This window comes from Onychostruthus taczanowskii, unplaced genomic scaffold (genome assembly GCF_017590055.1).
Source record: "Onychostruthus taczanowskii isolate IOZ18803 unplaced genomic scaffold, ASM1759005v1 scaffold26, whole genome shotgun sequence".
NCBI classification, from domain to species: domain Eukaryota; kingdom Metazoa; phylum Chordata; class Aves; order Passeriformes; family Passeridae; genus Onychostruthus; species Onychostruthus taczanowskii.
This window is the reverse complement of record NW_024499906.1, coordinates 4,658,719-4,786,649: the sequence shown is the minus strand read 5'-3', so window position 1 is coordinate 4,786,649 and position 127,931 is coordinate 4,658,719. Positions and strand designations below refer to the sequence as shown.

Sequence of the window (127,931 nt, the reverse complement as noted above, 5' to 3'; positions counted from 1 at the left end):
TCAGAAAGATGTATAAATTTAACTTTCTACTGAACAGAAGTCATTGGAAGTTGCATGACGATCCGTTCGTCAAGAAATGCATTCATTTTTACTTCTTCATTGGACATATAACATACAATCATGTACGATTAATTCTTTAAACCTTCAGTGGAATTGGATTTCTGAGAAACTTAAAACTTATCTTAGAATCGATAGAAATGTCCCAACTAATTTTTTTTTAAATTCATTTAGTTGCATAGAACTGATGCAGAATAGTATGTCACTTACTACTTTCTTGATTAGCAGACCCAGCTTAAAAAACAATAAATAGAAAGTTTTGGAATTTACAGTCTCTTCCTTAGTTTTCCAAGCTTATCTCTGAGACCACTTAATGCGACAGATTTTGTTCTCATTAATCCAAAGTTATTTTGCCCAAATACTACTGTCTCCTGGTCACAGCAGCCAAATTCTCCCTCCTTTATAAGTATCAAATCCAGAAAAGCATCTGCCCCTGTCAGGTGCTTGATCACCTTTGGAAGGAAATTATGATCTATGAACTCAGGAAATATTTTATAAGGGTGGCAAAATTGGACTCTTAAAGACACTGGGTCACAATATGGTCCATACAAATACATGCAGGCACATTCTGAGATGGAGAGCAGTGCTCAAAACATCTCTTTTTCATATCACCAGCCACACCACTGCTGCTGCTTTCTGGACAGAGAGCCGCAGGAAGCGTATTGATTACACGGGGCAAACCAGATAATCAGCACGAGGGAAATGTATCTTCTGCCAGGAGTGAAAGAGTGCAGTTTGTTTTCCTTGGAAGCCAGGAGGGGAGGCATGAAAGCAGCTGGGTGTTTGGTTATGGTTCTCTCCTGAAGCTCCTCTCAGCGTGGCACAGCTGTGTGCTGTGTTTTGCACAGGATGGTGCTGGTAGAGACAATCTGTCCATTACTATTTAATTCAATCCTAAACACTGGTGTGTTCCAGCATATTGTCACTATTAATGTGTAGCAATGTTGTCCAGATTTGTTATGCCATTGAAGTTAATTGTCTGCATACTTTTCCTATAAATTATTTCCCCAACCAGTCTGTGCTACAGTATTCCGTGTTGCAGTCAGGATCCATGCTGAGTCTGTCAGGAATGAAGGAGAATCTAGAAATTGTTACCAGGTTAAATATTGTAAAATTGATAACAAGGATCCTGTGTGTGTTTGGGATTTTTACCACTGATAATTTCCAAAGAACCTGTAAGTGTAGCACCCCATCAGTGAAATTAGGATGGCAGGGCCCAAAGTTTCATCCTAAAGCTTAAAGTTTCTGAGGTCAGGCGGAGAAGAGAGTATAATTGAAAGTTATCAAGGAAATCATGAGGCATATCATATAAAACTGGAAAAGTCAGTACTTGAGCCTTGCTGAATTGTCATGTGCATACAAATGAATGAAGACTAAATCCTCCCAGCCAGGATTAGAAGTTGTAAGAGTTAATTCTCCTACAAGCATTTGTATATTTAATTACCACAATGTACTATAAAAGTTAAAAAAACATGAGCTGTGGACTTCTACTAATATCTTTAGGTAATGGATTTGGAAACATAACACAATAAAGAATGTAATGTTCTTTCTAGACACTATAATTGTCTGTATGACACCTTTGGTTGACTAGGTACCACAAGGTAGGATATTATATAAAATCCTAAGCTGGAACTAATCATGGCCTTTAGGAATTCAAAGAGTATAATTATTCCTTGTAGAAGATGGTATATATGCCAAAAAGCTCATTTATCTTTTGTGAATAAGTAAATCTATGCTTTAAAAGCTGTTAAGAAAAAAGATCTATTAAAGAATATAGCAAATACTGTTTTAATACTGCCAGACTTCTCAAGGACTTTTTTCCTTCTGGACATACAGCTGGAGCAATAGCTCTTAGAGATCTTTGTTTCTGATACTATTTGTGCAGTTTACCAGTTAATTTTGCCTTTTCCAATAGATTTTTTTCAGGCATTTTTAATGATATAAATCATTCATTTGTAGTCCTGATTGTTTTTGTAATGTCAGACCTTTAAAACAGCTCTGCTTTATTATTTACTGTTATTTATATAGCAATATAGATATGCATAGCACTCTCCAGGCTAAAGAGCTGCTCCTAAAATATAGCAATAATCTTCAGGCACTGGACCTCAATACAGCAAATTCTGGACACCAGGTTAATTATATTTTCAATGCTCACTTCCATTTGCTGAAGAAGTATTAGCTAAAGGAGAGGTGCACCTGCTGTAATGCTGTAATACGGTAGAGAAAGCAAGGGTCAATTTTCTTTTAGAGGGTGGAAGATGATAGTTTTTGACAGGTACCGTCAATTTCAGCTTTTTGCAATAAAATGGGAAGTGTGTGCAGCATTTTACATCTCCTAAACAGATTACCCAACACATCCATGCACAGGTACTTGTCAAAGCTAATGGCATTCTTTCTGCTCAATCTGACGAATTCCAGTCCTCAATCTAAACAAGAATAAATCTTAACCAAATGTTGACATTTTACCCTCCTCCTGGGGCTCCTCTCCAGGGAGCAGAGAAATTTCTCTTCTCCAGCATCCTCATCTGTAACCATTAGTTCTATCAGCCCTACAGAAAGTGGTCCACCTAATTGTACAGCAAGGTAGAGTACTCAGCCAGAAAAAACATTGGTAAAGTAAAATGCACCTCTAAAAATTAAATTCTTATTTTGCCATCATGGTATAACAACTCAATAAGCATTGCTAATTATAGATATTCCACTAGGGATATTTGCCATCATTTGCCATTGCTCTAAAATATAAAAATATGTTCCCAATGATCAATTACTCAATCTGCTCTGTAGTATATTCAGCTGTGTGTCTTACCTACTTAGCCAAAATATCCAGGGAAAAAAGCTTTCTATGTGAACCCTTGAGCATCACATTCAGCTGTAGGACTAAGTGTTTTAATGCTGATGACAAAGGAAAAAAAAACATTTCTCCAGCAATCAATTACCATTTCCTGGCTTCTGAGAAAAATAGAGAGTGGGCGGTATGAAAGCTTGCCTGTCCTGGCTGTCCTTTCTAAGGTCTCCTTCAGTGTGATGCTTTTCTTCAGGCTTTAGGCTTCTAGTGTCCTTGGATTAAATAAAAATCTTAGCTTTTAGTGAAATGTGTCTGTCGTTGTGGAAAAAAAACCCTTAAAGATTCAAAACCTTAAAATGCCATAAACCAACAGCAAAATAATGAAGAACGAACAGTTGTCTTCAGGGAAGGAAAGATAGGGAACATTACATTGGTTTAATTTTATGGGGTTTTAATACTATTTCTTTCATAGAAGAGAGTTTTATCCTATCTAACATTCCCAAAGAAATTATGACTTGGCTGATCCAGAGCCCTTTATAGTGAGAAAAGGTCTCTCATACCTCTCATTTTTGGTATAGTTCATGATGCTGCAGAGTTGGAAATAAAGGCTCAGTACACGATGTTCCTCCACAGAAGTTATTTTGGTTTATTATTGCAATTTCATGAGAAACCCAGGTGAGGGAGGGGATATGACGATTCTTAATATTTCACATGTCCACTGAGGAATTTTCTCAGAGCTAAAGAAAGATCATTTTCTGTCTCCCGCAAATAAAATAAAAAATTGTTTTTAATAGCTGGAGGCAACAGAGCTTTACAGACAAAAATGCTTTATTTTGACAAATGGATTTTCTCACTCCCTTTCCGGTTTTCTCCCCTATCCTACTGGTGGGGAGTGAGGAAGCCACCAACTGTGTGAGTGCTCACTTGATGGCAAGGGCCAGTGCATCGCAGCCTCAGATCCTCAGATAGGGATGTGCAGCAACTATAAATACAGCCCCTCAGATAGAATTGGCAGTCCACTTGATGGCAAGGGCCAGTGCATCGCAGCCTCAGATCCTCAGATCCTCAGATCGGGATGTGCAGCAACTATAAATATAGCCCCTCAGATAGAATTGGCAGTTAGTGTTTGGTGGGTCTAGAAAAATATAAGTACTGAATTAAAATCCATATGGAGGATTTGGGAAGGTTGAGATTTGGTGGTGTTTCAGGAGACTGAATACATTGGCATCCTGAAGTTTTAGCATCTGTTTAACATCTATGACACTAAAAAAACAGGGCTGGAGGCTGATCCTTTTTCCTAAACACAGCTAGTACAGACTCATATATGCTGCCTAAGACTAGTCTCCACTAGGCTAGAAGAAGCTAAGGGGTTGGGTGCATCCTAGTGGAGGCAATGTGCATGTCCATACCCAACTCCAAGCATCATGAGAGCCTTAGGTTCTGCTGCCGTGATGCTGGAACTTGATTATTATTTTGTGGATATTTCAGCTCAATGCATCTGAAGCAATGTAAGAGCTGGGCTGCAGCCTGTGAAATGTTGTGTTTTAGTAGCTTGAAGCTGAAGGGCTGATGAATGATACACTGGAGTATCACACATAGGCTGTGGGGTGAGTTTGAGATTGCTGGGATAGTGATGAGGAGATGTTTAGGGTGGATAAAGTAAATCTGGTACCCTAGTTAATACTGACTTTCTGGGGGTCACGTCTGGCATGAACCATCCTTAGAGCCAGACCTGAATGTTGTCCTGAATAGAGTTAGTTCGGATTGTCCAAAACAGAGCTGTGAAATAAATGAGCATGGAAGCAACAAAAGTGATCAAGCTTCTAGTGCTTGGGTCCATTTCACATCCCTCTTTGTCACTGTAGGACATGAAACAACATGATGCGAACACACTGCTATTCTCAAGGTAGGAAAAGGAAGTTTATTTTCTGACTCTAACATTTATAGATTTCCAAAGGTGACAATGGATTGGAGGGTGAAAGTGCCACCTCTCCAATGACACTGGACAAACCAAATTTGTCCTCCTCTATAAAAGAATGCAAAACAATAAGTTGTTTACAGAAAGTGTGTAAGTTTGCTACAAGAATGCAAACATCAGAAGGCTTAGAAAATCTTAAAAAATCAAGGCAACACCTCATTTTTGAGCAATATAGATATAAATATTTAGATTCTACAGTTACTGTTTTCAGCCAAAAGTTTGTAAATTTCAACAGGAAAACGATGCTAGATCTGAATTTTACATAACATTTTAGGATTGAAGACACAGCAGCAGTAGCCACATTAATTATAATCAATTTTTGTAATTAAATATGGGTTATTAAGACATCAATCTGCGTGGATAAGAACACTCCAGATGTCAAAGTTGGATTTTTACCAGATAGGGTGTCTGTAGGCACAGCTGTTATCCCACAAATCTTTGCAGTCCTTAGACATGATTTTGGCTATAATTTCTGTGCTACTTCTAGTGCTTCTGCATCTCCTGAATCAACCCTCCAGTTCTATGGAAGGGAATAAACTTTGTGCTTGCTTTCATTTGCCAGTACCTTATAGATTAAATATATATATTTATTTGTGAACAGAAGTGATGCAAGGAACTATGCACCAGTTCATCGCTTTACAACACACTGCCCTTGCACTCCAAAGTCTGCAGAATGATTTGTGTGCAAATGAAGATCATCTCTGCTGCAGAGCATTTTAGGAGGGATGGGGGGGAGGAGAGACCATTGGTGCTGCCTTCTTGGGGCAGCCCTAGGAGATGCATCCTTGTGGATATAGAAGCTCTGGGAGGTGAGCTGCTGGTGGCAGGGTCCCAAGGAGCATTACAACCACCCAGGCAGCCTGTGGCTTCCATATGGCATTTTACTTTACTCCTTCCCCTGCATGCGTGGAGAGTGCTGTAAGACCTAGGTGGTCCGGGCAGTCAGGAAACCTGGCCAGCGGTGTATTTTTAGCATAGCTGGATCAGCTGAGGACAAAGAGTGATGAGATCTGCATGAGTGGAGCTGGATCTCCTTACTTCTGCTGCATTAACCTGGAGCAGCATTGCTAGTTCCTTTTTGCTTGGGTTAGAAGTTCCTGAACTCCTTTTATTTACTAATGATATTAAAAATGTTGCTGGTTATCTCCAGCCCTGCAGATCCCACAGATACACTATCACTGGTTAGATGTGATCTCTCAAAGGATCTTCATTTACAGTTAGTGGATCATGTATTTGTCCTCTATTCAGGTAGAATTAGGAAAGTCAAAGAAGTTTTCTGATTGAGCAGAATTGAAAGGCCAAATTGGAATTTTTCAGGACCATTGCCTTAAGATTTATCTGAAGGTTAGTTTTTAGTTTTTCTTTCATATTTCCTTGTACACTCATGGTAAATAGAAACCAAAAAACCCCTTGTGAGAGACTGGACTATGATTCAAAGCAATTTCCCATTTGTGAAGGCACCAGGGTTCTTTGCTGAGACCAGGCTCACCAAGAATGAGATGAGTTTTTGGGTGTGTAATGATAAACCTCTGGTCTGCAAAAGACAGAAGGGATGAATTTATAACTACCAGAGTCTACAGAGTGCCCACAAAATTTATAGCCTCTTTGAGGCAATAGAGGCTATAAGAGGCAGATTTTGTGGAAACAGGGTGGTGCTTTTCACCATGCCAAATTGCCCACTCTTACACACACCCTCTGCTGATGGCTCAAGACCTTCAATCATCACTTTGACCAACAGCAACACTCAAGTCTCATTGTAAATCCAGGGGTGGTAGTTATATACCTTCCTATCCTTACCCTTTCTTTCTCCTGCTTCCTTTTTTTTTTTACCCCTTGCACATTTTAAGTGATATCTTTATGCTTTCATATTGGCATATTGCTATAAATAATAGTAACCAAAATGGCTATATAGCTGCTTTCCATTGCAACCAAATTGTTCATATATGTGAAAAGTGCATATTATCCGGCTCTATGCATATATTTACTATATATATTATGTTGTATTGATTAGCAGTGCTGTATTAATATTTTAATAGTATGGTAAATTTAGTTTTGTAGTTAAAATGTAACCTTTGTAGTTAAAATAGAAACTATGTATGTGGGATATTTTTTTAAGAGAGGAATGAGGTACTCGCACTGAGATAGCAGCCACAGTACACCTAAATCTGTCAGAGAAAAAGAATTTATTGCTCCCTTATCAGAAGAAACGAACTTCTTCCTTGCTCACTCATTAAGAGGATGAAGTTGACACTGACCAGACAGAATCCTTTGTTTGAATGGAATTTATGCATCATGTATGAGATGCATGAACATGCAACAGGCTGTTGCTTTTAAGAGTTAGTCCTCTGTTAATTTTTCAGGCTTATTTTGCCCAGAAAACCCTTCATTTGTATTGTCTGATATTGTCCTAATCCTAATTGTCCAAATTTGTATTACTATAATTTTATTACTATTTTTATAACCATTTTATTACTATTAAACTTTTAAAATTTTAAAAACAAGTGATCGGTGTTTTTCACTATATATATATATACATATATATTTGCTAACACTGATCATTCGGTGTTTTTTCACTCTAATCTGCCCCAAGAGATTTATTAACAAGAACCTGCATTACCTTCACCTTCAGGGGTGGGTAATAACACCCCCAAGAGTTATTCCCTCTGTCATAGGGAAGTGCTGGGTTAAAAAAATGTCAGAAATACATCAGAAATATATGTCAGAAATATATCAGAAATATATGTCAGACCTCCCCATACTTCTGCACAAACTGTTGTCACCTGGTTTATTAGTGCAGATCAGCTTTGCTGTCACCCTGTGACCCCTGTCTTCCTGGGCTCTGTGATTGAGAAGATGAAACTTGAGCTTCAGCTGGTGGATGCCTCAGAAACCAGTACATGTATAGGCATGCCTGCCAGCCCAGATTTCAGGAAGGGGAGGAGTTTATCAGGAATCGAAACTGATTTCTGGCAACTCCAAAGTTTTGAGTGTTCCCCTAGCTGTAGCAGCAATACTGGTTTCTGTCAAGGCAAGATACTTACAAAACCATGTCTGGGGTTGGAGGATGGAAGGAAGGCAGCAGGTACAGGGCAGCTACTGCCTCCAACACTCCATCTTCCTCTCAGAGTAACCCCTGGCATGGCAACCATGAAACGGAGAAGGGTGAAAACACCCAGAAGCTGACAGCATCTGGAGGGAAACAAGGAGGCCAAGCATCAGTGCACCAGCAGCAACAAAAGCAGTAGTAAGTAACAAGGAGCCTGACTGTGATTTACCTGCATTGGGTGCCTGTTCTCCAGCTTACTCGAGGAGTACACCTTTACAGGTGAAAATAGTTTACAGAGAGCCTGAAAGTGGCTGAGCACACAAGCAGCATGTTGTCATCTCCTTGGAGCTGACAACATGGTCCTGCATGGGACCCGAGTTGTTCTGGCAGGCTTCTTGACAGCATGGCTTGCACCCTGTGCCATAGCAGTGGCCAGGTCTGTACCTTGGATACTGGCGTGCCTGGTGTCTGGCATCTTTTTTCAAAGTTTCTTGGCATCTTTTTTCAAAGTGAAATTTCAAATCTGGTTCTAGCTCCCTGTTTTCTGTATCTCCTAATATTTCATCCTGGAAAGTCTAAAAATACTTACTTTGGCTTAAGAGATAGATGTAGGCTGCATTCCAACACTGCTCTGAATGCAGTCAAGGACACAGAACAGCTTCCAGGAACTTCATGCTCACAAAACTAAAACCAAAGCTTCAGCATTTGGTGCTTTATTGGAATCTATGCGTAGTCCCTCTCTTGCTTTCCAGTGACAATCCTGAGATAACCTGTACAAGCTGTGTCTTGCAGCTACAATATAGAACAGAAATGGAAAGCTCTGTATGTGTGTGTTTGTGTATGTGTGTTTTATGCATGTGTGTTTAATACAAATATACTTAGATGACCATAGCTAAGTGTATATTGCTTTTTACCATATGTGATTTTTCTGAGTTCTTAGTGCATATAATGCTAAGATTATTATTATTGTTATGTGCTGATTTTGCTTAGCTTGCTTCTTTTTCTTCTGTCTTTCAAAGGGCAGCTGGCAAAACCGCAAACTGTTTCAGTTTCCTTTCCCTTCTTTCTGGGTGAAGAAGGTGGAGCCACCTCTGGAGGAGGTGGCAGGCAGCTGATGGTGAGCAGAAATCAGCAGCTTTCCATTGAAACCCACGAATGCTTGCCTGTTGGGTAGTAATGACAGAGGGACTATTAAAAGCTGAGCCCCTTTAAAATCCATCAGTGCTTTATTGATTGACTTTCAGGAGAGCAAACAACAATTCCTTAGTTACAGTCTGTTTATTTTCTGCCACTTTCAGATATGAAAAATTCTCTCTCTTGCCTGCTCTCACAGTGCCAGGTATCTGCAGCAGAGCAAGGACAGCCCCAGTTTGTTTATGTATTTTGTTGAAGTTTGGGGTTTTTTTTCAGGGGGAGGAGTGGGCAGCAGCGCTAGTGGGAGTTTTCCCATTGGCACAACTGTGTTTACCCAGTTTGTCTGGCATACAAGTCCCTTGGTAAAGGTTAGGTGAATAATTTATCAATTGGTTTGCCAGAGCTCCCTGCAGAATTTAAGGCCAGAGCACATATAATCACATAAATCCCTGTTCCCTCTTTCATCTGACATGATTCTTGCAGACATAAAGCAGTTGTGCATCCACTGTAGTATTTTCAGCTATGTGAAAATATTCTCTGTATGTCTTCGTAAAGTTCTAACAAAGAATTAGTTCCTAAATCTTGGATGTACAAATTAAAGTCTGCATTAGTATTCAGTTAATGAGAAGAGAGATGAGGGAAAGGCAGGCTGAAATAGAAACCATGTAATATGAGAGGGAAACTAATACTGTAATAAAAAATGAAGGGAATGAGAGTGGGGTTTGCATCCTTCCCTTTAGAAGGGAGATGCTACCTGACAGTTTGAATGGGATGAAGCCACTTAAACTTCAATTTCCTTAACTAACAAGGAGAAGGTAGCATCTGAAATACTGAAACAGAACAGTGGAGATCTTTATTCTTTTTTAAAAATTGTTTCACTAATTATTTGTTCACTTTCTCAAGCTACATTTCAAGAAAGATTTCAGATTAAAATATTTTACCAGTGATAAAGCTGACTCAACCAACCCATTTTAATATGACCTTTAAAATACTGGGACACCCTCAGAATGGTCCAGGTTTTCGGGCTCTGGGATAACAAGAGCAATTGGAGAGATGCAGTTACAGGGTGACGGTATGAGAAAAAAAAGCACAGACTAGCATTACTAAAGGATTTCTGGAATATGCATTGCAGAGGGAACATGAGGGGCCCAAACAGGATACCTCTGTGCCAAGTAGTGTCTCTATTCCAGCTTCTGCTTGCTATTTTTTGGAAACAGACAGGGGTATGATTTTGCTGCCAGCAAAGCAGGAGTTGGAGTCTCTTCTGAAGGCTCTGTGTGAATTGTTTCAGTGCAAACTCTCTGTCTCAGGCTGTGAGAGGAATTGGGAGTGGGAAAACATCTCAGGAACATCTTATGGTCAGATTAGGGGACCTTCTGTTTAGATTGGACACATGAAATATGTGTGGGATGTAGCATGTTGCTGTCCTGTTCAGTACTTGATATTCAAACTGGACTATTAAAAATGCAAGGTGGGCAGTTGGTATTAGAGTTTAGATAGTTTTGCTTTGGGAAAGCCCTTATATGATGTGTCAAGGGTGAGAAGTGACAATAAAATGGTCCTAATTAAGAAAAATGTTCAAATGGAAATTGAAGTCACACCTTGCACATCCCCATCCAGTTATACATATAATGTGGTTTCAGGCCATGGAGAAAAAAGTCACCAGCACGACAAGAGCTTGAAACGGCTTATAATAATAATCTTGCATTTAAGTGGCTTCACTTTGTCTGCTAAGTGCCATGAAATTAACTTGTAGAAAGCGAATTCCCAAATTTCCCCCGTTCATACCTATTCAGAAACAAAAGTCTGTACAGAAGAAAGGTGGAGAAAAGTGGGGAAATTAGAGGGTGAACTATAGCTAGTGCCTGAAAAAGAAACTGCTGCCCCCATTCAGCAGTCTGCCTTTAGCGCCTTTAAAGCTGCCAAGAATAATATTGGTTCTGGTAAAATCCATTAAAAACTGAAATTCAAAATAATAAAGCCTGAAGATATATTGCTACACAGCTGGTAACAGTCCCTCATAATTTTGTTTGAAAGGAGAGCAAACTTCTAGATTTCTTGACTCAAGAAATTGTATTCTTTGACCACTGGAGCCAAATCTATCAGAGCCAAAATATCTATGGTGTTATAAGACCCCTCATCCTATTGCTGACAGACTATACTTAGCAGTTCTGATTTTTTTTTTCTTTCATGAACTAGTGTTTCTTTAAAATAAATTAAAAAAAAAAAGTTAGTCTACAAAACTGTAGGTGGATTTTTAGCAAAATACTTGTTCTGCCCACTGCCCAGCCACTGGTGGGAGTGCAAGACTGGTAATTTGAATTATGGAGAATCTGTTCAGAGTTTAGCTCTCCATTTGCTGCACAGGAGAAGTCTCCCAACCCTGTCTTTCAGCTTGATGTACTAATGTTTACAGCCCAGTGTAGTGCTTCAGAGATGCCCAGCTTCACCATGGTCAGTAGCCAGCATTTTCTCCAGGCACAGGATTGGTGGCACGGTATATGTAAGACAATAACTATACTGTCAGTCTGGATGGGGGGAATTGCTGTTCCATATAATGCTTGGGGGAGGGAAGGAAGTCCTTCCAAATTCTGTATTAGAAGATTTTTTGGAAGAGCTTGCTTTGCACAAGCCCTGACGTGTTCTCTTGATGCATAACTTGATGAGGAGCTGTGGCAAGGTAGTGAATAAGGAATGTATGGCAGGATGCTGCATTTGGGCAGGGGCAATGAAAAGACAAATTCTCTGATGCAAAGGAGGAAATACATTGTTGAAAAGAGAAGAAAAGGGAAGCAGAGATGAACATGCTGCTAGCTCAGATCTCAATGTTGGTGTGATACAGCATCTGACCTGCTGAGCTCTTCGGGCACGCTGGCACGCCTGACGTGCAACACATGCACGCCTCTGCAGGGGAGAGCTCTGCCCAGCACTTGGTGCTGCCAAGCCCAGTGCCTGGCCTGCCCACGTGTGATGCTCCATGCTCCTCAGGCTAGTGATTACCAGGTGCTCCCGCTGGCTCTGGCATGCTCCCTACATGCCTACATCCCTCTCCCTGCATCCCTGACTCTGAGCTGCACTGAGGGAACTGAGCTGCTCTAGCACGTGGGGACAGCACGAGCATGGCCATGCCTGACTTTTCTAGACTTTGCTGGGTCTGATGCTGATCTGCAGCCCTGCCACAGTGAGCTCTGCCCCTTTGGTGTAATCTGACCACAAGCACAGGCTGACTAATGGCACATTAGTGTTTTCAGAGGAGAGAAAGCTGTGCTGTGTACCAAGTTTGGCTGAGGCCTATGTACCCCTTGGCTCCCTGATTTGATCCCCCAGGGTGGCAATTTCCTTGGATCTCAAGAAGTTGGTTGAGATAGTCCAAAACAGAGTACTGGATGAAGCACCTGCCCTTCTTTCTGATGTGCTAAGATCACAACAAGCTGCTGAGTCTGAGCTTCATGTAAACTGTTGGAAATTCAGTTCCAAGTTTTAGTTTTAGTCTTTTGACAAAATTTCAACTTCAGGAATTTCTGTACAAGCGTGTGGGTAACAGCAGAACCTCAGGTCTGTTTCTTTCCTGCAGATTCCGGACTCTTACTTTCTCCTGGGCTGCTCTCTGCTGCCCTCTCCCTTCTCACTCTTCACCCGTGTAAGTTCACTTCTTCAGGATTTAACTCTTTGCTTTAATCCTCACAATGCCAAAAACGTGGTCCGTTCTTAATGAAAGGGACCAGATACAGAAGTGAGTAACCCTGGTTTAATAATCTTCCAGACATCTTTTGAACTGTGTTAATTAAGTGCATTCCTGGCCTGTGGCAAACACAGGACAAAATCCATGGAGGTAGACTTTTGGTGATAAACGTTTCCTGCTAATGTAATTCATTTTCTGCCTCTCGTGTTAAGAGCACATGTGCAGTGAGGATAAATCAGACAGTGTGTAATGCTAAGCCCCAGTAAATCACTTTTGTCTCTGAGCTGCAAACTGGTAAGATGATGCCACTGATAAAGATGGAAAGCCAGAGCCCCAGGCCTGCATGTAAGGTTTGTACACTTTCCCAGAGCTCTGCTTATGGCACTGCTGGGACACAGAGCATATTGCTCAGCTGAGGTCTAGAGTTGTGGCTGTCAATTTTCATTAGCATCTGGCTGTGTGTGCATTGCAAAATAGGGATACCTACAGGACAGTTATCTGCTTGCTGGGATTTGGCATCTTGTAGCCCTTTAATTTGGCAGCTTCTGTGCTGCTCAGCAGCATGTGGCTGCTCCATCAGGCATAGGAACTTCCCTGAAAACAATACTTTGTGGTGGTGTGGGCTTGACAGCTCTTAAAACAATTCCTGATAAATGAATGCAAAGTTCAGCTTAGTGTATCTTTGAAGGAAATTCAAGAGTTTGCTTTGGCAGTTTGATCTCTTTCCTCTTTTAAATTCAGTCTTAACATACTATCTAATGCAGTATCTCACCCACATCTTTCTCTAGGTCCCTCCTCTAACTGAATCTGCCCATACCTCCTTCCCAAGCTTTAGTCATTTTTGTTGCTCTCCAACTCATTCTCCTTATTTTCTGTCTGTTATGCAGAGTACTCTGCCCAACAGAGCAAGAGATTTATTTGGCTTTCAGCTCTGTGACATGCATGTGCCAATGCACCCACAGTACAAAACACAGTGGAACTGGAAATAGTTTATAACACCCATTCCTTTTGTAACTCTTTAAACTATTTCACACTTTATTTGAGTATCTCTCCTGTGGTAGATGGCTGGAGTGGACTTGAGGAAAAACAGAAGAGCACAGCTCTGCAAAAACAATTACCGGTGAACAGTAGTCCTCATGTGTTTTTTCAGTTTTAGAAATAAACTATTTTATACAAACTTGAAAGAAAGTAGAACAAAAGTTGCTTTTGCCTATGCCTTTGAAGCACTGAAGAGGTGTCCTTGAGAATTGTGTCCTAATTAGGAGAGTACACTTACACATATGATTCAAAATTTAAGTTTTCAGACATGTTCTTCCTAATGTTACTGATCACTCAAAGTGTAAACTATCATTACAGATTATCTGTGACTGTATTGCACGTTTCTCCTGACTGAAATGTTTTATCTTTCTCTCTGTATGTGCTGGTTTTGGCTGAAGTAGAGCTTATTTTCTTCACAGTAGCTGCTATGGAGCTATAGTTTGGATTTGTGGCCAAAAGTGTGTTGATAACACAGAGATGTTTTGTTATTGCTGAACAGGGCTGGCACTGAGTCAGGGGCTTTTCTGTCTCTCACGCCACCCCACCAGAGAGAGGGCAGGGGGTGCGCAGGAAGTTGTGAGAGCTGACCCCATCTGGCAGAGGTGTATCCCATAATATATGGCATCATGCTCAGCCTAATAGCTGGGGGAAGCAGAAGGAGGGGTGAGATGTAAAAAGTGGTGGAGTTTGTCTTCCCGAGTCACCATGATGTGTGGTGGAGCCCTGCCTTCCTGGGGATGGCTGAACACCTGCCGGACCATGGGAAGTGGTGAATCCATTTCTGCTTTGCTTGTGTGTGCAGCTTTTGCTTTACCTGTTAAACTGTCTTTATCTCAATCTATGAATTTTCTCACTTTAACCCTTCTAATTCTCCATCCCATCCCATGAGGGGCAGAGTGAGCGAGCAGCCATGTGGTGCCTGGTTACCGACTGGGGTTAAACCACAAAATATATTGTAACATAGGCATTTATAATCCCACAACCATGGTATATTATGTGTATCTGCTTGAAAAATCATAGGAGGTTCCTGTTTTTTTTAAATTTCAATATAGATACATTCTCGTATTGGGTTATAACTTTCTTACTCTCATTAATATCTGTTCAGTCTGTGTAATGAGTCAATACATTCCCATTTTCTACAGAGAAAATAAAACAAAAACACTCAGCAAGATTAATATGATCCATAAAGGCAGAAGATGATTTTTCCTTTTTGAAGAGCTATAACTGGGGTAAGATGTTCTTTCTCCCCCTTCCAGTGACTTCTCTATTTGTATTTATAAAACAACCCTACCTCAAAGGTAGGCTTAAGTCTTATAACAATTAGAGTCATTATTGGGGAAACTGTAAAGTTAAATTCTTTATCGTCTTTTCTGTCTGTGGATTTTGAAGCAGTTAATATATTGGTATAAGGCACAACATTCTGCACACCACTGATAGCTTCAAATCTTCACATTTCCTTAATTGCTCCCCAGGTAAGTAGGATAATTTGCTCCAGACTTGTGGCTACTGTGGCAACCCAGAAACTGACTGGAATATTAAATTGACAGGCTGTAGCAGGTTTTATAGGCTTAAATGGATCAGAGGTTTTGCCTGAACAAAGAAATGACATAAAATACCCTGCAAGCTGGATAAAAACACAAGGTGAAAGCTGGTAGTGGGTTTTTGTATTAACTTTTTTCCTTCAAAAAAGAGAAGGAAATAAGGAATATTAGGTGCAGATTTTAGAGCTGGTTTGGGCAAGTGGAGTTTCTCAAGCAACAGCTCATTTGGCTTCCTCCCCTGTAGGGTTAAAAGGCAAGGAACCAGCTTGGACGCTGACTTAGACCCCTCACACAAGAAATTTACCAAGGCACTTCCCCCTGATCAGAGAATCATGGAATGATTCTTTAAGAGACCTTAAAGGTCATCTAGTTCCAACACCCCTGCCATGAGCCAGTATCCACCCACTAGACCAGGCTATTCAGAGCCCCATCTAGCCTGGTCTTAAACACCTCCAAGGATGGGAAATTCACAACATCTCTGGGCAACTTGTGCCAGTGCCACATCACCCTGCTAGTAAAGAATTTCTTTCTAGTATCTGACCTAAACATGCCCTCCTTCAGCTTAAGGCCATTTCTGATCCCAGTACCCAAACCCACACTCTGGCATATCTTTCCAGAGATCAAGGTGAATACTATAAAGTTAGATGAACTCAACAATGCTCCCCCCTGCCTTTTTTTTTTTAATTATTATTTCGAATAATATATAAAACAAAGCATTAGATAAAAGACAAAGAAAAGATGGTGTCCTGTTCTCCCCTTCCCTCCCCTTCTGAAGACTTGGCATCCTCACTTTCTTTGCCTTTATTTCAATGAAACGGAAATTAATTTTGCTTTTAAATAAACACTGTTTTAAACACAACAACTCTTAATCTGCTCTCTGGGAAACAGATGGTAAATGCGCTGTCACCTCTACTCTTTGGTAAATGGATTGATCTTTGCTGTATTTCATGTGCAGTCCTTCTGAGGTGCTGATGATGAGGCCACGGTCAGGTACCAGAAGAGTGGCCCCCACCTGGCTTCCTGGGGTCTGAGCCTTCCAGCCAAAAAGCAGCAGCAGATAAAGCAAATGGCAAAAGGGCTAGATTTGATACCGTGATTTCTCATACATGTTCAGCAAGCCGAGATCTTTTTTTAAAAAATTGATTATAACTTAAAACAAATCAACCAGACAAATGCTGTTTGAAGTCATCAAAGTACATGGTATAAAAACTCTTCTGCCCTCTAGTGCTGTGAAGCAGTGTGATATCTTAGATACACTGATTGATTTTTGGGAGGGGAAGATATGTAGCATTGCAACCCACAATTTCAGCCACTTTTATCAATGCCAAAGGGAAGGGAGGGGAGTTTAAAAGGTACTTAATAATTTTTGTGTATGAACTTGAGAGAAATATGATCTTAATATCTGAAACAAAAACAAAAGCTATAAAACAGTCTTGAAACAGATACATTGCGTAGCAGCTTGTTAAAGGCACTTTGGGATAAATTGGAAATGCTACCACTCAATCAAATAGAGAAAAATCTGAAACAACATCACTGATGTTGTTATGCCATAAGCGAGATGTGTTGTCAAAGCTTCTTTTAAGTAATGTTTGCAGCTGTGTGGTGAATGCCACTGGGGCATTGCTGCACTCTTCACTCCAGCCTTTGAGGGTCTGGGGTCCGGTGGAGACGTGCAGAGCAGCCTCACCGTCTCGGGGGCACCAGAGTATGCCGGCAGAAAGGGAAAAGATCATATTAAATGGCACCATTAAAGCTCACGGCTCTATCTTTACTAGTTTAATCTCATAAATTAATCCACAGCCTCCTAGAATAAGTCTTCAAAGAGAAAGAGGTAATTGGATATAAATACTCTCTTACCAAACCCTGAATTACAGTGATATGGCAGCAGGCAGCTTTGGGCACTTTGATCTCTTTGCATGATTTTCATTCCCCTTTTAAGCCTTAGTCTTGGGTCTTATTGTTTCATTACTTTTCCACTGCCAACTTCTCTCTCTGCTTACTGGTTTGTCCTCTAGCCACTCCCTGTGGCCCTTCCTGAAGAGGCTCAGCCTTCACCCCTAATTACTCTTTGCTAGCTGTTCTTCTCCTTGTGCTTTCCCTGCAATAAGGCCAGATGAAATATTTGTGCCCACACATGCATATAAAACCCTGCCAAGGCTCTGATGTGTGGGGCCAACTGCTGCTTAGTGCATTTCTGGTAAACCTGCACCCCCGTAGCACAGCTTCTGATAAGTGGGAGCCGTGTAAACTCCTATTCACACAATACACCATGGAGATAAAACCCTTTGTCTTCTTCAAGAGGAACTGACATGCTTTCATCACTCTTTTGATCACCTTGAGTCTCTTAATACACTCTGAACCCTGGCTTGCCTCTTTGCTGTCACATTAGATTGATAGCTCCTTGAGACAGCAACTGCATTTTGAATTAAGTCTGGCAAAACAGGCCCCTTGTCCTGATTCAGTGAGTTGCACCTTAGGCGTGACAGCAAGATGAATATGTCCAAGGAATTTCTGGTGCCTGAAAATGAAAGGCTAACAAGGAAACTGAGGCTCAGGCTGAGAGTAAGTCATCTGGGTCCATCACAAACAGTGTGACTTTGCACACTCCTTGGACAACTTTTGGGCAGACTGCTTAAGTCCACAAGGCGCTTGGTGCCCACAAGATAAGGGGTGGGACTGCCAGCACTGGTGCTCTTCCCAGTAGACAGTGGTCTTCCACATGGAACATTTTGATTCAAGGAAGTGATTTGATTTGAAATGCATGAGATTTGAGGTCAGCAGTCTAGAGTAAGACTGGAATAAGAACAACAAAGACTATGCTAAAAGTTCCTGAGAATATTATCCTTAGTATCTGCTGCCAATTACAAACATAACAAGTATTCCTAGAGTACTTACCAAAAATTCCTAAAGAGCTGAATCAGAATAAATACTAGTTTTCTATGAAGTTGTTTGCTACAACAACACAAAACTGACTTTGGTGATGAAGGAACACTTTCTAGTTCTGATTTTTTTTTTTTTCTGAACAGGGAAAATAAGAGTGTATTCTTTCATTTTAGTGTTGGCCCATATGTCTTGGTAACTCCAAATGAAACCAGAAGAAAACAGTTGCAGCAAAGTAAGTTGAGTTGTCTAATGTCGTAATACATTATTTCTACTTGAATAACTTTGGGATTTTAGCATTTTATTGCTCTTGCAATTTTTATCCTCATTTTGACAATGCTTTTATGTGTACAGATATGACAGTAATGCCAATGCTATGAGCATTCTCCATGATCATGTAGCTTTTCTTAGGAGTGACTCATCATCTGGCTTCCCTTCATGCAGAATAAATCTTGTTTGGAAGGGTTTTGGTAATTTCAGTGCAGGAGTTGTTCAAGATGGCTTCTGCAAGACTATGCTGGAATTAGCTCTATATAACTTTTACAGGATTGAATTCATATTGGGGAACTTTGCACAGTCTCAGGATTAGGAGGAGAAAGAACAAAAATATAAATAAGAAATATTTTTGAAAATACTCCCATGTGGAAACAAAAGCAACTGCAGACACTGTTGGTTCTTGAACATGCATTTGAGTGTAGGTAGTGAGTGAGAGAGTGTGGTTCTTCTACTGAAGCTGGTAAAAGTAATTTTGGGTGGAAAGTATTTGTGGATATATGTTGACTTTTTCTTAGCTTTGAGTCTTCCTGGTGAAAGTAGCTAAGCAGGAACACCCTGAACCTCTACCAGAAAGATCAGGCACATGTTGAAATCTTTTATTGGTAAAGTTACAGCCAGAGTCAGGTGTGAAATAAATTCTGTATGCAGATGTGACTGATTGAACACAACAGTCCTACACATCTGGTCATTGATTCATGCAAGACATGAAAGCTGAAGGAATGTGAGTCGGCACTTCTCATGTCTTGAGTCCTTGAGAAAACAGTACAATGAAATCCTTTCTTCTCAAACATTGTGAGTTTGGCTGAAATGCTTTACCAGCAGGCTGGTATGGGTTCGGTTTCCTTTGGTTGCAAGAAAGAAAATTGGCTCATCATGAACCAAACTGTAATCTTTTTGAAGGAAGAATAGCAGCAGATCAGCTTAGACCTGACTGTGATGTTAACAGCAAAGGTGCTGCTGCCCTAATAAAGATCTGTTTTCACTTTATGGTGCCAATATGAAAAGTCTGAAGCATGTCAAGTATTTCTGTCTTGGACGCTGGCAGAAATAGGACCTCACTGGGTGCAGTCTTTACTTAAATGCTTGTTTTAAAGGTGAAATAAAAAGCTATTCTCTGTCTTTTGGGTCTCTTTAGATGCTTACCCAAATACTGGTTTTATCCTCTTAGAGGAAGGCTGGTGTTAGCCTCCAAGAGCCATAGCCAGCCATTCGGATACACAGTCAGTAAGAGTGAAATAAGCTCCTAGAGCAACTGAAGTGCTAGAGTAAAACACAGCTCCTATTTCCATAGGCTTTGTTGGCCTTGCTATTCAAAGGAATTGTTGTGTTTTCCTCTCTGTCAGTCGACAAAGAGAGAATTTAATCAGCCATCCCAGAGCATATTGCTGCACCCCAGCTGTATTGACTTGCACTGACTACACTGGGAGCTTGCTGCCCATCTCACATGTGGGTGCCTGTGTTGAAGTGTCTTAATTTGAAGCTGATTCATGCATTCCTCCTGTTTTTATTTAGGGGGCATGTGGTTGGGAGGGAAAATTGCTTTTCATTTCCCTGCTGGGGAGCATTACACCACAAGGATTTCCCTTTATGCAGCAGTAACATCTTCATCGTAACAATTTCTACTTTACCTGCAGGAGTAAATACTGTGGCACTTACCTGTAGGTTCCCAGGGGTTAAAAAGCAGTCTATTAGCAGTCTCCTAGCTGGTTTTGGCTTTACGTTTGGGGTTGAGTCCTAGGTTTGCTCACCATTACAGTCTCAAGTTAGGGAAAATGTTTGCCCTATTAGCTAATTATTGCAGTGACTGTGTAACCTCTTGTGAGGGTTTCTGCATCTCTTGAGAACCAAGTTGGTTCCTGGATGGTCTTCAGGATTACATGCAATTAGCAGTAATGACTGCTTTTTAGTATTCCTCTAACTTCCATATATTTATTTCTTTTTATACCTGCTCAGTTGCTAAGAAAGAACTCGATGACCTGGAGCAATGGAAGAAAGAACACAGGCCAGGGCCAATTACGTTGGTGCCACAGAGACTGGGTAAGACATGTAAATCAGCAATTGAGAATTGCAAAATTTAATTTTCCAAGACATGAGACATTTTAAACTTTTTCTCACTACTTATGAAAGAGATTCAGTGTCAATAAGGGCTGACATGAGTATATTGTGTGTGCTCTGTGCTTCTTGATGATCATGGTAAGGAAGATGTTTTTGAAACAAAACAGCACAGATTGTCACTGAAGAAATCTGTCAAGGGCAGAGTAGAAAATCTCTACTAACATTTGGGGAAAACAGCTGGATTAACCCTCCTGCTGTTTACACTGTCTGTAGTTGATGTCTCTGAGGGGGCACACACTTGTCATTAGTGTGCAGATGGACAGCATGTTGGAGACTCTCCAGTTACCCATAAGAAAACTCCTCTGTGTCTATGTGTGCTTTCCTGGCTTCTGGCTCTTGAAGAGGCAAAAGTGATACCTGCAGCTTCATCGTTTGCAGGCTAAAAGTGCATGAAGCCCTGTATTACCAATTTTTAAAAGATAACAGACAAGTAAATGAAAAACAGGGTAAAAAGCTGCAAGAACTTAAGACACCCTGAACATAATTGATGTGTTTGCTAAGATAAGCAAGATGTTTTCTAGATGGGTGAGGGAAAGTGTAGGAGATACCTTGAATTGCAACCACTATAAAGTACTGAATTTAGTGATATTTCAGACTTAGTTTAAAAAAGTTTTAGAAAAGAAGAGCTGTCCTTCCTTACCTTTGCTGTTGTAGGAGAATTTGGGGTGCACAGTGCAGGATGTGGTCTGCTTTGACCTGCAAATTAAGTTCTTTCTCTGCCAGGCTGCACAAGATAAGCTTGCAGTGGTGTACAGTGTATAAAAATAGACAGCAGGTGGGAGACAGAGGAATTTGAACTGACTCCAACCCAGAGCTGATTTTTGGCTCAAGGTGATCGTGGTCCCACATGCTCTGCCCTGCAGGTGAGTCAGTGTTGTTTGCAGTGGTGGCAATGCCCTGTATGCCCACCATCATGTGCATTTGTGGCCAGACACAGTCTTTGTGAGTTCATGTGCTTCTTGCTTGTGGATAGTTTCTAGAAGACACTCTTCTGTCACAAGAAGATCATAGAGCTTTTTGCTGAAGAAAGTGAAATCTGGAAAAAGAAATTTGGCATGTTTGCTGGCTGGCTGTGTGACTGAGGGTGTCCCTTAAAACTGCAGGGACTGAGTGTCAGGAGTCTTAACTTCTGGCCCCACTGCATTTAAAATCCTTCTGGGCAAAGAAGAAACTTAAGAGGAAAAAAAGAAAAAGTAAAGTAAGAAAATACTATGTCATTAGTCACTTTCTAGCTGCCACTTAGACTCCTGGAGTCTGAGACACAGGTACTGTGTTCAGTGCCTCTGAAAAGAACTGAGGTGCAAAGATTATTAGAACATATCATTCCCACAGGAACAAATTTGGAGCTGAAATGGCATCTCTAATTTCACCCCTGTAGGTACTCATTAGGAGAAAAAAGTATCATGCGTTATTTTCTCAGAGTGATTTTAAGGGACTACACATCTACTCCAAATCACTAAATAAAATCACTAAATAAAGCTGAAGTTTCTTAAAGTTTCATAACACCTGCAGCTTCCACAGGGAAATAAATATTCTGGATTTCAACTCTGTAATATCTGACTGGCAAACTTTCAGGTATCATGGAGAGATGAGAGCAATGAAGGATGCAAGTTCTACTCTCCTCCGTAAGCAAAAAGTGGAGCAACAAATCATGCCTGATAAATGCAACAGTCTCTTTTCTGGTATTATTATATATTATCACAGCACCCTCTGACTTCAGTGAAGTATTTGACATGTTACAGCCAAGGCAACTTGAATGAATTAAGCCTGGCTGAAAGGCTATGGGCAATTTCTAATAATGATCAGAAAAATGTTTGTTCCAAGACTATGTCCACCAGTACCAGCAAAAAAACTACAGTGCACAAAAGAAATTTTGCTACTAAAAGGCTAAAAAAAGAGAAAGATTAGGCATCTAAGAGGTTTCAAAACCTGTTTAGCAGCAGTTTTATTTTCTAGATCTGGGGAAGAGACACTCTACAATGCCAGCTGTATGCTTATTGCTACTCTCAGCTTATTACTTGTATACTGTATGGCCATTCTCTCTGGAGAACTTATCTTAGGGATTTATTTGTGTCCATAGAAATGTTGCCACGCTTAGGGTATTGATCTCCCATTCACTGAATGTCACAAAAGCTCCTAAAGATTAGTTACCTTCCATTAGTAAATGGAGAGAGCTACCTTTAGACAAAAGTGATCCCTCCTGAAAGACCTAGTATTTCTTACATTTCTGAAAGATGTTGCAATTCATAGAATGGTTTGGATCTGAAGGAAACTTAAATATCATTTAGTTTTAACCTTCCTGCTGTGGGCAGGGACACCTTCCACTAGACCACGTTGCTCAAGGTGCAATCCAGCCTGGCCTTGAACACTTCCAGCTTCTCTGGGCAATCTGTGCCAGTGCCTCAGCACCTCACAGTGAAACATTTATATTCAATCTAAAGCTCTCCTCTTTCAGTTTAAAGTCATTACTCCTTGTCCTACTACTATATGCTCTTGCAAAAATTCCCTCTCCAGATGTCTTATAGGCCCTTTCAGGTACTGGAAGGCTGCTAGGAGGTCTCCCTGGAGCCTTCTCCTCACCCAGGGGAGCAATCTTGGCTCTCTCAGTCTTTCTTCACTGGAGAGATTCTCCAGCCCTCTGATCATTTTTGGGGCCCTCCTATGGACTCAGTCCAGCAGGTCCATGTCCTTCTTGTATTGGGGACTCCAGATCTGGATGCAGCACTGCAGGGGGGCTCTCACCAGAGCAGAGCAGAGGGGCAGAATCACATTCCCTCTACTGGCTGCCCATGCTGCTTTTGATACAGCCCAGGATATCAGGCACTTAAGGTAGCACAGATTGGTCCAGCTGCTTCTACAGAATTAGGAGGCATATTGAGGGGAATTTCTCATGAAAACAATAAATTGGGGTAATACAGCCCCCATCCTCAGAATGGAGTGAGGCCTGTTGTTCTTTTTTGCAACAGCTGAAAGGAATAAATTATTTCCTTTCCTCCTACAGCAAGAAAATACTTTGGAAAATAGAGCAGAGTAATAGAATCAAAGTCAGTCCCTCAGTCCCTTGAGACCTAGTATCACTTTCTTTGTGTGTTTTTTTTTTTGTTTTGTTTTTTTTGTGGGGATTTTATTTCTTTTTACTGAAGGCTGAACGTTGTGGCCAGAGCTTTAGATGTTCACAAAAGAGAGTCCATGGCTTTGGAAAAGGATGCTTTCTACTACCTGGGTATGAATGTGAGGTCTGTGGGAAAGGCTTTTACTTCCATTTCAGAAAGGGGATTCTTCCTTGAGCCCCAAGGCATTACTTAGAAAATATTAAAATGATAGCATCCCATTGGAACTGGCAGAGTCCAAGATCCTAAATTTGATAAAATAGAGAAACTTTTTAGCAATAGAATTTCTGACTGTATATGTGTGACAAACTGAGCAAAGGTGGAGATAGCTGGATGTGAAAATGAAAACTCAACTGCAAAGCATGACTGGAAATGGAATAGTACCTCAGTAAAATGATCATATATTGTAGGAACATATTTGTTGGTAGAGTGGATGATACAGTGGGTGCTCTGTAAATAATAGGCAAGTGCTTTTGATGGATTAAAAAAATGATCAAAAAGGTCTCCTATCTGTTCTCTTTAATGTCAGAGAGTTACTGTAATTATGAAAAATTTCCTGTATATGCATACATCCAATCTGTTATATTGCTGTATTCTGAAATGACTGGCATTTGGAGTTAAAAAGCTCATACAAAGTGCCATTTGTTTTTTTGGGTTTTTTTAAGGTGGAAACGAATCAGAGGCTCAAGTACGACAAAACCAGCAAATGATTCTCATGCAATCTAAATATCAGAAAAAGGTCAGTAAGAATAAATGTACTTGTTTATTTTTAGAACTCAAAAGAAAGCTTTTCCTGTAGTGTTTTGTATGACTATAAAAAGAACTCACAGCTGCTTGACAGGAGAAAGTCATGAAACCTGAAGGAAGCAGCAGAAAATCAGAAACTAATGTTCTGCACCAAAGAAAATGAGAAATCTTTCCATAAATATGTAGCAATCTGTATCACAGATGATATCTCAAATAACAACCAGAGCAGTTGTAAAGCCACTTAAATGCCGTGCTGTATCTTCCGGCATGCTGCTTACGCTCGGACTAATTGATCAATGTACCACCCTGTCCCGTGCTTATGTGGAAATGTTGTTCTTGTTACAAGAGGTATAAATGCTTGCAAGTTATCAATCACCTGTGTGAGTCCTTGCATGGATGCCCATTTATCAGTCCTAGATTTTTCAGACTTCTTAAAGCCAATATTGCAGTAGCTGTTGCACAGCCTGCATTAATTCAGTGTCTTATTTTAAGGGAAAAAAAACCTACAGAAACTTTTCCCCTAATACATTTTAGGTTTGAAAGGTGTGCACTGTAGGAGTCAAGTTACCTTATGTGTTCCTTGTGTACATAAATATGTAAAATAATTTCCTATGTTTATGTCACACAGCACAAGAGAGAAGAGTATGTGAAATCAAAAAAGGCAGCTGAAGAAGCTGAAATCCTGAAAAAGAAAGCAATTCAGAGAGAAAAGGTTCATCTGGTTACTGCAGACTTGAAGCCATATATCAGTTCATGTCCTGATGCTTGATTTTGCTGAACTACCTGAAGCTGGCTAATTAAATTAAGTGGTAGCCCTGGATGGTATCAAGGAATTAGGAAATGTAGTCTTCCTCCTCTTTGTAGCTGACTGAAGGATGCCTGCCTGGGGTTTTGAAGGCTTGAGTGTTCCTTTGGCTCATCAGAAACTCCAGCCTTTCAGGTGCATCTATCTGGCAGAGTTAGCAGAAAGGGAGAACAAGGAGGTCAGGAGTAAATTGTGTGCAGGTTATATGGTTCACTTTGGCACGAGCTCCCTCTCTAAGATTGGATTGTAGCAGTTGGCACAAAGACCTTATAGAAATCCATTATGCCTGTGCACATGGGAAGAATACTAGAAAATCCAGCCTGTCAGGATGGAAAAGATATCCAGATCAAGGAAAGGTCAGTGTAGTCTACCTACATTGTGCTGAGAGCACCCTGAAATTCAACTGCCCCTCCAGCCCTTCTATGGCCAGCACACACAAGTGTCTTGCTAGTAGGAGAGATCACACTTCCTTCTAATATTCTCCATATATTGACACCAATGATAGCTCACTTGCAAATTTTCTTGTATTATTTTTAATTTTTTTTGCTTTCTCTAGTTATTCTTACAAAGCATCTCCTTCTTTGTGCTGCACAACCCTTTGTAAGAGTTCATTTGTGTCTGCTTGGTGGCAACCAAGTAGTACTTGCTTGAGAATGCAGTGTGGAATTTAAAGGAAAAATGAAAGAAGAGGGAGTGATACTGATGTGCTCATTAACAAGGAGAGGAAGGGAGATTTCAGGTTTGCAAGTTTTGTCTCTACAACAGTAAAAATGATTTTCAGTGCAGAAACTGAATGTTGAGAGTTAATTAAAAAGTTGTCGATACTGGTTGGCGTGCAAGGGCATGCATAAACAAAAATAACTGTAATTGCCTCTAGGTGAGGGTTAGTCTGTTCCTGGTCTCTCAGTGGTTAGTATTATGATATGGGCATAAGCCCATACACAATAGCTTACAGGGACAATAAATACTATCACCTGAAAATGTCGTTAGCTGTTACCATCTCATGTATAGCTCCAGACGCAGTGATGATAGCAGTGGAAGAGAGTAGATTAATTATTTAATATATGTTGTTTGCCCATGGGCATCGAACAAGAAAAATGTTACAAGACTGCTGTAATTTCTAGTTACACCTGGAAAATATATTGATGTATCAAGTTTGTTTTCATGCTCTTTAATTTCCTTACCTTCACTCCCACAGATTATAAAATCTTTATAGATGTTGTAGATAGTAAAACTGTAAGTATCCATTTTTGCTGAAGGAGGTGCAACATTGCAGCAAGCATTTTTGCCAAACAGACTAATTTGACTAAATAAACATATACCCACAAAGCAATCACACAAAACAGAGATGATGAAAGGGAACTCTTAGTTTGAATTTGTTTATTCAGATTGTTTTTCACAATAGTGATTGAGTCGATGGAGATTTCTTCTTGGAAGATGATTAGGTATTAAATATTCAACCTTGTGTTTAAGAAGAATGTGCTAAAAAGCCACTGGAAAGTGCCAATTTGGCTATCTCACCCTGTCTACAGATGAAAGGCTCCCAAGACCTGAGAATGACACGGATCCTACTGGTGCTGTACAACCAGCGTTGGGCCCTGTTTACCAAAGGAAAGGAGCTTTTTATTTGAAATGATAGATTTGTATTCAACTGCACCTGTAGGGCATTGGCTGAGAGCATGTCTTTCTGCAAGTTCACAGGCCAGCTTTTCTTGCTGGCCAGCCCTTCTTTTGCTCAAGGTTATTATTCATTCAATAAAAACCAAATTGTGTGACAGTCTGAGAGGAGATAATAGCTAGCCAGCTTTATCAGCAGGAGCCCTGGAACTTTCACAGCTGGAAAGCTTCTTTGCCAACAGACATGAATGGTGAAGCCCTACAGACTAATGTGCAATGACTAGAACGGGTGCTGATACTCAGCTCAATTCTTTCTTGATTGTAAGGATGATGTACTGTAAGCCAGTGCTATGTGTGAACTTAGGATCTGTTTATGTTAGTGTTTTAATGCCGATTTTGCAGAGAAAAGCAGCATCCCCTTTCCCATTATCTTTGTGAACAAGCGAAAACTGTGTCTGCCAAAGCAGTACCCAGATATGGAAGGTTTGCCTTACTATCTGTACGAGTCCACCTGCCTGTGTCTGTCATTTTTTAATTAACCATGGGGTTATTGGCTGCTGGAAGGCCAGCTTGGCATCTACCTTGTCTCTCTAGCTTCCAGAGAGAGGAAAGATTCTTCATTCTGTGCTCCACAGGGCCACCTTGTGTGAACAAATACTCAGGGCTGCCTTGCACTTCATGACAGGCAGCTTGTCCTGGGACTGGTGGGGTTTGTTCATGGGGTAACCAAGGGCTGCCTGAGTTTGGGTATGTGAAGATAATGGTGAGTGCTCAGTGAAATAATTCGGAAAAGACTTTGTAACATGAGCAGGGAATTCCCTTTTACTATATTTTTTCCTGATGCTCAGATGTGTGTCTAATCCACTGAAAGTATTTATGTACATGAGAGGTAGGTTTTTTTTATTATTTTCTCCTTAGTAGTAGATGTCTAGAATTAGTATTTTTTCTGGAGCCCTTCACATCACAGTGTTTGACCAGACTGGATCATAATTTCTTTTGTGTCTATTGGGTGAAAGGACTGTCAAAGTTCCCAAAAAAAATAAGCAAGTAGCTGATACTTGGCTTCTTGTTTTTTAAACTTTCCTCATTTGTGTTGCATGTAAAATTGGATGACTTCAGCACAATGGATATTTCTGTTTCCTGTCACTGAATATCTCTTGCTGTTACCTTGCCTTTAGCATTTCCTTTTATAGTTTAGGTCTTGACTGATTATTAGAAGATTCGAACAATTTGAAATGAAAAGACTCAGTGTAATTACACTGCAGGCAACATTTTTTTCTCTTACATTATACAGGAAACAGTCCTGCCATCTTCAGAAACTGTCTTATTTAGGATAAGCTGTAATTTCATTTTATTCTTTATCAAATCATGTGCTCTTTAATTTGACTGTGTTAATCAGCATGAGCAGCCTTTTTTCAGGAATTTGTTAAAACCGGGCACTTTACAGACCTTCTGCTAACATTTTTCAACGTGTTTACCTTCAATATAACAGCTGTTCCACTCTTGGCTTTTTGAACATGGTGCCAAATGTGGAGTGCTTTGGCAATGTCTATTGATAGATTGTCATTAGCTGGAGAATGTGCCCGTCCTGCCACCTGTCACTTGTATGCATCCTTAAGCAGTTGTCCTAGGGTAAACTTCCAGAGTAAAAAAACAGTCATGCCAGCCACAAGTGAGTAATTTCAAGATGCTGGAGTTTTCTTCAGGTACCATTCTGGTGGTAGAATAACTGGAGGATATTCCTTTATTTTTTCATCTAGTGGAGACAGGGTTGGTACTGAAGGTTTGTATTTATCAAAGTTAATATCACTGTTCTCTAGATGTCACTAGCTAGGAGCTAGACCACAAGTCCTGTGAGATTTGGATTTTTTTTGGAACATTTTGGATTTCTTATTTTGAACTTTTAGGAGCCTTGCAGTATGGTGATGGATCCCACATCCAATGCTTTTTCAGAGAGGAAGGCATCAGCTTGTGGTATTGGGCAGTGTTGGGGAAAAGCCTGGGAGCTGTAGCATCGCCTTTGACAATAACACAAGCCATAAGATTTCTTTTCTGTCTCTTTCTTGTCCTGTAAATTGTGAAGCTGCACAAATGAGCGGGAGTTTTTTTGCCTAACACATCACCTGTGTCTAGGTTAGGAGCAAACAATATATCCCCTGAACACTCTAAAATCATCCATACTGTGTAGTGATGTTCCTTACTACAATTTGGTTAAATTTCTCAATTGCATCAGTATGTCATACATTCTATTACTGTCTCTGCATGTCAAATGAGTGAACAGGACATCTTATTCAGAGATTCTCCTTCCTCTTTTTGTTTATTTCTCACTGCCTTTTTCCAAATAACAACTTCCAAGTCTTTTGCCTTCCAGCAGTTTTTATCATCACACAACATAGTGGCTCTTTTCCTATCTGCAGACATCTGAAAGGATTTTTTTTCTTAATCCTGTGCATGCAAAGGAGGAATTTGTACTTGTTTTGCAAATCTCTTTCAGACAGTCCTTCTTTATCCAATTAAAAAATATGTATTCTGAAATTGCCAAAGGCAAAGTAATTGAGTAACTGCCAGCAGAATTATAATTTTTCTGAAATGTTTTTCATTGCAGGACAGAAAGAAGATTATGGAACTGGGGATTTCAGCCCTGTTCTTAACACCCCTTACCCACTTGCATGTTCCCTCTTCCTTGTTCTCCCTGTCCTTGCAGAGTACCTCTGCTCAGGCAGTGTTCTCTCCCTGATTTGGGGCTCTGGCCATAGGGGCCATTTTCACCTACACCTCCCTTCCCATCTCTGCAAGCTATTGCCTGAAATTTCCAGGGCACTTTGTTCAGAGCAATGTCTGGTTGCTGGGTTACCGAGCAATTACCTTTTTTCATTTTGAAGGTGGTCAGTGAGCAGAGTGACAGTCCAAGACTGTATTTTGCTCCACATGAGAGTTGTTGTGATAATTTCTTGGGAGCTCTTCCTGGAGCATCCCCCACCAACTGCAGTGTGGGAGTTCAAAATACAGTGGGCTGAAATCTCAGGCTGGAACTTCTAATTTGTGCTTTTCATACACTGAACTGCCTTTTAACTGCTCTTCCCAATGGACCTAACTGAATCCTGTGAGCCAAAACAAAAATTTGGCTGGCCTCCTTTTCATTGGAATTTAGTTTGAACTGCATGTTGCTGCTGTTGCAGCAAGTTCTCTAGTTTTTGCTTTATTTTACTGCATTATTCTACTTGAATTAGGGATTTGGACAGCTTAGATGATACTTCCACTGGAAATTACGTGTAATTTTATATTAAAGGATTTAATCATCTGTGCGGTATCCAGATTTACAGAGGAGTTTTATTTGTCAAGGATTTGGTTGGCTCTTGCACCAGATACGGTATCTGAGGCAGAAGAATGCTGGTTAAGTACAAATGCCTCCTACTTTCATTCATCTTAGCATGTATTCAGCAGGCCAGTACCTAACGCTCCTGCAGGTCAGCTCTGTGAGCTACATATGTTCACATTGCTGCGCTGTCAGTGCTACAGGACCATCACCTGCTTTGGTGCTGTGGTTTAGGTCTTCTGCCTTCTTGCAAGGACCAAGGTTGCAACAGCTGCACCCTGAGATGTCCCCCAGCAGGGCTGTGCCATGATGGGTAGATGGGTACCAGGAGCACCATGTCATTTTCTAATTTAAACAGGTCTCTTGACTAGGAGATATTTGTTCATGAGTGAATACCTTTAAACTTGAGATTGGGTCACTTCTTTTAAAAACAAAAATATTGAAATATTGGAATTGAAATAATTGATGTTTGGTTTCGGTTTTTGGAAACCTCAAGTATTTTTCCTGGTTTTAATGCTCTAGGCAGAGAGACTTGAAGTTAAAAAAAGACGAGAAGAAATGCAAAGAAGAGAGATGCTTCTTGAAGATCAAAAGCAGTAAGTAAAATTTGAAACCTATTACCTAAAATTGCTTATCTACTTGCCCTTTTGTTTTGTTTGTTTGGGTCTTTAATTAATATTTAATATTATCTTATTTGTTTGCATTTTTCCCTGGTTTGGGGCTCAGGAAGGATTTGTCTTCTGTTGCTAGTTTTTTCAATTTTTGACTTTAAACTTTTGACTTCAAGAAAATGAGCACAAACTGGACCACAGGAGGGTCCTACTGAACACTTTTTTTACTCTGAGAGTGGCTGAACATGAGCACAAGTTACCCAGGCAGGTTGTGGATTCTCCGTCCTTGAGCATATTCAAAAGTTCTCTGCAGCTGTCTGAAGGTGGCCCCACTTGAGCAGAAGGTAGGACAGGATGACATCCAGCAACCTCAATGATTTTATGATTCTGTGAAATATTCAAGCCTCCTCCACACTTTATTCTGTGAGAAAATTTGTCCTGTAGACTTCTCTTAGCTTCCTAAAACATAAACTTTGAAATGAAAGTTGCAAATTATAAAATTATTTTGTGCTTGTGTTCTCTAACTGAATCAATATGTAATTATTCAATCCAAGACTAATTATCAAAACAGAATCCAAATTCCATCTCCACCCATTTATTTTGTTGATTAGTAAAGAAGTCTAACCCACATGTAAATAATGAGGACGTCCTCTATTTAGCATAGTCCTACTTAAATGTGGAGATATGTTGTAAAGACCTAGTTCCCAAGAATACCTCCTTAATGTCAGATTTAGATACAAAGTCCTGATATAATTAATTCCACTAGCAGTGAAGTTCCTGCCTTGCCCATTCACTCCACCCCATTTATTTGTTTTTAACTGATCCAAACTGATTCTATCACATAATTAACACACAATGCTGTTTAGTCACCTTTACCTTTTTTATCTTTGGCTTCTGAAATTACTCACATCTATTCTGAGCCTGATTGATTGCTTTTTCCTCCTCTGTGACCTTTAAAGAAGTCACTACTGTCCAATGCTGGTGGATCCAGTTCCTTCATCATTTGCCCAGACTCTGTTCTCTGAGGTACAGATATTTTAGTGCTTTGTCACTGACTCCAGCTTTTCTTGTATTTTTCCTTGTGTTTCTTCTCATTTACCTTTAGGCAGAGCTCTTTCCCCTAATGTGTTGCCAGTATTTGTCTCTAGATATTGGTGTTTGGCTTGCTGTTTATTCTGGAGTGGATGCCTACATACACACACTTTGATTCCTCAGGAATTCTGACGACTGCACAACTTTCGATCTCTGCCTGTTTCTGACAAACTAAACACTTTGATTCTCTTTGAGCCTAAATCAACAGCAGACACATCAGATCTTTGCAGTGCAAGGTCCTCAGTTATGGGTCTTGCTTTTCCTCAGGGGATTGTCAGGGTTCTTGTCTTCCCATTTAATCTGATTTCTTATCTTAAGGCATATTCAGTTGTGAATGACACATATCTCTTCCCTTCCTTCCCCTTCCCTGCCTGTACCTTTTTTTTGCTTAGGGTGAAATGAATTCTGCTGTTGAATGCTTTTTTCCATTACAAGTAAAATTGGTGTTGCAAAAGCAGGCCAAAACCCTCTGAAACATAGGAAAACAGGAAACTGCCACAACTGAAAAATTCCTTCACCAAAAGCGTGGCCAAGCATCGGAACATGCAGCCCAGGGAAGTGGTTGAGTCACAATTCATGGTGGTATTTAAAAACATGTACTTAGGGAATGGTTGCTTCAGGAAATGGTTGAGTTGTGGACTTGGCAGTGCTGTGTTAATGGCTGGACTTGATGATCGTAGAGGTCTTTTCCAACACAAATGATTCTGTGTGGGCAGCCAGGTAGTCCCCAGGTGGTGCAGGTGCTCTAGCTGCCTTCTTGGCAGCTTCCTGGCAGCCACTCTGCCCACTGATTAAGCATTCAGCCAGTGTCATCTCTGACGCACCTGAAAGTGAAGATGGACTCATCACTACAGTGTCTCAAGCTCCATTGCTTAAGTTTAACTATCAGAACATTATTTGTGTGTACTATGTATTGAACATACACCAGGTGGGCCCTGTGGATCTTCACCTGGAGGAAGTGAGCTGAAAACCACCTCCAGTGAATGCAATTTTGGTAAAGCAAAGCCCTCGCATGCTGCAGTGACTTAACACTAAGGAAACTTCCTTAACAATAAGGAAACTTCCCTGTCAGACCATCCAGGAGCCATTCCATCAGTCACTCCACCTGAGCTGGGACTGAGGCCCCTTTGCAGCCACACTCCCCACACTCACACCATCACACTATGTTCAAACTAGGGTTCCCTCTCAGTTCCCAGGTTTCCCACTGCAGACTCTCAGATGTCCAGATACTTGAAATAATTTAATCATGGTGCAATAACTAAATAATAAAATAGCATCTTGAGCTGGTTCTTCCCAGGAGGCTCCCGGAACAAAGGAACTCCTGGGCTTTTATCCCCATGCAGTCTAAGCACAGGGAAGTCTGGGGGTTGTCAGTTCCTGTCATTTTTCCCACTGTCTATTCCCCATGCCAAGTGACAGGTCCCCAGGCCCTTTGTTATGCAAAGGCTTGGCAGTTCATGGCCCTTTGCCTGGGACTCGGGCTCCAGCCCCCCAGGGGTCATCCTGCAGCTGGACACTGAGCTAGCTGTGCAGAATGTATTCCTCAGCAGACAGAGTGACACTAGTGCCTTCCCTGGCCTGAAGGAATTCTCTGGTGAGCACAGGAAGAGGAGGGTGCACCACTGGAAGGTGTTGAGGATGCATTGCTCAGAGACATTGGCATTAAGCAGCACAGCATCCAAGAGTAATGAGAAGCTGTGTGACATTTCAGATTTTGTGAAGTTACTCCATTGAAGTACTGCTGGTTATTAGTGACACATTCACTTAGAAGTGCTTGGTATTTAGAGATGTGCTTTTGCCTGCCATGCAAAAATGAGTGACTCATTACTTCCCTCCTCTAAGGCCCTACATCTAGAGGCAAAGAGAACAAATATGAGGTTGTGCCCCTTTCCTCACTGTCTCTGCTAGGATATTTTGATCTCCTCTTCTTGCTGGGAATGGAGGGAAGGAAGGTCATGTGTTGCATATAAAGCAGTGACCTCTGCAAAGTCGTGGCCTATAGAGCCATTTCAAAAGATAAGCTCCCTTGTTAGTCTGTCCTCTGTAAGATCTGTAGCTGCAACATCACAATTTTCCTGAGGAGATCAATGCCTACCAGCAGTCTCATTAACTGGGAAACCTTTTAAAATTGATCACCACCTCCAGCTGTATCAGCCTCCAAGGGGTACAACCCAATCAGTACCTCTCCTGCATGAAGTGCCGCTTCTATTTGATAAGGAAAGGCACTTAAGATTCTCATGTCATTAACATGCTCTGACAATAAAATATGATGCTGCCCAGAATTCCGTTTTTCTGATTAAATTCCTGTCACTATTAAAAACAAGAACTTCCCACTGAAATCCCCTTTCAAAGGCTCTAATATGAAGTGCGTGCTAAAAAGAAAGATTGCCTGTAACCTTGTGTGCTGTCTACAGAATATAGTTATTTCCCAGCTCTTGATAGCTTCTTTGTGTGCAACAGGTCCTTGAAAGTCAGCTGTATCTGTTACCACAGTTGCTTGAATATGTATTTGTGTCTTGTGAGAGTATAGTCTAGACAGGCATGCAGACTGCCATGAAAAAGTCTCTGCAAGCCCCACAATTTTGGGATCAACCCCTCCTCTGACCCCAGTGGACTCAGACTTTGTCCAGTCACTAAAACAGAAAAAAACTCACAAGGTGTCTCCTGAAATAGCTGTGCATTAAAAGTCTTAAGAGCACACAGGAGCAGACTTTGGGGTGGAGAAGTTGCTGCATAGCATGATTACTGTAGGTTGTGCTAACAGAAGAGAAGCACATGAGAGATTTGTTGGTGACACTGTTGCTGTGGTTCTGTCCCTGCAGATTCCAGATTTAGAAAATGGGGAGTATGTGTCGACTTTTTACCAGAAACTACTTACACATGAAATGGACTCCTTCCTTCTGAGTGAGGGTATCCTGGATGCATTTTGCATTATTGGCTTGATTGTGTTTCTGTCTGAGTGCATTAGAAGGTAATGGAGGCTCGTACTTTGCAATTGCTAATCCATGCAAGGGAAGAAGTGAGGTGCACATCTTTCCAAAAGGACACAAGGAACAGAACTTTTCAGGATATTCCCTCTTTAGTTAGTACATCACATTTTTCATTTAAACAGTAATGAGGATTGATATGTAATGACTGGCTGTTTCAGAGGCTTGCTGTGCAGGCTGTGTGGATCTGTGTCTGAACTGTAGGGTGTCTTACCATGCTGTTTTGGCCCAGATCTCTAGTTAGATGCTTTTATTATATTTTTATTCAAACTTTCCAGAAATTGTAGTGTTGGATGGGGTTCACTGTTTTTCTAATAGCCATATACCTATTTATGTAATGGAAAACGCAGTCTAAAAAATAGGGTTGCTTTCTAATAGTACATGATGACTGTTGTGTCACTTCATCTTTCCCTTTGCTACATATTCATGCCTCTGTTTTTGTGAAGGTTGTATTCCTGTAAAAATTCCTGGCACAGCTGCACTCGGGTACATGTGCGTACTCAATATATTCTGCTCAGAATTTGGAGCTGGAAACAGAATTTGCCAGAGTGTCTCTGAGTGCATATTCCAAACACAATGCAGGAGGTTCACCAAACCAAGCTGATATACACTTGGCTGCCAAAGCAGCTTTCTCAAAAGTCATAAAATGCAGGAGAATAAAACCTGAATCAAAACAGAATTTTTATTTATTTATCAATTTTTACAGGATAAATGCTAGTGTCCTTGCCAGTTTTCAGTCCCCTATGATGTGTGGTTCAAACAGCAGGCTGGCAACAAATTTTCCCCACAGAAGTGCGAGTGTAAACCTGACCAGACTTTTAATACAGGTTGCTAAAGAGAATGAAAGAGGGCTCGCACAAAAAGCATTTGCAGCCTTGAGAATCCTTTGTTTGCTTCTTTTTGCCACAATTGTCTTCGTTTTGTTCATTTGCTCCTGATTATTTTAAGCATTGTCAATTATTTAGCTAACAGGCAGAAAACTAGGCTTTTATAGACATCCAAAGGGGCTCTCTTGAGTGTAATAATGAAAGCAGTTTATTGAACGCCTGTGAGGTTGCTTTCTAATTGTGCGCATTAATCTGCCCATGCAAGCTGGCTGAAAATATAGAAGCAGATTGCACATGCAGATGGAGCACCCAGAATGGAATGCAATAGACTTATACGAAACTGCATTTTCCTTAAAACTGGATTTATGCTTATTACTTCAGATAATAAATGAAGCTTACATCTAAAATAACATCCAGGAATACTGGATGACTTTGTGGGAGGAACGAATAGCCAAGCTGTGTTATTTCATCCAGTCAGGGAAACAAAAAAAAGCAGGTGGGTTGAGAGGATAGATTAGTTTTGAGTGTGGGTAGAAAATGATGGAAATAATTCTGCTGAGAAAGTTGCTTTTTATTTTTCTTTAAACAACCTATTTTTATATTTTCTTGAAGCCTTATACCTAAGATGAACTAGTGCCACATTTTTTGTTCTTATCCTCAAACTCAGGAACAGATGCTCAAGAGCTTGCAGACAAGAAATCCTCCTAGCCAAAGATAGCAGTGTTTGATAACTATCATTAGGTTTGTCCAAGTCATCTGTACTATGATCTTGCATTACTGCCAGTGAAGTCTGTGAATACTGTATTAAGCATGGCTACTGAGAGGATTTATGTTGGAAAACAGGGGACTAAATATCTAGAGAACTGTCTTTCTTCATAGTAAAGGACATTGCAGAAGAGCCATAAACATCATACATGAATTTGATATGTTAACAATTTCATGTACTTTTTTACCATATAGCCTCTGACAAAAGGTGAGTCCCCCCACCTACACACACTCCAGAAATTAACATTAGTTCACACTGGCAATTTTGGACATGGCTGATGTTTGTTTATTATTCTTACCCAAAAAGTGGACTCTGTCCTCAGCTCAGGGTAAGAACTGAGGTACAGGAGAACCATGATCCCTGTGGAGTCGAAGGCATGTTTGTTGCTGACAATCAGAGATGTTTTTACTACCTTGTCCCTTGTCATGGTCCAGCTGTGGGAAACAGGGCAGTTGCTTGTATTTAGGCTGAGTAAACTGGCTGTGGTACATCTCTGCAAAGAGGAGAGGATGTGAGAGGAAGCATGTGTAACTGCATACTAGCAAAAATCTTTGGTGGGAGTATTTTCACTAACAGTATTATTAGCCCCCCAGCTTCATTCCTACTTTACCAAATTATTTTCAGTAGCGAAAGTCCCAACTATACCTCCCTTTGGAGTCTCTTTCTCCATCTTCCAACCAAGAAAGTGTTGGAGATCTTCTTCTGTTTTAACATTTGATTTTGTTAGACCAGCCAGCCTACCTTGTGGGTCACAGCAAATGCCTGACCAAGATGCACATGGCAATGCACAAGGCAGAGCCCTGACTGAGGAAGGAACAAGGGCATCAGTGAAATCACACCCACCATGAACCTTACTGAAATGAAGGACAGCATTTCTTCTGGGTAGGCCTTTGCAGGGTTATGCAACTGATCTTAATTTCTGCAAAATTTGAAGAAGTTGTTATGCTTAGCCAATTAAGTATGTTGGAGTGAGAAGAAGTTGTAGATACAATTGCTGGTGCTGCAAAAAATGTTTTGAATTAAATTTGGGGTTGAGTTTTTGTTGTTGCAATGTTTTGGTTTTTTTTTTTTTTTTTTTCCTGAGAGGGTGAGTCCTCCTGTTTTTAAGACTTATCATGAAACTTCTGGGTAGATGTGTGAAACTAACATTATATATGCAGAATGCATGCTTCTTAGTTTTCTAGATTAATTGGAAGAAAATGGTGAAAAGTCAGTTCAGCATTGCTTACAGGCAATTAATTTGGAAGCTGATGAGTCAAAGTCATTCAGCACTAAATGCTTCTTCTGTGGTCTTAGTGGCTACTCACTTTGTCTACTCTTTGCAATGACTATGATGATTTACCTGCTTTGGGGTTCTTTATTTTGATTTTTATATTACTATTTTTGAATTACTCTTAGCATACTTGTGGATGTTCATTAGAGCAGAATTTTAATGGTGGAGGTCCTGCAGCTTGAGAAAACAAGAAGTTCATGAGCTGTGTTGTTTTCAGTAGTAGTAAGAATTGGCCATTATATTTTACAAATTGTTAAGAGAAATAAATAGATTTATGATACATACAAAATTATTGTGCTGCATTTTTTTTTATTTTTTCCCAAATATACTGGCATAAAAGCCAGTATATTTTTTGGTATACTGGCATTTCAATATCCATCAATTAAAGCAAAAGAATTAACTGCCACTGGTTCCATTGGGGAGAACTAATGAAGATTACAAGAAGACTTTTAATTAATGCATTTTTAATGTTAGTCTGTAAAACAGACTAAAAAGCTGAGAACTTTATGTGTAGGCAGAAAAATTATTTTCTCTCTGTCTTTGTTCTGAGATGAATACAGTCTCAAATGAAAAGCTTAGCAAGTCGTGCTGTGTGACTCCTGCATGGAGGAAAATGCTGGGTCCTGAGTCCATATTCTCATTCATGTCCCTAAGGATGAATCCTTTTCAAGACATGTATTATCCTTGTAGATGTGACAGTAGTAAAAACCAATTGACACACAAAACTGAAGACCTCACTCTGCACAGGAATTTAGACCTTGGATCTTGCAACAACATCAGTGTGGGTCTTTAGGTCTTCTGCAGTTGCATTCTGGAGTCAGCTGTGGAGCTCTCTGCTTCTCAGCTGTCAGGGCTGGTGATCCTGTTGGATCATGTGAACTCCTACACAGGCCAGAGGAACTTTGGCCCACTCTGGCTTTTATAACCATCCCCACATCTCACCCCAGTGGGAATGTGGGCAGCATTTAGTCCCAAACAGCAAGAAATGCATGTGGGCTCACAAGTAGCTTGTGAGTGCAGGCTGCCTGAATTACACCATTCTCAGTGGAACACCTAGTAAATTCATGGTTCTGCACTTTACACGTACTTGTTGAACTTCAAATAAATGGTTTTGCGTAGCAGCTTTTTTTTTTTTTTTTTTAAACTCTTCTTCTGCCTGAAGAGTAGCTGTGGAATGTAAAGCCGTATATCCAAGGACTCACAGAGAGCATCTGCACCATGGACTGATTTCCACTGTCATGTACCAGCCCCTTCTAGCACATTACTCAATGATCTGGGCAGCAGAGTTAGTATTTTCCCCTGACAGCTCTTAAGAGTTATTCAGACCCCAAATCTAGTATTGTGCTTCACTCCCCCACATCTGCATCTGTACTGATAAATTTAACGCTGTCAGTCACTGTCATTCTGAGGCCAACAGGCCTGAGAGTGCACGCTTCCATCTCTAGAAAATTTTTTTACTTCCCAAAATGGTGTGGTAGCATCTAAAATGCCTGTTGGAAGCTGCAGTTGATATTCATTCCTGGACAGAAGCCCAGAGTTATTTGTAAAAGTGCTGTTTGGGACAGGTCAAAACTAGTCCAGGAATAGTTACCTCACTATAGATGCTGAGTTGCCATGCTAAGAGTAGTGCTTGGTGCTATTAAGCACACCAGTATGGGAGGAAGCTGTTTTAGTTAGCACAGCAAAGGATTTTCCCCAATGTTGTGATGGGAGATGGGGCTACCAAGACAAAAGTCCCTCATAAGATCACTCCAGCTTAACCAGAGTATCAGTGGTTCTCTTCTTTTCAGACTGATGCTTAGTGGTAGTCAGAACTCAGGCTAGCAGCCTATTAGGAGGGTGCTTTCTTGGTTAGTCCAAATCCTGTATCTCCTTTTGCCTAGCTGTGTTTGAAGGATATCAGGAATCTTCTGTATTCAAGTAAATTTCTTCATCTCATGCTCTTCTTTCCTTAATGTTACTAAGTTTAGAGGAACACATTTTAGCATTTTTGATTAGCCCTTGAAGTTTTAGCAAGTGAATGAGATGTTGCTCCAGCTGTCTGACTGTGTACTGATACACTGGTTTCCTTCTGGAGATACTACTTTCCTTTCCAGAACATTAATTAAACAGTCATCTCCCCAAATTCTCTCTTTTCATGCAGCCTGGTTTAAGCTATGCTCTGCTTTGTTATGACTGCAGGTTTAGTTTTATGAAAAACACCATTCAGATACTGTCTGGCAACCCTAGGTGCATTGCTAGGTTTCCACAGAGATTACACACAACACATTAACATATATAAGGCCTTACTCAGAAATCTGAGTCCCTTTCTTGTGATAGGAGCACTTCATTAATGTATTACTTAATTTGGTGAAGTCAGGTGTTTCTCTATTCAAAGGCAATGCACAGTCTTGTTGAGGAACTTTATTTGCTTCCATTCTTGTAATCATCTTTTCTGATACTAAAACTGAGTAAGCTTTTCACCTATCAGTGTGCTGATCTGTGAAATTCAATGGCCTCCACCACATTTTTAGGCAAATAATGAGAAGTTCCACATACTCCATTTAATTCTCTTGCCATTGATAAGGAATTAGAGCAACTAGGTATAGCACCAAGTTACCACATATTTTTTCACAGAGCTTCAACCTTCTCAAATATACTCCAGATTTTCTGTAGGAGTACTCAGTCTTCCCAGTGTAGAAATAAATTGTTATTTGACCAGTTTAAGCATAGGTAGAGAGACACAAAATCTGCAATTTAAATCTTTGCATTCCCAAAATTATTCTGTGCAAACTTATCACTTAATAACTCGTCTTTTGTGGAAAAAATTTGGGTGCTTAACACTTGTATAAGAAGACTATTAATTTGTTCAGCCTTTATGTATAAGTACTGTGTAGATCAGGGAAAACAGTGTTTCATCTGGTTCTTTCTTTATTGTGCACTGTCTGAGGTTTGTTAACCACCCAGGTAATGGAGGAAAGGAAGTGAACTGGGAATGGTGACTCTAAAAGCCTGACTTGCCAGAATTTGAGCAAGTGCTTTGTACCTGAAGTGGTAACATGGTTTTGTATTGTGTAGAGTAGCAGAGAAGAGCTTGTGGTTTCTTGTTCCTTTTCCCAACTTCTCAATATATCACTCCACACTGACCAGCAGGACATTTTACCAATAAAGTGCTTACTCACAGTTTTAGATCATGGAGTGAAATATAAAACACACTTGGTAGTCTGTTTCAGCTGTTAATCAAAATCAATCTTCAGCAGCCAATGCTTTTTCTTAAAGTTTAAGTCTTTGGTAGTGGCATCTTCCCCTACACAGAGCTAGCTGGCTGCCCTGTGAGAAGAGTAAATCTTTGCGTTCAATATATCTTGAAGCACTTTTTCTGCTCTCACTTCAGTGCTTTCATGTTTTCCAAAGCTGTACACAGAAATAAAATTGCCTCTTTACTCTAACTCTGTTCCTTTGAGTGAGGAAAGACTTCAATATACGTGCCTGGGAGTGCAGGTTAAGAAACTGGTTCCTCACCACAGCACATGAACTCCCATCCTTTGTTTTTATTTGTGACCTAGTTTAATTGTACTTGGTCGAAACTGTGAGCAAAGTGATGCTACTTTGAAATTCTGGGTTCGTTAGGCATGCAGCTGGAAAAAGAAAATTGCCCTTGCCAGAATAAGAAATGAAAATGTTGTGCATTAACTAAAGACAAGCATTTTTTTCTTGTCACAAAATGCTTGAAAGCCTTTCTGCTTGATAAAGTAATCTGTTGTAAGGCTGCATTGTATTAACTCTGAAGGAAAATTTCTGAAAATAATCTTTTAAAGTACTTAGCTGAGATTTATAGATCTCGTAGAAAGATTTGCAAAAATTCTGTGAAGCAGTTGGCATCCTCATGAAGTCCAGTGATATGTGAGTCTGTTATATAGGAGCTTTACAATGAGGAAAGCATAGCCACTGTACACACCAAATATGCAAATGACCATAATTGTTTGCTTAAAAAATCATCCCAGCAAATGTCTTATCCACAGTGTGGGTTCTGTATCCTCTGTCCCATTTGTCTGTTTCCATAACCTATTTTTTTCTACCTGTGATGTTTTTCAGCAGACACATGATAAAATGTCTAGGCTAGATTCCAAGGGTGGAATAAAAAGCTGTGTTTATTTTTATGGAAGCACTAACAATTCTATTTGGATTGAATTTCTTCATAGCAAAACCAATGAATTGCTGAACAGATTGGATGTGGGGTTGCCAAAGAGTGATTCCTGTCAGATTGCTAATCCTGGCCCAGAATCTACAGCATGGGTAAGCAAAACCATAGTGTGTGCTGTATTTTCTATCAGCTTTCCAGGTGCTGTCAATAGTGTAATGTTAGAATATCCTAATTGAGCTTAATTGCTGAGACGTAACCCAGTGAGTACCAAGGAGCCTTTCTGGGTGAATGAGACTGCCTACCTTGTCTCTTCCACACTGGTAGGGTATTCTACATAGTAGAGGACTTTCTCTATCAGGAAGAGAAAGATCTCTTTCTGAGATCCAGATTTATATTCTAAGGTTAGATGAAAATCTTAAGTATGCCCTGTCCCCATTCACTGGTGGTAAGCTTTTATGAAATCTCAATAAATTAAGGTCAGCAGATGCTTTTCTGCATTAAAAATCCAGTCAAAAGAGAAGCTTGTTTCTCATTGCATCCTAAAAGTGATTCTAAGACACTGCTTGGGGTCTTTGTCCCAGTTTAAAGTAGTCTGGTAAGTATCAGTGTAATTAGGAAATAGATAAAGTATTGCTTCAATTTCATTATTCTTATTGACTCTAAGAGGCTTTTTCACATACAATTAGTCTCGTCATGTCTAACCAAGCTTTCCTACTAATGTAGAAAGTTTCAGTGAGGAGTATTAACCCTGAAAGAGAAATATTTCTCCTGTAGGGAGGTTTGTACTTGGGGAAGGACAGAGAACAGGGAGCCAAGCAGACAGAAATTGACATTGGAAGCAACTGAGCACAAGTACGGAAGTATCTGGTCTGGGCTGCCCTCTGTTGTATATAGCCCCAAGCACCAGCTGCTGGGTAACAGGAAGGGAAGATTTGCCTCCAAATTTCCTCGGGTTACTTAGAAATGGGAAAAAAATCCTCCCTTCGTAGAAATTGCTGCCAACAGGATATATAACACATCTGTCTTGCCTCTAGTATCTCTTCCTGGTTTTCATTGCATGAAAAGAGAAGTTGATATTGAAAATAGGTCCCATTCCCCTTTAATTTTTCAGGATATCTTGTATCTCTGAAAACCCTAAAGACATTTTAGCAAATGTGGGCAGCTATATAGCTGGAAAGCGCCAATTTCTGCCCAGCACTGCTGGACAGAAGGTCATTTGTGGAAGAGCGGCTTTCAGACTGTATTTTGTAGTCCTGGGTGAACAACCAAGATGAAGGGATATGGAAAGGGAGAAAAGATGTCTTGAAACCACTTCTACCTCCTTCTTGAAGCACCAAACACGTCAAAAAATGGGGAGTTGGCTCTTTGGTAAGGAAGCCCTAGCTCTGCAGCTTTCATACTATGTGAGCATTGAACTGTGAAGACAAGTGAGCTCATGTCCCCATAACTGACTTGGATTTCAGCATTTTGGTGTGCTCTCTTCATATCCATACACATGTGGGTGAATTGCTGAAGGAGCACTGAACTATTTCAGTTGTGCAGGTCCTACTTTTAGCCTTGGCCTTCTGCTTCACCTACCTATGTGTGGCTTTCTCATTCCATGTTTTGACAGGTTTCTCAAAAACTTGTGCCAAATTGCATCCCATAGTTCATCTTTCACTCTGCTCATATCCAAGCAGATAAAATACATCATTTATCTGTACTGTTCTTTAGTACTAGCTGACATTATACTTGTCTTTTGTGTGGCTGCATTTCTGTAGCTTTGTGAATCAAATAATCACTTGTTTGTAATGCAGCAATGCAGGTAGAAAAGTCTTCCCAACTAGCATGGATGAGGGCCAGTCTATAGGCATAGACACAGCTTCTGAGCCAGGAATCCAGAGGATGTAACCAGTGAGTTCTTATCTAAATAAACTTGGCATGGAACCAAAATGCTAAACCAGTAGGAAAATGAGGACTCTAATTTGGATGTTACCTTGAATGTGTCCTTTGTCTGGAGTAATTAGATATTCAGAAACAATGTATTTGAAATAGTGAAGTGTGATAAGCTTAGGATGTGGCTAACATGCATGCTAAAAGGGGGAATATACATACATGTATGTGATTTTTTTAAATTTGAAAAGCTTGTTCTGAAAACAGTCTGGGACAATGTGATGCAGATCAAAGTTTTTACCCCTCACATCATTTCTTGGATAGTGGTATTAATTTAGCATACCTAGCTCAACTATCCTTGCCAAATGTTATTTCATGTCCATGAACAAATTTGACTTATTTTGAGTGACTCTGTCATTGATGACTTTTTGGGCCTGCTTATTTAATCAAGCTCATAATTAATTTTAATCCTGTCTTTCAAAGTGTGACCAATCCTGTGTAGATTTTTATTGTCTTCCAACTTGATTAACATATTTTCCACACAATTCTCCAAGCCATTACAGAGAGTAATGAATAATATCGGGCCCAGAATGAGTCTCCCTGGACACATGTAGCAACTTCTCCTAGCTCAAAATTGAGCTATTAATAATTTCTTTCTCTACTCAGTCTTTTTAGCAAATTATGTGCCTGTTGTTTTAATGGTGTCATTCTGCATGCATATATCAAATTTTGGAAATAGTCTGTAGACCTGTAACAAATTCCTCACTTAAGTCAAACCTGCACAATTCTTGTATTAAATGATACTGGCTCATTTTTAAGTGTGCCACCCTATGTCCCTGCTCAAAGACCTTACAGTAGAAGTTCCAGTGTATAATATCCTAAGGATCCTCTGAGACCCTAATTGTTGGTTGGCCTTTTGCAAACAATTAAAACTTGTGAAAGATCAGGGCTAGTTATTGTAATGAAAACCTACTGCACAGTTATTACATTATTCATGATGTGTAGTTCACATTTTCAATTTTCTTGATGCCTCACAAATAATAGCATGTTTGATTTCTCCTGTTGTCCTACCTCCTTAAAAAAATCCTGTGTTCCCCTCTGATACAAAGCCTCCATTCTGCTTTTTCATCTTGGTAATACTTTCATTACTTTTTTTTCTTCCCAGAATATCCCATCTTGTTATCATATATCCTGACGGTGTTTTCTGACTGTTCAGGATATCTGTATGGTTGTCACTGGGACGCAGAATAGCACGTGCTGTGACTACCTGGGTGTGATGCACAGGTGGACATTCAACCAAATGACTGAGAGACTCTAGGCCACTTCTTGTTTAAATTCTAGTCTTGAGACTAATCTGTTTCTTAAGTAACTGGAATCATTCAACCATTTGGGTTTGTTAATTACCCATATAACAATTTGAGAATAAGGTTTGGGATTTTGGCCCTGATCTCACCACACTAATATACTTTTACTTTCTGCTGAACAATAGAAAAGAAGCCATGCTTATAAGCAAGCTCTTCAAGAGGATGAAAACAGAAGATTAGAGGAAATGAGGCAAGAACAACGGAGGAAGGTAATTATACATTAACAGTTTACATATTGTATCATTTTTGCATGCTGTGAAACCAATTAAATACACTGATTACTTGTAGCCTACGCACAGAGCTTCTCTTTAGCAGAAGTGATTCAGTCACTGTTTTCAAATATTGTGAGAGAGATGAGTCAAGCTGTAAAATTTGAACAGGCACAGGACAATTATCTTCCGAGTTCAAGGCTGTTTCATCTGGAAAATGAGCTCCTTTTCACCTCTTCACTTGAATAATTGTGCAGAAGGTTTTTTGACCATGGCAACCGATTTCATAGGCTAAGGAAACCAGTTCACTCTCTTGCAGGCAGAAGTCATCTTACTGAGAAATTAAGGATGATCTCTCTGAATTGTCTCTTTCTAGAGAATTGAGGGCCATGGGCCCTGCTTTTTCAAAGAATGCTCAGATTTCCTGTTAGTTATAGCATACCTCTCTGTGCCTTTGCTGACTACCTAACTAAAAAGTTTTGAATTGTCTAAAAAGCAGGCATACCATAAGTGCAACTTTGAACTCCATATTCTGCATATGCATCATGCATTGCCTGAAATGTGTAGTCCCTCTGGTATAGATTTGGGTACAATATCCACATAAAGTTAATCTGCCAAAGGTGATGGCACTATGCAAAGTTACCTGTCTTGACTCCAGGTTTGACTCTGAAAGTACAGGGAGGGCAGCACTTGAAAATCTAGCAAATAATTTGAAAATACATGAGCAAATGCTGAGCCACTTGCTGTGCCTCTGCTGTTGCTAACATCAAAATTAATGTTAAGCTACGTCCCCAGTGGGAGAATTTTAGCACAACAAATTCCATACACTGAGTTTCTTCTAGAACTGGAGAAGTTACTCATTCCCTGTCACTGATATCTTTCTTTACATGCTGGGGATGTGTCCTCATTGAATAGTATTCTAATAACTATAATTCTGGGAAAAAAAAGGTGGGGCAAAAGAGAGTCTCTTCATTGCTATCCCATCAGGATTATTCTCAGAACCTATACAGAGAAAAAAATTTTGAAAGCCAGCCTGGATGGGTAGAAGGCTGGTTCCTGTTGTAGTCTGTACATGCATCCTTCCAAAGAGAAAATAACTACAGATGTAAATTAGCACGTCCCTAATTCATGGGTTTGGTTTAAGGTACTTGTGTAAAGCTGTAGACTCTTTAGCAATTTCCATGGGTTGCTAAGGAGGTGTTGGCTGCTTCTAAGGCTGCCCTTGTTTGCTATGTGGTTCCAAGGTCTCCTTGCCTTCACAGTTGCTGCTACCTATTGTGCAGAGTAATGCACTACTTACAAACCTACTGTAAATAATATGGATTTTAAGGGCTCCAATAATTGTCCCCCAGATATATGTTGGCTCGTTTCTACTTCAAACTAATATTTATTAAAGTAATTGTGAATTCTGTCTTGTGTGTACCTCCTAGCACAGTGTAGCTATAAAATGTGTAGGTATTGTCAGTTCCCTTTTTTTCTTCAGAACAGGTTTTAGTATGTATTGCTTGATTTAGAAATTTTCAGTACACTTTGAACACGGCATCATATACACACAATATATTTCAGAACATTACTCCAAGAGAGGAGTCGGCATATTGGCAAGTCAGATACTGAGTTTTAATTTTCAGGTTGAATAGTTATTTAAAATAGTGAAAATTGAGGTTGGCTTTTTTATTTCTTAATCTTGTTTCTTCTTTTAGAGCTAGACAAATATTGATACACAACACATTCTCAGTTATTGATTTTCTCCATACATTTATTGCATAGTTTTTACTTAATGTTCCACTTAAATTGATTTTAAAAAAACCCCAGTCATGTGGTTCCATTCAGTTACTGAAGCTTTTATCTAAGCACATAATTTTATTTTAGTTTCTATTCCTGCTGCTGTGCAGTTGCTATGGAAAATATGAAAGATGGGTCTGTTCCTATGTCTTCCCCCTTGCCCTGCAAGCCCAACTCTCCTTTGTAGAAAGATCTGCAACTTCTTGGGTGGTTGCAGGCAGAAGGAGCTGGACAAGCAAGCGCACATACAGACCAGAGTCATACCAACTGTGTTTCCTTCACAGTTTTGGCTAAAATTGCATGACCAAACTCTCCTCAGAAAAGAATTCCCTTTGGCACTGTTTATAGACCTTAATACTGCGTAAGGCTGGTAGTCTGCTGCAATGCTGGGGGGCTGGTATATGTTCCCACCACACCATTTTCAACAAGCACCATTTTCCCTCCTCACCCTGAAGGGAGCCCCAGGGAGCTGGAGGTGACACACCACACCACATAGCCCAGGTCTCATCTTCTGCTTGCACTCTGTAGAGGCGGGAGGCGAAGGGCATGTCTCCTTCTTGCTCTGTGGGCATGACAGCTGTGGCTGCTCCTCACTTTGGCTTTCGTCCCACTTTGACCCACTGGGAAATTCAAATCTGTGTTTTGGGACAAGGGGAAGCAGACTGCTGTCTGGCATACCCCCTTAAATGTAGGACTGTAAATGTCTGAATCCTGTAACTCCCACTTTTTAAGGCACAAACAAAAAATTATCCACATGCTGAACAGAAAAACCAGCTCAGTTTTTAACATAGTGCTGTCACATAAGGAAGATGCTGCTGAGAGAAGTAGCTTACTTCAACTGAGGTTAACATCACGTGGAATTAATAGGGTTTGCAGCATAAGTATGTTAATTAAAACTAAGTTAGTTTATTTGTTTATTTGTTTGTTTTTCACTTTTATCATTGCCAGGCTGAATTATTGGAATTTAAACAAAAGCAGGAAGAGGAAACCAGGACAAGAGCACTTAAAAATGAACAGAGGAGGTAGGATGCAAAAAATGCAGAATGCACTCTAATTGAATTTTCACCTGGAAAGGGTCTCAAAATTTCAGGCACTCATGCTTCAGAAGACTATTGCAATGAGGATCCCTGACCTCAGCTCTGGTTTAGCTTTGCTTTCAAATGAGATCCTAATATCCCTGATTACAACTGCTCACTGCATGCAGTATGACCCAGAGTGCCTTTCTCACTTTATTTATCCTATCAGCATAGGATACAGCATAGGGTAGAAACTATTAATAGTTTTATGGATGACTACTAGTACAGTAGCTTCAGCTGGGACACACTTGATATGTGTATCTGTATATGAACCTAGATATCTATATATTTTTATTTTTATATCTATATTTTTATTTATTTTAGAATGGTCTATTTTGTCCATGCCACATCTTGTGGGTGACTGTCTCTGAGGTTAGCAGGCAGAGCTAAACCTGGGACTTGGTGTTGATTCAGATGGAACCTGCAGTGCAGCAAGGCCCTCTGCAGCTGCATTTCCTTGTGCCCCAGGCTGTGCCCCACTGCTGTGACCTCTCTGTGCTCAACACTTCTCATCTTCCATTTCTGTCACTTAACTGACTTTTCATTATCCTGAAGCACAGCTTTATTCTCAGCTTTGTGTTCTGCTGGTAAAAAGAAACAATGCTCAGGCTCAAAAATAAAAACAACATTTGTTTATTTTTTTTCAATCATTATGTAAATAGTAAAAAAATTGCCTACTTCTGTAGACAACCACTCTTCAGACTGCTTTCATTTCTTTTTTTCTCTAGGAAAGACATTGAAATAATTACTCATTGAAGTTAATGAAGGATTTTTGATTCAGTCCATCTCATATGCCTAGACAGAAAAAACCCAGTATTTTGCTTTTTATCTCATTCTTACCAACACCATTGTAAAACATTAAAACAGCAGTCATGTCTAAGCATGTGTGTCAGTCCTAAGCAGTAATCAAAGGGAAAAAGAAACAGTTTTCCAGAGAATCATAGAATGATTTGGGTTGGAAGGGACCTTAAAGCTCCAAGCTCCTTGCCATGGACAGGGACACCTTCAACCAGACCAGGTTGCTCAAAGCCCCATCCAACCTGGCCTGGAACACTGCCAGGGATGGGGCATCCACAGCTTCTCTGGGCAACTTGTGCCAGTGCCTCAGCACCCTCATAGTGAAGAATTTTTTCCTGGTATCCAATCTAAATCTACCCCCTTTCAGCCTAAAGCCATTCTCCCTTGCCCTTTATCACATGCTCTTGTAAAAAGTCCCTCTCCATCTCTCTTGTAGCCCACTTAGATACCAAAAGGGCTGCTGTAATGTCATCCCCACAGGCTTCTCTTCTCCATGCTGAACAATCCCAATGTGAAAATATTTAAAACAGATTGAGGAAAACTGTGTATTTGTCCATACTTTCCAGATTGATAGAGTAGTGCAAAAAAATGCTAGAATTTCACAGCTGGATGGAAGAGAAAATTGTCTCTGTTAGTAATAAGCTTAAGTGGGTTCTTCCATTTTTTATTAGGAAACCAGTACTTCCAGAAAATTTCCTTGTGCACTGAAGGCTGAAATATACCTAAGGTGACTTGTCAAAATATGTAAGCTCCCTAAAAAGGTGGGTGGTGGTATACAGGTCATCTTTCTATGGAGAATTTTGGTGCATTATTGCACAGTAGCCAAGGTGTGCCTTTTAATCCTAACAGCCTGATCCCAGGATAAGGATGCATCTGGTGAATTGAAAATTAAATCCACCTGATCTCATGCCCATGCACGGTTATGCACCACAGACTTGAAAAATACAGGAAGATGGGCTCTGAACAGATTGGAAGGGAAAGCCACTCACAGAATGTTAAATTTCAATAGTTTGTGAACTTCTCAGCTGCCTTCCATCATTATTAATTTTTTATTGTACTTTAAGGGTAAATAATGCTTTCCTGGACCGACTCCAGAACAAAGGACAGCCTAATAACATCTACCACCCTGGGTATAATGGACTACCTCAATAATGGCACCTTGGTAAGTTTTTTTGGTACAGAATGGAGAAGCAATGAGATTGTTTAAACACTGAATTTTTCTCCAGACACTATTGTGTGTCTGTGTGTATTCAGCCTGCTGGACAGAACTTTCAGCCCTGGCTAGCTGTCCTTAATACCTTTCCGGAAGAAATTCTGTCTAAAATAGAAGCTGTTCAAATGGGAGGAGGGAGAAACAGCTGCTCTTGCAACAGAACTCAGTGGCCTTGTGTGTGAGGTACTCACTGCAAGGAGCCACATCCAAGGTACTTCCTTAAGTTCAGAACAAGGATAGTGAAATCATTAGGGAGTTTTTTTTTAAAGTCATTAAACAAAAGATGCTTGGATGTGCTGTAAATATTTTAATATGGTATTGAAGTTGGAGGGAAAAAATCCCATCTCCATCTGTCTATCTATCTATCTATCTATCTACCTATCTACCTATCTACCTATATCTTTCCAGGTACAGCTGCTCATTTTTTACCTATATAAAATTATGACAAAGAAGGCTCAACTACATTTCATTTAAAAACAGTATTTGTAGGGATTCTTTGAAGAAAAGATATCTTAACTGTAATCTATTAAACATCCATTAATTTTTTTCAACTGTTCTAATGAGACCTTTATGTGACTGTTGTTTAGAATTGCACTTTTCAGTGTAAAAAAAAAGTAATTATATGTATTCCCCATCATGGAATTTTTCATTAGGCTGAAATTCTATTGATGAGAGGACCCTAGTACAGGAATGGAAGAGTTAGGAAGACTAAGAAGCAAAATAATGAGAGTCTAAGAGAATTTAGTGTGTGTGACAGCGTAGAGAAAGGTGTTTAGTTGATAAAATACAAAAGCTTTTATTGGATCAGTTGGTGAGGATGTGTACGTTAGCCAGTGAATACCAGGAAGGGTTTGGTTCAAGCAACTCCAAAGACAAGGCATGGTTAAAATGCAGATATTCTTGCTACTGGAATTGTCCATGTACTGGAAGTGGGAAAAAGGGTGTCTTCATCACTACAAGCTTTGGGCAAGTCTTGGGCTCAGGAACTTTAGTGCTGGCTCTTGATCTTGGTGACGGGAGACAGGATGTGCCAGCTCAACCTCCCATCAGATCTGTGAGCAGACATTAGCAGCCTTACTGATCTGAAACACTAGCACGTCAGGCAGTCCAGAGGCTGATGGAAGGCAAGTTACAGATGTCCAGGCTAGTTAAAGAGTGTGAGTAAGAGAGCACAGTGTATGGCAGGCCTGAGCCACCTCCTGAAGGATAGCATGTCTGCAGATAGCAGAATTAGAGACTGCAGGTGGGACACAGACACCTGATACACAGTGAAAGTGCAGAAGGTAAAGTCTGCTGGAGAGTGCCTGGTTAACAAAGGCAATAAAGGCACTTTGTGTCTTTTACCCCCATTTGTGTACCATTTCCTGATAAACTCCAAGGAAAATGTGTGACACAGCCAATATGTCCAACATCTTACTCGAGCATCTCCATCAGAGCACCTGCCTTAACCCCTGGAAACCTTGCCATTGTCTGCAGAGGTGGCAGGCGTTTGCCTTTAGCCAGATGCACAGACCCTCTTCCACAGGGCAAGTGTTGGTATCACCAAATGAGTGTGCTCAGACCAGGCACTGTATTAACAACAGATGACTATGTGAAGGGTTTTTTGAATATATAAATTCAAAGAATGCATCAACATAAATGCAAGAAAACCCCATGTATGGAAGTGATAAATGTCCTACTCTGCTGTTTACTTAATGGCTCCCAAAGAGCCTGCCTTCTGTTGGATAATGCTAGATCTATTTTTTCCTTTATGTTATAACATGAGATTTGAAGACTAAACAGAGAAGGAAAAGATTCAAATATGAAAGAATATGTCATAATGGATAGGAATTAAAAAATTAGTATTGGTAACAAGTACAAGAAAGAAAAATAATCTCTCAAAAGATAGGCTGGAGGCAGCAATCTTAGTATCTTTGATTATACCAAGATTCTTCTCCTTTCCTTTGGGATTTAAAAAAAAAGAGCTGAACTCCAGGCAGGGCTTGCAAGTCATGTAGTCTGCAGCCTGGCATTTTACATTACAAGGGAGCTGACTGAAACAGGTCAGAATATATACTAAGACTAATAGAAGGTAAAAAATTTCCCAAAGTAAAGACCTGAAGGTAATTTTTGAGCCTATTCCATCCGTGCAGTGGCACCAAAGGGGAAATATTTGTTCTCTTTCCCTATTGTATTTTTTTTCCTGTTCGAACTCTTCACAGTCACAACAACCTCACACTTAACAGAAACTGAATGTTGTGCTCTATTGTTGATGTACCTACTCTGTTTTTCATTGTTAGTTCTATTATCCTGGTTTCCTAAAGAAATGAAGTTTGTACGATCATGCTGTCTGTCTGCATGTAATAAGATTTCCCAGCTGCTGGCCAATCTTAGCCAAATTTGAAAGGGATTATAAGTCTCAGAGATAATTAAATTTCTGTGTGTTTTGTGAAAAGCAGTGACTAGCATAGGAGACAGCCTAAAACAGTGCCCACTCTGAGGGGTGGTGCATTCTCTGCATTGTTTGACTGCAGCCCTCTGGCGGATCAGCGTGGGCACAGCTCCAGAGCAGCTGCAGCTCTGCCCTGATTTCCAGGGGGCTAGGGGATTCAGAAAGGGACATGGATATCACAACAAACATGGAGAAAAGGCAGGGAGGCTGAATATATTGTGTATGTCTGGGAAGAGGGCAGGAGAACAGTTACATTGTCCAATTGTCCCCTAAGCAATAGGGAATGAGTTTTCATTAATTCAAATCCCCTCCAGACATTTTGTGTTTTATTAGGAATATTTATAAGCTGTTCTATCAAGAAGGGTCTTCATGACTGTAATTTTTCCTGCCTTTTGGATTATAAATGCCAGGGCACTCTCTGGGTGGCTATGTAGTTTCCTTTTTTAATGGGAAAACAACAAAATGAAGTTCCACTTCTATCTGTGAGCTATTCCATCCTTGAGAAAGCCCCAAGTCTTGATAGCTGTATGCTATCAAGAAAGTTTTAATGCTCTTTGCACTGCCTTTGACATAAGGATAAACCTTTCAGGATAGGAGGATAAGAAAATTACCGTTGTCCTTTCAATATACAAGTTCAATAAATAAGATCTTATAATGGAATCACAGAATGGTTTGGGTTGGAAGGAAGCTTAAAGGTCATCTAGTTCCAACCTGCCTGCTACAGGCAGGGACACCTTCCATGAGACCAGGTTGCTCAAAGCTCCAGGCAACTTGGCCTTCAGCACTTCCAGGGATGGGGCATCCACAGCTTCTCTGGGCAACCTGCTCCAGTGCTTCACCACCCTCACAGTAAAGAATTTCTTCCTAATTTAATCATTACTCAGCCGGGACTTAGAACTGAGACAGTATTTGTTCACTGTTTTGGCACAAATTATCAGTAAAACACTTCTGTTGTTACAAAAGAATAACTTTAAAACAGTTGTGTGTTTTGTTATTCAAGGTCTAATGAGATTTGCCGATATCCAAGTACGTAGGGATTTGCAGAGACTAAAAGCTAATGCATGGCAAGCTTGTAACTGAGACCCTGTTAATTTTTGAATGAAAATGTGGCACTGTCAAGTACCCTTATGTTTATTCTGTAAATGGAGATAGGTCACATTGTGAACATATGACATTTATAGGTCTCCTCTTCTTTAATGTGATACTCGTTGTCTTGCTGAAACTCTCTGAGCCATAGCAAACCCAGAATGCAGCAGGCAAGGGGACATATTACATCTTCCTGTCTCATGTCTTCATTATATCCAGTGTGATGCATAAGAATGAGAAATGCTCCCTCGAGCGCTGACTCTGCTCTTTCAGTGGATGCATAATGCTAGATATTTGCTGTGCAAAGCAACTATGCCCTGAATACACAGGTGTAGTGGGACAGGAAACCCCATTCTCTTCCTTTCCCATGTGCAGAACAGGAACTCAGTAAGATGCTGGATAAATTTGTTTTGAGGAAATATGATTTACAGATGAAACTATTTTGAATAAATATGGTTTGTGGGTTTGCACTTTGTTTAGTTCTTACAGCATGACCCATGGGAAAGTTTCTTTGGAGTCTCAACCAGCGCTTGATTTATGCTGTTTGTGACCAGTTGAAGAGGGAACAAGTCATGAAGTTTACTGTTGCACAGCAAAAAGAGCCACAGCTCAAAGGTCCCTGAAGTCACAAGGCCAGCATGCATGTCACAGGTTTTTGTAAACAATCCCTCTTTAATATACTTTCAGAAGGATCAAGTTGCACTAAAAATGCTGCTTTCCCAGAACAAAGAAAAGGCTTTTACTTAACATGGGAATATTGAGAAAAGAATATTTGTATAAGAAGGTTCCAGAATGTAATCCACAATGGTTACATTTGTTTAAATGAATAATGTGATTTGCTAACTTAGCTTTAACTTGGTTAGTCTATGTGCAATCTGAGTTGAAAAGGTTATTAATTTGTTTCCTAAAACTGGTTGTTTTCTTGGTTGTTGGGTTTTTTCTTTTTACTGAAAGTAACATGCTTGTCTTTCCTGGAAAAAAAATAGAGAAACTACTTAGCAGAAATATCAGCATCAATAAAGGGACCTCAGATGAGGAGGTCCAGGCAGGCTATAGCTCAGTTTAATGATTTAGCTCTGGCAAGGCTGTCAGACATCATATGCAGATGTGTCTCCCCTGCCTTGATCTCGAGCTCAATCATCCTTTGCTTTGAGAATCTCATCCTGAATGAGAATAGTGGCAGTCTGGGCAGGAACAGAAGAAACTTCTCACTCTTTCAAACTGTATGAAGTTAAGGATTGAGGAATCTGAAGATATTTGAAATACTTCTAGATTTTTTTGTTTTCTCGGCAGAAGCAAGATATGTTTATCTGTTGAGTCAATACATCCTGTTATTTATTTAGAGTTCAAATCAAAGATGTTTCTTGCTAGGAATGGAATCTTGGAGAAGGGTTTGCTTTTTATTTTAAGTGGAGTTTCAAAACTACTTCAAATAATCAAGAAAGCGCCACACAACTAGATAACCATAATTCCTTGCATGAATGTGTGATTGTATTGTACATTGTACTGTACTAATGCATTTTTTATTTTTATCCAGGAGTCAGACTACTTGGAATAAAGGAGGAGCAAGGTAAGAATAATGAATTTGTTCTTTTTAGGACCAACGTCAGTATTAATTTAGTTTTGAATTTGACATTTCATGATGACAACTTACGTAGTTTAATTTTGAAACAATATGAGAAGGGATCTTAAAATAAATGCAATCCAACTCTGTGTTTGGGGGCCAAGCAATGGCACACACCTAATCTGAAACATGATTTTTGTAAAGAATCGCAGAACATGTATTGCAGGTAAGAAGAGCTGATGATGGCATTGAAGGCATCTTCTGGGAGTGCCATGATATTTAGGCTAAAACTTCACTACAGCCATGTTCTCTGCATCATAGACTGTGACTAGATAAAGCTGAACAGCTGAGAAATGTGGCTGGGAGTGCAGGAGGTGACTTAGTAAACTTTCAGTGTTCTTGAGTGAAAGGGATACTGTCGTGGACTGTATTCTTCCAACTACATTTCATGAACAAAAAGGAAGACTACGCATATCAGTGGAGGCTGTCAGTGAAACACCACTACTGAATCAGAGAAATCAGGCCCTCTGCTTTCAAATGTCCTTCTCTTAAGGCTCACTGCATCAGTGTTCCTTTCTGAAAAGGGTCCCCATCTCTAAATCTCATTTCTGATACAATTATGTCTGCAGAGCCTTTACCTCTAGGGTTGGAAACTTTTAAAGCAAGTTCAGGAGCTGGCAAAGATTATTTGTTCCTCAGGAGATGGGTTTGACAGAACTTTTTTTTTTTTGAGACCTGGCATTTTATAAAAAGGAATTTAAAATAATCAAACCTTTAAAAGCCCCTTGCTTCCAGCTCTTCTCCCACAAATCCAGATATGAGACTTTCTTCATCATTTGCTACTCCAACAGTTATGTTAATATTTTTACAGCAGGCTTTATTCTGAAGACAATATCTAAATAATATTGTTGTGTTCCCATGAGTTGTCTTTTCAGTTTTATGAGAAGTAAAATTGTCATTAAAAATTTACTCAAATTCACTAAAGAAATGACAATGTGTAGATAAAGGCAATTCCCTGGAGGAACAGAAATGGCTATTTTTGCAGTCCACAGTTCTACCAGGTTTTATAACCTGTTGACAGCTGAAGGAGTTCAATGCATTGGATCCTTTGTTTTTTTCACCATATTTACAGTACCAATAATGTATTTACATATGAGCTGTACAAGAAATATGGATGGGTGCATTTTGTTTTACTGTTGTTCTGAAAACACATTTCAGCCTGCTACATTAATATATTGTTCAAAGGGTTATTAATATGTCTGCAGATAACTAGGACATTTTGTGAATTAAATTTACAAAAAGATAGACATCCCTTCATGAAGGCTTTACATAATTAAAAGCTAAAACCTGTTAGAAGAAAGGGAAGACTTTATTTTCTAGTGGACTTAATCCCTGAGAATTTGACTTTGAATTTTTTTTTTGTTGTAAAAGATAAATTTTAAATCTGCTTTCTCCCTCCCTCTTGTTGCAGGGTATTGCAGAAATATTCATTTTTATCTCGCCTAGGCTAAATGCCCTCATAAAAGCTCCAAGAAACTGCTCTTTATTGTGCTTCTTTTCTTACCCTGACTTCAGCTGCACACCATCTTCATGAGCAATCTGCAGAGACTGGTTTCTAGCTGTCATTATTCATGCATACATATTTGAAACATCTGATTATGAAAGTCCTATTTAATTTTTAATAAGAATATGTGTAATTTTTTTTTTTCATAAATTGTTTTGCCTCATGGAGAATGTAATTATCCCAGTCTTCATGATCTCTGGAAAAGAAGACATAAGTGACTGCAGAACCTGCAGTAATATCTGTGTTTACTTGATGCTCTTTACCCAGAAAAAAAACCATTTCAGAGATAATCTAAAAAAGCAGGTAGGGAGGGATTTTTTGGGGAAGAGAAGGAAAAATGTTGCTGGGGTTTTGTTTGTTTGTTTTCTGTTTGTTTTTGTGGAAGTCTTGTAAAATTATTTTACTCTTGTACTAAGTAGTCACTCAAGACGAAAAATGTGCATTGTAGACAATCTTTTAAATAAGTTCTTAGAAAAATACGTAACATGAAAGAAAGAAATAAAGCTTGAAATAACACTGAAATGTATTTGATCTCTTCACATCTTTTGTGATACGATGTAGTGTCTTTTCTCTTTGTCTGTTTTACCATGGCAACTTCAGTTACGGGAGTGGGGAGCACTACCCCAACATTAGCTTTAGTTTCCTGCTTTTCTTTGTCCCTCTAGTCCAGTGAAATTTAATTTGTGTCTCCCTGTCTCTGAGGCAGATGACAACCTTTCAATGCTTTCTAAAAATCATCATATATGACCAAGGTACTTCTAATGCAAAAGAAGTGTTCACAGTGCACATTACATAAAACACGCAGAGAAGAAAAAGTGTCTGTGGCATTTGCAAGTATGTCTTAGGCCAAGTTAAAAGTCTCCAGAGCAATTTTTTTTCAGCATGCAGGCATACCATGATATTTTTCCATCACCCTTGCAATATGGAAACTTCATAATGAGTCACCTGAAGGTTTTTTTGAGCCACGGATGTTGCAATGTTTGCTGTCTCTTGTGGGACACTCTGTAGCTGTCTTTGGCTCAAAGAATTACTCAAATCTCTCATTCTGCTAGCTAGCTGATGTTCATAGGGAATGCTGGAGATTTGGCAATATTTTCTGGTTTAGCCTTTTGTTAGGTAAAAATTCCTGGAAAACTTTTCCATACCTACGCAGTGGTACTGTATAGCAAGCGGGATTTGGCTGTGTCATTGGACTTCTTCTTTGGAAATTAAATTTACCTCTCCCTCCAAGAAATCCCTCACCTGGCCTCCTTTGGTAGATGTTAGGACTGGGGCTAAAGGTCTGCAGAGTGGGCAATATATACATGCATATACATATATTTTAAAGGAAATATCTTTGCTGTAGTCAGACCCTGGTATTCTACTCTAATGGGACTCACACTTGCAGGTGGTCTTTTTGAAGCAGTGAACCCAAAGGTTGAGTGGGAGGGGAAGTCACCATTGTCCCCAACAAGTTGAAATTCAGTCTAACTGTGTTGCTCTGTTTTTGTATCCAATGAAAAAAACCTTTTTATTAACCTGCTACTTTCACATTCAGGAACAGTGATGGCAGGTCACCTTGAATAACCTCTTCCATTAAGCTTTCTTGCTTTCTTTTGGCTGTCTTCAAAGTGCTTCCCCTTATCCAGCATTTCAATCTCTTTTTTGAAATGCTGTCTACAACCTCTTTCAAACATTAACTATTCTAGCCCTTTTAATGGAGAAATATCAGAATTTTTCCTCCCTATCTTTCTGAACAGAACAAACAAATCTATATTAACAGTGGCCCAGGAGGTGTCTTTGACAGCCATGCCCTGCAATGGAGATGATAAGAAGTTACATCCATCCACAAATTGATGTTAGCAGGATGTCTGGAAAAAGCAGTTCTTATCCTGTTGGAAAGCTTCCAATATCTCAAAACTACCACCTCCATACACACATACCCTACCCACACTTTAAGTTTGAGAGCAAAGGGATGTTATGACATCTCTTTAAGGGCATTATAATGAAATAAACTGGTGAAAACAGCTTCAGGTTTTGTCAAGAGTTAGGAACTGATAGCTGGGCATCTTTTCTATCTACTTGTTAGAGTAAACATTTGATAAAGCTTTTCAAATTCAAGTAGTTTCTCTAGTTACAACTTACACAAACCAAACTAATTATCTTTGTGCTGTTGCATAAAACCAGATTTTATTAGTGCATAACGGTAAATGGAGGTTTTGGGGTTTTTGTTTTGTTTTGTTTTTAAATTGTTGTTACAATATAATTTGCACTGATGAGCTCCTTGTTTATATTAAAAAAAAAACCTGCCAGCAGGGACTTGCGTGCATCTGGAAGTTGAAAGAGGAAACCCCCTTGCTTTTTCTTTGCAGAGTCAAATTCATTTTAACAAACTGACTGAACCATTATGATCAGCTATTCTGAATTCCAATATAACTTGACAGCAAGAGTCCTCTGTTTAGATTTTATGGTCTGCCTAAATCAGAAACTACCTTCCTATGAAGAAATGTAGCATTTATTTAAGGACTTACAAGCCTGATTATCTGTTATGTACCCAAAAGTTGTTCAAATGGTTTATCTATTCCTACTTTTAAAAATGTCTTCCTGACTCCTAGTATAAACTTACTAAGTTTCATAAAACTGTTAATGAATTTTCTTAAGCATTTACTTGGTAAATTAGAGTTTTCTGCTCCTGAGACTCTTCTTTTTTTTAATGTGCAGAATTTGGACTGCTTCATTCAATTTACAGGTTTTGTTCAGCTTTTATTTTAAAAATATTCCATATCTGAAGAAAGCCTTTGATGCCATGGGATTTGGTGTAACTGTATCTTCTTTTTGGTATGTGCCCCCCTACTCAGACACTAAGGCAGAATATTATAAGCTACTAGAAAGGGAGTTAATCCATAGCTTACATTTTATGGTATTCATCTGTGTTCAGTTTATGCCTCTGCATCAAGAAATTCAAATCCCTGTCTCCTGTCTTGGAGAACATTTTAACCACCAGGTTCTTTAGAGCAGTTCTCAGCACCCAAGCTATGTCGACTCTTCTGCTTTATGCAAAATAATAGAAATTCATGTGAAATGAGAAGGTAACATGACATGACTTTATCTGTTCCAAGAGCTGGATGTTACTGCTGTGGCCCATGTCATGACTCTGCTCCCCGTCACAGTCTTTGGAGCTCTGAGCAACCCGGTCTAATGGCAGGTGTCCCTGCCCATGGCAAGTGTTTGGAACTGATGATCTTTTGGGTCTCTTCCAACTCAAATCCTTCCATGGTTCTATAATTCTAGTGGCTCACTCACATTGACTCCTTCACACTCCCAGATATTTGTTTTCTCTATTTTTGCTCCCGGAATACAAACTGTCTGGCAGAAATCCGTTCCACTTCCTCTCTAAATATTACTCCTCATTGCCTTCAGTCTTTCCCCTTTTCTTGTAATCCATGGGTTCTTCCTTTAGTACTCTTGACTGCTTCAATAGCCTGTTTTTCTACTACATCCTCTGGAATTAAAAATTGAAACAATACTATTGCTATTTGCTGCTTCAATGTAACATTTATTCTTTTGCAATCATTTCTCTTTCCTTTCTGACAGACCAATATGTTTTCTTGACTCTTGTCTATGTCCCCTATTTATCCCATCCTTTTCCATCTTGGCGTGGGGCTGCATTAGGAAGAGCATTGCCAATGGGTCAAAGGATGTGATAATTCCTTTCTGGTCAGCACAGTGAGATACATCAGGAGTGTTAGGACCAGTGCTTGGCTCCCCAGTACGAGAAAGACGTGGACACACTGGAGTGAGTCCAGCAAAAGGCCGTGAAGGTGGTGAGGGGACAGGAGCATCTTTGATATGAGTGCAGACTGAGAGAGCTGTGACTGTTCAGCCTGCAGATGATAAGGCTCACAGAGATCTCACAGAGGTGAGTAAATATTGGGTGGGGTGGGGGGGGGTGGAGGACATTAATTCAGGTGCCAAACAACAGGACAATGGGCATAACTTAAAATACAGAAAATTCTATTTAAGGACATAAGCCTTTTTTTTTGTTTTTTGGTTTTTTTTTTTTTTTTTTTTTTTAATAGCTTATAAGGCAGTGTCACAGGTTGCCCAGAGAGGCTGCTGAGTTCACGTCCCTGGATTGTCCTGAGCAACCTGCCATCAATGACCCTGCTCTGAGCAGTAGCAGCCATGGGCAGGCACTCAGCTGGTGCTGACACTTTTAGTAGAGGTGAGAACTTTCACTGTCACTGGGTAGAAATGGAAGCTTGAAATGAGAAAATTCACCTGAGATTCTTCAGTCTCTCATTAAAGACTTTCCAAATTTCAAACCATTCTAGGGATTTCATCTGAACTCTCTCTGATCTGCTCTCATTAAGAAGAGTGGGTTTATTTCTTGCCAACATTAATTCTTTTTTTTTCCACTTTGAGCCCCCATTCCCTGTTCCTAGCTGTTTGATCTTTGCACTTAGCTCCTTAATTAAAAGAAGGCAAGCCAGCTTTTCCTGCTGCCTGGACCTCTCTCTAGGAGCTATCTTTATCTCTCATTCAGTTAGTGCCAACCACAGTCTTTACCACCAATTTCTCTTTCCTTCCCTCCCAATCCATGAACTCCCTTGAACTATATTTGGGTAAGAAACCCTATCAGAAATGTTATTTTTGAAAGATGATTCTCATTTAGTATTTTCTTTTAAAGTCTCTCTAGCAAATTCTCAATTTTCTTATCTAGACTTTGAAGTTTGAGTAGTTCTTTATTTTTGTGTGAGAAAGTCATATGGCCTTTTATAACTCTGCTCTTTTAACAAATGCACATTTTGTCAGACTGGAAATCCCACCATAAATGCAACTCCTACCTATTCAAAGTTTAATCTTTCATTAAGCCGTGTTGTCGGGTATTAATTATGCTGTTCACCTTTAATTCTTTATTGAGCACATCCTCTTCTGCTTTCATAAGATTTTGCCCTGGGTAAGCATTAAATTGACAGACCTAAAGTTAGTTTTTCAGCACATTATCCTTCGGAAACACTGAAAAATTTATTTCCTGTCTTCTCTGTTCAATCTTTTAGACAGTCACCATATCTCAGAGGATTTATCCAGTATCCTGCTTTGAAAACAGTGTTTTTACAATCTCATCAGTTGATTCACCTACAGACAGTGGTCCAAGCTCTCTTCTTTGTTGATATTTAGTAACTCACTGCTTTACTAAAAAAATAAAAAATATATATTTCCCTATTCCCATGTGAAATAGTCATCTGTCTGTTCCCCAGAAATAAATATGTGTGTGTATTGCTATCAGAAGTGAGGATTTTGAATTTTAGTCTCTTTCCCTGGCACAGTGATGGCTGTGGAGCTATTCTGTGGGGGTGGCAGGGTTTATGTGTTGGTGTTCCTTTGATCTCTGCCTGGAGTGGGGTGTTTTCATAAGTCATGGTGCATGACTGGTGGCCACTGGAGGAGCAGGGTATTTCATTATTGTAAAATTTCATCCTCACAGGAGATAAGCTTTCAGTAGCCACCTTCCATGTTTACTCCCCCAAGGAAATAGTTAAGTCTTGGGTTACAAAGGCAAAAATAAAGTTATGAAAAGAAGAAAGTAACAAATGCAGTCTTGGCATGGCTCTGATAATAAAGGTGTTATCCAACTAACTTCAAAGGTGTGACTAACACCACAGCTCAGCAGCCAAGAGCAGAACAGCCAGGTTGAATCTTTGCACCAATTTCTTAGCTGGTTGGTTCAATTGAATATGATCAATGAAAAACCTAGGGAAAAAAAAAAAACCATTTATCACCTTAAGAAGCTACAATTTGCTCCCTAGTGTAAACTATCCTATACTATTTCTTACTCTGCTTTTGTGGAGAGACTCCACTACTATTGACACTCTCTCCCTTCCTTTTTTTTTTTTTTTTTTTTTTTTTTCCTAAGGTGCAAAAAAACTTGATGGCATGCTTGATTTGCATTTGGTTTGTTGATCTGCATGACTGAAATGCTTCGTCCATCTTCATGGAGCCTGGTAAACGGATGTTGTGCTGTTTTAGCACATCTTGAAGGTCAGCGATTGCTAGCACAGCAGAGACCAGAGCCTTCAATCCTAGAAATTGGCCTGCTTGTCATTATTCATGTACCTGATCCAACCATATGTGAATAAAACAAAGACACAATGAACTAATCTGGACCTTTTACCGGAGGTTAATTTAAGTGCAAACTTTGCAAAGGTAAAACCTGTACTACACAAGGAAGTTTCTCAGGTAAATTTCATCCAGTGTGCCCAACTCCTTTTTAACCTGAATAAAATGGAAAACAAATGAATAGGGAAAAAAAAATCAGGGAAAAAACCCCCAAAACCCCAGACTACAAAACCAAATCAATAAAAAAAACCCAACCAAAGTCCATTTTTTTTTTTTTTTTCATTTCTTCCAGAGGCAGAAAATGGTTTAGTTTGGCAGGCTAATTTTTGTTTATTAACCTTTATTTTACATGGCTTTTCAGAAGTTCTGCTGTACCTTTTCACTCTGAATCAGTTCTGATTAATTTTCTGTTCTCTTGAACTTTTTTTCCTGTGTGTGAGATCAAAACTCAAAGCACCAATTACTTAACTCTTTAAATCAATTTCTCTCATGGCTCTCCTTCAAAAAAAAAAAAAAAGAAAGAAAAGAAAAGACTGTTTGAAGCAGTGATTCATTCTGCTTTCTCTGTTTAATCTGAAAAAATGCATTGCTTGCTCTTTGCACACTGGCAATTGTCTACAGATTCAATGTGATTACTCTCTTACAAGTTTCAGCTCCTTTTGACTTCAAGTAGCATGGCCAGCACTTGGGTATGCTGCAGGTTACCACAAAATGGACCTGAAGAAATGACATCTTTTAGAGACTTAAGAGTGGGTCTGTGAGCTAATGAAAAAGAACTGAAAACAAATGCTACTCTGTTAGCATTTTTCAAAATCTATGATTCATAGAGGATGTCTCTCTTACTGGTTTTATTTCAATTCTAACACAAGTAGCAGTAATCTTTACAGCAGTCTTCTATTTGTGTGAAACAGAATAAAGTGCAAAGGAATGTGGAACACAGATGCAGAGGAGATACAAGTAGACCTTGTATAGGTTTGTAGGAGAAAAGAGCCCAAGTTGCTCCTGAAAGAGTAGTTTATTTTCTCTTCCAAGGAGTGTTTTTACTGAGGAAAGTGTTCAGTTTTCTGAACTGTCTGGAGAGCAGATCTGTTAGGGGATCTTTGACACCTAAGATGAATCAGCCTCTGAGAATGTCTGTCTGCCTTTGCTCTCTATGGAAAGAATACAAGTGATCACCACAGACTGTGTTCCTAATTGTTTTGATTATGTGAATCCTAACTAGAACAGCTAAGAAAAGTTATTTACTTGCAGCATATTCCCATAGTTGCAACTATATGTGTAGTCCTGGAGCCTTTCTAAAAAATTGCTTTCACAAATAATAACAAGGGTTTTCCAGGAGGTTACAGCACTCCACTGTTCAATCTGTTATCACAAATTGGTCTTGCAGGCAAGTAAGGGATTCAGAGTTAAAAATTGAGGCCTTGGCTCTAATTGATATCTATTAGCTGAAATCGTATGTTGATATTTGTGGCAGTTTAAGCTTAAGGGCCATCTGAGATTAGAAATCTATTGTGTGAGCACACAGCATGGTACATGGCTGTTTGCTGGACCCAGCAAGGCTCTGTTTAAACAGGCAAGGCTGTGGGCAGGGGAATGGAAAACAGAATACAGTGACACCTGCTCATGTGTGTGTATATATCTATATATATGTATATGTATATATACACATTAAATGAATTCTGTGATCCTACATTTGGCACCACTGAGTAGCCCTGGAGTGTAAGAAAGAAGTTCTGCCTATGTGGCTAACTGGCATCTTCCCCTTTCTTGTCTTTCTACAGCCTGCAGAGGCATCTCTGCCATGGATAGGCTTTCATTCACATCCCAACTTGAAGACACCTAGGCAGGATGAAGCCTTGAGAAGATGATGTGTTACAATTTTATGGTTGCTAAAAAACTTTTTCATCCCTGAGCCACCTTGCTTCACTTGCCAGGCATCCATTTGAGGGAGACAGCACCTCACATAAATACTGTGTACCAGTACTGAGGCTTGTGTCACTTGATACACTATTTCATCCTAAAGGCAGTATAGGCCACACAGGCATATAAGATACCTTGAATCTGACAGCATTTAAAATAAATATGTATGGTCAGATCATAAAGAGGGATAAATCGGTATAACCTTGCTGAAATTGGGTCCCTTAAGCTGCACCCATTACATATCTCAGTGCCAGTAACTCTGAGCAGCTGAGTTTCATGCATGCAAGGAGTCACAATTGTCTCCAGGCATGCTGGGGGGATTTGCAGACACCCCCTGTGCCAGACTGGGCTGGCACAGGCTTAATAGTGGGAATCCTTTCAGCAACCTACAGCCTATTGCTACCACACCTGCTCACACCTCCTAAACACATCAACTGTGCACACACAGTGGGTGCCAGAGCAGTGGGATCATGCAGAACAGTAAAGGAGATACTGGTGATGCCCACAAGGTCAGTGATATGCCAAGCCATGGCCTGATCTCAGTTACAGCTAAAGCCCACAAACAACGGCAGAATCAGCCCATGTGTTTAATTGCAAAACACATCAACTGCAGAGCTGTGAGGCCAAGGATTTGGCTGTTATGTTCAACCCTTCCACATGTCAGAGGAAAAGGCCAGTAGTGTTATGTGCTAATAGCTCCCAGAAGTGAGGAGTTAGTCTGTTCCATGAACACTTCCTTGCTAATGGATCTATGAAGTGTTTTCCTACTTTAATAAGGTACAGTTAGCCTGCCAGAGATGGTCCTCTGTGCCAAAGCCTACTCATGCAGGTTCGACAAATAATTTGTTCCATTTCCCCAAGCTCCCAGCAAATGGTTAATCATTCATTGAATAAAGGTTGCATTTCTCAAGCGTTAAGAGGCCATTAAAAGTCTGCCATAAACTTTTGCAATGAGCTTTTTCACTCAGCATCCAGCAGTGCCACTTTCTCCATTATCTGACCTTGTGTATGCATTGATCAGATACGGCTGGTTCTGGAGAGACCATGTCTGTTGCTAGGAATAGATCGTACTGGAATTTATTAACCCACTTTGCTGAGCTCTGCCACCCCAGACAGCGCTGCAGCAGAAGTTGTGTTCACTCAGGACTTCCACTCCTTATTGAATGAGGATTACATCTGAGCACCAGGGACTGGTGAGTCATCAAAGGGTATAAATTCTAGGCTCTGTTTAAATGTTAAAAAGGTGGTAAATGGATGATATATGAACAGTTAAAATCTGCTACAGTTGGGAAAGCAGTGTGCTATAAACACGATTTATTTTTAATATATTAAAAATTTCTTGAGAATTCTGCTGATAAATATCACAAGGGGCTTCATTCTTATTATACTGTAATTAAAATGAAAATGCCTGCCCCAAGGCTGACAGCAATGACAGTGGAAGCAGGTGAAGAAAATAAAAGTTAATGAAACTGGACCAGAGTTAAGAGATGTCACAAAACTGACTTTGTTCCATATGTGCATGTTCCATTTAGAAATATTTAATAGTAAGCATATAACTATTATTATGCTTATAAATTAATCTTTGGTGACAGAAAATAGTTCATTATTGGTTACTCAGAGTCAGAGTTTAACACATAGCACATAGCTTGCCAAAACCTTTCAGCTTAGGGACAATAATCTAAAAAGATGGCAGTGACAAATATGCCACACATTTAATCATTTGGACACTTCTCTGCGATCATCTGGGGGGCACCTCGACTGCTTTTTGTTGGAAGTTCTGACCTAGGTACCCCACAGGGCTCCCCCCATAGCAGAGGGGACTCTGTGCATTCAAGTGTGCCTATGGCACTAAGTCTGTTCCCAGCCCACTCTGCCACTGGGGTGGCTGGAAGGCATCCATATGTCTGGGGACCAAGCAAGTCAGGGAGCACCATATGTTCCCCTCTGCTCTTTAGAAAAAAAACAACCAAAATCACCCTCAACAATAAGAAAAAAATGTTGGCTCACTCTTTGGGCAAGGATTAGCCTTTGGTATTAATTCCTAGTTTGATCATCAGCAAAAGAAAAGGGATGAGTTGTCTTTGTTGTAGGGCTCTGCAAAAAATGCAAGAATGCAGCAGAATGCAGAATACAGAATGCTTCACCTAAGCTGGCACAAGGAGCAATTCTGTCTTAAAATTGTGAATGGGAGTCACTGGATGCATGGTCAAAGAAACCTGTCTCAAAATCATAGTTTTCTTGAAATAAAATGCCAGCTTGGAACAATACCAGATGGGATATGAAAAACTATTTTTAAAAACTTGTAACCAAACATAAAAACTCAATTGCTTAATTACAGTAATCAGAATGTAAAAGCACCTGAAACAATGAAATAAGATTTTTATGTTCTCTGGTCAAAATAAAATGCTTATAAGAAAGAAATGTACTTTTAACCTGATAACATCATGAGAAGTAGATCAGGAAGAAATATATTGAATTTAGGAAGGAAGTCCTGAAAGGAAACAAAGGACTGAAAGTCATAAGAAATAAAGGAAAGAGAAAGGAGCCAAGGGGAACAGCTAGATAGAGATGGAAATTAAGTGTCAGTCAAGCCTTTAATAGCAAGATGTATGAGCAGGATTTAGGTGTGATGCATGGCTCAGTGCTATTACAAGCCTTTCTTCCACATGCCCGGGAGATAAAACTTCATTCTGAGGCCCATCTTTGAAAGAAGTCTTGTAAAAACAATTGCATTAAAAAGAGGTTGGTCAAAAAGCCTATATACTTTCTTTCACAAGGCCTTTATCCATCTTGTTTTAGTGATCCATAGCACCAACTAGCAAAAGCACAGTTGTTTGCTAAGTGCAGTGGTATGGTTTTAAAGTGCCATAGGCAGCTGTGCAAATTCTGCTGATTTCTGTATGATGTACAGGAGGACAAAAGTCAAAGAATCAAGGAAGAAGGAAATATGTGGAAGAGAGAGACCTAGAATTTATACTGGTTGCAAAGGACTGATACCTAAGTACAGTATGGAAAGCATATCACTAAGCTGGGACAATAAAGCAGAGGCGTGTTCCTCTATGGAGAAAACTTAAATGTTCTCATCTAATTTCAGTAGTGTGTCAATTCACAGACCAACTGTATTGCAGAATAATGGGGAGCAAGTGACAGGACATAGCAATTTTAATGAATTGTGATGACATCCACAAATCCCAGTCCACGGACATGAATTATCCTCATTTCTTTACTTCATAATAGGAATAAATGAATAAAAGGAAGGGGATAGAGGTAGTTTCCTATTGCCAAGTAAGGCAGCAGTGCAGGCAAAAGTAAGAGCTATAAGATGTGAAACAGATGATATACCACCATGAAAACTGATGACTAATGCCTTATCCTCACCACAAAAGGGAAAAAGGTAAAAGAATTTACGGATATTGCATGACTCCAGCAAGGTGAAACTTAGCTTAAGACAATGCTGAGCAGCAGAGCTAGATAATTTTTTTTCTACAAAAAGCCTGGAGAGTGGAGCTCTTAACTGGTAATTGCTTATTGTATGCATATTATTCTGACTGTGGACAATACTTTTATTTCAGTTAAATTCTTCCATGAAACAGCAAATTTTGTCCCTGTTCTGTCCCTTGAGGAAATTTTCATAATTGTGGGCATTTTTATTTTGTTGTGCTGAGACTTTTAATGGCTTCAGTAGAAAATGTAAATATCAATTTTCTACTTCTTAAAAATCTTCATTTTCCACCTCTTTCTAAGCAGCTCACATTTAGGATTCATCTGCATCTAAAACCAAAATTAATAAATCAAACATAGTTACCTTTGAGTCTTTTTTGTGTAGTAAAAAAGGTATCTCTGTTGAGGGACAAATCCTATCCTAAGATGAGTTTTTAATGTCTCATTCAAAATGATTTTTGGAGGCCCATCTCTCTCCATTGGCTACAGAAGGAGCCTCCTGGGAATAGTTCAGCTTTAGATGTCCGCTGCTAGATAAGGAAAGCAGGCTGATTGGTTGATTTGGATCCCTTGAAAATAATGAGACCTTCATACTCCTCTGTGGGTTGTGAATCAATGAACCATGATTAAACTGCATCAGAAATCAATGAGCAACATCTAGGGGTCCAGATTCTTCAAGTTCTATCAGGTCCTCTGCTTTGTTCTTAGAGAGCCCAAGCAGATGACTCTAAATTGATATCTGTAAAGATCAGATCAAAGCGCAGGGAACCTGCCTTTGTGAAAACTAAGAATCCTGCCTGGGGCTGGTAACAAAATTGATGGAAAAAAGTTTCTATAGTAAGTAATTATCATGAAGGCTAGCAAGGATGTTGCTTGAGAAATGCTGTACATTTAAACATGTGCTTATGTTAGGCTGGCTGGAGTGCACCAGCTATGTAATATTGTAAAGCCGTTTGCCCAATCAGATCAGATTTGTAGAGCAAAGCTGTTGTTGCTGATGTACCCAGACCCATACTATCCTTATTTTCAGTGGTTTGACTACAGACTAACTGCATATTTAAGGCCCATTAGTGACTGGAGCACCACAGGAGTCCTTCCAATACTTCAGCTTTGTTGATGAAGAACATGATCCAAGGCTATTTTGAAATAAGAATCCAAGTGGGGTGACTGGCACACCAAGGAAATTTGCTTCAAATGTATGCAGTTGATCTGAATTGAAATACTGATGTAGTCACACAAAAAAATTCAATTCCACTGAATATCTCAAGACTTTGAGGGAAACATTCATGCAGTGTCCAAATGAACCAAATGAGCCAAAGCAGTTCCTTCCTTTTTGCCTTTCTAAAGTATTTTCTTTCAGAAACACTGGGAACAATTTTTTCTTCTTATATGATGTATGAGTTCCCTGTGTCTATGAGATTATAAAAGCAAGGCTTGTCTTCCTACAATGCACAGAGCGCTCCTTATGAGAGTATGAGAACTCTTAAGGCAGCTTGCCTGGGAATACAGTCAAGATGTCAGACAAGTCTCAGGTGTAAGTTTCATCGTGTGCAATATGTGTGTCCCCATCATGTCCCTCTGAGTTTATTGAATCAGCATTTGTGTGTGTGTGTGTGTGTGTGTGTGTGTGTGTGTGTGTGTTCTGAAAATTCTCAAATTATTTATTGAGGCCAAACGTAAATAAAAAGAACATGGACCAAATGGACTAGATGATTGTCCTGCAAAACAATGACTTGGAGAAGACCTTGGATATCTTATTAGATAAACAACTATTTTTTATCTCTCAGCAGTTACTCCCAACTCCTGTGGGGCTGTCTGCTTGTGGGGACACTGATACATTTCTTACATATATGTGTAGGAAGCTTCCCCTTTCTCTAGCATTGGGAAAAAATGTCATGGCTATCTGGTCCAAGCTTGCTGTCACTGTTTTTGAAAAAAGAGATGTAAAAAAAGTCAGAGTTTAGATAAAAACATGATTGATATGAAGCCTGGAAAATGCATTTCAGCATGACAGGCTGAAGGTGTTCCATCTTTGGTGTTTGTTGAGAAGCTTGTAGACTTACTCAAACTCAGTGAGCTATATTGCAAGGAGAAAGTATAGAAGAGGTGTAGAAAGGAACCAAGGACTGAATGTTAAGTATATGGCATAAAAGCACACTGGAGGCTAACCTCAGGGCCAAGAAAGGGATATCCATCTGGAAAAATGAGAAAAAGGCACCAAATTTTGCAAGTGAAGAAGTTTTACCCTATTTCTAAGATAAGACCTCCAAGGGGACACGTGTTCTCAGGGAAGTGGTTTCTCTGTGTACTCTTCCTCTGAGGTTTTAGGCATTGCACCTCTAAATCACTGTCTCAGAGTGACACCTTTTGCAGTAATGCTGAAGAAGCAAATGACCAGACAAAACAGTTCTCCATCATTCCAAATCATCAAGCAAATCTAGATGACTTTCTAAAAATATGCATTTCTATTCCTACAAATAAGACAAGTTTGACTTAACAGTCAAAAAAATTTTACAGGACTAATGTTAACAATTTCCTGTTCTCATTGTGACCATCTACTTGTAATTATAACACCACACGTTTGAAAATGTAGCCCCTAGTTCAACAACAAATGTGCAATACTGATGCAAGAGCATGCTATTCAGTGTAATTCTGTGGTCTTTCCTGGCATATAGGAACTCACATAATCAGTCCTGGGTCCCTTAAAATTAGCTATTATTCCAGTAAACTGTATGGAGAACTGAGCCATGTTTGCCATGTTTCTGAATGAGTGCTAATGTGGAAAAGAGTCACTTATGAATTGGAAAAGGGTGAGTGAACTAAACTATAGCTATTGTTTGATCTGTGCTGCTCAGCTTCCAAATCTGCCTTCCTTTAACATAACCATGGAATGGAGATGCTGAAGTGATCCCAAATTCAGGTTATTTTCATGTATTCCTGAGTATTGGGTTGAGGACTGGTGATACCTCTCCTTTTCTGCTGAAGTTAGTACAGGCATATGCACCATGAACAGTGCAGTAGGAATAATAAACAAAATTAATAAGCTCTGAAGACAGTCAGATATTCTACTGTTCTCAGTCTTGTTAAAAGATATGGCATTCCTGCACTGGTACAGTACAACTAAGTAACATTAATGTATGCAATCTGTATCTAAAAATTAATTTGGTCTCAGGTTTGAACTCCCACATTTTCAAATCCCAATACAAGACTAAAAGACTTGGCAATGTAATTTTCTTTCTAAGCTTTTTTTCTTTTAAATTGAATTCATTTCTCTTCCTTGCTTTGTGTGTGTATAGATCAATCCCACCTGCTCTCCTCATGTCAGTAAATCTATTGACACAATGAGACCACTTTTGAGAGAGAGCACTGCCTGCCCTGGGATAACTGGTTCACAGCAAAGCAAATTTGACACAGTTTCTAGAATTTTATGGCATTACAGCTGCTTTCCTCCATGCTGCTTTTGTGTGCCCACAAGCTCATGTCTCCCTTTCTCAATTATCCTTGCTGGAGAGATGACTGCCATCTAGTGATCCCTGAACCTCCTTGTTCCCTATTGTCACTTTACAATATGCTTGTCTTCCAGCTCCAATCTCTTAGTTTATAGCCTGCCCTCCTTCTCTTTTCCCCTAGTGTTATGAGCAATATCAATTATAAAGCTTTGAAACACAGCCTACCAATCCGAGCAAAGGACAGACTAAATGTGATATGAAGTCATAATTTTAGTCCACATAATTTTTTTTCTCCATCTGTATTTTATAGAAGGGATATTGGATTTCTGTGTTTCGCTATAACCTTGCTGTCAAATAAAATCCTTCAGCAAGGAGGTGGGTTGTTTAACCCACCAGCAGTGAACCATTGATTATGGCTGAATGTATTTACCATGCTAATATGCCCATCTACCCTGGTACACACTGTCTGTGCTTTTTGGCTGTTCCTATGAGTGACTTGGTGCAGCTGCCTGTGTGTTGAGGGAGAGACAGAGATCAACTGTTTCCAGCACCATGGCAAGAAAACCCGCTCGGAACAAACCCTAATGACTCCAGGGTGCAAAAGGGAGCATCCTCGCTGCGCAAGTCCTTAAACCTCAGCCATCCCCCAGCAGGTACTTCCCCCAGCAGTGACAAAATGAGACACTATATATAGAAACACTTTTTTTGAGTTGTTTAGTCACCTAATCCAAATTAGATACAAACTGTCCTTAATTCATTAACATCTGAGCAAGGCTCAGAGGACGTAAAGCTGTCTCTAACTGCTGATAATTAATTTCCACGTCTAATCCAATTAAAATGAACTTCAAAGGGATTTTAAGCAGGAAATCCAAAATGTAAGGTATTTGAAATATGAAATATTGCATTCTTTTCCCATACAGACCTATATATTTCTACTTTAGCAAGTGAAGGTCTTCCTGCCTATTTGTCTGTGTGTCCATTTGGAAATGGAGAAAGGAGAAGGAAGATAGCAAATTAAATATTTCACAGTGGCAGGCAAACAGCATGCTCTCCAGGTTGACATGTAGCCAGTCTGATTTAAAAGGAAAGAAACAACAACCATGAGGATAATGCTGAACTGGAAGATTTTTCCATGCATCAGAATAGCAATCACATTAAAATGACAGGTGCTCAAAACACTGGAGAAATCAGTGTGATTTATTCAGTGCGTTCAGGGAATCCCAGACACATGTTGATCCTGGGAGAAGGACTAAAGGCTTCGTTTTTCAGTAAGCAGAGAAGGAAGGGGCAATTTATTCCAAGACCATGAGAACCCTAGAAAATGCGATATATCAAAGCATTACAAATACAGTTGCTACAGGCAGGAGAACCACTTACATCCTAGGACAAATCAGCCAAAAGTTGAAGTGCAATATACCTTGGGTAGCCACACTGATCACTGAGTTTCATAGGTCTAGAGGTAGTGTCAAAAACATAACTAGCTTTGAAAATTACTCAGCTGACATCTGTCATTTCTTTTATCTTAAATCAAATTACTTTCCAGAAGAAATTAAGAAGAAAGCATGCACAGATACTAGAGCAAAGTGCATGCAGGAGGGATTTTACAAATTATCTGGGTCTGTTTTCAGCCTCTACTACTGCCTTCTTTATGAACAAAAGTAGCTGCTACTGTGTCAATGCCTCAATCTTCCCACCTGGAAAAGGTGATAATTGTGGCAGTCTTTGTCAAGCATCTCACAACCTATAGAGGTAAACACTATTCAGAAACAGTTTTGTGCAACAGAGCATACTGCAGGTATCTATATATAACAAGGTCAGTGCTGGCACTGCAGGTCAAAGTCATGTCTCCAGCCCAGTTTCAAACAGCCTTCAAAACTCCTTCCTAAAAGCCAGGCAAATGGGGTGACCTGTACAACTCCTACCCTGCTAGCAGCACCTGGGCTGATAGTTTGAGGCCAGTTTATCTACAAAAGCTCAAGTCATGGGATATGCTATGGAGAAGGCACCCTTTTGTGCTGGGCATTTGCACTGCTGGCAGAAAGCCTTCACACCTAGCAATCGGCTGCTAAAGTTAGCGGTGAACAGTGGGGATGTTCCAATCTGGCTGTGGTGGCAGGTGGCTTAGCAATAATTAGTCACATTCTTCTCTCCTCACAGGCATCAATTCATTTCCACATTATGTCTCTGTGTCTGTCTTATTGATTAGTGGTACATGGTGCAACCCAGGGATGCCGTTCCTGGTCAAACAAAACTCTCAACTAACATGCCAGAAAATATGCTGTGAAAATCATCTACCCAAGCAAAGTGCTCAATAAAAACAGAAAACAAAATCCCCAGGAGATAACCTGTGTTGTCTGTGACCCTGTCCACTCATAGCATGCTAGAGCCAAACTGCAAACCTAAGTGCTGCAGGCATCTTCCCAAGAAAAGCATTCATAGGGAGGTACAAGCTCCGGAAACCCAAAGGATTATGTCCCCATAAACTGGGATCTTTGGCTTGTGAGGCTCAGGCTTCACTGAAAGACAGATCCTGTCCCAAGGCAGCCTGAAAGGTTGGTGTGTTTCTGCAAAAAACAAGCTGTCCTTGAGAGATGCACCCTGGCTCAGCTGATGTCATTAGCAGCATTGACTTCAGCACAAGCAATGCTTCCCCCGGCAGCAAACAGTGCCGCAGAGCAGCATCCGCCTCGCAGGCTGGACTAATTAAAGGGCAGCTACTCTGCCAGCTGGACAATCAGCGTCTTTTGTACTCTGATTACGGAAAGTATTCATTTGCTGGATACCTTTATGAGGTAAAATAGCTCTCAAGGCCCCTTGATTAAAAAGAGGACAGACACCACCACCTTTGATGGATGCAGAGTGTATTTTCTGTTTTCCTGGGTTCGTACAGCATCAGAATTTGAGGAGTCTTGAAAATGCTGGTTTCCATACTCTCAAAGGAAGGAATTCCTTCCTTCCAAACAATACCCAATATTCCACTAGACTGCTGAGAAAGCACCAGGAATTGAATCGTAACATTGGTTATTTCATGTTGTTTCCAGTGATAGCGGAGGACTTTTTCCTATTATAAAAGAGCATTTTGTAACTCATTCTGTTATTTGGGCTGTAAGAGGCTTGCTTTGAGATGTTTATTATTTACTCAATACTTGATTGCCATGCTAGAATGCATTCACAGAACAGCACATACTGATTTTTATTATCAGTTGGGTGGTTCTGTTTTTCCTTAAGAAGCAAACAAATATTTCCTGTTGTGTTTCAGTTATCCATTGATCCTTAGGCAAAAAGAGCAAAAATTCAGAATAATATGGCTGTGATATAATGCACATACAGTTTTATTGTGGAATTAGTTTTATCCATTTATGTTTCTGATTGGCTGCTTGGAAAGAAGGAAATTAGGCCATAAAGAATAAGTTGTTGTACATGATATTTCAATTTTGGAGGAATGGCAGTAGAAATAAGAATGCTGGGGGCCCACATACATTCATCTCTCTTGGTATCCAGAAGTAAAATGAGACGTCACATAGAGCTGCCCTAGCTCTTCACAGCTTTTTTCACTGTAACATTTCAGTAAAAAACAGCATTAAAAGGAAAACCAAATCCTCAACCAATGTAGCTGTAAACAGCTTGAACGTGACCCTTTTTTTACTACACAGCGCTTTTCTTTACCTCTCCAGCCATTCCTTTTAAGTCTGTCTGACTATCATAACATTTCATCCAGCACCAAATGGGCAGCAGTGTGGATGCATTCATTTTGCTTATAAACAGGTCTGAAAGGTTCTCCTCGGCCAGTGTATTTTTGAATGGTTTTTGCATGCCTTTGGGCAGGTGGATAACTAACCACAGTGTGACCGTGCTGTGAGAAATCAAATCTATTCTCCGATCAGCACTTTCTTTTACTTAATTTTCCTTTTTTTTCTTTTGGTACTTGAACAACCAATTAGCAAGAGAGAGTAAAAGGAAAATAAGTCACTTAAAATACCACATCACATTAAAAGTACAGATTTAAAATGCAGTTTGATAAGTAGATAATTTATTCTTTTGCAGACACCTTTGCTTTTTTTCTGCAGTGAAAGAGAACATTTTCTTTCCATGACCACTGGCATGCCAGCAGGGGGTTGACTTCAATGAAAGGTATACCTAGCCATAAATTTGGATATGGTGTCAAGCTGACATGATTAAGGAATTACGTTATGTTAGGTTGTGAAAATTGAACAGAAATATTATAAAGAAAAAATGGCATCACACTACATAGCAAGGCAAAACATCCTCATATGTATTGTAGGCAGATACTTCAATCAGTTTTTCTTAAGTATAAATTTTTCTCATGTAATGGCTTCATTTTATAGCTGGTCCATTGCTGGTCTCCTGCACAGGGCCAGCCCAAAGGCTCCTGTAGTATCCAGGACTCCATTGCTTCTCATCAACAGGTTCTGGACAGGAGCTCTCCCATGGTTCCCAAGCCAAGAAATCATCAGAAATGGTGACTGCTGAAGAGCAAAACCTGCTGATAGAAACCATGAAATACATTTTCCCCTCCTCATGTTCATAAAAACAATTTTAAAGAACATTTTTTCCCCCCAGGAGAACACATGTATGTATATAGAAAAACAAAGTTAATAAAAAAAATTATTTTTTGAAAAAGGGACAAACAATAATCCTCCTTCAAATTTCAGGAGTCTCTTAACTTTTTGTTAATATAGACTTAAAGTTCAAAATAATCTGAATTTTAATGCAGAAAGTCATTGTCTTTCAGAGATATAGACTGGATGGCTGAGCAGCAGTGTATTAACCCATAAAGTATATGGCTTAATCTTTTGATTGTTTATGATTTGTTATATTGTATCTAGTATATATGTACAGTACATATGGATTTTATATATATATATATATATATAGTGCATATAGATTATTTTTATGTTCACTATTTCAAATTTGTATATAGAATTTATGTATAAAAATGCTAATATATAATAAACCATGCTAATGTATAATAGAAATTACTATATATATAAATACTTCCAAAGACACCCATGTGTTCAAGTATACATACATAAATGTATCTATATATATATATATATATATATATATATATATATATATAAGGTTTGTTGAAATTTATGGAAAGTGGGTAGGGCTTATCCTACCATGTGTCCTTCACTCTGTCTTGATTATTCTAAATCCAGAATCTGTTTCAGCGTTGTCATTATCCTTACTATTATAATCTCTATTTTACTTTGAGTACCACTGACAACCCACCTGCAGTAAGGGCATTTACCATGGGCAGAAAAGCCTTACTTTAGGGAATCATACTCTAGTAATTTCTTGCCAATCAACAAAAAAAAAAATCCACTAACTTCTCTGGGTATTAATTAAAAGAAGATAAAAACTAGTCTTTTAAACCGTGTAGAAACATCTCTCCCCTCTTCCCCACCACATTGTCACCTACAGCCACAATCCCTCTAGATGTTCTTGTCCTGGCATGGGTTGCTCACGGCTGCAGTCCCTTAGGCATGTTCCTGCCTCAGCACTGATCATCCACAGCCACATTCCTCATGGATGTCACTACCCATTTTGGCATCAGTTGTCTTCTCACAGAATCATTAAGATTGGAAATTACCTCCATGATCATCAGGTCCAATCTTTAACCCCAAAAGATGGCCACTGCTGGTTTCTTTCTTAAATTTTTCTGAGCAAGGGCACTGTGTTTTTCACTGTGACTGGATAATGGTGGAGATTTGTCATGCTGTAGTTTCTCCATCATTGCTTTCACATGTCCTAGGGGCAGTGTCCTGTTGATTTCAGCAGGCACACAGTGGCCTGTGACCCTCTCCAGCATATACCCTTCGATAGGAGACCCTGCAGCATGTGGTGCAGTCTGTCAGGTATGACCATGAAAAACTCCACCCATTGTCCCTTAAAAACAGATATTTGGAGATAATTTTCTGAGTGTTACAACTTAACCTGGACAGTCAAACTGAACAACAGGCACTGCTCCAGTGCCTCCAGTCCAGGCCGTGTGCTGCTCATGGAGGCTGAGGAACCCTTAACTGCACTTGGCTGTGAAGACACCTCTGCACAGACTGGTTTGTGTGGAGCGCATTGAGGCAGTGGCTGAAGTTTTCCTATGGAATCAAAGTATTTACCTTAAATCTTCAATTACTCAGTAAACTATCCAGCAATGTCCTTTACAAGTCTGGCAGTGAACTTACTGAATTGGAAGGAGAGCAGGAGTCTGTGTAACCAGTTCTGGCCCAGTACCCATGAGAAGTGGGAAGGGTGTTGGCTATGTCCATGTACAATAAATGTAGGAAATGCTGCCCCTGGGTCATGGCATACTAGTAACCGTGAAGACTTTAGGACAGAAGGCCTTAGCAGGGCCTATTGCAAGCCAGTTAAACTCCTCACCTAACTACAAAACTGAAGGAAATCTGACAGAGCAGAGCGCTGGGGACAGGATGGAGATGACCTTTTCATCCACACTGCACACCACATGGAGATATCTTGAGTGAAAGATGACTCAGTGCTTTAAATAGAATATATTGTGCTCCTTCAGATTTTTGTTTCCATGGGCACTAAGCCAGAAATGCATGTAGGCTAAGCTCCTATATTGCTTGCCTTGCTGTGATTGCCACAGATTCTTATTAAAGGTTCCAGTAACTTTGCTCCCCTGCCATAACAACATTCTGCTTGTGAAACAAATCAAGTGTCTTTCCTGCAAATGCCAGACTCCTGAACTACCCATTCAGCGTGAAGCAGATATCATAGAATCATAGAATGGTTCAGGTTGGAAGATACTTTAAAGGTCATCTAGATCCAAACTCCTGTCATGTGCAGGGACATCTTTCAATAGACCAGGCTGCTCAATGCCCCATCCAACCTGGCCTTTAACACTTGGTGTGTTGGGGCATCCACAACTAGGGATAGGAAATTCACAACTATGCGCAGCTCCTTAAGGAAGGAAAATGGAAAAAATAATGTGCTGAGCTGGTATTTTCTGAGGTTTCTAGGTTTTCTGATGACACAGGGTAGGAACCTATGCTGTGTTCAAGCCAGGGTCTCGCTGCAAGTGCCCACCAGAATAGAAGGCAATGAACTGGACTCTTCAGGGCTTTAGAGATCCGGCTGTTTTTAAAGTTTTCCAACTGAAAATGCTCCTTTCTTTTCATAGGTCCTGCCTAAATATGATCCCAATAGTCTGTGAAAATCAAGAAGGTTTTCTCATGTGGTGTATGAGTGGAGACTGTATGTAGAGACTGCACTGTGCTTCCGACACTCCTTTCTGTTGTCTGTATACTCCCTGCACTATTTCCTGCCCACTGACAACCAGTAATTTGTGCCATATACTTCTGTCTTCTTTCAGTACCAGTCTATTTCATGACAGCAGGAATAGCTGCACTAAACAACATTCTTTCTTGCACATACCCAGCCTATCCTTTACCTGGCAATGTCTCCTGTCATTACACTTTTGAAAATTGTCCAGTCCTGGACAGGAATGGTTTCTCTGCCTTCATTCTGCTTTATGCTTCCTTTGGTTGCATGGAGCCATTTGCAAGCAACATACACTTTGAGGAACTTTTCCCCATTTACGGCAAAAGTCCTGGGAAGCCTTCAGCCCGTGGCTCACTAATGACACAGCTCTTAAAAGCACTTGGCAATGGCTTCTTCGTCATCTTTTTCTGGTGGCTGGTGATCAGACTGTGTATCCATTCCCTGCCTGGAACTGTCATACTGCCATCATTCTTTCCCAAGGAGCAAAGCCATCAATCTCTTTTTTATTTTTTTTTTTCCTGAGGAAATAATTTGCATGTGCCTCCTGGGAGTCTTTTGGCAAATGTGCTTCTCAGTGTTTTTGCATCACTGATGCTTTGCAGTGGAGTTCCAGGCTTCAGCTGTAGCTGATCCACAGAACTGTAACACTGAAGAAATGGTGTTGACTTGGAAGTGCCTTTAATCTTACCCAAGCTGCTCCTTTGGTCTTCCCCACTCATTATGTGGTGACTGTATTAATAGCTCTTGGCCTTCTGACACAATGTGCTCATCCATGGATGGCAAATCTTTTAGATATTGGCAGCAAATTTAGCTTAAAAAGCACCCCAACTCTCTTATTACTGATGGTGCCAAGACTAATCTCTGTCAATGTCAAAACTGGTAACAGGGCCAAGGACTTAGCATTGCTTCCCTAATTTGAATTTCAGATCTATTCTCTTCCTTTCAATCCAATCTTGTCTGTTTAGTCCTTTTCCCTTGGTGTTTAACCATATGCTGAGGAATCCAATTCTTTTTATGGCTCTGAATCAAGACGGGGAGACCTATTGTCTCTCTAAATCCTGATGCTAGGTTGGTTAAATTTCTTCTTTTCAAACTGAACCTGATGATGTGAACTTCTCTGCTCTCTATTCCCTGTGGAGAGTGTGCATTTGCTTATGTGCTGCCAAGGATGTGTGGTTTCTGCTGCTGTACAGTGGTCGTCATGCATGTGCAGGGAACTATATAGAATTCCAGGAAAATGAGTCTTTGGGTAATACACACTTCTGAACTCCTTTTATTGTAGATAAGTGATTTTCTTCTTTTTGCTCTGTGCTACAGATTTTTTACTGTTATTTCCTGCCTATCTTGCAATAATTATATGAAAATGAATCAGTAAATGTTTACAAAATACTCTAGACATAAAACTGCTAGATAAGTACTAAGTATTATTTTAATTAGAATTAATAGCAATAATAGAACTAGATTGAGAGCCTTTCCAATACTGTAATACCGGTTTTCAGAGAGAGACCTTAAACTGACCTGATTATTTAGCAAGTTACAGCTACATAGTGTAGATAATTAAAAATAAATTACTATCAGGGTTCTAAAAGTAATTGAAAATCATGTTAATAAATTTATATGGGAGAGAAAAAAGAGCCCAAGGCAAAAAACAAGCCAGATCATCTAGCCATCCCAGGGGTTTCTGAACAAGTGCAAAGGATTGGAGCCTAGAGGATATAGAACAAACCTATAAATCTCTGGACACCACTGGCAATTATTAGTGCTTGCCTAAAGACCTGACCTCTTAAGAAGTGGAGCAGAATCAACATAGCTGAGTGTGTCTTGCAGGGAGCTAGATGTAACCATCACGAGGGAAAACAGAGTGCAGAATATGATGACAACAGTGTGCAATCAACATAGCTGAGTGTGTCTTGCAGGGAGCTAGATGTAACCATCACTTGAGGGAAAACAGAGTGCAGAATATGATAACAACAGTGTGGAGGTAGATCAGGTCATGCTCTGTTTGGATTAAGTGCTGTTGGAAGCTGAAAAGGGCCTTGTCTGTCTTATTTATCACAGAATCAAAAACAATCCAGTGGTTGACTGCATCAGCTTCCCCATGCAATATGCACAGCCAGTGATTCTCCAGCTCCAGATAGGACCTTCCCTCTAGAACTGCATTTTAAATCTGCTTGGGTTTAAAATAGACACAGCTGACAAAGTATAGGCAGACAAATGGATAGTGCAGACAGACCCAGAGGGCTGTGACCAGGAACATGCACTCCTGCTGGAGGCCAGACAATAGCGGTGTGTCCAAGGGACTGGTGCAGAGCCAAGTGCTGCTCAATATCTTCATTAAGGACCAGATGATGGGAGAGAGTGCACCCTCAGCAAGTTCACAGATGCTACAAACTTGGAGAAGTGGCTGACACAGCAGAGGTTCATGCTTCCGTCCAGAGGGGCCTTGACAGGCCGGAGAAATGGGCTGACAGGAACCTCATGGAGTTCAGCAAGGGAAAATGTCAAGGCAATTGAACAATAAGAAATCCCAGGCACCAGTACTCACTGGTGACCAGCTGACTGGCAGGCAGCTCTGCAGAGAAGGACTTTGGGGTCTCGGTGGATGGTATGACAACTATGAGCTGTAATGTGCCCTCACAGCGATGAAAGCCAACAGCCTCCTTGCATGAGCAAAAGCATTGCCAGGAAATCAAGGAAGGTGACCTCTGCCCCACTGCACAGCCCTGGTGAGGCCACTTCTGTATCCAGTGCTGGGCTCCTCAGTAGAAGAGAGACATGGACATGCCGGGCTACTCCATGAAGAGGCTATGAAGATGGTTAAGCAGCTGGAGCATTTTGAGACAAGGAGAGCCTGAGAGAGCTTGGACTGTTAATCCTCTGGAGAAGAGAAGGCTGAGGAGAATCTTATCCAAGTGGGTAAATGCTTGATGGGGAGAGTAAAAAATATGGAGCCAGGCTTTTTGGGTTTTTTTTTGAGCAAGGGGACAGAGGTTGTCACAGTGCAACACCTTTCCCAAGACCTGTTCTACACTCATCGTTAGGTAAAGGAGCAGAAGTGCAGTCCCTGAAGAGCTCAGATTCAGTCCACAATTTGCAAGTAAGAGACCAGGAAATTTTCAGGATGAGCGTCATGTAGCATTTTGCAATTCAAAAGCCTAGTGGTGCTATTGAGGGAAATCTCTCATAGTCAGCAGGAAGCTTATCATTCAGAAAGAAGAAACACAGAACAATAAGAATTCAATCCTATGCACTGTCTTTGGATATTCAGTGGCTTTGTTGGGTCCAATTTCTGCGTTCACATGGTAGAATAGGAAGTAGAAAAGATGATAACTCTATTACCATCTTAGGCACTTTACCTTATAGAGCCAAGCAGTCATTACACGGTCCCTGGGTTAAGATCCCAAGAAAAGCATCTAGATTTTGTTAAAAGAGAAGCTGGGAAAAAGAAAGAATCTTGCAATGAAAAAAAAAAAAAAAAAAAAAGAAGCTAACATGATAGGAAAGAAAGTCTGTTACTTTGGACTAGATGCTGAGGGAGAAAAATAAAATTAAAAAAAAAATCACTTTCTGATAAGGCAGAGCTGCCTGTACCTCTGGAGATGTGCATCAGCCACTACAGGGATGAGAAAGAGAATTGCAGTAAGAAGGAGTAAAAGGAGATGTTGCAGATAGCAGTACTCAAGACATCAGTTACTCACTTACAAAGAGTTTTTGACACTTGTGTACATGTGCTGCCACCAGTGCTGCCATAGATTGTTTTTATTCTCTGATTTTAGTATTTGTGAAAATGGCCTCAGCAGTGCATGAGTTAATATTAACAACAACAGTATGGTTGGACTTTGTCTGCATATACTTTGTTATCCAGCTCTTTTCTAATTCCTGCTAGGTTGCTCGCTCCCTAAGCTTGGCAGCCAAGAGCTGCTGCACTAAACGTGAGTGAAATGAGAGTCTTGACTGTTCATGGTTTAATCAATAATAGATTTAGGAGATGAAGTCGCCCATGCTCTTCATTTTTGAATCTCAAGCCCCATCTGCTGCTCACTCACTGATTTGGTCTCATCCTGTGAATGCCTCTCTGATGATCTTGTTTACTACAAGTAAAATACTTGCCACTCAAGAATTCAGTCAAGTACACACTTTTGCAGTCTTACCAATTATGGAAAATATTGGTATTGTCAAAATACAGTCTCTTTTGCATCATAAATGCTGCCTGATACCACATGAATGTTTATTTTTGAGCATTTTTTCACCTGAAAAAATCTTTATAGAAACTGCAATATCAGACAGAGAAGCTCTGGATGAGGACATCCTTCCTCCATCTTGAGTTCAACTTCCTGCTGATGAATAAGATATAAGCTAATCTGTACTTCCAGAAAGCACATTTGCATAACAGGTCCACATGCACTTTGTTCACTCTCTTTTGCTACTTCAGTGCCACAGTTGCACATACAGAGCAGGTATGAATATGTAAGGCAACTCTCATGGATTTTCTTAGGAACGGTTGGCAGCAGGCTATTAATATGGATGCTCCAGTGCTGACAATTAGGAATAGGGAAGGACACACACACCGGTTGCACTAAGCACCCCATCAGTAGAACATCTGCCTCCTGCCTCTCTCCAAGGCCGGCTATAACTGGTCCAGCAGCACCAGTTGCTCTCTGCTGACTGCTCTTCATGTAAACAAGCCTCAAACCTTCCACACACAAAGTATTTCCATATGCACAATATCCTAGGAACTGGGCAAGTAAAAGTGGGAGCACTCTGTTCCTAGGTACCACTTCCTGGTGTCCACTGACCTGTGGTTACTGCTCAAGCGGTACATCCCAGCAGATCCAAATGACAAAATAAACTGCTACGGGCAAGGCAGGAAGATTTGAGGAGTTTGGTCCCAGGAGTTTTACCACAACCTTCCAGTAATGTTTCAGTGTTACTATCTTCAGGACACAGTAGACAGAATCTGCAAAATCTGTTGTGTTGCTGAATCAATAAACTCTCTCTCCCTCAAAATCAGATCAGTAAACAAAGAAAATTTCCTACCAGACTTGAATTCAGAAAATAACTTTGGCTCAGCTGTAATGTAATTGGGTGCAAATCCCTCAAAGTGTGTGAAATTTCACTCTTTTCCACCAAGATTAAGTGCTTCTTAGAACAACCAACTCTTTTCTACAAGGCCACTCCCACTGAAATACTGAAAATCTCCATGGGAAGCGGGGGTGGGTCACGTGCATTCTATAGACTTAGCATGCATTGTCACTTCATGTCACTCACACCAGGTAAGGGTGCATCATTTGATTTCTAATGGCATTCATGTGAGATGACAGACAAAATAGGTTGATTTGTGGCTCACCAATAACCATGAAAAAGCACAGTATTTCGATCACCAGAGAAAGACACAAACATTTCCATGTGTAGCTATAGAGAACGTAGGTAATAGAGTAACTACAGAATGATGTTTTTAAAGCAAATTATACTGGTTCAGCTTCTAATACATAGGACAGCCTATTACCTCTAAAGCTGCCCATTTCAGCTATGATCATCCTGGAGAAGGTTTGTTTTGCTTAAGCAATATCAGTCCTCTCAAGAGTACACTGCCTGTGTACTTGAAAATTTAACTCCGTATCCTAATTGAAATTGATGCACTCATGAGAAGACCTGCTTGTTGCACTTGTGAAGGGAAGTTTTCTGCAGAAGTGTCTGCAGTTTTTCCTCCCTCAATACTGTGTATCACTACTTAATCATGTCTCTAATTGCAGCATATTGGCATGAATATTGGATGATGATTTGGAGATGCTTAGTACCTCAGGAAAAATAATTGCAGCACAATCTCAGGTTTAACCCATCACCTTATTCTTATGCACAGCAGCTACTCTACTCTGTATTTTTAATAGGGATAAATCCTAATTTCCTGCATCATATTTATTGGAGACTGCTTTATGAATGAGATTTGGGCATTTTTTTTCCCCCAAAGCTAAGTAGATTGCTCCTCCATCTCTTTAAAAACTCATGTCCTCCTTTTAAAGCATTTTAGATTCTACCAAACTTGATTATCTGGGGAAAGTGTTAAGGAAGCTTTGCTCCCGTTAACAGGTTTAAGTTTCCTGTGACAAGATAGACAATGAATTGACACTCCCTTCTACTGCATCTGAATTTTACAGTTCCTGCTGGTGTAAGAGAAGAGTAGGAGTCAGGCCCTCAGCTTTGCATTCCCCAGTCCGTTTTTTCAGCTTGCAGAATCACAGACACAGCAGCTGCTGGGTGTTTTTTGGTGTAGAATTACACACTATCACTTTTCTTTTGGTCTGTCTTGTCGTGTTGTCAGACACTCGACACAGCATGGATGTTCAAAAAGTAACAGAAGTGCAAAACAGCACAGTACAGCAATGGCACAAGAACAGGAAAGTACAGAGCATAAAAAACATAAACAGCCATTTGCCATTGGCTGGTATGTGCCCCCACCACACCAAAGGGGAAGTAGAAGCATTTGAACTAAATTTGAGTATAATATAAACTTCTAGTATAATTTTCCATGAGAGGTCTGCCCTTATTTCTTTTATGTTTTCTTTTATGTATTAGATGCATTGTAAATTGAAAGCAAACACAACTTTCTTTGTAATGCAAACCTGAAATAGAAGATGTGATTAGAATGAGATGTATTTTGTCATTTGCATCATTTATTTACTAAGGAAAAACCTGATTTGGACTGGCGATACTTGGATTTTTTTGGCAAAATGCACAAGTATTTGCAGATGAAAACAGATTTTGTGTGCGTGCGTAATGAAATTCCAATATATTATTTTTTAATACTGGAACAATCAAAATATTTCAAAATTTGGAAGCATGGAGTATGCTATATATAATTTACATAGTATTGTTCTAATTGTATTTCAAGACTAACTTAGCTACATTTTATTTTTTAAAGAATGAGGGAAATGCACAGAAATTCATTTTCCTCATTATATTTTTGTTTTAGTTGTAGATTAAATCATACTCAATCCACAGCATTATTGGAATGGGCTGGCACATAGAGACAGGATGCTTTATAATATATATTGTCAAATACAAGTGAAACACCAGAGAGAGGAAAGCTGCCTTAGCACAGATATGCCACTGGGAAGACAGACTTTGTGTCACTCTTGAAAGCACCTCTTACCTACTAGAAAGCAATGCATACACATTCTGTAACTCACAGAATGGATTTACGGAATGGAGAAAACCATCTGCGCTGCAATCAGCCAAGTTGATGAGAAGAAAAGGAGGTAGACAGAGGATTCTAATAACAATCCCCATGCTGGCACAAAGGAGAGAGTCAGATGAAATACGTGATGGGTTCCAGGACCACCAAGATACCTGTCAGTAATTTCACACAAAATGAGAAGGGTCCCCAGATCCCTGAGCTCTGTGTCTGGTCCCTGTGAGATAAGGTGGAGGCTGAAGGAGGTGGTAGCAGTGACAAAACAGAGAAAACTTAAAGATGCTATAGTAATTTTAGCCTGCCATCCCCTTGGTAGACATTGGACATGACAGTAGCAGGAGTCGGCAGCAGAATATTGACCTCCTTCAGATTGCAAGTCCTTATTACAGCATTTCCAGGAAAATACTAGGAAACTGTAATGACTGTTCTACACATGGTTATCATTTTGTGACAGGCTACCAAGCAAGCTGCAATGTCCACTGTTTCTGTTATGGTAAAGGGAGAAAAAATGAAGGAAATTATTTAAGACCGCATTGTCAGATTTGTCCTGGGTACAAGGATCCAAATGATTTATGCTGCAGAAAGATGCAGAGACTAGGGTTTGGGTTTTTTTTCATGATACTTCCACTTTATTTGCACAATATCCTTCTATTGTTTTCAATGAAATAGTTAACCTACAGAGATTACCTAAAGGATGTTCCTGAAGCACAGCAGAACAGTACCATGGGTGGATATGTGATTTCCAGACTAATCAGTTCACCTTTCTGTATGGTTAGCTTCCTTCTTATTTGTTGATGCTTTGGCCAGTGCAGACAGGTAATACATAGACTTTACAGTTCCCTGAAGATGAGTGATATATCATTTAAAGTATTCCTTTGCTAGGCAAGAACTACATACAGATTCTGTGCTGTCAGCCCTTAAATCTCCAAGACTACAGCAGCAGTCCCCTTGGATCTAGATGATGTCACACATATTTGTTTGAATGCTCTTCTCTAAATTGTGGAGATCACACACTGTAGATTTGCAGGCCCTGGAGAGTTTGGTGCTGCTCCTCTGACATAACAACTGACCAGGCCCAGAGTTAACACCCATACTCCAGTTCTCTATAACCACGGTATGCTTTTTCTCTTGTTTTTTTGGTGGTTTTTTTTTTTCATGTTATTTTTTGCTTGTCTTTTATTTTCTTTTTTTTCCTTTTTTTCTTTTTTTTTTTCTTTTAACAGTTGTGGACTCCTTAAAATCCTTTTCAAATAAATTGGGAAACAAAGCCATACATTTCTTAAAGAATAAACAGACAGCCATTTCTGAGTCCTGCTTCTAATTATCTTCTCCATTTGCTACTGATTAATTTCTTGGAAAGCCAATTCTGACCAGGGTCTGAATGTCACCTGCTATTTCTCTCTCCTTCTTTCAACTCCATGCCTGACCTTACATGACATCAGTCTGCCCAAAAGGTGGCACTGCATCTTTGAGCATTTTGTGGACTGGTGCAGAAGAGGTCTTCCGTGTAAATAAGTAGAGCTTCTTTGCAGATGTGCTAAATATTTTCCACTAACTTTCCAACCATGGATCCTTCCTAAAGTGTGTCCTTAAAGTTTTTAATATTTTAAATCTTAGATAAAAACAAAAGCTTGTCCTTGAATTTTCTGACTTCTAATTTTAATGCTGTGGCTAAAAGCAAGCTGTCCAGCTGAGCACACCAGGGTAAGAAATAGCTCCTTTTTGTGAGGCTGTTTCAGGAGAGTTGCGATTCTGAGCTTCCAGAAAAGCCCAACATCTTCCACTGGTACAGGGAAATTGTTGTACTTTTTGATCACTTGCTCCCTCCCCCTCAAAATTTTTGTCATGCAAAAAGTATAGTTTTAATACAAACAGTAAAACCTCTTAATTAAGACATCTCTTTCTCCTCAAATCAGCAGGCACAAGTGACAGTCACAGTTTTTCAGGCCCTGGATTATTTTAGGAGTATACAGTTTGGTAAAGGAAATATGAAACTGTTCTTTCCACAACACTCCCTACAAAACAACTGGATTCACATCATGATGGTATGCCCCAATGTAGCTCCTCTGCTGGGCTGCAGTCTCTTTCTCACTGTTTGGTACCACACAGACATTAGGACCACCATTAATCCATCTACCTGATTTTTGCCAGGTTTCCCACAAAGACCTTTTTGAGCCCTCCTTCCTTGCCTCTTGTGTTTCTGGGTCTTGCTGAGCCCTGGCTCAGGGCACCTGTTTGCTGATCCTCAAAGCTGCTGCAGAGGTGCCAGACTCCAACTCTTACTGCCTTCTCTTCTCAAGTCTATCTCTACTCACTTTTTTATCTTCCTTGTCTTTGGAAATCCAATTACTTGCCCCTTTTCTATCTTCTGGTGAGTTTGACTTCTTTTTACCTGGATTCCCCCTCCCCTCCTTCATTTCCCTTCTTTAGGAGATCACACTTCAGTTTTCATGTTGACAGTCAGCCTGTCTCTAGTCTTTCACTCCTTGAATTAAAATTCCTGGATTGCTGGCAGCTTTCAACTTTCCTGTTGCTACAGTTTCTATTCAGCCTTTTCATACCATTTCACTTCCTGCTTTTCTTCCCTATAATCTAGTCTTTCCTGTGTTTTACAAGCCCTCTGGTGAGTTTCAGTCTCCTAGCACATCCTTTAACCTATCTTTTCCTCTCCCAAATAGCATTCCACTCACTTCCCCTGATTCCTTTCCTGTGATGTTTTCCATCGATTTACGTCAGACTGTAGTCAGCAGGCAGACTTCAAATTTTTTTACTTCTCTTTTCTGGTCTTGCTTCTATAGTTGTGTTGCCCTGATCTACACTCAGAACCCAGTACAGCAAGGAACCCCATGCAGGGCCAGTTCAGTTGCAGGAAGCTGACTCTGCAATTGGGAAGGAAAAGAAGCACCCAGAAAGCTTGAAGAAGCTCTGTTTTGGTGTCTGAGGCTGATCAATGCCACACAGCCTTAATGAGAATTTACCATCAAACTCTTGCCTAACTTTTAAAAACTGCACACCATTATATAGTGCTGGTGTGTAAGATGTACTTCAATAGCAATTATGAGCTATAGGACAGATGTTGTAGCTATCCATGGCTTTATGAATGTTTTATAATGATCTCATGCTCCTTTCAGAATGGCCAAACGAATAATGCAAAGTGCCACAATGATGAGAACTGACTAACTACTTACATAGATGTGGGAGCTATCCATGGGGTAATTAGCAGGCATTAACAATAGAAGCTTAATTCTTAAGAATCTGTTGTAGCCAGAAAGTCTTTTTTCAAATTTTTTTTTTCTCATTAATCCAATCATCTTCATGTTTAATTCACTTGTACTCCAGTGAGAGCTAACAGTACTGCATAAAAATATCTTTTGCAGTAAAATGCATCTTTAACAACTTGGACTGGATACAAAACCAGATTCCCACCAGAAATGAGTTTTTATCTCCAAGCATATTGCAGCCAGTTTCCTTCCTAATTAATACCATATCCACCCCCAAATTCCATTTCAGTTCCCAAATGAAAACTGATGAGGCAGTCAACCGCAAATGAGCACAATGTACCATCAATAGTTCAGTCAGCACCATTTCCAGCATAGCATGTTGCTAAAGCACAACCAGCTTTCATGGTTTCATGTCCCTTAGACTTTCCCTGCATCTACCATGCCTCTATGATAGCCTCAAGTTATACTTTCTGAGGTTTTTTTAACATGAAGTTTGATCAAATGGTCAGCTGTGTCACAATGAAACAGGATGGGTGAAGCTCCTCTTTTCTGAGGAGCAAAGGCAGGGCCTGAGTGGCAGCACTCTTCAATGGGAGACAACAGGGTTTGGAGCAAAGTAGGGGTCCACTGAACAGTTTGCAGTACCATTCCCATGGCATGGTATGCAACTGCAGGGCAACAAAGCTGCAAACAGCCCTGCAGAAGAGTTAAAATTACTTTTCTCAAGGTGAATGGTGTCCCTTATCAGCTGTGGTATGGATTTATCTCACCCCAGTGCTCCCAGTCAGTGCAATCAATGCTGATGATGGTGCCAGTGTTTCTAATGTGTCCAGCTTCCTTGAGAACAAAATAATGGCTTGCTCTTGCTGGCCTCCTTGTCAGAATGTTCTTGGGAACTGACATCAGGAATGAAGTGAAAATCAATGACTAAATGTGATGGCTATGATCTTCCAAAATAAATAAAAAGCTTAAATGTCTACAGTGCAATCATTCTCCTTCCTCAGCAAAACCTATGTGAAATTCCCTACTGCCTTCCAGGAAAGCAAGCATGTTTAGCAAAAGAACTCACAGTCTTTGAGTTTTGAAAAAGAGGACACTCCACATTTATACAAATGGAAAAATTTCTGGTTTAGAGAGCCCCATATTTGCTCACCTTGCCTCTGTACAGAAAATCAGGGAGGAAATCCTGAAGGGTTTGTTTTGCAGTTCAGAGGATATTTACAAAATAAATAATTTTATTTTGATGTTCCAAAGCACTGAGAAGAAAGTGGCAAAGCTAGGTATTGGCAATAGCCTTTTAAAATAGTTGTAACAGCTATGGACATTTTCTTCTGGTGGGGCTTATCCATGAAGCACAGCTGTTGGTTGTTAAAAAAAAAATAAATCTTTTGATGTGGATAAAAATGCTCTGACTCTAATGTTTCTAAACCTATTTACCTAGGTTTAGTAAAGGTTATTTTAAAGGGCAAGTTTTTTCTTTAGGAATTTCTCAGTAAATAGCATATTATGCACCCCTCACTGAAGGTATTCTCAAAGCTGCTACAAAAACTACTTTGAGGTAATGCTCCAGAAATTGGAGGAGTCCCAGCCAGGGGAACTACACAACACAAAAACTGCCTTAAACATTAACTCTACCTGTAGCCAAACAGATTAATGGAGTAACCAAACAGATTAATAAGAACAGTAATAGGGGCAATTAGTGTGATAGAGCTAGAAGACCCCATACTCCCCACAGATCTCCTTTTTCTATACCCAAATGATAACAAATCCCTTGAAAAGGGGAAGTCAGTTAATTTGTTATAACAATTTGTTATTATAAATACTACTGCAACTATGGCTGCTTCTGTTACAACTACTGCTGCTACTGTTGCTACACCACAAATAAATGTGGTACTTGTAATGGACATGACCTAAAACTCTCTGGACTTACGGGCCATGCACAGCACATGGCAGGTTTTATCCTCCTCAGCAGCCTTAATCCTGACTCAGAGGAAAGAGAGTACCAGCACCCTCTATCCCCTTCCAGCCCTTTGTACACTTCAGGCTCTCCACAGAGCAGGAAGCGAATGCCAATAGTGATTTTTCTTTCTCATCATTAATATCACTAATGCCATCTGTCAGAGGGCACTGCCCAGGGACACCAGCCAAACCAGGGTAACAATGTGCTGAACAAGCATGTAGTAGCAGATGTATTATCACCCTGAAGGAAATAAAACTCCAGAAATATGAATTAGCTGTCTTTTTCATAGGGCTGGGAAGTTACTGTGAATGCCTTGCTCTAAAGAAAGCCTTGAGCCACATTCTTCCCAGATTCTTCCCTAAAATATAGCTAAAATTAAAATTCACCTAACCATTTACAGCAGGTGGCTGCTATACATGGAACAAAACCATTACCAACTTCAGCAAGAGCTGGATACAACCCATGGATTGTGAAAGAGCAACCTCATTTCATTGCATTTTCTCTTCGTTTTCATTCAAATGGAAAGCAACTTTCATAAAGTTTGCAAGGCTGCTCAGGCCATCTGCCATTTGCGTAATGATGTCTGGTCCTGTAGTGTTTCTACTGATTGACTATTCCTCTTTTAGTGATGAAGTTTCCAACTAATAAGAATTTACCCTATGGACTGTTCACATATGTGAAGCTCTAGTTAAAAAAACCCAAAACAGTTTAATAGGTAAATCAACCACTACATAAAGATGTACTGCTTCTGTGTGTTATCTTTCAGTCAATTACATTTGCAGTCCCCCAGTTTTCTAGAAATCAGCATTCATTCTTGTCCCTGCATTTCTATTTTTGTTCATTCTGGTTTACAGAAGCAAAACTTTGCCTGATGGAAAACCACTGTTTTCCAGATACTTAGGGGATGTGTCCTGTTTTCATGGAATGGAGGAATTTCCAGCCCCTCATAGATTGTGAGTAGATGAGTCATGCCACAGCTACAGGCTCTCAATATATTTTCCCTAGGGAGCAAATAAACTGCTCAGACCATTACAGTTGCTGGAGTTTATCCTCTAGGGGCAAGCCAAATCTTTGCCTTCAGCAGAAGTTAATTTCATTTGGGTTTCAACGCATGGATCACAGAGTTAAACTGGAGAGTCCTGGAGGCCAGGAGTCACAGTTTCTCCATCTCTCCAGTTCATTGTATTCAGGCTCCACTAACACCTACAGCTTCACAATTTATTTCACTGTGTATAAAAAATTAACAGCACTGACAATATAAAACTTGTCTGTATGTTCTCCTTGCCTATAGAGCTTTTTGGCTGCTAAAAAAAATGAACATTGTAGCTTGAGAAAGCTAAATTCTCTATGTTATTGCCACCACACTGTCTAGACTGCCTAAAAAGAAATTGTTTTGGAATGGCCTCATATTGTTTTTAATACTGACTATTTGTTTCAGTGACTACTTTGTTGGTAGATTTTGCCAGTGTTATGTTTGTTTCAGATTTGGGGGATTTCTTGAGGAGTGAAAAAGAATGAGGGCTTCCTTTCTGGAAGAATTGCTTTATAAATATTAGTCTTCTCTGTTTAGTAAAACCCAGAGTATGAAAGAGTTTTGAATAGTTTCTGCCTAAACAAAATATTACAGCAGCTCTAAGCAGCAACATCAGGAATGACAAGTGATTATTTAATATTCAGGGCTTGACCTTGCTAGTCCTCCATATACACAAGTCAATGTGAATTCCATGCATGGAGGCTTTAAAGAATCAGGTTTGGAGTTTGTAGAGCACAAAAAAGCCAGTGCTCATTTTTTAAATGTCACTGCACATCTAGTCATCAACAGAGTAATACAGCACTGCTTAGGCCATTGTGTTTCTCTTGACTTAGGGCTAAATGTCATGTTTTTCCTGAAGAGCAACTACTCTCTGATGTGTGTGAAGTCTGGCATTCCTTCTGCAAGGGGCAAAGTTCTCTGAGCTTCTAAGCATCTACTCAAGCCCATGTCCTCCTGCAGCAGGCTTCAGAAAAGGCATCCTCTTATTGCCAATTGTACCATACTAGAGAGGAAGGTGGGACCATGGAGATCCACAGTAACCCACAATTCCCCCTTGGAGTATGCATGTACACTGGATTTGTACATAAAGGTTATGATATTTAGTACCAGATTAATCCAGATAGCATCCTGTTCTACACAAGGACTGCAGTCAGGGGGCACGTGCTTGTTTTATTTGCCCTGAGGATATGCCACTGTAACTGGTGATTACAGTTACCTCCACTTTTTTTACTCTCTCCTGTCCTTATGTTCTTCTATTGAAGGCACTTGTCAGAAGCACAGCAGCTTTAGACCAGCATATGGAAATTCCAGTCTTCACCACAATCTTCTCAACACTTCCTCAAAAGGCCCAAATAAACATGCAACACATTTTCCAAGGCACCTAAAATTCTGTTTTTGCATGTGGTCTGCACTTCCATGATCTCTCCTAGCTGAGCACAACCACATTTATTTGACATCATGACCTGAAGAGAAGGAAAACATCTCTTCCATCCCATAGCAGTTGCAAGAGGGTGGGACCTCCACAGAAGTCAGATGTGCAAGATGGATTCCTAGGGACGATTTTATCTTAACAGCTTCAGACTGTAACCTGGGAAAATATCCTAAGCTGTTCTGTGACAAAAAACCATTCTGCCCTTCACTGCTTGAAACAAGGACATTTGGGAAAAATAACATTCCACTAAGTCAGGAGGAGTGAGCACAGAGTCATAGAAAAAATGGATTGGGAAGGATATTTAGAAGCTGGCTTAGTCTGTCCATGTAGCCTAAGGAAGGGTCATTTATGCCTCCTCCTTGTCTAATTCCTTCTGGTCCTCCTTGATAGAGACTGCCATATCTCCATAGGCAATCTGTGCAAGTGCCTCCCTATGCATAGATTTAGGAGATTTTCCTGTTATTCTTGTTTGTGCTATCCATTATGGGAAGAAGGAACAGATTATTTTCTTCTTTTTAAAAATGTCTGTGGTCTGGTGTCATGTCCTCAGTCAGTTTTTAAGTTAAACAATCTCAAGTCCTTTAATCTTTCCCATGAGGCCATACTTTCAATAACACTTTCCTCTAGACTGTCTCTGGTTTCTCTTTTTGATACCCAGAACTGAACAGACAGCTTCAGCTGAGTTCTTACAAAAAGTGGAACAAAACAGTATGCCTTGGAAGTTGTTCCTCTGCATGTAAAACCTGATCTGATGGCTCCCATTTTTTAATGGAAACTATGTTTCACTTTATGATGTCCAGCAGTATACATGTACAGTAGTATTTTGCTTGTTACAAGAATACTTTTGAAGTGGTTGACTATCCCCACATAACATGTTTTATTTTCTATTACAGTCTTGAGGTGCATGACCTGCTTTCCTTTGGGATGAAACCAAACCAGAAGATGCTCCTCAAAAATGCAGTTATTGAGTATTTTCTGCTAATGGATAGTCAAGTGTAGAATGGACAGTCATGTAAATTTTTAATGAGAAAGTTATATGAGACAGTGTTCAGATAAAAATATGTTGAATTAACTGCTTCAACTGTAAGATGTTGGTATAGACAGAAGCTAAATTGGTATGGTGCAGTCTGGTTGTGATGAATCCCAGTGGAACTATTATTTATCTTCTTGTTACCCTTCAGGTAACAAGGTGCAGTCATTTATTTGTTCTGGATTTTTTACAGGAACTGATGTTGACTGATCTTTTCCCTGTTTAAGAAGAATAACTACAATTGTCTTTTTTTCCTGTCTTCTGATACTTTGCTTGACCTCTATGATTCTCAAAGGCTTCATTTTGCTCTACCAAATAAAACAGGCTGAAGAACACACTCTGGTCCTGAGGCCAAATGGGCAGCACAATTCATCTCCACATGGCAAACCTTTCCCCCCGCTTGTCACAATCACAAAGGCATGCACACATTCCAGCTGTCTCTCACCCCATGGGGGTCCAGAAAATATCTGGGAAAATAGTAGAACAAAAAGACAAAAATATGCCAAAGAGATTTTAGCAATAGACAGTTTGGGTGGTCCTAGGACAGCATGTTAGTCTATAACCTGTTTCTGCTCTATTTGTCATTGCAGGGGTAGTCAGAACATGATCATGTTCTAAACCATTTGAGATCTCCTAAACCAGTTTCATTGTCATGACAATGGCAACGATGCTCAGCTCAGTGCTTATGACGCAAGGTCCTTTTATGCCCCTAAGAACTGCAGTAACAGCATGGGGAATGGGAGAAGCCTTTTCAACCCTGCAGAGAGAGGAAATTGCTTGTATGTGACAGTTTAGTTTAGGAATCTAACTTATTCCTTGCTCTGCACCCACCCCATAATGAATGTTTTCTTTCTTTTCATTATATCTAATTTTCTTTCCTTTAGTTGCTTACTTATTTGTTCTCATTTTCAAATGACCTTGTTATTGTGATTCTGTAATATTGTCTGCTTCCCATTTCAACCCAGGGCTTCTTTTTAGTTGTCATATAGTTACATTATGCAAGAATCATTATTTGGTCCTGTCTTAAAGAAAGAACCCCTAGCTGCTACATAATGCATGTACAGATTCAATGCATTTCTAATGCTGAGAATTTCTCTTCTTTCCCATTGTTCATACAACCAGAAATATTCTGTGGAAAAACTAAAAATAAATCTTCACCCAATAGAATATGGTTTGTAATGTCTCTTGATATGGGCATTATCTCAGATTTAGCTCAGCTTATTTTGTATGGGAGATGGAGTGAGATTCAGCTCTAATTTAATATCTCTGAGATTGATCTGAGCTGTTTGCAGTCTCAGTCACACATAATAAGGTGAAGGTACAGTGTCTGGCTGTCTGACTGAACTTTTATGCTGCACTTATCACAGTAACGTATCTAAGCTGCTTTAGAAAAAAAAAGGAACTGTGAAAAGGCAGCAAAAATTAATAATGACCTTCCAATATCATTAACCTAACCTGATTCTTTTGTGCTTGACACCATTCATTTTCATTTCTTTAATGGTGTGCCTCCCCATTCTGCAATCCTGAAAATGGCTGAAGTAAGCTCTTTTCCAAGGTTGAGTGGGAAGATGTGTCAGATGCCCTCTGAGTCATGCCTCCTGATGGAGACTGGAGCTTGGAGGGGTTGTAAAGCTCATGTGGCTGCACTATAGGATTGGGGGCTAGAAGGGAAAACACCACAGGAGGCATTGCTAACAGAAGTAGGAGGGAGAGATGGATGGAACCTACAACTTCAGCACTAAATCTCTCCCTTGGAAGTTCTTATCAAAGATAATTCAAATTGAATAACTTCTGAAATATCTGGGCTACCCAATACAGCCTAATGCTGTAGTCCCTGAATTAGCTCCAGAGGAGCTAATATAATTACATTCCCCTGTCAGTCAGCCCAAGCTCCTTATTCTTCTTCAGAGGCAGATCTAATTACTCTGGGCCCAGCACCAGCAAAATGCAGCCACAGCTCTGCTGGGACTGAGCCAGGACGTGTGCTGACGCCATGCTGGACCGGTCACTCTGACCAAGCCTGCTCAGTGGTGGCTCAGAATTGTCCAACCAAGCCCTTGTGACACATTTCAGGTGTGTCTTGTAGCCAGTCTGTCAAAGTAGACCCCAAACACAGATGAACTGTATGGCTGGGTTAAGGAAGCCATAACCAGGGAATATGTGGTTTCTCCTTCATATCCTTGCTGCAGAGCAAGGAACAGCATCAGGTGTTAGACTACACATGACATACAGCCACAGAGCCATAGAATTGTATGGGTTGGAAGGGACCCGCTGTGCAATGAGCAGGGACATCCTCAACTAAACCAGGTTACACAGACCCTCATCCAACCTGAGCCTGAGAGAATTTCAGAGGAAAGAAAGCAGCCCTGAGAGACTAAAGACTAAAAACTAATTTCCTACATTACTAATGGACGTATCCTAATCTAGCTTTTACTTAAATACTGCTTTTTCTTGCTGCAAACCAGCATGAGACAAACATTGTAGATGAGGCGAACAGAATGCCAGCCTCGTTTTTAGGATGTCTCCCAGAATAATCTTCTGTATTGAGAGAAGGACTGTCCATTTTTTTCTGTGAGTTATTTTGAAATTCAAGCTTGTTACCTCTGCTTCTTTTTATTGTAACTTAATCAGTACTGTTTGGATCAGTAACTTAATCAAAACTGTTTGGATTCCCACATTCACATTATGAAACTTTTATTTCTAGTGAAGAAGGCCACTGGGCCTGTCAGCGCTGTTTGTGATTATAAGCTGATGTGACGCTAGTGTTGCCTCATTTGAGTGAGGTACTGTGGGCCACTTTCAGTATCATCAGACCCCGCAGGCTAACCCAGTGAACAAAGTAGACATTTTTCGTGACTTCAAGCAGCCACTGAATCAGGCTGATAAATGATACACAGTACCCTGACTATAGTGACTTTTTTTCCATGAGTGGTATAAGAGGTTGGACCCTGGCAGCTGTGGGCTGGAGGCAGCTGGAATTGCACACCCTGCTTTTGTTGACCCTCACAGTGTGAGACAGAATAAACACTAACTAAACTTTGCACTATACCATGGCTGTACCAACAACCCTCTTTTAGAGAGTTGCCTACCCAGCAAGACCAGCCTGGATATCCTGCAATTGCTTGCATGCTCAGCAGTATCAGCAATATCACCAGGGACACTGGTGCTGACTTTCAGCAGCATGGTTTGGATCTATTACACCTTTATTTCACCAGGAGCCTCAAAGAAATCAAGAGGATCAAGGGTAAAGAAAGAATTCCAGCATGAAAATCTAAGAATCTAATTTATCCTGAACAAGTTCTAAATTCTAGATTAAGTATCTCATCCCTTCCTTAGATTCTGTTCAGGCTTGTTCTTTAAAGCATGGTAAAAACCTGAAGGTAGCCTCATGGTGTCTTCAGGACACGGCCTGTTTGTTCATTTCTATTTGTACAATGTTTGGCACAACAGGACTCTTACTCCAAGACTTTGGGGCACCTGGGAGTGCAGAAGGCTTACAGCAGTCAAGAGATGGAGTGCCTGAAGCCAGGGGATAGTTAGCCACGGAAGCCAATCCACAGTTCTTCACTCTCCATCAAATTTGGTAAGTCCTGCTGAACTCAGTGGAAAGTCCTCTTGGGGAATCTTGACTCATTTGAGTGACTGTGGTGTTCTCCATCAAGCCATGACATGTTTATGGGCTAAACGAACTTCACTGCAGCAGTCATGCTGCATTTTCCATTCCATAAAACACACTGTGCAATTTACTGTTCTCTCTTCTCCTTTCCAATTTTTCTAATCTAGAAGAAGAGTAAGCACATATATTGCTTTTATGCTTTTATTTCCCTTTTATGAGGGAAAGTTCTGAGAACCTGGCGGCTTGCCTCGCCTCCTCATTTCTTTGTCTTGGACAACAGGCAGGATATTTCGTTGCAGCAAAAGATTGAGTAGAGTTCTGTCCCTCTAAAATCAGCTGCAGAAGAGTACGGGACAGAGCCAGCATGTTGAGGTCTTTGGGAGAGACAGGGGATAATAAATCACCTCATTACTTCTTGTTTCTCATTACAGCCAGTATCAGGAAGAATGTGTCTAATCTAACTGTGTGGCACTGCTTTGGCGTGGATGAGAGAAGGGCAAATAAGGTTTAGAGCCCATTCTGTCAGCTCTACTCTCAATATCTCCAACCTAGAACAGATTCTGACATTCTTGTGGCGCTGGGGTGAGAGTGTGGATTCTGGATGAATTTCAAAGGAGCAAAGAATAGAAATTGTGCCTCACAATTTGGGGGTTGGCCCATGTATGTCTGACAAAAGACACCCTGGGACTGCCTAACTAGGCACAAAATTATTTTGCATATCTGCTAGAGCTCTGCATCTCTTGGTCATTCCTCTAATACCAGTTTATCTATTCTCCCCCTTGACACAGGAGGCTCTGTGACTGGATTTTAGTGAAGTGAATGATTATTTTTGATTTACGTGTGCCTCTCCATCCTCAGCTCTCCCAGACAAGCCCTTCTAACTCTCAACCACATTCCAGTGCTCCTTTCAGTGTGGTTCCTGCACTCAATGTAAACAGACAAGAGCATACTAAGGGAGCTCTCCTTGGTGCATGATGTACCACTGCTATCCATACAGGGAGAAGATTTGAAATTGTCCAAGTGCTTATGGGCAGAGTGGTCAGAATACCTGGGAAGGACTCCTGTTTACCTGCTTGTTTACAGTATGTGGTAGAATTAGGGATTTCCTTCTCACACAGGCGAGCTATTGCTTGAGTAGACACACTAGAACTGTTTGCATCAATGTTTTCATTTCTTTATAAGAAAGGAGCTCTCTGTCTTCTTCTTACTTGAGGACTGGTGGAGCTGTCTGGGCAGGACTGGGGCTAGATCTACATGACTGTCACGGAAGGAGAGCCTGTGCAATGCTGCTTTCAAGTCTAATAGCATCAGCCTCTGCATCCTCACTGTCTTGTACCCTATTCTCCAAAGCAGGTAGAGGTGGATATGATTTGAGAAAGGGATGTGACTTCTGTGCCAATTCACAGTTAACACTACAGGAGAATTTTCCTGTTCTTCAGATTAGGAGATAGATCGCTTCCATGTTGGATGAAGATTCAGCAGATGGAAAATGTTGGTGGAACTGTCACAGTTTCCCTGCAGATATACCCACAGTGGCCTGGCCTTCACTGATGTCCAGCATAAAGCCATGAACAATCTTTGGATGAAATAATTGAAGTGCCAGTAATATTGTAGCTGTGACACCATGGAGCCAACTCTCTACTTCACCCCTCCTCTGTTAAATAGTTCTGATAACTAAAAAAGGAAAGAAAATATTTCCTGCTTCACACACTCAAGAAACAGATGTTGCCATTGATGAGCTTAACAAATTTGCAGCAACCAAAGCCTCTGAGTCATCTGGTTCATCCCTTTAGCTCAGAATTAGTTATAAGAATGCCTTCATTAGCTCTTTTGCAGTATAGCAGACATAGCTTCCTATAAAAGGGAGCAGGTGGAATTTTAAAAAGTATCTGTCCATTAGCACAAAAAAGTAGAAGTCTGCAAGGCAAGGTCATGGTTTTCTGTAAAGCTTGAAAGATGTCTTTCATAACGTAAGTGCTAGTGAAACCATCTTGACTGAGTGGGAATCTCTCAATATTTATAGAGGTGTTAATAAATACAGTGCACTGTTAGAATGCAGACTTTGACCTTCTCAGGTAGATCTGACTTTTCCTCCTCTTTTTCCTACAGGGAATATTACATCAGTCTGTGGGCTGTGTTGCATAACTGATTAGATTTTATGGGTCTGTGTTATCAGGGAACAAGGTCAAACATCATATCTTCAATCATCAAAATGACTCATGAGATGATTTGTCTCAGCCAGCTCTCTCCCAAACAAGGCTGCTCTATAGGGTCCTGTGCAAGGCACTGTGGATATTGTCCACACTATTTGGCTTGTGGTACAGCAGCTGGGCACCTGAACCTTTTCTTTTTTAGCAGCACAGATATGGACCATGTTCAGACCACTTGCCTTTGTACCAAAGCCAGATTGAGGTGATGGCTCATCCTTCACTGTCAGGAGAACAATGAATGACTTACAGAGGTAGCAGACAAGGTTGCCAGACCCTTTGCAACCAGCAGAGGTAAGAACTTGGTGGGTGTGAGAAAGGATGTCACAATCTGGCCATTATGCCCACAGTTAGCCACAGGCAAGTCCCAGTCTGTAGCTTGCTCCATTGACTACACAGGTAGCCAGAGTACAACAGCTGGTTGCAAGTTGGACTCAGTGACTCCTAACTTTAAGATCTGAATGTCTTTTAGCATGCTTATCCTGCATGTCTGTCATTACAACATGGCCAGCTCCAGACCCTGAGCCTGACAGAGGTGGCTGTGCAGCCTCAAGCCTGTGGTCAAGATGGATGATGTGCAGACATGATTTGCCAGATGTGGTAGGAGACCACTGCTGTAGAACAGGCTGTGCATCCAGCCTGGCACATGTAGCCTTTCATGTAACACTCACTGTTGAAACCATAGATCACCCTGGACCCCTCAGCACTATTTCTGGTCTTAAAGTAATGCCCAGATCAAATATCCAAGTCTCTGATGTATCAATTTGATCTGAATGTTTCAGAATTACCTCCTCTTGTTTTTGCTAAATTTAAAAATCTGCAGGTAAAGTTTGTGATATATTAATGTGTTGCACCTCAGCAAATTGAGTGATAACTGCTTTAATGTAGCTTTTGTCCCTGCTTTTTATTCTACCACATTTTCTTAGTCTTCTAAATTATCCCTTTTATCATCAGACTCCCTGCTAGCTTTGGTAACTTCAAGGAGGCCAAGTTTATTGGTTCTATAATTTTAATCATCCATTTTCTCATTTTCTGAGTTCTGACTAAAGAGTTCCCTTTACATTTACTCAAATTGTTATGAGTTTAAAAAATGTTTTTAATAGAAAGAGTTTTCTCAAATAAAACTGAATTATTTCCTGCTGCTTCTGCTGAATTGAAACAGTTGTTTTGTTGAAACATTGTTCTGTCAAATTCCTTAGTTCCAATGTATGTTATTGTTTTTCACACAAATATGATGTATCTGGTTTATTGCTGAAATAGTGATGTCAGAGAGGTGTAACTGACTATTACACAGCAGGGAGTAAGGTCTTGTGGATCCGATAGATTTGCATTTGCCATGAGCTTTTAGGAGAGATTTTATTCATGAGTAGTTCACTGAATTATCCTGGAAATTAGCAGCAAGAGTTTTGTGTGAGGTCCTGGCCATGCTATGGAAAGTTGAGAGGTTTTTTTCACTTTTTTACCCTGGCTCAGGTGCACTTTTTTTATTTTCTTCACAAAGCAGCATCTTCCCTCATGATCAGCTTGCACCTCATCCTATGATGTGGGAGCTACACTCAGACTTTACACTTGAGACCAAGAGGCTGGGGAAAGAATTAAAAGGATGTTGCTGAGCACCTTGGGAACTCCTGTTTTACTTAGCTGGGAAGACCTTCTCTCACCAGAGACAAGATATTTCCTAGTCTGTGGTTGGTATATCAGAAGGGACAGAGCCGTGTTCCCTCCCTGCAACACCAGGCCCAACATGGTTTTGCTCAGAGAAGTTTTCTTGGACCACACTACTACAGGTGAACATAAACATTAGCATACTCTGAACACTCCACTGAAATCTATAGCATGATGCCACTTAATTACTACATTAATTAGTTCCATATTCTGAATAGCTATAGTTATGACTAACTGGACTCTACCAAGAAACATGATGCAATGAAGTAGCAAAATTAAATTGCAAAACCATGATTCTATGCTTGACAAAATTTCAGCTTGAGATTACAGTAATATTTCTAGTTTATATTCACTTTTATATATGCCTATTTAGTCAGAAAGAGGCAATGTTTGTTTAAGTTATTCCTTTCCGTGAGATGCATTATATTTTGGGCAACAGAAAAGAAAAAAGAATTATTTTTTTTAATATTATCCCCTTACCAGTGTCTAGCTAATAGCTAAGACTGTACTTTCCTAAAGAGCAGACCTCTGAAGATATTTGGATGGAAATGGGTTGGGTGGCAGCCTTGTATAAAGTGGACTTCTGCGTCACATAATACTTCTTATTCTCACAAATTCCTTGTCCCTAGGCATATGTTTCTCCCTCTCTGTAGTCATCCCCTGGGTGACCAAGATTTACATTTGAAGTATATCCGATATCGGCATTTCATGGGATGGCACGGTGGTGGAAAAACACTTTAGTATTTTCAAAGCAGCTTTGAAGACTGTACAGATCATGGAATGCTGGTCATTGTATACAGATTAGCAGAATGCTGCTCATTGAAATGAATTTCACTGAGGAACAATTTCAAATACTATTTTGACACCTAAATATATTTACAAGATATGAAAGGGATTAAATTACCAAATATAATCTGGTCATATCTAGATATTTTCTGTGTATATGGTTATACTGTAGCTCTAGGTAAATACAATATTACCTTTTGCCTTCCTTGTATGTAACTTGGTGTAAACATATCCTGTGTTATATAAACTTTCACGCTGTATCACTCATGACAAAATCGGAGCGCTGATATTCGGTTGCCATGGCTGCCAAGAGATGGCTAGATTGCAATGATAAAGGGATTTTATTTACATCTACCCACACAGCATGTTGTTTGGTATCCTGGCCAAGTACACACTGTCAGAAGATGAATTTACTAAGCTGGGATTTTGTGGGTGTACTTGGCAGTGGGGAATAGAGATTGTACTCACCTCTGCATAAGCATTTGGTCCTGAATTTGAAGTGGCCTGAGACCTTCCAGGATACAACATCCCTCTTTCTCTACCCTTGCAAGTGATTTGAGACCCAAAGGAGACGAAAGCGGGCAGGTCAGCAGCAAGCACAACTCAGTGGGGAGCCAGGCATCAAGTGCAACCATACAGTTTGGGCTGCAAAGAAGGCAGCAAGGCAGACAAGGGAGATGCCTTTTAAGAAGGTCTTGAGCCAGGAGCAAGTCCCCTGTGACCTGGAGAGCGCAGTCCTGTCACAAGGGAGCTCTGCCCCAGGAGCTGTTGGTGCGAGTCTGTCTGCACAGTCCCTGCAAGACCGGTCATCCCGTCAAGCTCTATGAAAAGGGACAACTGCATCTTGCAGAGATGCAATTGCTGTAAACTCCTTACTGAATGGAGCTTTTGAGGAAGTTGGAAGGTGTGTTGCCAGGAGACGGGAGCTGAAAGGAGCTCTTCTAGTGCTGTGGTGTCTGGGTTAATGTGCAACATTGTACCTCACTACATGGTCATTGTAAATTTTAATTAATAGTTAGGGCATTTAAATATTTGCAGATGGGTGGTTTTAAAATTCGAATAAATGAATCAATTCAGCTTTGAGGCTTGAGCTTAACACAATATTTCCAAGTGCAATTGAAAGCGGGCAGGATATCTTCCATTTTTGATTAGTGATAAATCTAACTGCAAAAGAATGGCTGACTTTCAGAGACAGGACTCTATTACAAGCCATCTGAGAGTAGGAATCAGGCTAAATGAGCCTGATATAATGATTTATTTACAGCACCTCTAATACTTTTAGCAATTCATTATAATTGTATAGACAGAGACTTCATTATCTCTTCACGTCTCTGTGATCCCTGCAAGGGCTGGGGGCTACAGAGCAAACCCACAGGAAGGGGAGCACACGGAAGGCTTCATCCTGCAAGGCACTGAGCAGGCTGCACCCCTCACCAGGCTGAATAGGGAATTTGGTTCATCGCAAGATTTCCCCCTGTGAGTTATTCAAGTTGATTGAATGAATGATTGAATTTATTTTGTTTAGTGTCTAATAAGGCAAGCTAGTTAATTTCTGCTGAATAATTAGAAAAAATCTCTAATTGAATCAAAGTCAATGCAAGTAAATATTTTTATTATGTTGTTAATACATTGCTTGAATGTACTCCTGCACATGTTCATAGCTGTCTTAGTTCAGGGCAAGGAAATGGGTTTATAAAATACAAATTAATTAAGCCTCAAAGAATTTTTTTATTCCTTTTGGAAAATATTTATTATTCAATTGAAAAGAGATGGGTCTCTCTTTTGACTCAAGCCTACATATCTTTTGAGAGAAATAAGCCAGGTGGGTTGGGAGGATAATGGAATATTAAGATATCATACCCTATTTTGCCTTCAAAACTAAGATTACTCTTTCCCAGTCAGAGACTTCCCTGGGGAAACTCAATTTTCCTCTGAAAAACAGTGTAGATGGAACCTTTATGACTAACTGTAGTCAGGCCAGTACAGTTTGCAGAAAAACTGCCATCTAGGGCAACCCTTATATATGTTTCTTTCATAGTTCAACAACAGCGGCAAGGAAAGTCATTAACAGTGCTGGTTTTGTGTTGCTTAAGTGCTGCACTTCTGCAAGGAACATCTGTACCCCATCCTCTGCTTTCTCTATTTCTCTGGGAAATAGTCCATTGAAGGCACATCCTAAACCTGAAAGGAGGTTTGAAACCTGTCCAAAGAGTGGGGTTCCTTTGCATTTTTCAAGAGCATTAGTTAGGCTGATGTGTTTTTCAAGAAGCCCATACACAGAGTGAGACCACTGATGCCCTGTCTCAGGCTGGAGAAGTTGAATGAAGAGTCTTATTGGTTCCTTGCTTGTTTTAGGCAGGAACCTGGTTTTTAAGTTGTTGTTAAAGGGATGAAAGTTCTCCAGAGAAGGGAGGAGCAGAATAGCCTGTTTCCTCATCCATGTATCTGCCAGGAAAGCAGACATACTGATTCTCATGGAAAGACTCTGAAATGGGAGCAAATACTGAAATATTACTTCTACAGGTGTAGCTGATCAGGAGAGCAGAGAGAACGTAAAAACACAGGTCTTATTCAAGTAATTTTCCTTCAAAAATAAATAAAAACCGCCAACAAAACCCCCAGAAAGTTAGCAGTTAAATATTTCAGATGTGAGCCACACAGTGATGCTTTTCATCCCAGACATTGTCGTCTGGGAATGTGACAAAGCATTCTGGCATGGAACATCTCACTACATCAGGTGTGTCTTTAAAAATCACTGTCTAAATAATTTCCATAGACAGATGGGAACAGTTTTATGCTGTCTTTCGTAACAGCCCATTTCTGGACTGTTTCTATCACAAATCTTTCTTCTCTCCTATCACTCTTACCAACGCAAAGGTCAAAAGAACAACCTGGATTCTTTTTTGTTGGTGATATTTTTTAAAAAAGACCACATTTTAATGATTAACGTGGAGAATACCATGTGCATCTGGAAGGACTTAATCTACATTAATTCCTGGATGTTAACAGAACAAAAGGTTTATATCACTTTAATTTTATATCCACCAGAAATAGAGACTCCAGCTGAAAGTGATGGCCAGAGGGGAGCTAACAGTACTCTTTCCTTGGGATCTCCATGGCTGTACAATTAATTTGATTCAAACCCAGCTGAACCCTTTGCACTGAGATGCTGTTTCGAACTGACACTGTCCAAAGGGATCTCTCATAGGCATGGTCCAGAAAAGAGAAGTAGAAAATTGACTTACTCTTGGGTAATGTGACCTGGATGACAGGTGGGGGAGATGAAAATAATTCTGCTGTGAGATGAAGAGACATGCAGTCGGTCCATTGCTGCTGTCCCTGTCACAAGGCCACATACCCCTAAAAGTGCTGAAGAGCTTGTCCAGGAGAAGCATCCAGCAGCACGGGAAACCTGGCTCAACCACAGACAAAGCAGCTCTGGTTAAAGCAGCAGAAGGTTGTAAATTTGGCTGGCCTTTGCCAAGAGCGAATGGTGGAGTATGAAGGTACTGTTCACAGTTAAAAGCTGGAGCTGCTGAGCCTTCTGTTGGCAGTCAGAGTCCTGGCGCGGTGGCCCTGCTCCTGGGATCAGCGAAAGCAGCAGCATTCCCCATGCGCAGGAAGTGCTATCTGTCCCTGCTGGTGTCGGCATTAGCTCTGCTGAGAAGGGCACAGAGGGCTCATATCCATAGGCTCCCGGAGGTCCTCCTAGCCCCATGGTCTGTGTGTCTCTGTGTGTGTGTGTGTGTGTGTGTGTGTGTGTGGTGACTGCACAGCCCATATGCCTCCCTTCATCACTGCTCCAACCCCAGCTTTATCCTCCAGGCTCCAACTCCTTTAGGTTACTGGCTCTCATGTTGTTGCCAGCAGGCACTTCCCCAGTGAGCTCTGCCACTGGCAGCTGAGCTTGGATCGGTGGCACTGTGTTTCCCTCACAGGTTTGCTGTCATAAAGCTTCATGGTGCTCTAGAGATAGCCCTTGCCTTAGGACCTGTCGCAGAAAGGCTGCTCACAGCAATTTGTGAACAATAGGAGTGAATTTGCATCTGATTCAGAAGTAATTTCACATGCCTTTGAAAGGGTTTGTTCTTTGTTTTCTTTATAATTCCTCTGTTCTCTTGCAGGGGATTTTATTAAATGAAGCATGGAATAAAAGTAAGGAAGAAAACTATAGACTGAGAGATACATTGGAACATTTTAAGCATTTAAGACCACTAAGAGCATGCTTTTATGATGCAACACTTGTTAGAGACCCCCTTTGTTACCTCCAAAAATGATGGTGCTTTTGAGCGGTAGATGGCCACAGCCTGAAAAACAGCAGCTCAAAGACTCAAAGTGTTGCGACATGCCAGTGCAGTTCTTCACTTTCTGGGGACTAAGAGCCCAAGGATGGGGAAGAAAGGAAGCATTAAGTATTTTTGCCAATTTTTATTGATGTTAGTAAAGCTGAGGATTCCTTAAATTCAGTTGTTGAATCCCCACGAGTAAGCACAGTAATGACTGAGTCTTTGCTGACTTACACTAGCTGGGAATAGAAGCTTGAGAAGTGCACACCAGACTTATTCTGTTAGTCTTGAACACTGAGCACAAATAGCAAAGGTGCAAAAAGGAAGAGGAGGATACTGAAGTACACCAATAAAATCCTCAAGCTGGAAAAGCCCAAATAATGTGTAGAGTTCTTTGGAGTCAGAAATAAGTTTATAAAAAGATGTACCAGAAATATTGAGATAAAATAATGAAAGGATGAGCCTTGTCCATTTTTGCCTCCTTAAAAAAAAAAAAAAAAGAAAAAGACAAGTGGATGAGGGAGGGAAGAAGGTCTCGGAGAAAGGGGAAAAGGACACAGGCCAACCTGCATCTGCTACACTGCAAGAGCAGCCTCACTGGACACGAGGAATCACAATGGCTCCATGAGATCCCCACTGGCACCTTTTCCAGTCACATCCATTGCATGGGCAAGGACCCAGAAACATGGAATCCTCTGTGTCCCCTTCCCTCAAAGCTCCTCTTTCATTGTCTGCCTTTTCTCTCCATCCTGCACTCAGCTTTTCAGCCGTCTTAAGACTGACTGTGCTGCAGCCAAAAGGCTGAGATATCAGGAGCCATCCACAGCTAACTGTCCAGAGTGGGAAAAATCTGTAGAAAGGAGACAGGGAGAGAGAGCTGACCAGGCCACACAGTTAACTGGGGAAAGGAGCCAGAAACCAGAGGAATAGCTGTTGTGGCTGACCTGCCAGCCCAAGGCATCCCTCTGTGACTGACCATCTGCCTTGGATCCTGCAAGCATCAACAAAACATCACATTTTTCTCCAGCTCTGCTCTCCTTTCTCTGCTCCTTCCTCTTATGCCTTCCATGCCTGGCCACAAACAGGCAATGCAGCATCTCAGAGCAGAACAGAAGTAACCACGGCATTCCATTTGCCAGGACATCCATACAGCAGTGTCAGAGCTGTGCAAGGCTCCTTCAGCAGCTAATCTCCTTTCCCACAGGAAATTAAAGTGCAAGGCAGCACCAGCTACTTATAATAGTGTCTACTAAGGCATGTTATCAGGACATGACAGGACATAGGACACAGCTGATGAGACATAACAGAAAAGGCACTCAAAGGAAAGGTGGAGTTTACTTTAAAAACAGATAAAGATGCTCTTTTTGCTCTTTTTGAGCTTTGTATTACTGAATCCTCGCATTTTAAATTGTGCTATATTACTTTGTTTGGAAATAAGGGCAGCATGAACATAGGAATCACTGCTGATGAGAGTTTCATCTTGAAGAGGAAGATAAATAAAATATGAAATATAAAGAAGGCTGGAAAGACAGAGACAAAGCAGAGCCCATTTAAAGCAAGGTGATACTAAACATTTTCAACCCAGTGTGTATTTAAAGCTTCTTGTAGAACTTATCAAATACTGTCCACTGAGAAAGACTTTGATGAGCATTTTACCCCTATTTCTTTGTTAGTGAAACTGTTTCTAATGACTACAGCAATGCACATTGCTGCTTAATGCACAAAGCCTGCCGTGTTTGCCTACCAGCTTCCCAAGCTGGTAGCATTAAATTCACAGCTCTGTGCTCTGAATTACTCTCCAGAATGAAAGTCTTCATATATAAAACAAACTCTACTCAGCTCTGACTCACTCGCTTTTCCACAGGAGATAGCATTAATATTAAATTCAATTTCTCCTTGGGAACAGTATCATTTCCATTCTATTGACAAATATCTCAGCAACACAGGGCTAGAGGAAAAGGAGACAGAAAGTGTGACAGAGAGCTCTGGAAACTGATGTGTTTGGCACAGCCTCGGCCATGGCACCACGGTTTCTTTCAGATGACCACATCTTTGCTGTTTTGCAGTGCAGCCACCTGCTCTGATTCTCCCTATGAAACCCCTGCCCAGCCTTCAAAGTCTGTCTCTGCATGGATGCATAGGGATGCTGAGAGCTGGAGTGCACATGAGTAGCATCATGCACCCTAACATCAGGTGGAGAACATGTCCATGCTATGCAAACCAGGCAGCAAACAGTTATCTTCAGGTAGGTAGAAATAACAGATCCAGGAAAATCCTCTGAAATTGTTCTGTGATTCAAACAAGCCAGTTTCAACTGTGCTAATAAGGCAGAGGCGGAACATTTAATTTAAGTCCTAATGAAATGGAATTGCAGTGTCCCACTGACTTTCATCAGGGGGTTGTGGGTTGTGAAGTCTGTTGAAAATCTTGAAAATCTAAAAATCCTATTTTTCAAAGGGATCTCTGAACCCCTGTAACTGTCTGTACCACTTTAGCACAAACATAGTTCCAAGTTAGTAAGTGAAACTGTAACTTTCCAATAAGTCCTGTAAGATAATAATAGAACCCAAAATTTAATTTGCAATCTGAAACTCTACTGCTGAAAATTAATTGCACTGAGTCAGGAGAAAGACACATGTAGCATGGCTTATGCATCTCCGTGAATATTTGGAATATGGATGTTGATGAAGAGCCCACTAGCCAAAGATTATTTGTCAGAAGTGTGCAGTGTATAGTACCAGATATTGGATGCATTTGGAATGATCACACTTAATTAATAATTATTCTAGAGAAAAAAACCCCAAAACACAAAAAGAGGTGATGAAATGTGTCAGCACTGTAGCTGTAGTGGGGAGGCTGCTGTTCAGCAAATGGCTAGCACTCAGAAATGACGTCTTTTACAAAAATGTTGTGGTGAGACTGAAGAGTGGGTAGAAAACACTGGTCACTTATTTTCCCCCATTCTCCAGAATTAGCACAATACTCCTCATCCACTGATGTTCATACAAAAGACAGAACACATCTTGCACTGTATTACTTGAAAAACAAAGCAGCTTTTTGAAGCCAAGTGCAGTTTTACAGACAGTGAATCAGGTAGCTTTTCTAGTTTACTGGTGTGATTTTAGATCTCATCTCCTGTGCTCTCTGCAAGAGGCATCTACCACGCTTGTGGAAATGCCCCAGAATGGACTGCCCCCAAAACTGCTGGACATTTAGAGCTCAATGATTGCTGGGCAAGCTCTTGAAAATCACCCACACTGCACTTAGGGAAGATCTGGATTGGTGTCTGTCTGTGGTGTCTGCAAAAAGCATGCTGTTCCCAAAACATATCCCATCTACAATTAGGAGTCAAGATTAATTTTAAGGAAAAGCTTTCTATGAGCCTAGTGGTGTATTTGTAGTCTGTATTTGTATAAAGAAAGGATGGAGGCAATTTCAGCCCCTTTACTAAATATTTGGATTTTAAATAAATATATCAGTGCAAATGTGCAATGTACATGACTGCTTTTTATGGGATCGTGGAAGTTATTTGCTGTACACAAAGATGTTTGAACAGGATTAAAAATGGGTAGAGCCTATATAAATTTAATAGAGCTTGAAAAGCTTCTCAGCTCTGTCCCATAACATTGTTTTACCAGAGGACTTCAATATTGGCATTATGTGAAAATCCTCTCCCAAAGGGACAGTTTATGCAAAATCTTTGCTAGGTGCTGCCCTCCGGCTGACAGAGCGATAAGCAGGCACCTCTCCACACCACAGTACACACACAAAATTACAGAAATTAAATCCCCATGTGCACATCTGCCTAGCTGCACCAAAAGGTTTTACAGTGCTGACTGAAATACTGGGTTGTGTCCCACACTGCCTCCCATTCTGAGACGAGCATTTGGCCTCCAGACCCCTATGATTTCACAATGAATTGTTCAGCTTAAAGGCCTGATACACAAAATGACTTGAAGCAATGTAAGAAAAGAAGTTGGGAAGACCAGATCCCACCTATTTGAGGAAAAAAATCTTTGTACAACAGATTTCAAGTATAGTATTGGAAGTGAGTTTATTTTCAGGGAAAAAGAATCATGCTGGTAAAAGCTGGCATAATATAAACACCTCAAGGAGCAAGATTTTTCTCCTTACACAAAAAAGGATGAGGGAATAAAAGGGAAGAAGAGCACACATCCACAAAACTATCTCCTTTTTACCATATCCTTTCTTAGATCCCTCTCAGTTTATTAGTAATATGGTGGGGTTCAACATTCTTTGCATATTTTTAATACCTACACATAGCTGTTACCCACATGTGTATGTGAGTGCATGTATGTATACATACATATCCACAATGTATATGTAAGAACACACGTATACATTGCTTCAACCTTCTGTCTTATAGAGGCACCACTTTTATTCGTGTCTCTTCCTTATGCCTTCTCTATCTCTTTACTCATATGGATTAAAGTTTTCCACATACATATGTGATTTTAACATCCTGAACTGAAGTGTCAATCTACAGCAGCATAATGATTGAATTCAGATCAGTCTGTGGGTTTCTCATGGCCCAGTGAGGAACAGATATGGGCAAACTGAGTCTGTTTTTGTCTCCATTGCCAGCACAAACCCATTTCTCAGTTACTAAGGCAGAAGATTTGAGGAGTTTTTTCCAAATGTAAAAGGAATTTAATGTTATCTTGACCTCTTCAGAAAAATACTGAGGGTAGAGCAGACTTCAGAAACACTCTGTGTGTGACCTTGTCCCAGCATAAGATTCCCTCTTGCAAAGCTCTTCAAATTGTCATCAGATCCTATGATTTATCTGTTTAAATGAGATCCTGTGGTTCATCTGAGACTCCCTGTGAAACCCAAAAGCCAAGCAATTTCCATGGCAGGGACTCCCTGCATGAGCACGCGTTCCCTTGAGGGTCACAGGAGATGCAAAGAGAAGGTGGAGGCTTCCGTGCATTGTTGAAGTCGTGTATGAGAAGAAGCACAGGACAGCCAACCACGGCAGAGCCAATTGTGAAGTCAGCTTAGTTTGACCTTTGGTAGCACGATGCAGCCTTTGGTAGCACCATGCTGCATCAGGGTGGAGAAACCATGACCTCTGAGTTGCACCCTGGCCTCTCCTAGAGAAGAAAGGCGTTGCAACACGCTAGCAGAGCCATGAGGAGGCCCACCCATGTCCAACCCCACCACTTGGGATGGCCCAACATCCCAAGGCACTCAGAGACAAATGAAGCTGCAATGTTGCTAATCTCCTTTTAGGAAGCAGAAAAGAGGGAATGGGAGCAGGAAAATGTTTATTGTATTTTCCTCCACTTTTTTTTTTCTGGTCTTGTGTCAAGCATATCTGGCCAAAGAGAGGGGAAATGTGGTTTCCACAAGACCTAACTTTGAATGGATACAAGCAGTTTCTAAGGAGATCTGCTCTATAATTGTAGAGGAAATTACAAGCTGAGTCATCTGTGGTTTGGGGAGAGAAATCAATGATATTTTGTAAGTTGAACCCAACTGTGATATCTCTTACCAATAAGGAAACTGTGAAAGAAATCAATTCCAAGAACTTTCAACAAAAATCCATCTTAATTCAGGTCTGACAGAACAGTTTTGTTCTTCTTCCCTAATGCAACAGTGTGCACCAGCCCGAAATCCCCAATACCACTGCAGAGACAAGCCTTTCACAGCAGAGACAGACTAATGCCCTACAGTTCAGGCCTGACAACCCACTTGACACTGAGTCTTGGGAATGCACAAAGGACTGCCCACCTTTGAGGGCTGGCCTGCCAAAAGTGCTGTTGTCTCTCTGGAAGGCAAATCCAAAGCAGAATCCACCAATTGTGATGCGTTGCACCACACATTGAGATGGATTGCTGAAGCAGAACTGCACCCACTGGACCCTGTAATGACAGCAGCAAACTAATTCTGCTTATAACCTAAATGGCATCTGACTCTTAAGTGAGTGCTCTTCATATGCTGATGCTTTGCACAATTTAACTTTTTTCTATAAGACAGAGAAAAAAAGTGAGATCCTGAATATGTACTAGAATTTGCCCTTCATTTTATGCTTTTACTTTACTGTATATCCCTGTGAAATGCTGAATCCACTTTAATCATAAGAGATAATAGGGAGACAATATTCTATTTTCTGGTAAGATGAATGAGACTGCTTTTGTGTTTATTCTACATTTTTTTCTGGTGTTGAGAATTCCACGGTCAAAAATTGCAATGCTTGGTTCTTAATCTTTGGGAGACTTAATCCTGCACATGGTGTAATTTCTAACCCAACTCATCAGGACTCTTCCACAAAGCAGAATGACAAAATATGTGTCAGAAAGACTTGATTAGAGACAAAGGTCACTGCTGCTCACTCAAAAGAGGTTAACATGAACACGGCTGTAGCATAGGCTCCTTCAAAACTTCAAAAAATTTTTTTCATAATTTATTCTCTACTTCGCTCAGTTATTTTTCTTGTACCTGTCTCCTTTTCCTTCTTTTCTGCTTCTTATCAATGTTGACCAAAAAAACTTGATATTAAGCTCAATATTGCTGGTGAGATTAGTTGCATTCAATGCAGCCACAGGACACACTCAGGTACTAATGAACCAATTCCTGTCTGGAACTTCTAACTTCTGGAACTTTTATTCCTTTCTTGTATCCTCCTGTCAACCTCATTATGTCAAGGGTGGTGAGCATGGGGTCTGACTTCCTCAAGCAGCAAAATAGGGCACATATAATTCGTCAAGGAAGGTTCCTGGGGATCCTTTACTGTAATGGGACATGAAAAGAGTGGGTTATAGTTGAGGGATTCCCCCTTGACTTCCCACATGACACACAGCATGATGCCTACCAGCTACCTACCTACAGCCTTTATCTGTGATTTATCAGTCCTCTTGTGAACAGTGAAGCCTGTTTCATCCTCACAGGACACAATTGCTAAAGACATTCTGACTTCACCTTGCTCTCTGCTCAGATTACATCAGATGAGCTTTGTAACTTGAAACCCTGTACCAAAACTACTTGCTCTATCTTTCAGAAGCCAAACACAAATGCTTCCATAATTGTTTGCCTTGAGGTGCCATAGTGCTCTTGAGCCATGTCTACAATAGGATACGACATTTAAATCCCTCAGGATGGTGAAGAGTTCTCCTCTGAGCCTAAACATCAACATGATGCATGCTCTTGCTTCAAGGCATGGATGAAAGTGTACCAAATACAAAAACAGAGTCCTGAGGACTCAGTTTGTTTGGAGAGAGTCAGCGGGGAGAACTGTCCCTCTCTATTCCATTCCCAAGCTGCATGGGGACATAAGGAAGAAGCACTGTAAGTATGTCCTTTGTCCAGAAGACAAGTTCTTCTGATCTCTCCATTTCTGCTCACCTGTCTTTTTATATTTCTTTTCACTGTAACCTTCATTTTGCCCAAATTTACCTGCCAACAAGGTGATGAGACCTAGGCTGTGCTGTTGAGTAGGGCCCTCAAATGACAGCAGTTTCTTCCTATGTCTCCTCAATGCCTTTATTACACTGGGTATATGACACTCTGGATATATCTCCCATTCTCTACTGGCTGTGCAGAAAACCCATGTAATTACTACAGGCCCAATTTACAACCCCCGAATAGCTGGTAGGATCCCATTGTTTAGGATTTTGCTCTTTTTTCTGAACAGCAGAAGGAAACCCAGTTCTGGATGGGGGAACTTTCCAAAAGACAAGCGTTTCATGACTAGAAATGCAAACATCAGCTGAACAAGCTCTATGATTCAACTGATAAAGAAAAAATGGTATAAAAATGCAGTTTTTTTCCCTCTGTAAACATGGAAATTCTATTCAGTCTCAGCAAAACTAAGGAGTTATCAAAAAAATTGTGGGTTTTAATCTTTCCGTGCTTTTGTGAGTTGAAAATGGGGGAAGATAGGAGTTTTAGGGGAAAAATAGTTGAAGTGGTAAACTCTGATCAACAACATTTGATTTATATAAGGAAAGAAAGTTGAGGAAAAAAATTCAAATGAGAAGTTGAATGATGGGTAATAAGTTCTCTATTCCATCTCTGGCAAAATGTCAGGTCACTTAGTGTTATAAAAAGCTGTATGAATATTTTCTTCAAGATTCTTTTAATTAATTTGTTCAGCACTTCTTCCTACTTTCAAATATTCTAGCCAATGAACTTATAGATATTGCTGAGGGGGTGAATTCAGAATTAGCATTGCAGAATAGTAAAAGCGAGTGGATTCCAGATTTGTAAGTACATGTTGGAAGTAGAACCTTGGTTCTGTATATTTCACCTGTGTAACAGGGCACAAAAATGACCTGTAGGTCCATCCTGAAAGTCTCAAATTTTGAATGTCACCTACCTGAAATGAATGACTTATGAGGTCTACAGTCTATACTGAATAATAAATATATTCAAGAAAATTACAACTTATTGGAGGACAATTCACAAAGAGAGGATGAGATGAAATTAATCTAATACGGAATTAAAAATGAATTATTCATGCAACGCTACAGGACAATTATATCCTCACAAGTAATAACTGTATGGACATCCATGTGGAAGAGGGCCCCCATCTGGTCCTTCTTCCATCCCATCAAATGTGAGCATACCGAACTGCTTTCAGAAATTAATAGCAAATTGTGCAAGATTCTGGATTGATTTCTTGGCTGTAGGAGTCATTATTTTAAAAATGGATTGATGAATCTCTGACAATCTTCATACAAAGGCCTCTGTTATCCCTTTTCACATCTGTTGGATGACTAAACATAAAACTATCTTGCATGAAAATTTCACCGAGCCTTAATATTGGAGTTAAGAAAAATCTGGGATGATTTATGGTTCACATAATTTACCTTGTTCTTGAACCTCTGCTATACCTGTGGGAAAAATATTTCCAGGATTAGACAGAGAAAACATCATCTTATTAAAATTTGCCCAAAGCTGCAATATACATACCATGGGAAGAGAAATGAAAGGAAATTGGATTTCTAGAGACTAAGCTGAGACTGAATGATTTCATGTCAGGAGTGAAAGAGTTCCCTTTTTGCATCTTCTTGTTTTCCTTTTTGGTCTCTCTTTGTCTTTGTTTCCAGGCAGGGAGGAATGGGACCAATCTCCCTTGCAGCAAGTGGCTACTATTCATCTGTGTTTACAAACTAAAACTGATGCACCCTCAACCTGTCACTGAACCACTGATGAAACCTGACTGGCTGCTGCAGGTCTTGGAATAGAGTCCAGCTGCAATTCATCAGTGCAGAAAAATTCTTTGCGTGGAAAAATCAGGAGCTTATACTTAAAAAAGCAGAGCTGTTACAGCGTGACACTTTTCTGTTCCGTCTGCATTATTGTAGCAATGTTCTTGTAGACTGTGTTTAAAATGATGCTATAAAAATAAATTCTGATTAGATTTGAATGCTTGATGAAATCAGCATACAATTTATTTTTTCCACAGGGTGTTCAAGAATATTCATAAGAGCTCTTTAATTATTAAATAATTACAAATCACTCATTAAAACATTATTCATTTCACCGCATAATCATGCTAAGTCATATATTTCAAACCCTAGAATTTTTCCTTTCTTAGTGCCAGACAGATCCAAGCAAAGTTAATTGAATATTTTTAATATTTATGTAGTTAAATGGCTAGTTCACTCAACTGCAGTAGAGTCATAAGATGAGGCCCAAATTACAGGGACGGCTCATGAGTGTTTCATGGGCTCAGCAGGCAGTGCACCACTTGGTAAAATGCATAGGATGACACTTTGTTAAATTGGAAAAATACCCTTACTACCACATTAGGTTTGTCCAAGTTCTCCATAGGACCCATCAGGTAACATTTTTACTTTGCTTTCCTTAGGTCAAAGCACCCCTATTGCTTTTGATTCAATCAGTTATTTGCCAGGTCCTATTCCAAGGTACTTTCCCTCACTATCCAACATGATAAATGGAAAATTAGGTGAGGAAGGCTTGCTTGACTCCTTCAGATGATGACAAAACACCTCATCAGTTAGGAGGGATGAGGACAACAGCAACTAGTTAGCATTTCAGCCATCCCATCATCCAGCCTGACCTCAGAGAATGATTACACCAATATCAAGAGGAGCTGCCTTTTTCACCTGAGCATTTTCTGTGAGGCAGATGTCACATTTCCCCTTTCATGAGTAAACTGAGGGTATGAGCAAGCCAAGAGAAAGAGTGGTTCAAGGGCTGCACGTGGATCAGGCTCACCTAGCGTGGGCTGCACACCTTTTCACATCCCAAAGTCCCCTGGGGTGTGGTCCTGCCAGGGAGACCTGCCAAGGAGTAGAGGGCACCAGAGAAATGGCCACTCCAGAGACTCCTTGTCCTGAGCACTGGGATAGCTGTGTTCTCTCAGGATCAAGGACTTTCCCTGTAATTATCTCAAGGACCACCAATCATAACAAGATAATCTTACGTTTTCTACAAAACATTTTCTTTTCCTGTCTGGCTGTTATTCCAGTATTTTAGCAAGGTCCACAGGGGTTTGTTCAGGGTCACAAGGGGGGATGGTAGTAGACCTGCGGACAAAGATGAGGAAAATCTCATTCTCATTCTTTCTAACCACCAAGGAATGGAGCTTCCCAAATGTCATGGATTGACTCTGGCACAGTGCCAGTGCCCCCATGAAAGGTGTACTCCCCAAAATGGTTACTGTGAGATGTGACCCGGGAACAGAACAAAGCAGGCTCTAACTTGGGAATGGAGGAAAAAAACAACACTTTAATTTACAATTCCCAGCTGAGGAGGATCAGTGTTGTTACAGCTTCTATTGTTTCAACACTAAAAGGGTTAAAAGCACAGCCTGTCCTGGCAGCGGCTGGGCATCTTGTCCCCCCCTTCTCCTCCCGACCGCTTTATCCTTCTCTCCTGGGGGGGGCTGCCCAAACCATCCCAGGACTCCTCCACCTCTGCATCTTGCAGCGGCTCCGGCTTTCCCGCTCTCAGGCCGCATGGCCTCCCCCTCCCCCACCCAGACACAGCTGGGCAGGGGAGACAATCCAATCTGCTCACCTGCTGGACTCCAAAGAGGAAGTCTCTCTGGGAGTGCTCTGCTTTTAACCCCTGTGTGTTCTCAAAGGCGTATCCAAGTCCCCAGTGGCCACACCAGGTGCCAATTTGAAATCTGGCCAGTGATTGGTTTGACCATAACTTCCCAAAACCTCACTTCCGGGTCAAACCACGACACCAAATCAAAGTGACAGGATGAGTTTAAAGGCAAAGCAGCAAATTTACCAGTTAATCCAAGCATTATTTCTACAAATGATACTATATCATACTGACAGAGATGAGGCCCACTCCTTGACCTTATTTTTGGCAGAATTGCTTTCTCAGGAGAGTAAAAAACATTCTGTATCCTTGAGGCAGAGTTATGAAGAGCCTTATTAGTAATTGCATATGGTTTCTTTTATTCCCCAGCAGGCAACTGAAGATTCAATATCTGCAGAAATAGCCATGGAAAAGCCAACAAAATATCTGTTTACAAAGTCAGAACACAGTGTGGCTACCAGATTCCTACAGTAAGAGAGTAGAGGTTACAGCCATGCTGTTCCACAGAAAGACAGGTCAGAAGGATGGATGACATTGCAGATATGCAGGTGTAGCAAAACAGAGGTCTGCAACAACTAGAAATCATAGATGTATTAGCCAGAATATAATTAATATACCTGCCTTCATTTTAAATATGTGCAAGGATGGTGTAACTAACAACAGAATGTAAGTATTTGGCCACACTCAAGGCACAGCAAGATGACATCTATAAGCATTTTGCATAAGTATGTGAGCAACATGACTATCAAAGATGGGTGAAGTTGGAAGTGTGTGGAATTGAGCTAAGAAAAATTGCCAGAGAGTAAGATAAGCACATAGGACTGAATACTACATGACAAGGATGACCTGCAAAGCAAAAAAAGCACAGTAAGTGATACTGGAAGGAGGTGCGTTCTTCCTTACCGAAGGCAGGAAACAGCATAATGCCATCAGGCATAAGCAAATAAAAAAATTAACAGAGAAAAGCAACATGACAAGCCCAGTTCTGGCTTCTCTCATAAATGAGCTTTTGGTTCTATCACCAAACCTTGGCAAACAGGGACCACTGAAGACCACAACAATCAGTGCCAGCTGTGAGGCAGCACAGAGTGCCCACAGCTGGCTCACAGTGCGGCTGCTAAACACAGTGGTGAGGTTGAAACAATGGGTTTGATGTTGAAAGAATTAGCTGTGAGCAAAAAGGCTGTCCTTAAGGAATGGATTTAGTAAAGGTAAAAGTTTAAAACTTCCCTGATCTGTCAGCCATCTAAACGTCTCCACACTGGCAGCCCCTCATTACTGCACCCTATGTGCTTGTTCAGTTGGCATATCTGCAACCCAAGTTTTCTGCAACAGAAGGAATTTCTTTGCAAGACCTCCTAACTGATCCTGAGGAATGGACACATCCTTAGAAAACCCAGGTGCTATAATCATTATTTTTCAAAATAAAAAGACTTTCCACAGACAGGGGAGAAGAACTAACAGATTGGGGGGGTTCATAATGTGCATATCTACAGTATCAATATGAGCCATACTACAGGATCTGTAGCCTAATCTGCATTCAGTGGATCACTCTTAAGCTGTTTAAACTGAAGCAATTGCTTCAGTTAAGCTCCTAATGAATATTTGTTCACACCAGAGAAGCCTTATCACAGTCAGCAGTAACTCACAATTTAGCATATCTTGGGCAAGGTCAGCAGAAATGGCAAGACTTGGGCAATGAACCCAAGTCTTGCCCTAGAATGAAAATAGTCTCTTTTTGTCATTCACTGATCCTAAAGGCCTTTCTGCAAGTGCTCAGAATTGTACCTTGTTTACAAATGGGTAGCAATGAGGTGCAGGATGGGGTGTGATTAGCTTATGTCTATTTTAACACTGCAGGACACTATCAGTGGCTGGAAAGAGAAACCACAGCTCAGCTTCCAGCCCTGCAGCCTTTCAGCCAGTCTGCCTCCTTCCAGAGCATGACAGCACCAATTGTACAGTACCTCTGAGTGTCAAAAACAGAAAAAAACTTTGAGGTGGAATTTTTCATGCCAGCACCTTTAGCCAGCCAAATACTTTTGGAAATGTGACCCTCAGGCAGCCAAGAAGACTCGATTTGATGACTTTCTCACATCCTTTTAATGACCAAAGGTCTTCCATTTTTAGACAATAAATCAAATATCCTCCATGAGGTTTACATGTTTAGGAATGCTGATTATTAACTCCTTTAAAAAAACTAATTACTGCATTCCTAACTTGCATTAATGAATCTGTGTGTATGCTTGTGACCATGAACTAGGATTACTTTACCAATAATTTAAGTTATGATTTCTGTAGGCCATAAGAAGGAAGGAAGCTTCATTATCCTAGGTTGCCAGGAGGACACATTTTCTTTCTCTTCCAGTTTATAACTTAGGTTATGAAAAAGAGCATTAGGGCTGATGAAAGAGAAAGGTTCTTAAGAAGCTGTGACCTAATTTGTTGTTTGGTTTTCCCATGCTCTCTTGCCACGATGATCACCCTGTTAGGAAATGTCTGGGCTGTTCTTGTGTGGCAGAACCCAACATGGAAGCATGGGGAGGGAAGTGCCACTCTCTGCAGAAGGCACTTTTGACTGGGTGTTCATTAAATTGTCTGCTCTCAGACAACTGGGGAGAAATGTGAGACAATACAGCTGAGAGGGCCTCGCCAAACCATCCGAGCTTTGTGGTAGCCCCATGCGAGGGTTTTATTGCCATCAGTCAATCAACCAGCATGTTTGGCTTGACTTGTGGGTTCTTTTCCCTCAGGCAGTCAATGACATTAGATTGATGTCATGTTAACACAGCTTTCTGAGCTAAGCAAACAGGAGTTTAGGCCTGATTTGTGTAAGAGGCTACCACAACATGCAAGCAAAAGGGGTAAATGCAAGTAATTAGGATTGCATTGGGTTTGCTCTGTGTTAGAAAGGGGCAGAATGGCACACCAAAACATATTTTGGGAATAAAAGAAAATTGCAAGTTCTCCTGGAATGTGATTGGTGAAAATGCCCCTGGACTGACATTCTGAATTGTCCTTTCGGGCAAAACTAAAATTGTTGGGCCTGTAACTTCACACTTATGCCAAGATTTAATAGTAGAACCAAGAGGCATCAAATAACAGGAAGAAAATTCAAAATAAACAAAAGAAAGTAATTCTTCACAAGCAGAATTCCTTGACAAAGGATGCTGTCAACATAAATTGTATATAGGTTTCAAGGAAGACTGAAGAGATTGGAGAAGTCCACTGAAGATTAATAAAACTTGGTCTGGCCCAGAAAACTTAAGAAAGAAAGCATAAGAGGAAAGTACTATTTTTGCTCTTCTTCTCTAACAGTCTGCTCTAAATCTCCAGTTCTAATCAGCATTGGAACCAGCATGCAGGGCTAGAAGAACATTTTATTTGACCTGCCACTTTTGTGTTACATTTCATGTTCTGAAATAACATACCAAGTTTATTTGGCCTTTTTTCTTTTGCAGCTTTTTGCTTTTTGTTTTCTCCCTTTGACAACCCAGGAGGCAAAAGCACAGCTCTTCATGTGAGTATGTAGGTGTCAGAATTTCCACACTGTCTCATACGCAGGCTAGATGTCTTCTTGCAGGTACATGGATGAGATTAAAGATCATCCTTGGACCACAGGGGGAAAAAAAAAATTGCCAGGTCAGAGTTGTGCCTTCCACTATTAAAAGTGCATATCAGTGTTAAGATAAACACCTTAGAATTTGAATAAAAAGCCCACCAGAATCCACAAATTACATAGATGAAATGCACTTAATCCTGTATCACCATGCCAAGAGGATGAAAAATTACAGCTCTCTTCACTTTGATCTGGTAAGAAATATATAAATTCTTTTTCTACAGCACGAAATCAGTTTCTGTAGCCAGGGCTAGTTGTGCTGCAGGGAAAAAAAAAAAAAAGGAATGCACGTTAATTCAGCTTCCAAACCACTACAATATACCACAAAGCCCTCAACTACTTTCCACACAGCCTTCACCTCAAGAGACTCTAACAATTTTCTTCTTGCTTCTAGGTGATGATTAATACACAGGCTCCAAATACACAAAGGGGTAATAAAACACCCCATGCCATGAACACATATTGGATTGAATTCATTATTTCTTGAAGGTGTTGAAAGTCCTGCTCACAGCTCTTCCTGGGGAACAGCCCTTCTCTTTCTGTTGAAATGTTGAGTTCTGATTATGATGGGACACCTTATTAAAAAAATAAAAAACTAAAAGGAAACACCATTAGACAATTTCAATAGTTGTTTAAAACCCCAGAAATAAAATACTTACTAAAAGCTGGTGCTCATTTTCTCTGGACAGGGCCTGTGTTATCACAGAGAAATGTCTCTTCAAAGTGGAAAAACAGACATTGAAAAGAGAAACAATAACCACTGGTAGCTGCACACAAGAGAGGCCTGAGTTCATGCACCTGGAAACTAAACCATCAGGACCTCGCATCTCTTTTACTGCAAGGAAGCAGACGAGCTGCCCTAGGGTAAAAGGGTGAAAAGGATGGGTCTCTTTTGAGCCACCTCTCCAGGGTATTGTTACACTAAATTATCACGGAGGCATCTCACTCTTGCTAAACCTTCTTTAACTAATCAGTTTTACTAACCATGCTGAGAACCTTAGTGTGCCGAGACCAAGCCCATCTTCACCTGCTAATAAAGAACCATCTACGGTCACAGTCAGTGAGTGCCAGTCCATGCAGGTCACGGACAGCATTACAGCACCTCAGGAGCTGAGCCACCTTTAACAGTGTCTGCAATATTAGCAGCTCGAGAATTATTACAAGCGAGAGATTGATCACAAGTGCAAAGCATATCTCACAAATTCAGAGTTGTAGTAGACCTCCTTTTCCCTGTGTCTTCTTCTCCTTGCATCATTGTCAGAGTAGATGAGCTCCAGGATGGCAGTGTCTTGGAGTCCACCTGGCAAAACACAGCTCTGATGTGCCAAATTCAGTATAAATAAAAGGACAAAAGGACAGGCTGTGTGGGTTTCACTTAACTAGATATCTGCCTGTGTAGTGATCTAGGGAGACTCATCCTACTCTCCTTCTTTAAACTCTGGAAAGCAATCAGCATGTTTAGGGAGCAATTTCTCCAACCACAGACAGCTATGCTAGGGTAAAGTGAATCACACCCAGAAATTCCCATTTTGCTGCAAAGGCTATGAAGAGAGTAGGGGGCAGACAGCTCAGATATCAACAGATATCTAACAACCTGTATGTAGGAAAATAACATCATCATCTCTGTTTTTGAGAGCTTGTGTTCAAAAGGGAAACAATTTACTGGCACAAATACTGCCCACAAGATATTTTCCAGGGATTCCTGTTTAAAGTGTCCATTCAATCAAATATTATCAAGTAATCCTACTGATCTAAGGCTAAAGAGCCAGGTAAAGAAACAAAGTCAGACACTCTGAGGAAAAATACAGCCTCTTTCACCCCTTTAGGTGATTGGATAATATAAAAACCCCACTGCTCAGAACAACAGGAAGGGAGTTGTAGAGGTTAATCAATCATCCAGCTCTAGCTGAGATGCTGAAGTGCTGGGCAAAGTGCATTTCAGCCCAGTGGGTAGACTGTGAAGAACTGGGAACAGCTGAGCCCTGAGTATCACCAGCAAGGCACAAGCCTTTTACATGAGGCAGGAGTCAAATACTTTGTCCTTATAAATCCGTGCCTTGGAAAACACTAAACTGACCCCTTTCATAATGCCACAAGGCCCTTGCTGTGAACAAAGGCAGCTTTTTGATCTCTCCTGCGCAGCTTAATGAGCCTGAAGTTTTTGCAGGGATGTTTTGCATTTTCATTCCAAACAGCACAGGGTATACCTGCCATCCAACACCCCCATCTCAGCCTGAATCACTACCTGTGTTTTCTCTTTGATACCTGTTTTCCTCCAAGCTCATCACTTGCATGTTCAGCGAGTAATACAAATCACCTTGAGGACACAGCAGTTTTTCTTCCCCTGTGTAAAGTATCCCCATATTGAATGGAAAAATTTGTTCATCTATGGAGTAAAGGAAGGTGATCACCAAGATCAGCCTTTGAGTGAAAAGAAGAAGTTCTCATTATTCCAGACCTATGTTCCTGTAATCAGCAGCTCATACTCCAGATGAGGGAAAGCAGCACCAAATAGCAGAAACGCTCAGGTTCAGACTGTGTGCTTATAGATTCAGGCAAAAATATTCTTGCTAGTGTATAAGTAGTCAGCTCTGTATGCACAGTAATGGTGGCTGAAAAGGTGTGCAGTGCTTTGAGCTTCAGGAGCCTTCACTACAGGAAACAATATTTTATTATAATGTAGACTTCTATATTATTTGCCAAAGTCCTCAGTGCAGAACAGATATTTTCATCACTCACTGCCATATCTAAGAAAAAGAGATGGTAGAAAGAATTTAAGAATAAATATTTTAATAAATGAACCAAGGAGTTATTAATTCCCTGCTTCTCATGAAGAATATAAAGTATATATAATTTCCAGGAGGATGTGATTGATGGTGCAGCTCAGGGAGAAACTTTCTTCATTAGATTGAAGCAGACACTCAAAGCATGTGGAACCATAGTGGGCCATTCAGGCAGGGCAACACACTGGGCTCTCTGAAAAAAATATGCGGAGAGAGAAAGGATAAGGGAAGGCTCAGGAAGTATTTTCCTTCACTCATGCTGCCCAGAGAAGTTTTGGATGCCCCATCCCTGGCAGAGCTCAAGGACATGTTGGACAGAGCTCTGAGCAACCTGGTCTAGTGGGAGATGTTACCCTGTCCATGGCAGGAGGGTTGAAACACGATGATCTTTAACCAGTCCATTCCATAATTCTATGATTCTGTGTGGATTTCAGGGCAGACACCTTCAGCAAGCAGAGTGCTCAGCATTCAGGGCTGCCTTATTCTGTACAAAGTAAGCTCTATAAGCTCTTCTGCTCTTAAGGCTACTTTTTGCCTTCTTCACGTGGGAAAATATGTCTGAAGCCTACCACTACTTACAAAGCTTTCTCTATTCCATCCATTGCATTCAATGGATTTTAGTGTGTCTACAAAAAAAAAAAAAAAAAAAAAAAAAAAAAAAAAAAAAAAGGTAAGCTAGTGACTAAGCATTATAGAAGTCTGGGAGGCAGTGTGGGAAAGACATACTTTTTCCTGTGTTTAGTTATCTAGAAGGGAGCTGGTCCCACTAGAAAGAGCCAACTTTCTCCTTTTTATTACCAAACCATTCTTTGGTTCATTGAGAGAGGAGATTTTTGTTTGTTTTGCTTTGTTTTGCTTTGGGGCATTTTAGAGGTTTTTCTTTCATGTTACTTTGTAGCATGGTTCCGGGGCTGAAAATATCATGCAAGCTATGTTACAAGACTTGAAATTAAACTAACACAAAGTGACAATCAAGAAAGCCTCTTTTCAAGTCTTTTGAATTAAAATGGGATGTTATCAACATAACATGAAATGGGAAGAGCTTATTTCAGCGCAGCTTTTCTGCAGATTCTTTGCATCTGAAAGCATAAGTCAGATACAGATTTGACATGAATTAATATATCCCAAAATACATAATGAAAACAAACATTTGGAATTCTGCAGATTCATGCAAAGGATGATTGCTGCTTACAAAAGTCCTCTCACTGACATAGATTTGTTTTCACTGTCTGTTCAAAAGCTGGGGTGTGTTGGTCAAGCCAGCTGTCTCAGGACAAAAAGTGGGAGTCAGATGTGTGGCCTGGAGTTGTACTTGCAGATGAGGTGAGGAGGAATGTGAGGAAAGCCTGCTGCATGCACACACTGCATCATCTCATCAAGATCTGTGCTTTGGGCTTTGGAGAAAGATAAAAAAGGGAAACCACAAATGGAAAAATGGATCTCTGGAGTTTTTCTAAAAGGCTGTGTTAGGCCTTTCACTGTGTAATTTTGTTTTATGTTACAGAAAAAATAATGAGTCATCTTTAAAAGCTGCTAATTGATTGGGCTGGGGTCATGTGACCCATCCTTTCAATCTGTTTCATAGTGAGCAAACAGAGAAAGGATGTAGTTGCAATAGAGGTAATAGGACAATCTCCAGAGAGACACCATATTTAAACAGTCACCTTAAAATGCCCTTTTCTTTCATGTTCCATTTTTGTACTACATGTTCAGAAGACTTCAGTATTCCTTTAAAGAGCTGCTCAGTACAGAAGGAAAGCTAGTCTAGGCAGTTAAATTGAATAAAAACAACAGAAGCACAGAGTAGATAAAGTACAGTTCAGCCCAACCTGCCATAGGATTTAGTTGCTCTTTGCCAATTTTTTCATTTAGACTGAAATTTCCCTTTCTGTGTGTCTGCTTTAGGCCAAGATTTTTTGTTTGTTTTATCTGTCTATCTATAGACAGAAACACATACACTATTTAGCTTCTGAGAGTGGGGCAAGGCAAAACACTAATTTCTCTGTGTGGCTCTCCAAGACACCTTTTGTGCCACTAGACTCTAGGTGTTCAGATTTGACAGCAAGGCTTCATCTTGCTCAAGGACTTGCCCAGTGCTGTTAAGAAAACAGAAAATCATGTCTACATGGGGCTAGGTTATGAGGGTTTGATAAACTACCATGTGTGCAGGCTTAATAGAGGCTTGCCAGTGCTTTAGGTGCCCTGCTGTGCCCCAGTGCAGGGCTCAGAGGGACTTTTCCTACAATTTCAGCCACAGCCAAAAACTGAAGTGAAATTAGGGGGAGGCATTCTCTTGCATCTTTCCTACCTTTGATGCCCAGGTACTGGAGGGGAGAATGCCAGCAACAATCTGGGTCCAGCCTGAAGGAAAAGAGCCTGGACTGCTACTTGGAAGAAAAAAAAATGGGGAAGAAAAAGAGAGACATCAATTCATCTGAAAATAGGTTACAGAAGGAAAGTTAGGAGTAGATACAAACAAAAAGGCCTCTGGAAAGTAAAAATGAAAATATTTCCACAGGCCCATCCCCATCTTAAAAAAAAAAAAAAAAAAAAAAACCAAAAAACCCAAAAAAAAACAAAAAAACCCCCAAAACCAAAACCAAAACCAAAACGCAAAAAAAAAAAACCCTCTTCTTTTTTAATCTAAACAACGTTGAAAATTAATGTCCTTTTTTTTCCAAATCATGAATCCTCTTAGATTAGATACAGCTTTCACTATGTTGCAGTCAATTCCTCTAGAACATTTAGTGCTCCCACAGCTCTGCTGTTGTTCTCAAATCCCTCACAATCCCCAGAAGATGAGGAAATCATATTCCCTCTCTATCAAAGACCAAGGCAGGGGGTAGAGAGGGAATTAAGTAAGAAAAAATATCCATTAACCTGGGGATTTCTCGTTTGTAACATCCTGTGGCCTGGCGCTTTCCAACCTTCGAAGTGCAGCTGCTGATATTCACTTGAGCTGTGAATGCTCAGCTCTCTCACAAACCAGAGCTGAGGTTGAAGATGGACTCCTAGAAATCAAGAGCAGCACAACAAAGCATCACTTCAGTGTCCTACCTAGAGACATGAAGGAGGTGGAACCTTGCCTCGTCCTCTGCACGGAGAGCTG

General features: G+C 40.3%; 1 protein-coding gene across 5 annotated transcripts; it reads left to right on the top strand.

Annotated features, from left to right (window-relative positions):
* The first annotated feature begins 7,794 nt into the window (after positions 1 to 7,794).
* On the top strand, positions 7,795 to 64,678 carry EPSTI1 (epithelial stromal interaction 1). Of its 5 annotated transcripts, XR_005952873.1 has the most exons (13): positions 7,795 to 8,064; positions 18,318 to 18,376; positions 20,371 to 20,454; positions 24,308 to 24,381; positions 25,018 to 25,101; positions 30,650 to 30,723; positions 41,865 to 41,958; positions 45,168 to 45,251; positions 47,982 to 48,055; positions 49,972 to 50,069; positions 55,175 to 55,207; positions 62,662 to 62,749; positions 64,646 to 64,678. XR_005952873.1 is itself a non-coding variant. In XM_041407324.1 (12 exons), the coding sequence occupies exons 1-10, from the start codon at positions 7,868 to 7,870 to the stop codon at positions 50,057 to 50,059; spliced, it is 912 nt and encodes a 303-aa protein (XP_041263258.1). In that variant the 5' UTR covers positions 7,795 to 7,867; the 3' UTR covers positions 50,060 to 50,069; positions 55,175 to 55,207; positions 62,662 to 63,104. The 5 variants fall into 5 exon arrangements, 4 of the variants coding, with proteins under 4 accessions (XP_041263258.1, XP_041263259.1, XP_041263257.1 ...); XM_041407324.1 differs by lacking the exon at positions 64,646 to 64,678 and having other exon boundaries at positions 62,662 to 63,104; XM_041407325.1 differs by lacking the exons at positions 62,662 to 62,749; positions 64,646 to 64,678 and adding an exon at positions 60,339 to 60,392.
* Positions 64,679 to 127,931: the final 63,253 nt, after the last annotated feature.

Excerpts from the sequence above, each read along its gene's own strand:
- EPSTI1 (XM_041407324.1), top strand. The coding sequence starts at position 7,868 with ATGTCTGGGGTTGGAGGATGGAAGGAAGGCAGCAGGTACAGGGCAGCT. Across the intron at positions 8,065-18,317 it reads CAGCAGCAACAAAAGCAGTA|TGTTGGCCCATATGTCTTGG; the intron begins GTAAGTAACAAG and ends CTTTCATTTTAG. Across the intron at positions 41,959-45,167 it reads GCCCAGAATCTACAGCATGG|AAAAGAAGCCATGCTTATAA; the intron begins GTAAGCAAAACC and ends GCTGAACAATAG.